General features: G+C 40.2%; 6 protein-coding genes across 12 annotated transcripts; 2 read left to right on the forward strand and 4 right to left on the reverse strand.

The window, feature by feature from the left end:
• Positions 1-10,737: 10,737 nt before the first annotated feature.
• Positions 10,738-40,396, reverse strand: pi4kab (phosphatidylinositol 4-kinase, catalytic, alpha b). 2 transcript variants are annotated; one of them, XM_026186214.1, is made up of 55 exons: positions 40,190-40,396; positions 38,507-38,623; positions 37,854-37,947; positions 37,457-37,545; positions 37,283-37,355; positions 36,936-37,198; positions 36,704-36,770; positions 35,836-35,984; positions 35,652-35,717; positions 35,440-35,536; positions 35,113-35,304; positions 34,907-35,007; positions 34,659-34,788; positions 33,860-33,989; positions 33,657-33,752; positions 33,349-33,532; positions 31,289-31,392; positions 30,905-31,073; positions 30,762-30,812; positions 27,061-27,169; positions 26,135-26,271; positions 25,910-26,043; positions 25,720-25,802; positions 25,562-25,632; positions 25,345-25,469; positions 25,175-25,256; positions 24,875-24,958; positions 24,109-24,198; positions 23,819-23,938; positions 22,934-22,948; positions 22,694-22,786; positions 22,445-22,601; positions 22,205-22,332; positions 21,959-22,117; positions 21,468-21,619; positions 20,941-21,048; positions 20,728-20,855; positions 20,386-20,544; positions 20,233-20,312; positions 19,432-19,631; positions 18,613-18,703; positions 17,802-17,969; positions 16,486-16,539; positions 16,273-16,393; positions 15,527-15,656; positions 14,580-14,723; positions 14,404-14,474; positions 13,501-13,607; positions 13,290-13,394; positions 13,071-13,196; positions 12,845-12,965; positions 12,272-12,431; positions 12,105-12,194; positions 11,919-12,002; positions 10,738-11,826 (listed from the first exon to the last, which is right to left on the reverse strand). In XM_026186214.1, exons 1-55 carry the CDS (start codon positions 40,385-40,387, stop codon positions 11,775-11,777), a joined length of 6,408 nt encoding a protein of 2,135 aa, XP_026041999.1. In that variant the 5' UTR covers positions 40,388-40,396; the 3' UTR covers positions 10,738-11,774. The 2 variants fall into 2 exon arrangements, with proteins under 2 accessions (XP_026041999.1, XP_026042000.1); XM_026186215.1 differs by lacking the exon at positions 22,934-22,948.
• Positions 27,524-30,202, forward strand: serpind1 (serpin peptidase inhibitor, clade D (heparin cofactor), member 1). The gene is made up of 7 exons (XM_026186216.1): positions 27,524-27,609; positions 27,775-28,042; positions 28,300-28,943; positions 29,029-29,177; positions 29,264-29,388; positions 29,533-29,677; positions 29,804-30,202. Exons 2-7 carry the CDS (start codon positions 27,783-27,785, stop codon positions 29,993-29,995), a joined length of 1,515 nt encoding a protein of 504 aa, XP_026042001.1. The 5' UTR covers positions 27,524-27,609; positions 27,775-27,782; the 3' UTR covers positions 29,996-30,202.
• A 209-nt stretch (positions 40,397-40,605) lies between the features above and the next one.
• Positions 40,606-44,482, forward strand: snap29 (synaptosome associated protein 29). Its single transcript, XM_026186217.1, has 6 exons — positions 40,606-40,663; positions 42,122-42,358; positions 42,498-42,691; positions 43,021-43,106; positions 43,191-43,295; positions 43,391-44,482. The coding sequence occupies exons 2-6, from the start codon at positions 42,122-42,124 to the stop codon at positions 43,546-43,548; spliced, it is 780 nt and encodes a 259-aa protein (XP_026042002.1). The 5' UTR covers positions 40,606-40,663; the 3' UTR covers positions 43,549-44,482.
• A 2,283-nt stretch (positions 44,483-46,765) lies between these two features.
• LOC113034273 (somatomedin-B and thrombospondin type-1 domain-containing protein) lies at positions 46,766-60,981 on the reverse strand. Of its 2 annotated transcripts, none has more exons than XM_026188695.1 (5): positions 60,495-60,981; positions 51,580-51,762; positions 51,046-51,136; positions 48,194-48,352; positions 46,766-48,080 (listed from the first exon to the last, which is right to left on the reverse strand). In XM_026188695.1, exons 1-5 carry the CDS (start codon positions 60,742-60,744, stop codon positions 47,975-47,977), a joined length of 789 nt encoding a protein of 262 aa, XP_026044480.1. In that variant the 5' UTR covers positions 60,745-60,981; the 3' UTR covers positions 46,766-47,974. The 2 variants fall into 2 exon arrangements, with proteins under 2 accessions (XP_026044480.1, XP_026044479.1); XM_026188694.1 differs by having other exon boundaries at positions 51,580-51,765.
• Positions 60,982-64,020: 3,039 nt separating this feature from the next.
• Positions 64,021-93,074, reverse strand: si:dkey-178e17.1 (tricarboxylate transport protein, mitochondrial). 2 transcript variants are annotated; one of them, XR_003274094.1, is made up of 10 exons: positions 92,286-93,074; positions 77,374-77,481; positions 75,546-75,645; positions 69,254-69,392; positions 68,281-68,365; positions 67,821-67,925; positions 67,391-67,506; positions 67,205-67,278; positions 66,529-66,854; positions 64,021-65,405 (listed from the first exon to the last, which is right to left on the reverse strand). XR_003274094.1 is itself a non-coding variant. In XM_026188079.1 (9 exons), the coding sequence occupies exons 1-9, from the start codon at positions 92,395-92,397 to the stop codon at positions 66,740-66,742; spliced, it is 954 nt and encodes a 317-aa protein (XP_026043864.1). In that variant the 5' UTR covers positions 92,398-93,074; the 3' UTR covers positions 65,848-66,739. The 2 variants fall into 2 exon arrangements, 1 of the variants encoding a protein (XP_026043864.1); XM_026188079.1 differs by lacking the exon at positions 64,021-65,405 and having other exon boundaries at positions 65,848-66,854.
• Positions 93,075-93,619: 545 nt separating this feature from the next.
• Positions 93,620-121,192, reverse strand: cltcl1 (clathrin, heavy chain-like 1). 4 transcript variants are annotated; one of them, XM_026186797.1, is made up of 33 exons: positions 120,741-121,192; positions 113,167-113,374; positions 112,598-112,600; positions 111,304-111,572; positions 109,728-109,889; positions 109,361-109,474; positions 109,098-109,271; positions 108,699-108,896; positions 108,171-108,371; positions 107,908-108,060; positions 107,659-107,781; positions 107,019-107,156; positions 106,762-106,926; positions 106,421-106,601; positions 106,160-106,323; positions 105,948-106,073; positions 105,696-105,838; positions 104,348-104,582; positions 104,142-104,264; positions 103,891-104,036; positions 103,624-103,807; positions 102,880-103,072; positions 102,635-102,792; positions 102,337-102,501; positions 101,360-101,635; positions 100,545-100,694; positions 100,321-100,452; positions 100,091-100,201; positions 99,407-99,577; positions 98,987-99,208; positions 98,299-98,325; positions 95,692-95,767; positions 93,620-95,291 (listed from the first exon to the last, which is right to left on the reverse strand). In XM_026186797.1, the coding sequence occupies exons 1-33, from the start codon at positions 120,780-120,782 to the stop codon at positions 95,164-95,166; spliced, it is 5,061 nt and encodes a 1,686-aa protein (XP_026042582.1). In that variant the 5' UTR covers positions 120,783-121,192; the 3' UTR covers positions 93,620-95,163. The 4 variants fall into 4 exon arrangements, with proteins under 4 accessions (XP_026042582.1, XP_026042583.1, XP_026042584.1 ...); XM_026186798.1 differs by lacking the exon at positions 112,598-112,600 and having other exon boundaries at positions 120,741-121,191; XM_026186799.1 differs by lacking the exon at positions 98,299-98,325 and having other exon boundaries at positions 120,741-121,191.
• Positions 121,193-123,897: the final 2,705 nt, after the last annotated feature.

A 123,897-nucleotide genomic window follows, 5' to 3' on the forward strand; every position in this document is an offset into this window, starting at 1 on the left:
GAGGAGCTGAGCATGACACACTTTAGAACTGAGATTTTTACAGACTATACAGGACAAACAAGAATAACTGAAGATCTTTGTCAGGATCACGTGTTGTTTGCCTGGTCATGCTTCGCCTTGTCCTTTGCCCGTCTGGTCTCTTATCAGAGAGCGGCTCAGCTTGTCAGCTGGCTACAGATGACCATGTGATGACCCCTAAAACCTCCAATCAAATCACGTATGGCTGCATTTGCCCCAGGACCACAGTCAGCGGCAAGCTCATCTTCCATTTATGAATCCCCTTAAAACAGCTGAGCTCAAGTGAATGAACGGCTATCACCAGGACACCTCAGGTTATGGTCTTACCAACAGATCATAGATAACTTTAAAAAAAAAAACAGAACAATATTGTCTTTTATAATTGGTTCTATCATTTTTCGGCCACTTCGAAGCATATAGCTGTAAAGGAAAACACTGAAGGTATGTCCCTCACTAAACAGCACGTTCACTCTGGAGTCGTCTTCTGTCAAGCTGATCTGAACATGACAGTTTTATTAATAGAAAAGATCCTTTTTAGTGAAAATGTAATGATAAGTTGTTGGAGCCGGAGTCCTTCCAAAGGGTTCAGTTAGAATATGTTCAGTAGGAGCAAAACATTAGCTCAGTTCATGCCAATTATATCCTCTAGACATGTTTATGTTTACCAATGTAGTGAATGTAGCCACCATGACATCAGGATTCCTTTCAAACAAAGTAATCATACCCGTAACTATAATCCTTATTAAACCCAAACGGACGATTTACACAGGTTTCTTGCACAATATCATGCACACATTGTTTGAGAGTTGTCTGCCATAGTGGTTGTGATGCAACCACTAATTGTAAGAGAAAAATATGTATTCCTCAGCTCCTGGGTGAGTGGTTCTTGGGGGTTGCTTAGGAAATGCTGGGTGACATCAATCACAAAGGAGATGAAAAAGCTACTTTCAGCATCATTTTCGACCTCATTCAATAGGTTTTCAATAGAGTTTTACACCTGATTCCTGATACTGTAATCTGATTACTTTTTTCGAGTAACGAGTAAAGTAAGGGATTACTATTGCAAAATGGGTAATTAGATTACCGTTACTTTCCCGTAGGAACGCTGCGTTACTGCGTTACTAAAACCGTAAGCGAGTGCGCCGTTAGTGACAACAGCTGTGTGCAGATCAACAATGGATCACATATCGATTGTGGGAGAGAGTATGAGCATGCAGCGTTTAAAGCGTGGAAGTACTGACCTTACTTTGAGTTTGATTCCATAAAAAGTGACAAAAACATTAGCGTCCATCGTGCGTGGGAAGAAAACTTATTTTTACAGCGAAAAAACCCCCTAAACTTCCAAGCAAGCACCGAGTGCACAACGACATAATGGGAAACTCACAGAGAAACTCGCGGATTCTTCAACTGACCGCAGCACACCTGCACCAGGGTAAACCTCCGCCTACCGCAGTCCTGCTTTACAGGTGAAAATAGAGCAACAGGACCGCTGAGTCTTTGACTTTATTTATTTTCTGCTGCGTTTTACTTGCATCTATTTGAAAGAGTGAGTGTAAACACAAAAAATATTTTATTTTATGTGCTGGAATGTGTAGAAAATAGCTTTAAATGTTAAACTAATTTATTCAAGTCAGAGAATGTTGCATATAATTAAATTTTTGCTTGATGCACAAAGTTAAAAGATTAAAACTGATAAAACAAGTTAAAAAAAGAGACTTTTCCATTTGATTACATTTTGTATGATAGATTATGCAGAAAAAGTAGAATTGGACTGAAAGATCTATCGCTTTATCACCTCTTCGGGTTGTAAATCGTGTTTTTAAAAGGTAACTAAGTAACTAAGTAACTAAGTAATTAATTACTTTTGAAAATAAGTAATCAGTAAAGTAACGGGATTACTTTTTTGGGGAAGTAATCAGTAATTAGTTACTGATTACTTTTTTCAAGTAACTTGACCAACACTGAAAGGGACACACACACACACACCTTGTGATTGCTTTAGTTGCTAGCAGATTTCTGCGGACACTTGTAGTTCCCATGAAAACACTGACTTGTCTGTGAATGCTCACTACAAGCTGTGCAGTAGTAAAATTTGTGCAACAGTTCCTGCAGACAAGTCAGTTTTTTCCATGCAAACTTCTGGCAATGAGCAATCAAAAGGAAATTCTCACCAACTAGCGACTAGTGGATATCATTGTCATTGGGACCCAGCCCATCTAGGCCTCTGTGACTGAGGTGTCATTGACATAACCTAAGTTAGCATCATGTGGTTAGTGGACATGCGATTGCAAAACCTCAATCAAGAAAACTTTTACTTTATTACAGCTGACACAAGGACTCTATGAGGACTGACTCCCTTGTAGCCATTAGAGGAACTGCAACTGTGGGACTTGATTTTCACAGGAAAAACACAGCTGACTATGAGAGTGGGGCTTTTTTCTATCATTGTTTTTGTTCTTTTTTACCCTTTAAAATAGTTCAGTGATTCGGTCATGGAGCAGGCACTGGTGCACAGAATTTTTATAGATTTACTTAATTAAAGCCTCAGTGTTGGGCAATTGTTTTGCAGAAACAATAATCTAGCTTGGGTAACAGTAATGTAATAAAATGAAATGTAATATCTAACTGTGTGTTTAAACCAATGACTGTAGAAAATGTTTTCTACAGTCATTGGTTTAAACAATTACAAGTAAACTGAAACTAGTACAGCAAACAGTCTGCAGGACAAGCAGATTCTGCAGGGGTAACAGAGGCTGAATAAATCAGACTAAATCACCCATCTAAAATCACAAGACCAATGAAGGAAACAGATAATAAGCTCAACTAACAATTACAAGACAGCACACAACAAATCACAGCTATGTCTGGATCCACAATCAAAATTTTCAAAGAAAAATGCCACATTTTAAATAAAGTTTAACCCTCTTAAGACCCGATGTGGAGGACACCGCCAGTTATTCCTCACGATGTCATAATCCATTGTTTACTGATGTCTATCAGAGTAGCTTCCTTTGAACGAGGACTGGAGCACAATAGCTTTATTGCAAGGTGTCCCATTCTGTTAAGTGAGAAAAGGATGACCAGATGCTCTTGGAAAAGCAGATGTCCGATAGGTATCTCCTAATTACCAGAATGAGTCCTTTCGTTTGACAGCTTGTGTATTTTGTTGGTTTTTTCCCCCACTTGACCGATGCCATAACCAGAGCCATCAGGGGTATTTGGGTGCCTCTCCTTGACTCACACAACAGGAAAATATTGCCCATCTTATAGGAAACAGCTCCCGAGGACATTGATCGATGTAAATGGTATAACTGGAAGAAGAATAAGGAAACGTTTGTTCTAGCTGTCACCCCAGATACACTATATGCTTATCACAGTGCTATGTAGAAAAATACAAGCTCTTTGGAGATGTTTAACCTGCACGCTGTTCTCTCACCATCCCTAGAAACCCGGGTGTCACTAAGCTTGCCTTGCAGGTTCCCAAGGGTATTTATATTTTTATCAGCCATTTAAGTATAATGTCTTAGTCATAAACTGTAACCTTGCTTTTATCAACTCCATACCTCATGGGATTTAGTTGCTGTTGACTATAAATAAAAATGAGGCTCACTCATTTCCCCACTTCTTTTAAAAAAGATTAAAAAAAAAAAAAAAGACAAACAGGACAATAAGTGTTTTCCTTTCATTGGTCCCCTGAACAGTACTCATGCAGTACAAGCCTTAACCACTCTTTCTCTGTGGTTGTGTTTGTATGTGAATGGATTTGAAGCTCAGGTTTATTTGATGCTGTTAATCTGCACTGACAGAGTGCAAAACAGAATTTGACCCATGTAATGTCCTTTTTAATCAGCGGTAATTGACATAGATAGCCCTTCATCACATCTGCATATGCCCTTGTCAACCAAACATGAAGCTTGTAGTTTGATTCCTGTGTGTCTCCATGTTTCCCTACAACTGCACCTTCATTGTGAAATAGTTATGAAGAAAGAAATGTTTCAATTGGGAACAACATGGGCAAAACGAACCCTCTAACTCTTATAGAAATCTCGCAGAACTGCTCTCTAAACATCTTCTGTTGCATATTAAGCTGTACTGCTCTCTTCAAGCTCCCTTTTTGGTTAGGCCTGCACAGTTATTTGAGAACTTTGTGCCACTGGATGGTTCAATTAATATACAGTAACCAGTTTCTCCTTTTACCCTCCAATCTCCTCCCTCCCCTGCTGAGGGGAAAAATGTGTCTCATTCCAATTTAATGCATGGCCAATTCCCACCTCGACAGAGGAGTAATTAAAATCTGAACGCAAAGCCCCATTCATCAGTGGAGATGACAGAGAGAAGAGAGGTGGGGGACCGAGGGCTCTGTGCTGTACCCTTGAATTTAGGAGTCCAAACTAGCTCGGGAAGAGTAGAGAAGTGAGCAGGAAGAAGCTGATGCTGATTTCTCCACACACGTGATTCATGTTGTTTTCAGTTCTGTACTCATTCCTGAAGCGACCACATGCCCAAAGCGTGCTTGTGCGTGAAAATGAATTTGTGCGCGCACATAAACATGTTATATTCCTCTGTGTAATTGGAGCTGTGCTTATGCTTCATCTTCCAGTACCTGCAGTGTTGTCGTCTCATTAGCGTAGCACCCAGGAGTTTAAAGCCCCGCCCATCATTTCAGTAATTTCTCCCCTTCCTTATTATGGATCCCCCACCTTTTTCACCCCATGGCAGATTTTCTGTTTTGACAGAAGCCCTGCTGGGCCTGCTTTACACACACACACACACAGACACATACAAACACTCAGAGCACAAGCACTGCATGACCGTGACCCTCAGGGAGACCTGTGCATATCCACAATGTCCTACATGGGTGTGGGGACACCAGTGTGTGTGTGTCATTGTTTGCTGTCTGTGATTGCGCGTGTCGCCACCCAGCAGCTGTTTGCATGTTTTATCCTGCTGTCTATCTGCTCAAGGTTGGGGCCAGCTCTGGCGCCTTGGTGACATCACAAATCTTAAAAAGAAACTGCACAACAAAAATCTCCGGTAGTAGATTTTTCCATCATTTTTAATAAGACATGAAAAATCAAAGAGGACTCTATTCAACAGGAATTAAATTATGGGGGGAAATGTGCACTGCAGCTTTTTGATCCGCACAAATGTTTCCAAAAGAAAGATTTTAGATGCAGCCATGCAGTGTCTTCAGTCCCAGTGGTGGTGGCATATGTCCAAGGCTTTTACGCCACCCTTTCTCCCCCCTTCTCTCTGTCTGCTCCTTTTCTCTCTATCCTGCAGTGGACTGCACTTGAGCTTGAATGGTCAGAGCAGGATAGGCAGCTGCCTGGTCCCTGTGCACCAGAGAGAGGACAGGAGGGGAGAAGGGGGTGCACAGATTTTAATGAGATGCACAGTGTCAATGGCCACTCTCTCTGAAGAGGGCAAGAAGAAAAGGGTGCTCTCTTTTTCTCTCCACTCCCCTCTCCTCTGTGCCCCTTCCTTCCCTCTCTCTGTATCTCCTGCCCTCCTCCCCAGCTGGCGAGGGGCTTTGTTAGGCGCCAGATGATACCCCAGATGCCCCAGCCCAGCCGCCCCTTTTTAGCTACATTCACCAGCCTCCCCTCAGGTCAGAGGTCACCACCGGGCATCTGAATGGGTCTCCGTGGCAACAGTGGCCATGGTGGTTGAGAGAGTGGCAGAGGCTTTTTGTTGTTGACTGGTTATGGACAGTGCTGAATTAATCTGATCCAGGCTCTATGGGGAAAACTGAAATATGATTTGGGGCACAAAAAACAAACAAACAAACAAACTAAAAGTCATTGTTTTGCTGCAAAGGCATCTTTATTCTTATTTAATGTGGAAATTTGTTTAGGTCGTAGCAGTTAAGTGGAAAAGGAGAGTAAGCTGAGTGTTTTGGAGAAGCCTTGCACATTTCATACCCAGCACCTAGCTGGTTGGGATGTACTAGAGTTTATATTCTGATGTTCCTATACACTGATCCTGTTCTAGCCCTCTGCTGGGTAAATATGCAACAGCATGATGCAGCTGCCCCAAGGCAACTAATAAAATGTAAAATGGGTCAATTAAAACCTAATTTTAATGACTGAAAAAATGCTGATTAATTCTGTTTTTACAGCCATGAAAGGTTTTTTTATTGCAGGGATCCCAGCTGACTGGAAATTCTTACAGATACTTGTGTGTGTGTGGTTTTGTTTTTGTTTTTGAACAAACCATACCATGACAGAAATTGCACAGAAATTTATTTTATGAGAAGAAAAGCTTCTGATAGGAGTTTTGCTTGTTTTGTGTTTTTTTGTTTTGTTTTAACAGTCAGAGGTAGGTTTACATCCTGAGTACAGTGAGTAGGTCGGTAGTATGTTTACGGCACAACTTATATGAAAGCACAAAGGCAAACTTTGATTTGCGAGTCATGGTTTGATATTTTGATATCAATACAGACCTCATAAAGAAGACAAACCTTTACATACCACAGATTTATTTATTTTTCTTTTTTATCTTCTTAAAGAAATGATTTAATCTGATTTTAAACTTTTACAGACAAAATGTGCCAGCTTCTCTCTGCTGTGACTCAAGTAGTTGTGCTGCAGTTCTTCTGTCGGTCACGCTGTCCAAACAGATCAAAGGTCACATGATAAGGAGTGGGTGAACACTGGTTTCCATTCAGCAGCCCAACAAATAGCGTTTAACACGTGGGCATCGAGAGAGAAAAAGAAGCTTTGGCTCCAGTGTGTGTCCTGACAGGCGTCTAGGTAGAGGAACTTTTTCAGCCACTGATTTGTTATGCAAATACGGTATTTTCTACTAAATACAGTGGAATATACCATTGTGATGGATTTAGTCTCACTGTGCGTGCTGGATGTGTGTGCATACACATGTATGTTTGTGTAAATGTTTGCTACCCACAGGGAAACAGTGACTCTGTGCTTTTCTTTAGTCATCACAACCTTAGATAACAAAACTGATCAGCGTCGGCAGCACAGACGAGAGGCTGCCCCTGCAAAATGCAGCCTCATAAAAAAAAAATGTGACCAATTACAAGGAGTTTTTTCCCCCTTCTGATAGTTTACTCAGCTGACAGTTTTAGTAGAAAGCTTAAGCACAAAAGTCTTTGCAATGAATGTTACCTTCAGGAAGGCTTTATAAATAAGTTCAGTTTTTTAAGAATGGCATTAAACAAACTGTAATTGTAGTTTGTTGTGTTTTTAGGAAGCTGTTCACTATTTTCCAAATATTCAGTTCTTGTATACTGCTGTACATGCAAGTGTAGGCGTGCAATCCAAAGATGGATTGGGAGGTTTGACATTAGCTTATTAATTGTAAACGGCAAAATTAGTGACTTAATATATATGCAAATTACAACATGTGCTATTAATAGACCAGCTGTCCATCATTGGGGAAACCTGCTTGCTGTCCTTTTAAACACCCATAATCTAAGCTAAGTCACGCAAACATCAGGGTGCAATGCATTTTGAAGTTGCACACAGAGATAATTATGAAAGCAGTTTTTCTCACCCCAGATAGATGGGAATAATATTGAAGTTTCTGACTAAACTCAATGGCTTTCATCTGTTTCTATTTCTTCTATTTCTTCAGTAATAATTTGGTCTCGAGGTCTGTGAAGTAGGTAATATGATCCAGTAATCCATTCGAAGCTACAACGAAGGGCAGATACTATAGTATTTATTGGAAATTTTAAGGATAAAAAAAAGTAATAATAAAAATTTAAAGAAATGTGACTTTAGTGTGGCACTGGTTTCACCCATGAAAAAAAAATGAATCAGCACTGCTATTCGCCACCCTGCAGCCACTATTCCTGATTAGCTCCAGCTTCTCATTAAAAGGCCTAACTGTCTGCTCTGGGCATTTGGACAAATAGCCCTTTCTACTCAACTCCACTCCTCACATCTGTGATGGCTGGAACAATTGAGAGAAGAGTTAAATATTGCAGAGCACATGGCAGGCATGCAGGGCTGCTGACATTCAGGAGGCACGAATGTGTCACAAGGAAGCCTTCAGAGCGATACAGAGCCACATCATCTGTCTGTTTAGAGACAGACAAAGGAAAACACATCACAGGGTTTTCACCAGTTAGAGGCTCATCCAGAAAACCACAATGTGTGGTCAATTTCTAACACGTGCTGACATTTTTATACCAATCACTCCATCACAAGTAGCAACCTAATGGCATTTAGCATCCACAGACTAAGACATTAACTCAACTGCACTTCATACTGTCAGCATCAAAATACATCCAGTGTGAAATCCGTATCTAATGCTCAAAGCATCGTTCTCTTTTTGTGATTTTCCCCATTTGCACACATAAAACAAACAAAACATTATTTGAATGAAAGACAGGTTGTGGGAAACAGATATGTGCCAGTCTGGTGTCATTTAGACACTTGCACTGAGTAATAGATGGACATTATGATGGCTCTTAGGTGCAAAATGCAACAATATAACACCAAATAAAACACAAAACAAAAAGCTAAAGACAACTTTTCACTAGCTTTTCTAAAGGGTCATTGAACATTTTGAAATCTTGTCTTTTCTGTTTTGCATTTGTTGTTTTTTCTGTCTTATTGTGTTTTCTATAATAATGTGTTAGGGCCACAATAAATGTGAAAAAAATAAATGAAAATAAACGAATGAATATAGATAGATAGATAGATAGATAGATAGATAGATAGATAGATAGATAGATAGATAGATAGATAGATAGATAGATAGATAGATAGATAGATAGATAGATAGATAGATAGATAGATAGATAGATACGTACAAAGATCCTAACTTTGAATCTCTTGTATGGTCAAGGTGTGTTGCAGTGATGCAGCAACATCAAAATTACATCAGTGTGTTCCTCTCCTGTGAATCAGTACACAATAAAATTTTAACCAAACAGAGTGTGACGAGTACACCAACATGTAACCATCAGCATCTTTTTTCCCACATTGAAATATGTAGACGTTTGATGAAAATCACTGCAAAAAAGTAGAAGAAAAAACTAAGCAAGTGTGTTGTCATGGGATCTTTGCCACAATCACTCACTGCATCTGACTGGTTGGCTCCAGCGTGTGCTGACCCTGAGCTGGTTCGGCTCGATCACTCCCATCTGGTAATGCAACCAGCAGCCCACTCCAAATGTACTCTAAGCTGCAGTCTATAAAGGCTGCCCGTTTAAAAGTTACATAAATAAGTCACATAAGCAGACTTGGCTGAAACTTCATTTCTAAACAGAAAATTTAGATTATTTTTCCAACTTCATCTTTTATTAGCTGTCGGACTATTGTTTTTGACGCATGTGTCCGATTATTCACCTAGAGCTGCTGTATGAATCTGAAGTAAAACCTTGGTGTATTAGAGTATTTCATACGCTCCATACAGCAGAAACAGGAGTGTACAAGTTCACCTCCATTTAAAGTCAAGCTGCTGTCAGAGGGCACCATGTTCTCCAAAAGCAGAATCTGTCAGTGCATCTCTAAATGCTTGAAGCACACTTGAGGTCACTTTTATTAGAGGGAAAAGGTTTGGTAGCATTCTTGTTAGTGTGTTATGACAGAAATCAGCAGTATCTTTTTGAGCAGCTCGAGAACCTGGACACAGATTAAATGATGCCAGTATGTGCTGCCCTCTGGTGGATATACAACCAACTGTTAAATCAGGGCTTTTTAACAGAAACGAATCACAGATCGTCCCGTGATCACAGTACTATTTGTTGGCCACAAAAGTGATGGTTTCATGATAAAGTGATTATCCAATACTGGGTATATAGCACGCCTGTCATCTATGATACATTCACTACATGGTGGTTAGTGTGTATCTGTGATCAGTAATACAAGGTCGTGGTCTGGACTTTGGACATTGCAAAACCTTGATTATTTTCTTTTTCAGCCGTTGTGTTGCTGGATATTTGATATGAGGTGTTTGTGCTGATATGCTGTTTGGCTTTCACCAGTTGATGTGCTGTGCAAATGGCCAAATGTCTTAACTTTGTTCTCATCTGTCCTACAAGAGGAGAATTTCTCAGATGTAACTTTGCAAATCTACGCTGTTTGTTTTTAGAGATACAGCTTATTTGGTTCCCAGGAGAAAATGTATTTGCTCGATCTTTTCGTAATTGTACTTTAATGAACAAATAACAGCTGCAGCTCTTGGGGTTTATGCAGTTTCTTTACTGGCCTTGGGACAAATCTGCTGGGACATCCACTCCTGGGAAGACTGTGGCATTGTGTAAGTACACCTCAATGTTCCAGACCAGCAAAATGCCAAAACATCTGGTTTAATAGAGGTGCTCACACTTACTTGTGATCAGTTAATTAAGTGCATTTTACCAGGAGCACCTAGCTGCTACTTACTCTCTTAATTCCCATGGAAGCAGTCAGTTTTTAACAGGACTGAATAGAGTTGTTTTCACACGACTGTATCACTCTGACTCACTTCCCCTGCTGTTGGCTTTGTCTGAATTATTTCTTCAGTGCAAGTTAATTAACTTCTGTTCACTTGATCCTCTCTTGCTTGATAAGTTCTACCTAAAGAAGTCATACTGTAGCAAATCTGAGCAGTCAAATTGCATGATAAATCAATTTAAATATAAATATTGGCATTTTGCACCAATATAATCATATACTGCTTAATATTTTGTTTCAACTTTACAGTACCACCAAGTGTAACGCCTTCTGTTCTGGTCAGTTTGTTTCACAAGGCATCAAGAAATACTGTGATAATTCTTTATTTGATTTCATATCTTATGCATTCTCATTCAAAAGGCATGAAGATAGAAAAGGAGACAGAAAATGGGTCATGGCTATAAATATATAAAGAGGCAAAATCTTTACAACCAGTAACAATACATGAAGGCTTACGCTGACCGTACAGAAATGGGGCACGGCACTGTGGATTGCTAAAATATCTTTGAACAAAAACAAAAATTGGACACAGGCTACATGGTAGTTAACATTTAACTTCATGCAACTGCCCAACAATGAAGCTGTGCCTTACCTTCACAGACAAACAATAGAAAAGACTGACTTATAACCATTTATTACCCCTCCCCATTTGGCAATGCTAAATATACAAATCTCAGCCCCAGTGTTTCCCAGAACATGTGAGCATCATTTCTTCTGTTGAAAGTGGAAATATGAAAAATACATACAGTGTAACTCACGTCTATACAGTCAAGTCTCACTGTAAATACAAGTACCATGCCACAGATCAAAGTACTCTGACTGGTCCATTAAAAAGAGAAGCACAGTAGTACAGTCAAGTACGAGATGACAGAATAGGCCACAATGGTCAGAACTGAAACTGGTCTACTTTAGCTACTTTAAGTATCCAATTACATTTCAAACCCCACCTTAAAATCAACAGAAAGCACATTCACGGACATTATAAATTATTTAAATTTGGCACAAATGCTAATAAAGTATTTTACTTAACGTGCAGATTAACAAGCATTTTTTTTTTCTAAGTACACAGAAGTCAAGATGCCAGTGCAATAGAATAATAATTAATAATATAATTGATTTTCACATGACATAATAAATAAGAGAAAATGCAATGTAAATGTAAAGCAAAGACATTTTTATAATTAAACAAGACGCTGAAACAAACACAAGGGACAGCAGCCAACAATCAGCAAAAACAGTGAGCCACAATCTTCATTGGTGAACATCATCAAAGGCACACACGCAAACTCACGCACGCACACACTATGTACCAGCCAATATATGCACATGCTTAGGCACAAATGTTTAATATGGGATCTGGTTTTGGTAATACTGGAGCATGTCGTAGGTCCTACTCCTGTTTAACACAAAGGGAAAAAAAAGAAGGATGCAATCAGAACTCTATATATACATATTTTTTTCTTAAACATAGAAATAAAATCTACCAACCTGTTGCTGAGGAAGCAATTCTGGATGACTTTGATGATGAAAGATGCTGCATCTTTTTCACTCAACCCTGGGTTGAATCGCTGCCTAGATGAGGAAACAAGATTTTTAACAACAACAGCAACTAGCATTGAAGGTTCTAATCAGCTTATTCATATCAGCACGAAATGCAAAAACATTCTCACTCACTTGAGCAATTTGATGGTCTGTCCTCTGAAGCAGGGAAGACCCGTGTCCAGCATGAGCGTGACCAAGGAGACGACTGCATCCATGTAGGGCCTGATTCACCACAGAAACTCGTCTTAATGTTACATGTTACTATTCAAAGATCAGTTATTATTTTCTACAGCACTCACCTGACCGCCAGGTATCCCCTAACGCACATCTCCATGAACCACTTGAAGGGTGTCGCCTCCATTTTTCCACCCATGATCATCACCATTTCATCAGTTATCTTGATATCTGGCTCCCAGCCGAGGTTTCCACCGGGAGAACTTTCAAACATGAACCCAAAGTCTGGAAACAAATAAGCACACAGATGTAATTTCAATAAATTAATAGTTTTTTTTTTAAAAATAGGAGTTTGGTTGGGAAAAGATAATTTTATGTAAAATTTATACAACTATGAATATTCAGAAGAGTTTTCACAAACTGCAGTCAGAACTTTGGATGAAAGCCATCTTTTACATTTTTCTAAAGCATTTTTCTCTATGCCACACAGTAATTGCTTTTTATTGATGTATAAATGTTTGTAGAGCCTTAAAATTCTTTTAAGAATGATAAACTACTAAACAGCTGGACTTTCATCATAGATTAGTGAGACACAGTTCATGGGAAAAAACTGGCAATTTTACTTGAAAATCAAAAAAAGCAACCGAAATGACAGTTTCAATAAGAGAACCACACAGAGAAACACACTGAATACACACCAATGTGAATGAGGTGGCCCTGGCTGTCCAGCATGATGTTGCCATTGTGTCTGTCTTTTATTTGCAGCAGGAAGAGCAGCAAGCTGTAAGCTGCCATACTGCGAATGAAGTTGTACCGTGCCTGAAAGGACAAGAGTTGGAGGGAACATGAAAAAAATCTGTCAATAGGAAAATGGTCTTTTAACTGACAGATTACTAGAAAAAAAGACTAAGATTCAGTATTTACCTTCTGGAAGGCTAGAGTGGATTCATCTCCGTACTGGTTCCTGAAATAGTCGTACATGCCAAAGTCTGTCTGTCGGCCCAGTTGGTCACGAGACTTGCAGTCAGGGATGCACTCAATCACTCCACACTGTGGCACAACATCGGAAAGAGGAGGAATAAGAGGAAGTATAGATTTGCACATTCAGTAGTTCATGTAAGGAAGGAGTTGGTGTGAACTTACTCCTGGAGCAGTGGCCACCACCCTGTACGGAAACACATAGAGGTCAAGGCCCACCATCTGGAAGATGTTCTTAAAGAGGCTGATGATCTGAAGGGCCAGCATGTCCTGTGAACACAAATCAGCAAATAGTAGAGAAAATTAAATCGGGCTAAAATAGAGATAGCAATGATAATTAGGGAGAGGTTAATTATCAGGAGTATGAAAGTGAGACCTGTCTGCAATCATCTCCAACTTTGAAGATGGCTGCCTGCCAACAGATCCTCTTTGCCTCCTCTTCACTCTTCCCCTCATCCACCGAATCGGAGCGACACAGTAGACCTGAGGGAGAAACGTTATGGCACACTTTTAATCTCAGCGCAACTTTAATAAATATTTGTACAGCAGTTTTAATGCACCTTAAAGATAAGCGTACATATCTAACAAACAAACACACAGTCAGACACATGATCGTACACTCATCCTTCAAACAGATTCACACACACACACAAGAGGCAAAAGAATAATGGGCGAAAGATTAAGGAAGAGCTAATTCTTAGAAATTAGTTTTCAGCAGTCATTTAAAACAAAGCACAAATGTATCTGAATCTATTAGATTTAACAAATATTACAATTATGTATAAAGAAAAGAGATATGAACCAAGGATTAAGCCCTGGGTGATTCCACATACGGGTGGTGCTGATGACGACATACAGTTGTTAATATGAATTCTGATGTGTCTGTCAGATAAGTGTGACGAGAACCACATGACCAGTTTCAGAAGCATTAAAACTACTCCCTATCCCCTGTTCACTCAGAAATTGTGTTTTGGTCCTTACTGCGCTCGAGCTTCATCATACAGAATAATGCCTGTTTAGAGTTTGAGTCTAAGATTTGCATCAATAACACAAATTATCTGAAAGCCAATCCCAGTCCAATAGATCTAACTAAAGGAAAATTAAAACCCTGCATTACACACTGAAGAGAGACTTTAAGTGATGCAGGACTAATCTTGTAACCAGTAAACACTTTATGATTGGAGGAACTTCAGTTAATTTGTAACAAGTTAACTGAAACACACATTGTTGTGCACAGCAGAGCAGCACGTTTGAAAGAGCCCTTTAACATAACCAGTACCTTCTTTTTCCAGCTCAATGACTCCACACCTCTTAACTTTGAATTTGGCCAGGTAGGGAGCCTTGGCAGCACTAAACAAAAACACAAAGAGTAGAAGAGCATATTTTTACACTTTAACATTTCACTGTTTTATTTTAATTCTAAAAAAAAATGTAAAAGTTGGTTAGTATGCCCACCTCTGCATAGGAGTACCAGATTTGTAATCTATATCCAAAACTATGGCCTCTGGGTTACTGGGCAGATAACAGCCAGGCTGGACTTTGATCTGTGACATGGCTTCCAGACAGGCCCTCTTCCTCTCCTCTCCTTTGGGAAAGGGTCTGACAAGGACAAACAAAACAACTTAAACTCACAGAGTTACAACACTTGTAGGTCTATTACCTCTGTTACTTAGAAAAGCATGCATGGGTATCTCCATGAATGACTCCAGATCATATGTGACAGCCAGGCTCTGCTGTTAACCACAGAGGGGAGCTGCCAGGATAGAGTTTTGAAGTCAGGGGACAGACCCTTCTCCCCTGGCTTGTTGCAATTAGTGCTGTAATAAGGGCAGAGGGGAATTTCCCAACCTCTAGTGGCCTGACAAAACACTCTCTGTATCAAGGTTGTCAGAAAACAGCTCATCAGCTGCAGAGTGTACACACTAGTGGACAGGTGGTCGGGGGCTGGGGAAACACAGCATAGCCTGTTTTCCAAAATTAAGTATGATGGGAGTGACAGCGAAGCAACAAACAGACAAATAAATGAACAACAAAGGGATTTAAAGAGCAGAACACTGGAGCCAGGGGAAGGAACAAAGCTTCTTGGCTCATGGGAATAAGTGTTATCACTTCATGAACACTTTGCAGATTACCAAGAGGGCTTGGATCTTTTTAAACAGAAAGGCTCAACTCCAGCAGTTACTTTGAAATCTCTGAAAAAAGTCAGAACATTAACTTGATATTTTTCATCTTTTGTCTCAGGTGTTCATGAGTTTTGAGATTGAGGAACATAGTTAAGGACAAAAGAAGAAAAAATAACTTAAGGAAGCAACACTGTAGCAAAAGTTCACTTTGGAAACTCCCTAAAACGTAAACAACTTAAAATTCATAAAAGCACAGTGAAATAAATAGTGTTTTCATACTTTATAATGGCTGACACATTGGTTATTTCATTGAAGAAGTCAAACTCCCTCTGGTAGAAGTCTTTGGCCGGGCCAGACAGTGAATTGATGATCTCCTCCACCATCTGTTCCAACAGTTCTCCTATGTCAGCTGCAGGACAGAAGATCTTGAGTTTTTGCAACTGTAACAACATATTGCAATATTTACACTGAACATTTCACATCTGGTAGTTGCAGCAACCAAATGGTCACCCAGAGGTTGAACATGCAATACTTTCAATGGCAGATTGCCTGGTGAAGGTTGCCCAACCTCCAGACAAACCGGTGAAGGTTTGCAAATAACTTCCATGCCAACTGGTTGTATTCTGGTTATAATCCTATATAAAAGAAAGGCTATGCATTTATGTCATTTTGCAGTTAAATCATAATCCTGCAGCAATCTGCGAGGTTCTGTAGTTAATACGATAGCAAAAGATTTGTGGTTTCTGAAGATGTAACATGGGTAACCACTGTATTCTCATAAAGAGATTGCATGTGATTTCCAAGTTGACCCAAACTGACAGAAGACCGTCTTTATTAATGTTTTATCGCCATCTTGAGGCACCAAGATGCTTTGGAGAAAACATCAGACTGTGAGTGGTCACAGATGTGGTCTGGTCCATTTCAAAAGGCAACAAGATTATTGGTCATTGCACATGTTCTAGACCCACTGCTTTTTTTAGTGTGAGTGTGGCATAGTGAAGAAATAATGAAGGTGAGCATCTCACGATCTTTTTGGTTTCCTTCCTCATCCAGGTATATGTTCGTCTTCATGTTCCAGATGAACTGGTGAGCCAGCAGCTGAGACTTCTGAGCAGCCCACAGGATGTACTCTCTCACATAACCCATCTGCACCAGGATGCAAACAGGGAAATTCGATCATTTATTCATGTTACGAGGGCTCTGAATGTATTTGCTGACTCAGAAAATATGATAATTACCTTGTCATAACGAAGAGCTTGTACAATTTGAGGAATGTAAAACAAAATGGCATCCTAAAAAGAGAATAAAAACAAAAAGTAATTAACACTACACCAACAATTTAGCTTATTACAGTAAACTTCACTCAAACGTCATTTCTAATCATGTTTAAAGGAAAGGAAATTTGTAAGGGGAAATGAAGGTACTTTCCCAACCCTTTTTCATCAGATAACCTAAAAACCGTCTATCATGCATATAAATCTTCTTTAATATCAACATTAGAAATAAAATAAAACTATAAATTTTCTGTAAACTGCATCTGGACAACCATTAGCCCACCACTACTCAATTGTAACTGTAGCTACTGTATTTAAACTGTTATTCTTGAGGTTTTTTCAAACTGATAACATCATTTGTCGATCTATAGCAGCCATTACCAAAGTCGAGCCGTGGCCCACTTAAATCCAGAAAACCCCATGGGGCCCACCCAATCTTAATCTTCACTCTAATCAAAATACAACAGAAAGTGATGTGTTTCCTTAAAAAGGAACACAGGCGGTTGGCTATAAATTGCTAATGCAACCGAGTTATCTGCAAAGTGTTATGGCTAATGTGTGACCCACCTGCCACAGGGAGGTGGGTCACACATTTCACGAACCTCAATGAAAGAGCAGTAAATTTAGGTGAGAGTAATATCACAAACTACCTCCTATTACCCAAAAAACAATTTTTATTCACTTTTTATATAAATAAATGAATAAATGTTTATAAATCTACATACTTGTAATTTCTTCCTGAATTTCTCTTATTAATTTGTCCCACCAGGAGACCTCACCCCACGGTTTGGGAATCATTGATCCATACAATTAACTTACATGATCAACTAGCTATACATTTGTTCATCCTCCATTTAAATGTACTGTTTTCCACTGGAAGTTCAACTTCTACCACCATGTTTGCAGATGTGGAATTGTTATTTGAAGGCCCTGTCTCTCTCCTATAATTTCTATGGTTAACCTACACTGTTATCCCACACTTTAATAACTTATTTTAACTGTTTATCCGACCATATTAACTGTTTTCAAGTTTAATTGTTTGCCGACAGTATCAGATGTTATTTTCAACTGTTAAACCAGTCCCATGAGATTTATGGCTAACTATCCACTCACTTTTTAACCATCTAGTTAACAGTTATGAATTTCCTGTCGCTGCTCATTTCAACACTTTATCCATTTCTGGTAGTCAAATCTTAACTTTTCTTGAATTAACTGTAACAGCTGGGTTCATCTTTACACCCATGTGAAAAAAATGAAAATAATTGTATATCTCTACACACGGGAGGAAAGGAGCGGAGCACTTTGACCCCATACTGGGCTGTGAGGGGATGAGGAGGGTACATGGACGAGAAGTAGGATAGTCCAGTTGGTGGATCTGCTGGAGCCCAGCACAGGATATGACTCAGCTCTGGAGAATCAGCATCAATTGTGTGCCATGTCACCAGAAACTGCAGAAAAACATCAAAAAGTATTAAAATTGAATCCACCCAAAGGTGGATTACTATGATAGGTCCCATATAATGTATCACAGAATCAGCCCTGATTGTGTGCTAACTAGCCACCAGAGGAAACTGTGTTTATTAGTTACTAAATTAACTGGAATAAACAAGTATGATCTGTCAAAGAGCATTATCTGCAAAATCACAGTGGTCATTGGGGAAAGCTGTGTTTTTCCTCCACTGCTCCTTCTTTAAACAGGTACAAGACTCATTAAGAGTTCAATCACGCAAAACTAAACACAAAGGACTGAAGAGGGCTGGAGGGAAAACGATTACTCAATAACACAATTTCTCATGTGACACTATAGCCACTTAAAAAAAAACACTAAGTGACAAACAAAAACTTTTTAGTTTGTTCATAAAATGTGTTAGTTTCATGATGACAGTTACTGTGTCAGTGGTACTTTGTTCTGGAGGTTTAAGCCTTTACTGAAAACCAGCTGAGTTACAGTACTTTAAACCATTCACTCTAAGTTTGTTCTTGCACACATGATGTTTGCTCGACACTAAAATAAAAGCATCATGAATTAAACCAAACAGACAATTGTCACAATCCACCTGGTGGTTTGTGAAGACAGGTGGTAGATCTCACCTTGACTGCCTCAGGAACGTCACACACAGCAGCTGGATCCATTCGCACTAAACGAGTCACCTCAGAGACAATAGCCTCTGTGTTTTTGAACCTGAAACAAAATAAATAAATAAAAATCAATAAATGGCTTATGTCTATCCATAAATGACACATGACACTTACCTTATTTCAACAACAAAATTATTTAAGTTGCTAAACAAGCCAAAGTCAGCCATCTGTTGCTGTCTCATGTTATTTTAAAGCAGTTTCATGGCCAATGAGTTTTTTTCCCTTGATGTTTTATTCATATTTTGATATTTAATTACCAATAACTAGATTTTTAATTTAGCAATGGTGAAGATGAGTGTCAGAGGTGACTTGCGACAGCAAGAAGTGCAAGAATGAAAGGGAAGAATTTACAAAAAAAAAAAAAAACTGTTAGTGAAAACTGCCATCATGTACGGTTTGGAAACGATGGCACTGACAAAAATACAGAAAGCCAAGGTGAACATGTGATGTTAACATTTTCAGTGGGAGACCAAGATGGACAAGACTAAAAATGAGTCTCTCAGAGGGACGGCTCAGTTTAAGCATTTTAGAGACAAGGTCAGAAAGGAGATGCTGAGATGGTTTGGACATGTGCAGAGGAAGGATGGTGGATACACCAGACATTATTTTATTATTTCAGAATTTAAAACAAGATTTTTTTTTTTAATTTATGCTTTTTACTTTAACTGTTTTCTGTTGAACACAAGCATTCAAGTTTTTCAAATTTTCAAATTAGACAGAATGTATTACATTTATGAAACAGGATGCAAAGCACTTTGATGTTCTGTGTACCTGGCAGGCAGCTGGAGGGCAAGGTAGGGTGCTATGCTCCACGCTAGATTGACGTTGTCCTTCCACTGTTTCTCCGTCAGACTGATGTATCTGGATCTCCAGTTAGCAATACTTGTCTCCACTGACTGTTCTGTAGTAATGGCAAGCTCTTGAGTGGATAAGGGATTGTACCATATTGTCAGCCGCTCAATCTCACTGGCCTGGAAAGAAACATACAAGTTTAGATCAGTTGGATTTCATGTAATTTGCATTATGAAGATTGTGAAACATAAAGTAGCTAAAGTAGAAGCCCAAATTAAAAAGATGACCTATTATGCTTATTTACATTTGTTATTATTGAACTCCACTTGAATGATTTCCAGTTCAATTTAACCCTTATTTATGTCATTCAAGTTTATTGTCTCCCTGAAACAAGTTCCTCAATGTTCAAGCCACTCTCCCTGCAAGTCAACTACTTCTTACTGGCTGCCCAGTCAGAGAGTTTGAAGAGCAGACAAGTGGAACTGCTGTGCCTGAACTGACCATATTAAGGCTACCCGCTGTCAGTGACAACCTGCAGAACCAAGAGTAGAAAAAAAAAAGTCTAAAACCTGAGCTTATGGCTCATAGAGAATACTTGTATATACTCTGACTTCAGGATTTTTACATTTTATTCATGTTTAATATAATCATGCAGCACTGTAACAGAAAAAGCATAATAGGTCAACTTGCAACTATCTATTCATAAAAAGAAAAATATACTAAAGCATGCGCTTCACTTTATTGCCACATATTTGTGAATAATAATACTTGTTGAAATACCAGTAAAGCCAGAAGAAGAGTCCTGCGTTTCATGTAATACTTGTGCAGCTGGGTGCCTCTATTGCTTTTTTTAGACAGTCCTGAAATGTATAAAGAAAGAGTGGTGAAAAAGAAGTCACTGCATATATAATTTTAACACACTGCGTGTTTTACCTGATTTCTTGGATATGGTGGACATCCCTGAGGACAGAGGGTATGTGTTGATCCATCCCTGAGCGACCTGCTGCCTCTGACCCACTGCTACGTCGAGACTGCTTCGGCTGTCTGTCACTGCCACTACAGACAGGCTGTTCACAGACATGTCTTGGGGATCTGTGTAACAATAAATACCATCAGGCCCAGATCTAAACATCAAAACATAAACTTTAAGAAAATAATACTGATGACTGAAATCCTGTGACTGTTTTTTTCTGTTCAAAGCATCAGTATAACATCACAGAGTGATGACAATGGCTGTACAAAATAGTTATTCATTAATAATTACTGAAGATATACCTGGAGGAACCAGCTGGTTGGCAGTCAGATATTTCTTGTCAGACTGCAGGCTGGCATAAAACTTGATCATTATACTGATGTCTTCTCTCAGCCTTTTATCTGTTTGAGTTGGAAATCTGGGAGCAACGCTACACAGAAACAAACATAAAAATAAGTCATTAAACAGCTTTAAAGACACTTTTTCTTTATCGCAAATAAAACTAGTTTAATTACCTGAAGTAATCAAAAGCTGTGGAATAGATTTTTTCTCGCAGTACGTTCCTGATGGTAGCATTTGTCACCACATCAGCATGCAGAAGATTAAGACCAAGAGTCAACAGTCTGAAATAAAGCAACAGTTTAGGATTATGCATTTGGCGATGCTGCTGATAGAATAGAATAGAATTCAACTTCATTGTTATTGCACATGTTACAAGTACAAGCCAACGAAATGCAGTTTGCATCCATCCAGAAAGTGCTTTAGCGATAATATAGATTTAATACAGAATATAGATCTATTATAGGTATGTTACAACGTACACGGTATGAAGGTGTGTTCTGAGTATACTATAACTATGTACAGGCTATAGCTGTAGTGAGTGTACAAGCTATGTACAGGCTATGAATAGGTTATACATGTGGTTAAAAATATGAAAACTATACAGATTGTAGATATACAATTGCGAGTATAAATAGACAATTGTAAACAGTTGTATTTGTAAACAAATACTATGATTGCCACAGTATTTCAAAGTAAACACCTGAATCTTGGTCCAATGGCAGCAATATGTTTGTTTATGCTGCTTTTGGATCCTCCTACATTCAAAGACAGAGATCGCTGTAAAATGGCGGTGAAAATCTCCACTTGGTCAGCACTGGAGTACTTGGCTATCTCGAACCTCTGCACCAGAAACTTGAAGAAAGAAAGAAAAAGAAAATGTTTATGTCTCCAACCTTTACCAGTTTGTAGAAACAAATAAGCTTTGTAGGTGATGAGATCCAAAATTCTTGGGCTGATCGACTCTTCCAGATGTAGCATATTAAAATAGATTTAAAAACTGATCAGTATTGACCTACAATATGCTGGACTCACTCAGCACCGTCTTTAATTAGATATCTATCCATTAAAAGTCAGGACAAGTGATGAAAAACATTCAGCAAAGAAACAGTTCAAAAGCAGCTAGATGGCCACATTACTTTTAAAAATGAACATTAAACAGCAAACAACACAATATTATTCTGTATAACTGACCTCTATCCAGAGGAAGTGAGGCACGACATCAGGAGCACAGGGTGTAGGTTGACTCTCCTCTGAGACAGCCAGAGGGCCAGCCTCGACCTTAGCCTCCAAGAATAAACCCATTTTCAGCTCTACTGTCATCTGCCAAGCTCCTGCCATTTCACGCATGAACTAAGAAGAAACATTAAAGATAATCAACTTAAACTAAACATGCATTCATGTAATTATTTAAACGATTTTAAGAGAAGTGACACATACTGGCACTTCCACCCCATTGTGCGCAGCCAGTAGCCATTCCCAGCAGGCAATGGCAGTTTCCATGCCATGTTCTGTAAACATCTTCAGAGGAGACCAACAAAGATGGTGCAAGAGCAGTGGATCGCAGTCTGAAAGCCAGACATAAAAACAAGAAAATTACTAATGAAAAGTGAACTTTATATAATAATTAAATGAATAAATAAATAACAGGCGTGATTTAAGAGAAGCAGAGCTGCTCACTTTTGGTAGTTATAAGGAGGGCAGCCATCTTGAACATGGCCTGGGTGAAGGCCTCGGGGTCTTTTTTATCTAGAGCACTGGTCATCTGATGGATCATCAACTTGTTGAGATCCGACTGGCTGTGAGTCGCCTCTGAGAACTGGATCATACCAGCCACCTAGACAGTACATAAAAAAGACAGGAGATAGCATCAGAGAGCAGAAGAGAATAGGAGTAGCTGTGCTTTTAAATATTCCCAGTATAGTTTACCTCTCCTGTGTACCGGTTTCGCAGATTGAGTGACGCCATGAAGTTGGAGTAGTCTTTTTTCACACATGCTGGTCTCTCTGTCAGCTGGGTGGTCTGAAGGGGGGAAAAAAACACAATGTAACTGCCAAATAACTGCATGGAAACTATGGAAGCATGAGCGACAGCTTTAATGTCACACTTGGATATACTGAGGGTGTCATGCCTGAGGCCTTTTTCTCTGTATTTAGTGATCAGACCAACCTGAGGGAAAGCAGCCTATGGTTGGGCACATGGTGGAGGACAGTACCGGCATAACCAGTAAGCCAAATGGGCAACCAGCCAGCCAGCCAACCAACCCACCAGTCCATTGCAGGTAAGTAACCAGGTAACCAGCAAATCCGTACACAGGCCAAGCAACCAGGTAGGTAGTTCGGTGCAGTTTAATAAAGACAAAATACAACAAATGAAGCAAATGAAAAGACAGATATAGCAGAATGCAGGCCCAAAGAAAATATAAGAAATGCCTAGCAAGCAAAATAATGTCACACAGACTAGTAAGCATGCACACATGAACATAGACATCTACAAATTGTTTAAAAAGCAACTAAATAAAACACACAAGCTATATGTGCACAACAAAAAAAATCAACAAGGACCTTTTTCTGAATACAAACAAAAAGCCGACGTCTTTGGCAAAGCTGCTAAATTGCACATGGCATGTTAAAAAGCACTTTATGTTGGACAGCTGTTAATGAGCATTCAATCAACAAACCTGGGAGGCCATTTAGAATTAAACATTCTTAGTTTGCAGTTTGCTCCAAGTACAGTGTGTTACTAAAATGCTCTTTCTCCTGTCATCTACTGTGCTCTAAGAATTCTGACTACACATATCTTTGCACTGTGTCTTTGCACTAATTTGCATCTAAACTATATATTAAAAAAAATACCGTATTGGTTTAGTGAATGTTATCTTTCTGCAGAATTGCTAAAATGCAGTAGATTCTATCTCACCATCAGTTTGGTTCATTTTGTCTACATTTATCTTGACATTTAGTTGGGGGTTAAATCCAATATTTACAGTATGATAACTGCGGTGATCAGAAGGATTTGTGTGAAGCCGTGGCTGTAAGTGTATCTGTGACTCACGCCTAGTGTAGTACTCTGTCTGTTGTAGCCTGCAAAGTGAAGTATGCTCTCTGTGGCCATTGCAAGGCCAGTGTGCTGTGACAGTCCTGACACCCAGATCTGATGCTTGTTCAGATACTCCTGCAAGAAAAATCGAAATAGCAGATATGACAAGAATCATTTACAGTCACTTATGCCTTGTTTACTCAAAGTAAACACTCCTTTTCAAAATGCAGAGGTAAAAGTTAATTGCTTGCTTAAAATAAATTAATAGTGGCCATCTATTAAATAAAAACTTAAAAGAAACTAACCTGTAGGTGGGACTTTGTGACCGAAGGAGCCCATTTCATTGCTTCTTTCAGGATCTCACCACAGCGAGCAGCAAAGTCTTTTACTATGCTCTAAAAGGAGTTGGGAAATAAAGGCATAGTGCTACTTTATTAAGAACAAGAGTGGCAATAATATTCAATATTTAGTATTTACTGTTATATTCACATAGATCATTGCAATGATGTTGTTTATTATATTGCTCTCTTTTTCTTTGCTTGTTTTCTCTTTTTTCTTTCTCAACAGGTGATCCAGGTGATTGATATGTGTATTTTTTGTCTGTTTGTTTTGTTGGTTTTTGTTTTTTTGCCCTTCATCACCGTTCCTCTTCCCCGCTGTTTTTCTTTCCCTACCTCTCTTTCTTTCTCCCTTTTCTTTCCCCCAGTCTGTCTGTCCCGTGTGTAGCAAGTGAAAATAAAATAAAATAAACAAAAATAAACAAAAGGTGAATCAAATAGACCGATACGGCAAGGCCGGGATGGTTCATTTGGTAAAGTAAATTCATTGGGCATCTTTCTTCTGATGGCAAAAAGAGTGGCGGACATTCACTGAGTAAAATTAATTCTAGCACAAACCAAATGCCACTTGTTTATTTAACTTCTACATTTTTTTAAGAGCCCAAACCTCAGTCCACCATTAAAATACAGTTTACACTTGATATGATAAAAAAGAACTCTCTCCCTACTATTGTTGAAGCCCATACTGTGCTGTCCTCTAGTGGTCAGAAGTGTAATAACAGCCCAAACTCACCTCTCTGGCTTCGTATGTGTCAGGAACAGTGATCCTGTATGGGGTGTCGGGAATGTCATAGTATGGCTGGTCCTTATGAATGTCCTAAAGTAAAGGAGAATACATTTTGTTCACATGAAGTCTATATTTGCATCTATTTAAACACTTCCATGAGATCTAACTTAAAACCTCTTTTATTCGACCACAGCACACCGACTTGCTGACTCTGCATTATGTTATCGGTACAGGGACCGAGAACCAGGCACTCAAACAGAGAACCTGGCACTCTGACTATCACATCAACCCTCTCCTCATACTCACAGCACTTAGTGACAGAGAGAGTGTCTGCAGAATGTCCAACATGGTCTTTAACACACGACCGCTCCAGAGTAGATGAGGGAATCTGGTTCAGAAAGAAGGATGTAAAAATACTTAGAAAAAATGATAAGCGAGAAAAAAGCAGACAAGGTAACTAAATGATTTCTACTCACGTCTCAGCCAAACCAGAGAGGTATTTGTCTGCTACTCTGCGGATCCTCTTGTGGGTATGATTAAAGTTCACCAACAAGAATTGGGCATGACGCTCTAATTCTTCTTCGTGTTCTTTGGTCTTTGCCTGAAAACATTAGAAACAAAATGATTTTTTAAAATCTGAACTTAATTAAATGTTGCAAGCTCCACATATTTTACTATTTAAATACCCCCTACCTTCTCAGCCATCATCTGAAGGAAAACATCAAATACCTTGTCGCCAACACAAATGATGCACTGCATCATGCCTGCAAAAAAGGAAAACTGAGAAAATGGGTTCCATATATTAAAAAGACAACAGGATGATTAAATTGATTCGGGCACAAAGCTCTCACCAGATTTGTCTTTCTGGATGGCTTTGTCTTCAAAGTATCGAAACATGACCTGGAACCTATCAGGATCATTGGATCGCAGCATCCTGAGAGAGATAACAGGAGGAAATTATATTTTTGCACATTTTGACCTCGCTTAAGCAATCAAAGTGAGAAAAGATAAGGAAATTAAGCTCATGCCAATAGAGCTGACCTCATGTATTCTAATCGGTAGACGGAGAGCAGGTATGTGGACATGGCAAAGTCTAGCTTGTTAATGAGGGCAGACCCTTCAGGAGGTGGGTCAAGGAGATTGCTGATGGTTGCCCGCAGTTCACTCAACTCCGCCTGGAGGAAAAAAAGATTTGAACACCTAAAGATTCATTCTGGTATTCCTTTAATTAAAAAAAAATAATCAAAACTATTTTGAACACTGTACCGGGGTGACTGTGTCGTTTTTCAGAGCCGAGTTGTACTGTAGCTCAGACCGCAGAGGTTCTCCACTGGGGAAGGTGAGAAGAGGAGACTTGGTAGCAATCTCACACACACCTTCATACCACTCCTCTGGCCAAAGCCCTAAAAAGACAAAATATATTTCAAGAAATACAGAAACATGTTGGTTTGCTGCTGTGAGCCTTTTTCATTCCACATATCAACACAGCTGTGGCAGATGTACCGGGACAAAAAAAAAAAAAAGCTGAATCCATTTTGAACAGAATTTGGAACGTTTCTTTTATTTTTAGAATTTTACTTAATTTAACATCTATTACTGATCAGTTTCACTGATTTATCCTCAAAGTTTGTGCAACAACTTTGTTTTCAGAATCAGAATACTTTATTAATCTCTAAGGAAATTATACACAATCATGTTTAATAATTTTACTGTAAGCCAGCAATTTCATTCTAATTTATAACTGTTAATGTATTTCTTTTAATAACTTCTGACTACAATGTACTACTGACTATGCATCTATTACCTTTCCCTTCTAGATCTTGTTAAATTCTACTCAGTTCTTCACTCCACATACCCCTGGCTACTGCAGAAGCACCTCCTAGTACTTCTGGTTAGACACTGACACAGACCTATGAATCTTATGTTTATGGTGAATCTTAAAATTAAATTAAGTTTGTGACAATTGATCTATCTTTATATTTTTGGTATAAAATCTTCATGATTATTATATTTCTTGTAATTGTGCTTGTTTAAGTCTAAACCAACAACTGCATGATCTATGTTTTATAAATGAAAGCTACAGATGCCTTGAGATTCCAAAACATCAGTGCTGAACAAGGCAAGGAGCCTCATCATGGGAGGAGCTTAACATATGAGCTTAGCATATGAAAATTACTTAATTCTTTGCTTACCTGATCCTTCCACAGCAAAACCCATGACCACTGAGTACAACCAGAAGTCCCTAAACAGCTTCTGGAGGCGGGGCTTGGCCTCTTTGATTGGTGGAAGCCTCCTGGTCAACTATGAGTCAAAAAAGCCAGACAAGACAGATAACAATGATTGATTTAGAGCAATTATCGCTTAAATCAATAATTTTATGCAAAAAGTGAATATAAAAAAAATCCCCCAAAATACTGGTACTTCCTTTGAGTACAAAAGGTTATTACACACTGGATATTATGCATACTAAAAAAGTGTAAGGCTTACAAATAAATTAACAGCTGCAAACAATGTGTTACTGAACTACAGGAGATTTAACTGTTAGTAAAATATATTCTTAACAAGTGAGCAGAATGGTGAAGAGTTAAAGGTTTGAGTCAGTCACAGGACGTTTTGGTCTGTTTGATCTGGTTTATTTGTTCAAGAGAAGCCCACATCAAAGTTCAGTGGTGTATTCAATTCTTTGCTCTTAGTCCTACAAACAGAAGCAACAGAAGACTTTACACCACGACTCGGTAAAGGTAAGACATTACCGTTATTATAGACAAACTGCTGTTATCATTAAAAAACTAGGTTAAATTTTTCAACAGCAAGCAAATTATTTCACATCTACAGATTTTTCAGCATCTAATTGAATCAAATCTATTTAAAGTGGTCGTGCTAAATATGCATTTCCTCTGCCTCAGCCATTAGGATGTGGGTCATCACTCTCATCTCAGCAGTCTGTCTGCTGGCTAGTCCATCTCGGGCTGGAATCAAAGATCTCAGCTCTCACTTCAGTGACCCCAAACCCGACCCCAGAGGCTTCGAAGCAGATGGCACAGTGGACATAGAGTCCCTACCCTTGGAGTACCACAAGGAAAACACTGTCACTAATGACCTATTTGATGGCTTTGAGGATGAAGATTATATTGATTTCGATAAGATCCTAGCAGCAGGCAGTGATGACTACATGTAAGTATTAGTGATTTTTTTTTTTTTACTAGGGTGGATTGTTTAAATATGTTTTTGTAAAAATACTTAAAGTGTATTTTAACTGAAGTTAGTTTACAACATAAACACTTGTACACTTGTGATATTTTTCTTGGTAGTGTTGATGATGTAACTGTGTATACACATCACCTATGGGACACATGAACAAACCACAATAAACAGTTACTTATTATTCTACTTTTAAATGTTTAGATGATGACTCTAAGCATGTCTTTCAGTGAAGGGGATGAGGTCGATGAGATCGCCACACCAGCCCCCGACATTGACATCTTTGCCGAACCCTCTGACCCAAAGATTCGGCGTGCCAGACTTCTGCGACTGTTCCACGGTCGTTCTCGCCTTCAGCGCCTCAACATGGTGAATGGCCGCTTTGGCTTTAACCTCTATCGAAGTCTTCGAAACAACGTCAACCAAACTGACAACATCCTGCTAGCACCCGCTGGGATCTCCATTGCCATGGGGATGATGTCTTTAGGAGCGAGATCTGAAACCCATGATCAGATCTACAAAGTTCTGGGATTCGCTGAGTTTGTCAACGCCAGTCATCACTATGACAACACAACGGTGCACAAGCTATTCAGGAAGCTGACACACAGGCTCTTCAGGAGGAACTTTGGCTACACATTGCGCTCTGTAAATGACGTCTACGTCAAGAACAGCATCTCTGTGAAAGATACTTTCCGTGCAGAGACAAAGAATTACTATTTTGCAGAGCCTCAGTCAGTGGACTTCAGAGACCCTGCATTTCTGGCTAAGGCAAACCAACGCATACAAAAGCTGACCAAAGGGCTGATTCGGGAACCACTGAAGAGTGTGGACCCAAATATGGTGCTGATGCTACTCAACTACCTGTACTTCAAAGGTGAGAAAAAAAAAATATGACATGCTTTCAAAAGACCCCTATGATTTCAACATGGCTATTTGACTTGATTTGTTTGACTAAACAGGAACTTGGGAGCAAAAATTCCCTAAAGAAATGACTCACTATCGCAACTTCAGAGTTAATGAAAAAACAAATGTACGTGTGCCAATGATGACAAACAAGGGGAACTATCTAGCTGCTGCCGATCACGATTTAGACTGTGATATCCTACAGGTGGGTGGCCAATCTTTAACAAAAATGTTCTCCCAAACAGGGACGCGTAAACAGCACCACAAAAAGATCAAATTTCCTTTTTTCAGCTCCCATACACAGGAAACATCAGCATGCTCATCGCCTTGCCAAGGAAGCTCACTGGCATGAGGTCTTTGGAGCAGGAAATCTCTCCCACGGTTGTCAATAAGTGGCTCAAAAACATGACAAACAGGTCAGCAGCTGAGACATTCAATAATGTTTTTCAGTAGAGGATCTTTTAAAGCTATTGGTTTATGTGGAAAAGTGGGAAAAAAAGTTCAGATATTGTTGCGATTTAAAACGATTCAACTATGACAAACTTCTATGTCCCCTTCAGGACACGTGAGATTGTGCTACCTCGGTTTAAACTGGAGCAAAACTATGACTTGATTGAAAACATGAAGAAGATGGGCCTCACTGGCATGTTTGAGGAGACTGCCGATTTCTCTGGCATGACCTCTGAAAGAGTTTCCATGAACTGGGTGAGCAACACTAAATCGCTGACAAATAACCTTGATCTGTGATCCATTCAGTCACTTGGACATCTTATTAACAGCACGCAATACTTCCTTTCAAAGTAATGTACAGATTCTGATTTCTCTCTGTAGCTGAAGCACCAAGGAATCATCACTGTGAACGAAGAGGGAACAGAAGCTGCTGCTCTGACTCAGGTGGGCTTCATGCCGCTCTCCTCTCAGATTCGCTTCGTCATCGATCACCCCTTCCTCTTCCTGATCTACGAGCACCGCACGAACTGCCTTGTGTTCATGGGCCGGGTGGCCAATCCCTCCCAGAGCTAAACAAAAAGTTGTGTTGCACAGCTAAACTATTCATGACAAGCCTGCTTAGAATGACCGACTAGATTTGGTTGATTCTAGAAGTTGACATCAAGTAAAGAATTTTTCATGCGAGTATAGCCTCTAGCTGAACATTTAAAGTTCTCCCTTATATAATTCAAAGCACAGAGTGTCTCTGAATAACTCAATAAATTCTTATCAGTCTGTTAACGTTTTATCTTCTGCAATGACACTAATGTAGAAGAGTGCTCAGAAAAAAGAATTATGAAAATGTTCTTACTCTAAGGCTGAAGTGAAACAGTCAATTCTGTGAATAAAGCTTAATCTTGTAAAATTACTTTTTTTTTAACAAAAGGGGGGGTGCTCTAAAAAAGAAAATTTCAACTTTACTATTTAAATATTTAATATGTTAAGACCTAAAACTATTACTATTAATGGAAAGTACTAACTAGCACACAAGTGGAGGTCTATATATACACACTAAAAAAATACAAACTGAATAGATTGTATTATAATATTACAGTAGGCGCATAATGTTTGGGGGGGCTTAAAGCAGTAGCATTCAGCATTGAACTATAACACCGATGTCCGTACTGCAACTGACTTGGTAAATATTTGTTCATACAGTTAAAACCTAACTGACTAACACTTTGTATTCCCTTGCAAGAACTCAAACATTGATGTAGCTACCTCAGCTAACCTACGTACGGGTATTTTAACACTTACAAAAAGAGCCGTTAAAGGGAAACCCCCTATAACGGCTACTCACCACAGCAATGACTGGAATGAGGACTCCAAGATTTCCAGCACTACTTGATGCCTAGGGTGATAGAGAGAGCTATTAGCATGCCATCAATGTGGCTGTTACCAATTTCCTGTGGTGTTTGGATGTTTATGTCAGGAACCACGTACCTTTAGTGCGGGGCCCTTGTCAGAGGCCCTCTCGCTGGCTCTCTTTCCTTCAAGGCCCAGTTGAACAAACAGTTCTAAAAGGTTCACCAACAGTTCGTCCACAAGCTGCTCCCCCTGCAGGTTGGCTGCAATGTTGGCAAGTGCATTTATCACTGCCAGAGAGCAGTGCCTTGATGGGGAAACAACAGCACAGATGGAGGAAAAAGTTAAACACAGCTGCAGTACATATAGCCATAAATGTAACCAAGATAAACAAGCCTGTAATAACTAATCAGGCAGAAGTATAACATAGAAGTCTAGAACTGTAAGAACAAAGAAGAAGAAATTTTAAACACTGTTGCAGCCGCTGGTCACTCGTTGAAAAATGTGAGAGCAGATGCTGACCTGTAGCCATGATCTCTGTAGTCTTTGGTGGCTGAGTAGACCACTGAACTTGCTTTCACACTGATCTGCTGGAACAGATTCCACACCTCCTGGTAGATGTATTGCTACAAACAAAGAGACAAATAAAGACATGGTTAAAAGCTGGAATGTAAGAACCAGTTTTTAATAGTGGGAGAATGACAAGATAACACGGTGCTGCTTACAAAAGTTACAATTTCCTCAACAATAAACATTAGTGGTAATAAAATGCAAAAGATCTATATCAGTTGGGCATTTTTGGTGAGATCTATTTTCAGTACTTTTTTTTTAAATGTTGTTTGTCAGAATGAGGGCGGGCTTTTTCCAGAGCACCTGGTTACACTCCAGTGGAGTGTCATTAGTAATCTTGGAATCCTTTCTTAAAGCTTAAGTGCACTGAAGAAATAAACACCAGCTGACAAGTTTACAATAATTACGATGTGTCAGCATCTTCAGCAAAAGGAGCTCGAATTAACGCCTCTGTATTCCTCTACCACCAAATCAAGCTGCAGTTTACATCAGGATAACCTCAATCGCCACTTCATTAGGTATACTTGTTCAACTTCCTGATAACATAAATATCTAGTCAGCCAATCACATGCCAGGAATTCAGTTAACTTAAGCATGTAGACACTGTCAAGATGGCCTGTTGACTGAGCATCAGAAAGGTGATTTAAGTGATTCGAACATGAAAAGGTTGTTAGCGCCAGACAGACTGATCTTGTTTCAGAAACTTCTGATCTACTGGGATTTTCCCCACACAGCCACCTCTAGGGTTTATCGAGAATGGTTGGGGGGGGGGAGAATATATCCAGTGAGCAGCATTGCTCTGGGTGAAAATGTTTTATTCATGCCTGTGGTCAAAGGGGAATGGCCGGACTATTTTGAGCTGACAGGAAGGCAACAGTAATTCAAATAACCACTCTTCACCAACCAACGTATGCTGGAGACATTAAACCAGCACATTAAACCTTGAAGTAGGTGAGCTAAAACAGTAGAAGACCGCACAAGGTGCCATTTCTGTCAGTCACAAAGAGGACACTGAGGCTATAATTGGCACAGGCTAACTAAAGTTGGATACCAGAAGACTAGAAAAATGTTTCCTGATCTAAGGAGTCTCAGTTTCTGTTGTGATATTTGGATGATGTGATCAGAATATGGCACAAACAAAATGAAAGCTTCAGATCCTTCAGTCAGACTGGTGGTGGTGATGGCTTGTATCATAGATGTGCAGCCAACTAATCTTTTAATGGGTCAAAATCTCTGAGTAATGTTTTAAGCACCTTCTTGTATCTTTGCCACAAATAATTAAAGGCAGTTTTGAAGGTAAAAGGGGGACTAACCTGGTACTAGCATGGTGAACCTAATGAACGGGCTAATGAGTTTATATGTACTACACATTTTGTAGGCATTTAAGAGCGTGGGACCAAATATTATGTAAACAGCTCAGTAGCCCATCAAATAATAAGTATGGTCACAATCTCCTTTTCTGTCTGTGGTGTTGAATAAAGCCAAGTAAAGTGTCAAAAGTTGAATATTATAAAGCTGCAAAACAATCTTTGATCTTTTATGTAGAAATATTTACAGCTTAATCATTTTATCCTGACAGACATTGATTTGATATTTTGTGATAATTAGTATATGAATTCCTGAGTTGTCAGTCTTATGTTTAGTCCAAGTGTAAGGTTTGTGTCAATCTTAAAGGAATTCCCTCAAAGCGTTCCTGAGGTATAAATATGAAGGACAGGATGACATCAGGATAGACATACCAACCAAAAACATGTCCAACACCACCGCTGTCGTGGGTTGGCGTAGCAGCACAAAAAGGGTTACTTTTGTTAGTATTTATACTTTTGGTATATTTAAGCAATAGCAATTACCAGAAGCTAGCAGTATTGTTAGGGAACATAGATTTTGTTAGGGCAAGCAGTTCACCTATGGTTTAATTTGTTAGATAATTATTTACTCCTTTCCCTATATGCCCTGTCCACCATGAAGACATCTAAAAATTGGGAGCAAGTTTCTCTGCAATGTCTACATACATTTCCTGTAATGACCATACAGCCAAGCTGGTCTATGATGAGCACATCCAGCTGTGAAGGAGGCTGGCAGAACTTTTGCTGAAGGATCTGAAGAATGTGCTCCATGACTTTCGGAGTGTCTCTCAGAGCTACTGCAATGTGGCCAAGTGCTCGAATGGTGTGATCTGGAATTAGATGGGCATCCCTGGAAGAAATTAGATTATTTATTTTTAAAGCAGTTCATCAGGGTATCTGTGTCAAGGACTTGGATATCACTTGGGTGATTCTAAAGCCTAAAGTATTTTGTTTTTACTAGAAATGTTGCTCACTTGTCATTCTCCTGTGAAATGTATAGACGGTTTGAAAGACTAGCCAAGAAAGCCTCGACTATGACATTGTCCATTGTCAAACCAGCTTTCAGACATCTGAGAGAGAAAAGGACAAAAATGTAAAAACAGAAAGTTAAAAAAAAAAACAGTTGAATTATTTTTTAAATCTCAGAGGAGCAGTGCTAGGTGTGTTTGTATCCAACCTGCAGATGTTGTCAATGGAAATATCTCTGAGCTGTTCGTACATGGAAGGCTGGTCTTTCCTGTTTGACAGTAAGTTGAAGGTGGACTGAGAGTGCTCATTGGTCACATTTATCCTAATTTCTCCTGTGCCTGAAAGAAGTGTATCAGCAGCACAAACACATAAATATTAGCGCAAACAGAATACAAGTTATAACACTATGTAAAACCAAGCCAAGTGTAAAATCTAAAGAGCGCATTTTGTAATTTATAAATTAAATGACTTGTCTATAAAAACACAGCACTCTGTGGTCAGGCAAAAATCTATACCCTGAATTACATTTACAACTGTTCTGAGTCTGTAGCCACTCATCAATGAACATGTCTAGGCACGACAGGCGCTGTTAACAATGACATTGTTATTGATGCATATTTGTCATTGTGCTCTTAGCAATATGACTCATTGATCTTTGCACCAACTGTGCTGTTCTTTGAATAAGATAGATGTGTGCTGGATGCTGTTTTCAAAGTGGCAATTGAAATATTAATTTCACTGTACTTTCACGCAGAAGTTGCAGGTTTACCGCAGCACAGTCATAGGAAACTTTGGTGCTATTAACCCGTGTTCAACTTAGAAAACGTCCTTTCTGTGTGAAGACTTGGAAGAGACTATGCTCTTTAAATTAAACTATATATATTTGCTGTGAAAAAAAATCCTAATTATGCTTCATGGTGTTTTTAGAGCAAAATTCTTATGAGGATAGGAGTTTTGAGTCTTAGCTCAGACGTGGATTTGAAGAAACCATTTTACACAGTAAGCACCTGTGTTGTACTGGCTGTGGTACTTGTAGAGTTTTATAAGAACAGGAGAAGGAACCACCAGGAAATCCTTGAGAGAGGTTGTGGCAGAGTGAGCAACTACTGGAAACCTTTCACACAGGCGACCCAGGCCCTGAAATGAAGTGGAAGACAGTCATAAAACCATTAAACCAATGCCCAGCACAGAAACAAAATGTCCAGAACCTTCTGTAACACTGTACTTTTCTACATTTGTATTAATATTATTATACCTGTAGGCAACAGATGAGCAGAGGCATATGAGCAATGATGACTTTACTGGAGGTTTTTGACTGCAGTTTCTCTGACAGTTTGGTACACAAATTCTCAGCTCCTGAAGAAAAAAAATATAACAGCATCAGCACCAGCAAACACATCCAGATCCCTCTGATTATGATGTCTGAATACACACTGTTCACTTTCTGCTGCAATCCATTACCTTGCTCATCTTTAACGGCCCACACCATAAGGTCCACGCATGCAGCGTTGGCTTGGCAACGAAGCTTGAGGGGGCTTTGTTCCCCTGGCAGCCCTCCAGTGTCATGAAGAACCCTCTGCAGCTCCGACTGACTGCTGCTAAACTGTTCCAGTACAAAATCGTGCACTTCCCGCACAAACGTTGGCTGCAGAGCTTTAAAAACATAAAGAGAGAATGAGTATTTGTAAAATAGTGTTCAGCACAAAATTGGCTGGCAAACAGAACAATAGCAACGGCAGGGCTGCCTGCTGTCAATGCATAATAAATACGCTCTCTTTGTTGTTTTACCTTTCATGTAATATAGTGTGTCCCGCAGCATTTTGAACACACACACATAGAGAGGGTCACTGAAGGTTTTGTAATAGAGGTTGATTCCAGGATTACACTTAACAACAAACAGAGGAGACATTGACAGAACAGATTACTTAACTGATAAGATCCTGTGTCTAACTTTGAATTTACCATTTACAATTCTGCACCGACAGCGGTCATATGCTTACCTCTATGACTTCTGTCATTGTGGCATCCAGAGTTTTCAAAAAGGACTCGGACACAAACTTCTTCACCTGCAAGCCAACATTGCACACAACTACTGTAAAGGCTCAAGATACATATACTGGATAAGAAGCAAAAGTAAAAGATTTAAAGGGTTGTAAGCGGTGTACGGGTAGTAGGCTACTGCACCATGGCAAGGAGCTGTCGGAGCAGATCCACAGGCACCTCCACCTCATTTTCTCCTTCCCCCAGGAAGAGTGGAGATACCGAGAAACTGGAGCTGACTGTAGAGAAATAGTAGTCAGGGTCGACTGTGTTGCTGTCTGGAAAATAGGCACCTGAAATCAGTGGGAGCAGAAGAATTATTAACAAAAACAAGTAGGATGAAATATGACTGTTTCCATTAGATCTCAGTGGGTACTATTTCAATAATATAGAATTAGTTCACTTTGGAAAATAAGGGTTTTTTTGTTACACATTATTCTACTGAATCTACATTCCATAGCAACAATTAAACCTTTCTGTGTAACAGATTATGGCTTGTAATACTGCAGATTATAAGTGTAGAATTACTGAAATAAAACACTTTTTGAGTCTGTCCCAGACAGTTTACAAAAAACACATTCCCTGAGTTTGGAATGCAACATAGTTAACAGGAAATCTGTGGAAATACAGCAAATGTTACAAAACTCTTAATCTGACCACAAACAACGAATGAATTGGCATTTCCAAAATTATAGAGTAATACAGGATTGGAAATACTACTTCAGGCATAAAGCAATTAAAGGCCAATCTGGCATAACGTAGCAGCTATAAAACTCGGCATGAACCCAAACAAAAAAAGGCTAACTACAGTTACAATGTTTTTATAGTCTGGCTTATTACAAAGTTACAATATGGGGGATATTGCAGTTCACCCTAACAAACCTAAAAAAAAAGTGCCCAGTTGTTACATAATGTTGACAGCTGATAATAATAAGCTGAGCTGAATTGCCAGACTAAACTAAAAACTAAGACACAAATATTTTTAAAGTAACTTCTGTTTCTTCAGTTTTACCTTCCAAGTAATGTGGACTAGGAGTTGTAGGAGAGCAGGGTGAGTGGCCTCCTGGATCTGTACTGATCTGTTTGAAAGCACATTACACAACTTTAATGGGTAACGAAACATACCACCATTATCACTGAATAATATGAATTAACAAAGCAAATAAAACTATGATTGCTCTGGATTGTCCCCTAATTATCCTGAACAAGCAAAACACGTCTGGAATCCGGCAACATGTACCGACCTGTGCAGATGAATCTAGGTTGGTCCCGGTGCGTCTGCGCAGAGTATCACTCTGGCACACTGTAAGAAGTGAGGACGGCAGAATAGAACGAAAGTCATTGAAGGATCTGCGCCGTACACCCTCTGTTTCCTCTGTAACGCATCGTGCCTGCGGAGAATCTTTGGGGAACAACTTGGATAACAGAGCTTCATCTGTGTGGCTGTAGCGGCCAAATGCCCGAGTCATGCCAAGCAGGCTGGGAACAATATACTTGCACAGGAAGACTGCAGACAAAAAAGAGCAGCGTTAAGGTTCTTTTTTTGTTTTAAAAGCTAAAGTCAGAATGTTTGTTGCATTTCTATCTATACCTTTGTCATGATTATCCGGTGTTTGGCACATATCCTGTAACGCCTGCATGACCTCCATTATAGTGTTCAAGATCTATAGTGAAAACAGTGCAAAAACAGTGAGCTAGCACTTAAATGCAATGCACCCCAACCCTGTGAATAATATAACGATTTATCACCACTTTTTAAACAGACCTCTTGTCTTGAGTCTGGATCCTTCTGAGCCACATCTGACAGAAGAGTCACTAGACAGAAGCTGAAGTTGTCTGCTACGGGGAGAAATTCTGAGGAGCAGAAAGTTACACAGACACAGTTGAATTGAATGCCTCATAAGGTTGAACAAAAGAAAAGAAATAATGATAAGCAGATTTGCCAAAAATGTAAACATCAAAATTAGAGCAACAGAGCGTTATGCTGAACAGAAACAGCAGTTCACAATATGCAATTCAAGTATAAATTAACCCATCTGTCTAGTGTAATATATCTCAACACAGTACAATTAATTAATAAGAATTGCTAGAAATTCTACTGCCACAAGTAAAAGGAGTCTATTGTAAAACTAAAAGCTTCACTATAAGAGGATTCTTCTTACCCTTTCCTTTCTTTCCTGAGCTTTCCTCGATCCATTGGACCCGTGGCAGCCCTCTCAGTAGGCTCAGCAAGTAAGAAACAAGTATGTCTTTGTGCTGCAGGAGTAAAACAAATCATTACACACCACAAACAAGTGCACTCTGCAGCATAAAATCAGCACTTTTGCATGCCTGACAAGCACTGACGGATCAAAACAACGAGGTTATCTCACACAAGAAAATCTGGGTCAAAGAAAGTGTATCACAGCTTTAAAAATAAAAGTAAGGCATCCAGCACTATGCTGTCAAACAGAAGGGAAGCTTTCCCAACTGTGTCTAAGTGTGATGAGGTTAGAGGCTTACACGGCTAACTGCATGTCTAATCGCCAGATTAATCAGATTATGAGAATAAGCTTATCACAGGGATACATGTAGTCAGAGGAGAGCACAGGAGCAAACGTGGACTAATAGTTCTAATACAATATTACCATTGCTATACCTGTGAAACAGAGTTTGATAAGCAGTTAGGAAAATAGAAAATTAGTATTGTGTCAATATGCAATGCCAATACTTCACTATCTAATGAACTAAACTATGAAATCTTAAATCCACTGTATTACCAGAACAGCTTGAAGCGAAATGAAAACTGCTCAGCTTTTTACTGACATCCACCCACCTGTAAGCCAGATTCCACCAAAAACACAGCCAATGCAATAACAGCATCTCTGCGACGCACATCCAGAGTGAACACACCACGGACTTCCACTGGACACATACATTGCAGCTTCTGAACCTAAAAGGCCAAAAATAAATATTAAAGTAACAGTCCAGGCTGCTAATATTCACACATCAAGCTGATTTATCTCACTTGACAGCCCAGTGTGTTTGTGTCACACAGCATATGAAAACATAACACTACAGGATTAGACAATATGTCAAGTGTTAAAACCTGTTTGTATACTGAAAAACAAGCATGTGTTACCATCCATAAGTCAAAATTTTGGGGTTATTTTCTCAAGTATTAGCCTTAATGACTTGAAATTTCAAGTTATTTTCTAATACGTATAACTTACTAAGGAAAAGTTTTGAGATACCAAAAATTTAAAATTTTAGATAATTACCAAAGATTTGGACTTACAGATGGCAAAATACTTTTTTTCAGTGGCGGAAGCAAACTTCCAGATGTTTCAGAGTGAGTGTGTGGTTCAATGAGAGTAATATTTGTTAGTCTTACACTGTTCAATTAAGTTCTACTACACTAATAGAGAGAAATCCCCAACAATCAGACAACCCTCCTATGAGCAAGCAAAAGTAGCAAGGAAAAACTCCCTTTCAACAAAAATAAACCTCAAGAAGAACCAGACTCTGGGAAGGGCAGCCATCTGCCAAGACAGCTTGGGGTGGGGAGTGGGAAACAGGACAAAAGACACTGTGAAGGAGAGCCAGATATTAATAATAACTAAGGGTTAAAAGTAAAGGGAGATATAAACACAGGGAAAGTGAAAAGAAGAAGAAGAAGAAGAAGAAGAAACAGTGCATCACGAGAAGCCTCCATCACCTTACCCTATTGCAACTAAGGGATGGCTCAGGGTCACCTGATCATCTACCGGAAGACATCTGGAATCTGTACACTTCTATGCACACTGTATAACCCAGCAAGCAAGCAAGATACAAGCATTTATGATATCTGATAAAGTGCCAGGCAGTTTCCTCCCTACAGCTCAAACACACAGTGGAACTGGGCATTACATAACATAACCCATGATAAAGTTACAACTCTTGGTGACAGCTTTTTGATAATGGCTTCATTTGTTCCCTTCTAACCCTTTACTTTCATTTACAAAATTTACCCATTGTTTTTTTGTTTTTCAAAATTAAAAACCTTTCCTATATTGGTAAGACCCAACTATCAATCTGCAACAGGTTTCCAACTATATAACACATGTAGGCGGATTTTGGTAGCAGTAAAGACAAACAGAGCAGCCTGTGAATGAACTCCTGTCTCAAAGATTTCTCTGTAAACCTGTTTGACTGCAGTGCCGATCAAGCTTGACCGCTCTGTCCGTCCGATGCAGTAACAGGCACCACACAGCGACGCCACTTTCCTCTGCACTGCCCACTTTTCTGATTCAGTGTTTTGGAGACCACTGCTCGCGTTTTAGAGATTTCTAACCACGGAGACTCGCACACAAGCATACGAGCATAACTGTTAAATGTTAGCTTGGTTGTCATGTCGTTGATCAAAATAAGCCACCGCCTGTGCGGAAGCGCAGCTACACCCTGAACAACCCTGCCACTGCTTCTAATTACTAACATGGTTAATTATTGCGTGTTTTGGAGCTCACGCTTGTTTTCTCACCTTTTCGACCGGTGCGGGGCGGTGAGCGGCTAAAGAGCGGGCCAGCGACAGGACTGTGTTAAAATAAAAACCCCTCGTACCACCTCCCATTACGGACATGTTTACCCCTACATTAAACCAGCGCAATTCATCGCTGAGAGGAAACAAGCGAGCGGGGCTGCCTGGGAGAGCCGCAGTACGGCAACTCAGCAGGGACATTTCTAACAGGGGCTCTTCGTTACCGCAGCAACTCACTCACAAAGGGCTTGAAATAGATCAAATTAAGCAAATGTATGGATTGTAGTTTTATTATTTACATTACAACCTGCGTGGGTTTTTATCAGTGAGTAACCCCAATATCGCCCTGGTGTGCGTTTCCTTTACGCAAGATCAGCTGTCGCGAAAGTGTGTGTGCAACGTCATCAAACGTGATAGGAAGAGTTCAGTCAGCTGATAGAGCAACAACATCGTCTGCCGCGGCTCCTGTGGTCAAAGGTTTGTCTGTTAAGTTAATCGTTACTGTGTCTTTTTTTATTATTTTACACTTTTAGACAGCATTTGTTCAATAAGAGAAAGCTGCCTGTGGTGACTCTTGCGGATGTGGTCGTTTAGTTGACTGGCAGTTAAGCTAACGGTTGACTAGCAGACCAACACCCCGGCGATACATCAAACATTTCTTGACTTGCAATACTGTTTTATTTTTCTCCTCTTAATATAACACAGCAGGTATTGTTGCAGATGATTAATGTGAAATACGTTGACAAACCTAACTCTTGCTCGAATTACTTGTTGGACAACGTTGAAGTTAGCCGAAGCTAACACGCTGGAGCTTTCGTAATCGCACGAGTTCAGACAAGTTTCGAAATGAACAATTAACCTTCTTTTATCAACAAAAACGTACTGTTTTAATAAAACTAATTATTATCTAAATAGCAGATGTATTATGTTACGCATCGTTTAATTATTCAGCTATCCGATCCCAAAATATAATAAATAACGTTTCTTCCCGACGAGGTGCGATCTATCTATCTATCGATCTATCCATTTTCCTCCGCCTATTCAGTTCATGGAATTCAACATGTTGTGCCAAAGAGTCTCCTATGTGTTAGCTCTGCATTTCTCCCTATGACTCCTGAGATGGGTTCCAGTCCACCGTATGACCCTGAATTGGATAACCAGAAGAAAATAGATGGAATGGCTAGATGTGTGTGCAGCTGATCTGCAGATGCCTGTCCTTAACTGAGCCTGGTTCTGCCGGAGGTCTCTTCCAGTAAAAATTGAGGGCAGGGGAGGGGAGGGGATCTCCTTTGGGTTATCTCTCTACTATTATAGGCTTTACCTTGCAATCCAAAGCACCTTGAGACAACTGTTGCTTTTGCGAATTTAGTTGAAGTCAAGATAAATAACACTCAGACTGTTTGAAGGATTTAATCAGTGAATAAGTGAACTTAAAAGATTATCAAGTTTTGGGAGACAATGTTTAAGAGGTGTAGTTGAGATGGTTTTGATATATGTGCAGAGGAGGGATATTAGATTCATTGGACAAAGCATGTTAAAGATGAAGCTGCCAGGCAAGAGGAAAAACAAGAAGACCATAGAGAAGATTCATAGATACAGCGAAGGAGGACATGCAGAGGGTTGGTGTGGCAGAAGAGGATGCCAGGGAGAGGGTCAGATTGTGGCAGATAATCTGTTTAGGGAACCCCTAAAGGGAGCAGCTGAAAAAAGCCAAAGATCATCAAGACTGGAACCAAATATATTATCTTTTATTAACCTGTTTATAGTTTGATTGTGTTCCAAGAAGTTGTTCCAGTTTTAAGCAATGTAAAATCCATTATTTACAGGTAACAAAAACTCCTTGTTGTGAAGAAAAGCTCATTCTTAAACTGCATGTAACTTGATGCTTATAGTCCTTTAGCTAAAATTACCAAAACATTTGTTTCTGCTCCACAGATGGCCTACCCTAAATCCCACAACCCGTTTGCAGATGATGATGATGAGGAGGATTTCAAGCCTAAAAGTAGGGGGTTTGATGACGAGCCAAGTGACAGTGGGTTGAGTGAAGCAGAGAGGAGGCAGAGATGCCTCCAGCAGGAAGTGATGCGTACAGCGCAGTCTGCTGTGGATAGCAGTTACCGCTCACTTGGCCTCATCTATGAATCGGAGAAGATGGGTGTGGAAACTGCAGAGGTATCTTAAATGAATAAGGTTCACACTACTATACAAAGAATTGACACTGTCTGTGAAAAGGTCATAGTCAACAAAGAGTTATTTTTAAAGGCCCCGTCTTCCCATACCTCATCCTGAATTAGTCTCTTCTTGTCTGCAGGAGCTGATGCGACAGGGTGAGGCTATAAAGAGGGCAGACAAGATGCTGGATAACATGGATCAAGACCTGAAGACCAGTCAAAGGCACATTAACAGTATTAAGAGTGTGTGGGGCGGCCTTGTCAATTATTTTAAGGGAACGCCAGAGACAAAGCCACCACCTGAGCAGCCAAAGGCCTACAAGGCCAGTGAAGGGTAAGTTTGTTTTTATTCTCTGTGTCAGTGAGGTGTGGTAGCATCATCCAGTTTCATTTCTCTATGTTTGAACTCCTAAACAAATCAAGGAGTTCTGTGATTTAGAGGACTTTCAATATATTAAAGATTGATATGCTGTTATGTGTAGGGACAAGTTATCATATTTTACAACAAAGCATGAAAACAGTTACTCTGAATTTGTGTTAAAGTAATGTTCACTTCTTTTAGAAGTTCAGGTAATTCATTTTTATTTTTTACTTTCATGCGTACAACTTGTTATTGACCGTCTCTCCCAAAATGTTTGAACAATTCTTATCTGACTTTCTCAGATTACAGACTGCCTTGTCCAGCAGCAGAGAAAATGAAGATAAGTACCAAGCTAGCCACCCCAACCTAAGAAAACTGGATACAGGAGGTAAGTGCTGGAACAAGAACCTCAGCATTACGGTATCTTCCCACCACTTACTGGCTCTCACTATTTCTTACTTCATTGTTTTAGGATTTGGAGCTACTGCATCAATAGATGATGGCTCATCTCAACAGAATGGATACCCTAAGAACAGATACCTGAAGGAGGCTCACCACACTCTTGACAAAAATTTGGGTAGGGAAATTCTGCACTTATTTAGTTACATACCACGTTTTTTATATAAAGTTTGTCTGCTGTAATTGAACTGATGTCTTTTGTGAATGTCTTAGATGAGATGTGTGTAGGCTTGGGTAGACTGAAGAATCTTGGGCTTGGTCTGCAGTCTGAAATTGATGCTCAGGACGACTCCATTGATGCTCTGCTAAATAAAGTGGACAAAATGGATACAAAGATCCACAACACAAACCAACAGATGAAAAAACTGTAATAAACACTTGGATTCAACTCAAGGAAACCAAAACTGACCGCAGATCATCCTCTCACCTGGGCCTTCATTTTTTTTCTCCACCTCCTTCTTTTAAAGGAAAGACTATTCACTGCTTGTTTTGGATGTCACTGTCTGTCTCTTTCTGCACTGGAGTTGTTTATTTTCTCTGTTAAGTTTCTCTCAAACTCTATCTGAATGTATGTAGTTGAACTTTCATTGATTCCATTCTGTTTTTATTGATCACCTTAGGTGTTTAATTGGCTGTTGGTTTGCTCATCATTCGTGCTGAACAAACAAATTCTGTTACAAATGAGGAAATTAATTTTAATGATTAAATATTCACTTAAAGGAGAGTAACTGGATCATTTTTTTGTGTGACATTCATATGTCAGTGTAACTGTGATTCCTAGGCCTGCCACGCCACAATTATATAAAAAAAATAAAAAAAAATACAAGCAAGCAGCTAGCCTAGCTCAAGTCACATTTGCCTTATGTGTAATTTGTATGTACAGTAGACTAGCTTTTGAAGCTGTGCCAAGTCCATGTCACCACTGGCACCGCTCACCATGTGAAGCTTCCCTCTGACATTTCTGAAATTTGTTTTTGAAGTTTATTCTTGTTTTTGAAGGATTTGATTAGCCTTATATAAATCCTGTGTATTTATGGTTATTCATTGAATGCTGCATTATTGGACAAATAATGTGAACAAGCTCATGTTAATATAAAAACTGTCACAGAAGGAATATAGCCCTTATACTACTTATTGTTGTATCTTCCATTTCTGACTAAAAGAACCACTTTTTTAAAGTAAAACACAACGCTATTCTACTAAGATGATTAAAAATATGGTTTTATGGTTATAATGTCTTATTTTTGCCATGTTTATCATTTGTTGTAATCAAGTCTGCATAGCCAATAAAGCGTATAGAACAAGTCTGAGATGTCCTGTACATTGTTTGTTACAAGTGAAGCAGGAAGCCCAAAGCACCACAAAGGGGCGCCACATTCCCAGGAATTAATTTCTCTAGATTTTTGGGTAGTATGTGTCTTACTTTTGCATGGGCTGATAGCAAGAGAGAGATTTGGTTTGTTTTTTTTGTTTTTCAGATCAAAGAAAGGATTTTGTTAGGAATTTACATACAATTCACAAATATAATTATTTGTTTCCGTTTTCCTAATTTTGTCATTTGAGGATGTGTGAGAGTTTGTTGTATGGCTGTGTACCACTTGTGTCGTGCTCAGCCGTCTATTCATTATCATTCCTCTGTGTTAGACCAGCTGCTCCTACAGAGGCACCAAGCATTTATTAGGATAACTACTAATTACAGTACATGCATCCTGAAACCACATGCAGGCTATATACAAAGAAACAGAGGTACCAGCTACCCAAGGGCCCCAAGCTGACACTCTGCGCACATGTAGTGCACACATACAAACCAGTAAACAAAGCAAATGGAAGTGCTGGGTAAATGTGGCATCATTAGCACAAGACATGGGGAAGAAATCAAGAAACAAGGCAAGGAAAACACTATGAAACTTTGCAATTAAATGGAATAAATATTTTTGCATGTGCAGGATGAAATGTTGAAACAAAGTTTTATTATCATCAGGGCAATGTCAAATGTGAAGTTAAGATGGTCGTGCAGTAGCAGAAGAAGGGGCCTCAGGCCAAGTCCAGCGATGCCACCAGTAAACGGAAGTCACCTTTGGGTTCTTTCCCTTTACGCCCTACGCTGGGGCCAGGAGGGCTTTGAACAGCTGTCTTGTCAAAAGTAAACAGTGGCCATGCTGTGACAAAAGCCACCAGTGCTGGAATGCCCCCCTTTTCAGTGGCTGTAATCCCAGAACACACTGCTGTCGGAGCCCATCAGGCACCGGGCCAGAGATGGGCCTTCCTGCCCTTTGCAAAGCAGGTTAGCAGCAGTGGCAGAGCAGCACAGGGGATGCACTGGTCAGGCAGACAGCACTGCCGCTGTTGTAGTACGAGAAAATAAAGAGTTGTGCTGACGAAGGGGAGTTTAGTAGTGAGCTAGGATGAGGAATCAGGGAGGAGAGCAGAGAAAGGGGGCGGAAGGCTGGAGAGATTGATGGAGGAGGTGAAGTTCAAGTACTTCTGACATGAAGTAGCCATGCACTAGTTTTTTTAAGGAATCGATGTGTTGGAGTCTGGTTGTTTCACATCATTGAGAGCCAAACCAGCCTGAGCTTTTGTACATAAAGATTTACCTGTACATATGATGGCACTCATAATATTGGTCATGTTATGAGCATTCACCCTTGTAACAGTGCTAATTCATGCTTAGGTGGAGGCTGGAGCCTATCTGAGCTTCTACAGCATAACAGGTCTATCACAGGACCTAACATGCATGTCTGGGGACTAGGAGGAAGTCAGAGTAACTGGACAAAATCCATGCAAGCAAAGGGAGACCAAGCAAACTCCACACAGAGGAAATGGTTACAAATAAAGTTTGAATTATGGGGAACAAAGAAGCCTCTGATAATGTGGTTTAATTGGTATTATTTATGTGACATATGGTTGGAAAAAAATTAAAAACTGCCAAGAGTGACAAAAAGCACAAGCTTTGTAAACATGAAGAGTTGCAGCCTTTCAGAGTGAATCTCAAGGTTCATCCATCCCAGCTGTCATAGGGCGAGTCTCAAGGTTCAAACATCCCTTTCTCCATATACACTTAACTAGTCTATATATCACCTAAATGAGGAGGCAAACTGGCTATCAGAATATGCAATCCGCAAAACCAAACCAAATACCAGTATGAAGATACTTTTACATATGACGTAAGCTGCCACATCTGTCATGTTTCGTCTACACATAATTACACATAGTATATATACATATACACAAAATTCCCAGAATTTACATGACAAGAACATACCCCAAATTTCAGTAGAGTGTAACAACAAGACATGATTATACACATTAGTTGTCATTTTGTTTGTCGTCATCCCGTTTACAGCCCACGCAAAAATGCCAAGAATGCCAGAAAATATGTTAATGGACATGTTTGCGTTGAAATGGTGTGAAATGCTGCTTGTAAACTCAGGAATATACTTATCAGTGTCATGCTGATGCTAGTAGTTACTGCACAGGGGAGAAGTCAGATAGGTGTGTAAAGGAAAACAGTGGCAAGGATTTGCAAACTGAATGCAATGATGCAGTGAAATCCACACATCAATAGAAATACAATAGAGGGAGATATGGCGGTATAGTTTTCTTTATTTCACTAATGGACAGTGTACAGAAAATGCTGTGCTGCACTTATAAAATTACCACATGGTTTATAATAAATAAACACACAAACACAGACATGGGGGATGTAAAGAGAAAGTAACAGGTTTCCATAACATGACTGCACCTGCCTTCTTCTTAACCCAACAGCAAAAGAGATGCAGGAATTTATGCTGTGTCGTTTAACTCAAGAAGGTAAAGCTGTAGTTAGTCTGTATTTTATTTGAGGGAAAACACAGAGTCAACAGAGACAACAAAAACAGAACTGAAAAAAGTAAAGGAACTGTAGGGAGCGCTGGGAGGAGATTCGGTTAATTAAAAATATAGGAGTTGGCTGTTCACGATATTTATCTTGGATCATACTCTTCTGATAAAACTCCCCCGTGAGCAGGGCGAGTAATCATGAAGCATTTTTTAAGTCTTGGACACAAGACAGACAGAACCACAGTGAATTCGCTTATATGGCTCTTTTTCCTCTCCAGCAATATTAAGTCTAAACAGATGTGATTGATCTCCGCTATGAGTCATGTTACTGAAAACATCTGTGACTGACCACCAGAAGAGGCAGACATGAATGAGACTTGAAATCTAAGCACCTGAGAATCAGTACCTGATATTCAACTTTGCCCTTTGGGATAAAAAAGATACAACATCAAAATACTGAGCGAAGGATCCTAGTTTGGATATGACTTTGATGATCAGTTTTAGTATCTCCAAAACCACTGATGACTTAGGACTGTTTGGGGATAAATGACAGATGTCTGATGTTTACACTGTTGGATACAAATTATTGAAGCTATATAGACACATATACATTACATAAACCAATCATAAGTAGAAAATGTATAAAGCAAAATAATATATTTCTATATTTATACATTATGCATTAGAAAATGCACTTGTATTGATGGAGGTAGATAGCAAAGACTCAGAGGTAAAAAGGCAAATAGATGCTGTGCTTTAGAGGAGAATTACGTGGCTGTAAAATCAGACGTTAAATGCAAGAATTTATGTGTGCTTTAAGAGTTTATACAGTACAGAATATGAGGTGAAAGAAAAAAAGTGGCAGGATGCTGCTAATATCCTTGAGTTACCCATCCAGTAATCTGGATTGGAGGGTCTGGCTTGGCTGGCAGGGCTGTCCTGCACTTGGCAGGATGCTGAGAGTAGCGTGCCGCCTCAAACAAAGAGGAAAGAGTTGTCAGAACACTGGCAGCGCTCAGAAGAAAACTGTCGAATCCAGGAACCGTGACAGCCCGCGACTGAAGCTGCTGACCAGAAGGTCCTAAAGAACAGAGGAGCCAATCAGGCATGTAACAAATTCCTTTTAACTTAAGCTTGAGTTAGGAATGTAATGGATGAACATATCTTCAGTTATCTTTCAGTTAGCTTGTTTACCTGGTGCCCCTTACACCATCGCCTCCACAGCGATCTGACTTTGCCATGGCATCACTTTGACACTCCACACAGACAGCAGTCTCTCTCATCAGTCGAACGGTCCACAGTTTGAGTCTACATGCCGCGCTAGCCTGTTTCACTTGCAGATGCACACAGTAACTGCAAGCAAGGGTAAAGAAAGGGAAAGAAGGTGTCAAAGTAGAAGACTCTGTTTACCTGCATTCATTATCAAGTCAAAAATATAATGCTCAAAGGCAAATAATATATTTGAGACTCAGAAACACATCAATGATCCAGTCAATCACATCATTCATGCTCACATATGAAACCAGAGCATTTCAAACAGAAAACACAGATGGAAAATGTTCAGATGAAGAAACAGGGGCATGTGCCAGTTTTAAGCTTTCCAGTTTCTGAAAAATATCCTGCTTTGTTTAAAGTTACACTAATGGTACAAACAAAGTATCTCTTCTTTGAATTAAGAGGTTTTACATATCAAGGCATAATAATCATCTGGTCCTTAGCTGGTCTTAAAATTAATTAAATACAACCTCAGGTGAATAAAATGTGACATATTACACTCTGTCTTTGTTTATTTAACAAAAATAAAAGCCAACATGCAGACGCACTGTGTGATAAACTTATAGCTTAACCCTTCACCCCAAGATCAGACTGTGCAATGCTCAGAGAAACTGCATCTCAGACTTTAAAGTTCTCAGTTAGAATGCTAAATGTTAAAACTCGTGACAATACAATCAGAAAAAGTCTGAAGAAATATGGATGGTTTGTAATGATTGACAGGGAAAAGCCTCTTCTCTCTAAAAGGAACGTGGCAGCATGGCTTAGTTTTGCAGAGTTGAGATGTTTTGCACATCTAAATGCAGCACATCAGCACAAACGCCTCATACCAACTCTCAAGATATTGCTGCTAAATATGCTTTCACAAGCTATAAAATCGTTGGGTGTGCTTATTTTTCACATTTTGCTTCTTCTTCTTTGTCTTTTCACTTGGTGCTTTTTAAATAAATAATGACATGGAGTAATATCTCATGCATTGCTGTTTATCTGACACTGTTTTATTCCCTGATACTTAAAAAATTAAAATTCAAAAAGGTGTACTTTACTTTTATTGTGACTGTATCTGGTGACCCAAGTTTAATACTTTAATTACTTAACAAAGTAAAAATTTGCTGATAAGTAACACAAGTGATTCACTTGTGTCTTGATCGCCTGGATTATCCCATCGTAATCACAGCTCAGTCTGCACGGTAAAAGGGACAAATAAAGCCTTGTTTTTCTGATAAATGGGTTAATTCCGCTATTTATTTTGCAGCTGATTCAGACAGGTGTGACAAAATATTACCCAAATTTGGGTGACTTGTCAAAGAAAACATGAAGTTTCCCTTTATTTCTTCCTCAGATTATTTCAGAAATATTTCAGAAAGTTGTAAATATGTATGAAATCCTTACTCTGTTTGCCTGTAAGACATAAAGTATATGTCTGCATGTCTGTAGTGGGATGTCTCTGCTTTGTTTCCTTAACTTTTCCACAGTGAAACCTTCTGTTAAATACTTGTTTTTTTTTGACTAAAATTTCTGTCTTAAAAATTGCAGACAGATATTATTTTCTTTTGCTGAGCTTTTACAAGCTAAATCTGCATAACAGCCTTGTGTTATGGTCCATCCTCCCTTATTTTATAATGACCTTGTCTTAATGTCCAGTCTCTAATATCCACTAATATCCAGATTTAAATATACATCCAAAGACAACTGATCATCATTTCACTGTTATCGCTGTTAACCCTCACTTCTTCAATTAATTTCAAAGACACCACTATTAATATACCAGATGTCTGTGTGAAATTGCTCTTACTCTGTAAAATTCATGCTGAATCAATGCCATTTATGAGTAATGCACTCCCAGTCCCCTGATGTTTTGTTTCAGTCAAAACAAAAGTATCCAATGTCCATTTTAATTACTGAGAAAAGCTGTAAGCTGTCAGGAAGCCAGCTCAGATTTTTTCCCAGAGAACATAATGAGAAGATTTGTAATCAGCTTAGATCAAAGATCAAATTTATACAGCGAAGGCTTTTCTTTTTAAATTGATTACGTCTGACTTATCAGGAAAGGTCAGCTCCTGATGCAAATATTCAATGACAGAGTTCATGTTACACACCCAAAGTAATTTTGAGGACGTGCTTGCTATAGCAACCTCAGTCTTTGCCAGTATTCCCTAATCTTTTGGTGCTCAGAGTTGACCTTTAAATAAAGGAAAAACTGGGGGAAAATATGGTATGAACCTGTTGTGAAATCCACCAGCCTTGGAGTTAGCGGAAGCAAGGAAAATGTTGAATAAGTGCCTTTATTCTTGAGTGAGATGCATCTGAAAGTTTGCTGGCAAGAAAAGAAAGGCTACTGTTTGTATAATTACGGTGATGGTATGAACTCAAATATGCATATTAAATATTTAATCAAAGGTTCTACAGCAGTGCTGACTGACCTGCCAACTATTTTGCAATTCACAAAAAAAAACTGTTTAAAGAAGTTCCAGCTATAATCAATGCTGAAAAAATATTTCAGACACAACCAAAGCACTTGCAACTAAAATGTAGTTCAAGCTACTGAAAGTACATAAAAGATTTTATATTTTAATAAAATCTTTTATGTTATTTCTATGTAATAATTTCGCCAGACAAAGCCGTTAACCATGACTCACAGGCTAAAATAACTCAAGTAAATTACCAAACATTTAAAAAAGGACATCTGTAATCACCTGCCACTGCCCCGACAAATCCCACACTAGAGACATGAAACAAAGCTGGTATCTTGCGGTTTGATATTAAGGACTTACCTGGCCTTCTCCTCCTTCATCAGCATGTGTGGTCTCCTCCAAGGGTCCTTGAAGTTCCTCTTGAAAGAATTAGGCAAGATTTTTGCGACTTCTGGAAGTCAGGTATAAGCACGGGCAGATGAGAATTAAAAAGAGGGCAAATAGGTCTAATAAGCTGTTGCATCCAGTAAAGATCATACTTATAAAGGCATCTACTGTTTAATCTGAGCAACTCAGCTCTAAGGTAAAGTGAGTTCAGCTTTCCTTGTAAGTTTTCAAAATGTTTTCCTGTCTTAAGGTTTTTTAATTACATGGAAAAGTGCACAGCTGAAGACAGAATAGAAATATCCTTTATTATTCCTCAGTGGGGAAATTCAGTTGTTCCATCAGCAAAGTGACAGGCAGATGGAGCATGCAGACTCAAGATTTGTTTCTTACAGCAAAAGAAAGTTAACAGTTGTCCCAGATAATACCAAAGCGCTTGTTTAATTTGTAACAGTGCTAGTGAACTGAACTCTGTAACATACATAAATGCAGAAAAAGTCAGGCTGTCACCTTTCGCGGTGCTGCATATGGCGTTGTTTCCGAAGCATCCTCGACGTTGTTTGAGATCAGGACAGGGTGTACCTCCATTTCTAGGGGGAACAGATACTTGGCGACTCCTTTCCGTGCTACCAATTCCACATGAAGATGTGCATGATGACCAGGGACCCCATGATCCCACCACACAGTCAATGGCTGCTAGGGAATCAGAAAGCCATAGATTAGCTTAAGATTGCAGGAGTTAAATGGATTATAAAGTAATATTTCTTCATAGATTCTTCAGTGTTACTGGTTGTTTAATAAAGTTAGGGGATTCAAGGTGAGATTTACATTTATTTAAAAAGACTGAGGTGTTTAAGAAGAAAGATACCCTTCTTTCTGATATAGTAAAACAAGAGGTCTAATTATGAAAAAGAAATTATCTGTAGTCCAGAGGGAGCTGCAAACTTTCCCCTAATCTTTGCTGTCATGTACCATACAGCTTAAAGTGTAGCTGCAACAGATGCCCTGATATAGACTTTGATGCCAGTCCACTGAACATTTACTTGGGTAGGTAGGTGGCGAGTGACTGGGTCACTACCATGTACTTATTTCAGATCAGCCTAACCCCAGACTCAGGAAGTCTGCAACTGAGGTCAAATGTGGGGGGACCATTTAAATAAGAGGCTAATTTTGCATCCTGTTCTCTCTGGTTTCCCTCTACCCCACACTTACACGCAAACACACACACGGACGCCCGTGAACTCAGCACGCCACATAAACACAGCAGTTTTAGTAATCATACTTCCTGTTCAGTAGGCTGATTTAGTTAATTACATCAAGCAAAGAGGAAGCTGTATCACTTAGATGACTGCCTTGATCAAAGCCCCAAAACTCCAGCAGTAATCAAGAGCTTTTCAGCACAGAGATTAAATAGGAGCAGACATTTTAATAGTCTTGTTTTTACAAGGAAGGGCATACTTCACAAACACATAAACAAATCAGGTAAGTTCAACACAACAGTGAACAGCTGTAAGCATGTATACACCATAATATTTTTAGAAAGCCTGACATTTGTGGTTTAGAGCTTTTTCTGTTTTCATCCTTTAAAATAAAAGTTTGCGACAATAAGAGCAGGTGCACCCAGCTTGAAGCTTGTAGACGTTGGTGGTGAAATTACAGGGAATGGGCGGATAAATATACCATAACTGAATCTAATCCTCCCTCTTCATTTAATCTCCCTTACACTGTCTTTATAGTAGACACTCACCCCACTATACAATGTCGTGAGTGAATAATTATGTGTGTGAACATGAGACAGAGAGAGAGAGAGAGGGAGAGAGTGCTTTCAAGATGCCGCCTGTTTGGTTCATTCCCATGGTCCTGTTGGGGGTTCGGAGAGGGGGGGGGGGGGGGGGCAGCTGCCTCAGTGACACAGCCGATCCACAAAGCCACAGTGGAATCTCTGCATTCCTGCACATTAGTGCTGCCCACCTGACACTCGCCTTTCCCAGATCACCACACACAGCAAACAATTTCTGTCTGATAAATCATCCCACTTAAACCTCTTCTATCCTTTCCCTAAAATACACAGGCATGCTCATTTGCCTCTGTAAACGTGATGAGATACATGCACTTTCTTGAAAGATTACTCAGGGTGGGATGGCATTAGACACTACAACCCTATCAGCTTCCTACCCTTGCCTCCTCCACCTCTTCTTATCCTTGCTCCTGTCTTCTTGCCTTTCCTTCCCGCTGCTACATCCTCTGACGTTCACGGGCAGCTTTCATGCCGCTGTTTTCCTTTCTCATGGTGGGAAAAACACAAGCAAGGAGTCCAGTTGAGGTATTTGCTTCATAGCAGAGCGTGCAGTGAAATCAATAGGGTTGGCTAGTTCCCACACCCGGAGGAGAAACAGCTATTATCCCTGTGATCGACACCGACATACACATAAGCAGGACTAAGGCCCTGTCTGGGAGTCTCAGCCATTTGGGCTGATTTGCCAGAGGTCAGAAGGCAATTACCAAGCTGTGGTGGTCCCTCAGTCTGCTTCTGGCACAACCAGTGCAACAATTCCACCACCCACATGTCAACCCTGCTGACAGTCTGACAGCCTAACCCACATAGTCACTCTTGTCCCCTGTTTGCATTGTTAATGAGAAAGTCTTCAGTTCGAAAGCTTGCCACCACCTCTGACCTCTGACCCCAATACAGGAAACAAATGGCACTTGTTCCCAGCATGTTCAGCTTTTGTCTTTTGGAAAAGCTGATATTTTTAACAGAGTTTCTGAGATAGATTTTAGATGTGCGTTTTCTTATTTTTGGAGAGCAATTTAACTGCATTATTCTGTCCAGGTTAAATCTATTTTTGTAATTTAACTAATGATATTTCTCTATTTTCTGTTTTCATCAAGATTATTTTCACCAGTTTACCGTAAGTGTCATTAATATGGAAAACAGGGAAGTCGTCCGTTTCAGTGAACCAGCAGCACCACAGTACAAATCTGGTTGCTGTCAAAGTTTAAAGTGAAAGGACTTTGCTTGTCTATGACTAATTTTTCAGGCAGCAGGCAAAGCCTCAGACAGCATTAAACTAAACAGAACCAATGACCAATGATCCAACATAAGCACTTTTATCTCTCAACTTCTGCCAAACTCCAGTCACTCTTGTTTCAGTGGGATAATAGCCTTTTGGGATGGCATTCCTTTGCCTTTCCTTTTATTCTCCTTGAATTCTACCTCCATTTTAGGGTCTCAGACCTGCCTGCCCAATTTGCTTTATCTTCCACTCCTTTGATTATGTTGTCCCCCACTCTCCCTTGTTCTTCCCCCCCATCTGTCTCCTTTTTTTGGTTCTGAGCTTCACTCACTCACCCACCCCCTCCCTTTCCTTCCAGCCCCATCTCTTCTCTGATGAGACCCAGATGTCCAGCTGCTCTGGAGGACCACTGCACCTCAAAGCCTCCACGGTCACCCTCCCTTCCCTGTCTGGGCCTTGGTCCCATCAGACAAGCCTTATAATCTTCACCAAAACAGGAACCTCAAGCCTGTTAATAGGAGTTGAGAAGACTGGACTGAGCCCTAATAGCAGGTGAATGTTTCCTATATACAAGCAGGAAGGGCGGCCATCTGCTGCAAATGGCTGGGGTTGAGGGGAGAAAGACAGGACAAAGACATGCTGTGGAAAAGAGCCAGAGATTAATAATATCTAATGCTTAAATGCAGGAACTTGTATAAACACATAGTGTGTGAAAAAAAAGGTAAGTGAAGAAGAAAAACTATAACAAGAAAGAAAAAGAAGAATTACAGTTAGAGGCTTCACAGATAAGGCGATCTTTGTCTGTCTGTGAAACACGATTAAATTTTTCCTTTCAGGAATGGAAGCATTAACAAAGTTGAGTAGATTACTCGTGTAGTTGCTTCAACTGAGCTTCGGATTTGACATACACTAAAAAAAAATGGAAGTGCTGACAAAAAATAAAGATTATCTTTGTATTTTTCGTCAAACAAAAAGGTTCTCTGTGTGAAAATGCTCACTATTTGCTCACCAACACCATTAGTCTGACAAAAACCTTGAAGCTGCAGAGGAAAGAAGTCTAGAAAAAGGGAATAATGTACTGAAATTACCTTGACCTTTACCTGATGATAGGTGGACAGAGTCAAACACAGCAATCAAACACTACAGACAGCCAAGGCAGGAGTTTCCCTTTGCAAGCCCCCTTCGATTTAGTGATATGCATATGCACCTTCATTTGTGCGTACAGTAAGTGAGTGAAAACTGTTAATGCCCTTCAAGCTCAGCAGTGTTTTCCTGTCAAGAAGAAACCAGATGCTGCACATCAGATTTGCAAAATGTAGCATGTGAGTGCCAAGAGGTGTTTAACATATTTGTCCCCAAAAAAAAAAAATCCAACAGCTGGCCTGTTTAGTCTTCATTATGTAAAGACATTCCCTACTAGCAGAACAGAGAACATGTGGGATGCAAGGAAGAAAAAGAGGGAGTGAACTTAGGTGGAAAGAGGGAAACATTGTGGCATGACAACATACTGCACAGTGCCCTAGAGAAAATAAAGAGAAACCTTAGAACACATATGCATCAACACTACAATGAGCGGGTGGAGGGAGGTTTGGAGTCTTCTCCCACCCCCATTCTCTGCGGCCTGCTGGAGCGGGAGGGCTAGTAGGAGGAGTTGGCCGTCCGACTGCGGTCTGGGGTGTGGGGCCTCCCTGCTGCTGCGGAGTCGGGGTGGTCTGCCTCTCCCCACCGCAGGGAAAAGGGTAACACCACCTGGGTCTGGGTGCAATTCCCCCCTCCAGGGGCAAGGGTACCTAGACCCGGTTTGTAGAGTACGCTTGGGGAGTGTGATTGTGTGTACAGCGTCTCTTTATGTCTGTCTCCACGTTGGTTGAGTGTGGAGTGAGTGCATATGAGAGCATGAGGGGGGGAATGGATGTTTGTGTCTGTGTGTGCCTGTATGTCTGTGTCTATATGTCAGGTTGGGTATCAGACGCCACCTCTCTGGGGACACCTCAGGCCCTCCAAGGTTTGGAGGCCTATCTCCACCCACCACCACTTCCCCTGCCGGTGGCGGACTCCCTCAGGTGTCGGTGTGTTGGTGGTTCTTTGTGTCTGGGGGTGGGCGTCCGGGTACACACCGGCTCACTCCTTGGCGGCCGCTTGTCGGGGCCTGGGGCCTGGGGCTCGCTCGGGCCCCTTTGGAGGTGGGGTGCCCCCGGCCTCTCGGCCTGGGGCTCGGTCACTCAGGCACAGCTGGGGGCCGGCGGAGCTCACGGGCGCGTCACTGCAACTCCCCCTGACTTCTGCTCCGCGGCTGCTGGGCGAGCCCTCATCTGGGACTCTCCTCAGCTCCTACTGGAACAGTGGCGCGGCTGCCCCTCTGTTGGTCTTCCATGGTCTCTTGTGTTCTGGGGCCCTCTGGATGTCTGGAGTTTTGATCTCCTCCATACCCGCTTCACACCCTGGAGGACGGGGCTGTGGCCCCCCCACACTCCCTAGCAGATCATTACATGGAGAAACCTTTGGAATGCAAGCATGCTGATCCACACAGGTATGCACACATGGGTATTCACAGACGCGGACTAAAGCTTTCTTGGCTGCTGCCTCAAAGCACACTGTGCGCTGTCTATCTTGCGTGCTGCACAATATCGTTTATTATTTAGTAAATATTGATATCTATGACTAGCTAGTTTATTGTGATGGTGCTTTGTTTTCTCTATTATGTTGCTCTTTGTTGTTTGCTGTCTCCTCTGTTTGTTTTTTTTGTTTGTTTGTTTGTTTTTCTCCATACAGGTGACCCAGGAGTTCTTTTTTTTTTTTCTCTCTCTTCCCCCCCCTTCTCACCGTCTCTTCTCCCCTTTGGTTTTCTTTCTTTCTCTCCCCCTCTTTCTCTCATTCATTCCCCCTGTCCTATTTATTAAAAAAAAAAAAAAAAAAAAAAAAAAAAAAAAAAGACAAAGGATGAACTGAAGCTCTGCCATCACGTAATGTCGCATACTGCTGTTTCTGATGTCATTTAGAAAAAAAATAAAAATAAAGAGAAACAGAGAGGAGAGAGAGAGATGAATGATGAGCAAAAGTCTCATGTACCAAATGCAGAGGCTTTAATGTATTTTCCTGTTAGGGTGAGAACCACCAGAGGCTGCAGTAGAAGAGAGAAGCTGCCCCTTCTTGCTTCATACTGCCCCAAATGATCTCTAGAGTCAATGAAGAGGAATGGGAGCTTATCGTAATGGGAACCATAGAGTTAAGATTGAAACTGGTGTATGAAAATCACTTCTATAACAGGAGACAACATCAAAGTCCTTCTGGAAGCAAGTGTTACCACGCTTCAACCATCCTTTAATGCCTCTGAGACCTTATTTGGCAGTTGTTTGGGGGCATTATCCAGTTTAATTTCATACATGAATGGAATAAACAGAGAAATCTGACAAAACCAACTTAAAAGGTGTGCTGATTTTGACCAATACAAAGTATGTCTTTAAAAACTCATTTCCTCCTGGTAGTTAAATATCTATCACAATCTTTGCCAATGCAAAAACCTTTCAAAGATTTCAAATAAAGATTTGGCACGTCTCTATAAAATATAAGCAAATTTTCTGAGGTGCTGATGCCAGAAGCAAAAGCTCATTGTTCCTTGGTTCTTAATCTTACTGTGAGATGTTTTCCTTTCAGATAAACATTAATTAGTGAGAGGTTTAAACTTTTACTTTTGTTTGTGGCTAGAATAATAAAAAAAATGGTGGCCAACAGCTCGACCTGCTAAACCAGCCAAAAGATGCCTACAAGTAGTTTTTGCTGTGAGGTGTACATTTGGAAATTAATAGCCTGCAACTACTGAAGTTATATAAGCCAGACTGATGACCAAAACATGAAGTTCATAAAATAGAAAAATCATGTCAGCTTGCTATATGTTATAACAAGTTGATTTTGCTCAATCATTACTTTAACTTGTACAGTGTCCTTCTGTGTTTACACACAGTTCACACTCCTGTCAAATCCTTCATTTTAACAACATCTCTGAGTGTTTATATCCATGTTTTTTTCTGTGTCTGCTCTGATGTCACCCACTCAAAGCACTGTGTTGAGCTCCAGCAAACAGGAGGTAATTACAGCCTCCAATAGTGTCACACACAAACTGCTTGATGTGTTGCAGAGCTTCAGGATCAACTCTGAGTGTTAAGTGGGTGAGGACATATCAGGGGGCTAGGATGGAGCAGAGCCAAGCCTGACGATAAATGCTGTGTTTTTACTGTAAAGATTTTCAGATTGCATACAAAATGTTTATTGATCCATGTGGGTTCGTTCTTATGTTCAGACTGTGAAATAAAAATTAAAAAAAACTGCACAGGGCAGCTGTGAGCTGTGATAAGAGCTGAGATAAGAGGCTGTTACAATGATGGCTCCACACTAACCTGAGCTCATTTCCTGTTAACATTCAGCTTGTCAGACACATGGATCTGGTTTGTGAATGGCAAAATGATGTTTCTGAATGGCAATCTAGCTGATTGTTAAATTAAAAAGAAATCTGGGTCTGTTCACAAAGTGTTGCTTCCTCCCTTGCTTTCAAAAAGTCACATCTCTGGTTTTACAAACACTGTAGAGTTTATTTATTTAGTTAAAAAAAATCCACTTTCTAATGTTTCCATAACAATAAAAACAGCTTGGCATTGAGAGCAAAGCCAAAAGAAAAACTCATGTGTATGTTAATCTTAACTCTTTCATGTGCAATTTAAAGTAATATACTGATGTTTATGAATACTTTAGCTTATCTATCCCCATTTCAATTTCAGTCCAACATTTCCACCACACTGCAGTAAAGGACCACATCACTACAACAGTACTGTAAACAAAATAAAAGCAGACATGGCACTTACTGAGATGAATTGCTTCACTTGAGCATATTTAAAGACAAACAAACTCAAGTCTAATTCAGCCTAAATTTACAGAAACTCAATTGTTTAATTTAAAGTAAAGAATCCTGAAAATGCAAAAATGGCTTAAACCTAATGATGCAAAAGGACTAAAGATGCAATAGGGTAAATCAAAAAAGGAGAATTTTTTTTAAAGTAGAAGAAAAAAACCTCCCAATGTTTGGAAATAAGCAGTCCTCTCTTTTCTAAGCCCCTCCCACGTAACTAGAACCAGCATACGCAGGTGGCTGAAAAGGGGAGTTAATACTGACCTTTGGTTTCGCAATGCATTCAAAATTCTTCTCTCTACTTGTTTACTAATATGTCTTCATTCCTGAATAATCCTCTTCATCCTTCATGCTACTTTATGCCACCAGCCTGATCTGTTTTAAAGACATTGAGTGAAGTCTCCTGTCATGGCCTAGCTTTTCTAAAGCCTGACAATACAGCAAAGATGAAATGCTGGATCCTTATTCCATTTTAGATCCCTTGTATTACCATATGCTCCTTAGCTGAGCTTTAACCTGTACAAAAACTAGTGTAGCTCTGATAACGGCAGTATTACAGCTAAAATTGATTAGCAGGTGTTTATGGGCTCTTTATAGTAAACAGTGAGGTCTAATGAAGTGTATTACAACTGTCCTTGTGTTAGTTGTGTACACAGTTTTAAGTTAGTGATTGAAGTCTGGATGGGGCAGCCTATTCACATCACAGAACAGATAAAATACTCAAACCAGCTTGTATATAATAGTGGGATTGCTCCACAGTTTAAAAGCTCTTTTCCCTTTAGGACTGACCCCTCAAGTGTGCTTAAGAGGGTCACATTCTCAGGGTATTTATGCCAGAGAAATCTCTTTGTGAACTTGAGTAGTGCCAAATACTTCACTATAAGAGTTGCTTTTGTTACAGGTCAGAGTGTTTCCTGTCTGTCACATCTAAGACATAGCTCCACTGTAATTCTGACCATCTTTGGCAGTCTGTTTCCATGGTGTCTGTTCCCTCATTTGTCCATATATAGCAAAAGCCTGGTTGATGATGGGGGGTTGCCCACAAATACGTTTTAAGGAATAAGCAAATGAGTGTTTCTAATTTAAGGTCATTTTTCTGGCTTTAAGACGAAACTAATGTTGTTATGGTCTCTCAGACCACTTAATGTCCAGGCTGTGCAATGTGAAGCTGTGATGTGAAGGTCATGAGTCGAAGCTACAAATGTAAAACCACACAAGGCAGACAGTAGTCACCTCTCGCTGGTCACTTAAAACAAAGAGCCATATTGGGCATATTAAAAACAGCTACGTGTAGTATGTCTCACTCCCTACGTGTCACCTCAGTGGCAGCCATCCCTCCCCAAAACTAAACAACAATGAACAGCAGCAGTCATTGGATAGGATTCAAAACATATATACACTACATACCTTATTTCTTCCTCGCTCTTTGAGCTTTCAAACTTCAAATAGACAAAACTGCTGTTATCTGATATCAAATGTCAGCGAGCTCAACAGAGCAAACAACTCACCAGATATTTGGCAAACGCTCTGATAGTCCTCGCAACAGTCTCTTGTTTTCTGACAGTAGGTATCGCAGTAACACACTGTTTTCCTCCTGGAGTACTCAAAACATTCGTTGTTCCGGCCGGTGCAGCAGTTTGGGCTCTCTCGCTCCCTGCAGCCTGCTTCAGCCTGTGGAACAAATTCTCCGCAGAAAAATGCCAAAAATCCCCAAACGACAAAGCCAAGACGCGCTGAGCTCCATCCATACGCTCCCATGACGGAAATCTTTCTGGGACCACTTGCTCCACACACGCTGTTGCTGCTCTGTGCTGTTGTTGCCTTTTTTTAAAAATAATAATAATAATCAAATAATGTTATTAAGGTGAAATTTGTATTTTCTATATAAAATCCAAGTGCAGCATGGTCCTGCTTGTGCAGAAAACGAGGTATCTTCTGTGTAAACGCCTGGACGAACAAGTGACGCGTAAAATTTAAGTGGAGTCGTGCGCGCTCACTAACTCCTCTTTTAGTGAGCAGGACACCGCCCCCAAGCTACTGTTCGGTACTTACAGACTTACAGCACCAACCTTGCGCTCTCTCTCTAGCTTGTGTGTGAGGTTTCAGATACATAAATAAATATATGAGTTTCAAAATATTTTGGCCCTCTGCTGCTGCCAAGATTACAGTGGAAAAGTAAAATAAGCCTCAACGAGGGCCTGTATAAGGTCTGGAATCAGACACATTTCAATAAAACAGCTGCATACACCTGAAATGAAAAATGCATGCTACGCGATTTCTGTTGCAGTGAGTGTAAATATTGTGTAACAGGTTTTTGTCCATATCAGCTCTTCCGATCACAAAATCGAATTCAGCACCACGGACAGCGGCCTGGTCATTTTAATGTTACGTTAAAACTAAACGAAAGAGAAATCAACATTCAGACTGCAGCCACCGTGCAATTTGACGAGGTCCTTTTGAGCCGCAGCAACAAAATAATGTCCACTCATGCCGAAGAACTAAGTGCATCCATCCCGCTGAGAGAAAGACTGGAGAACAATGAAATTACTTTCTCTTCACTGGCTCTGGCTGGAGAAAAACAGCCATGGCGGATACTGTAAAAGCACAAATGCAAAGACAATAGCTTTCCTCCACTTTAGTTACGGTCACAAACGTATAGAAAATGCTGGATCTGCAACTCTTTGTCCTGCTTTTGAATCCAGCGGTATCTGATGTACAAATCTGTATGAAGTATTCTAAGGAGTTGCGAGTCCTTTTTGGAGCTTTGTTAATTATTCAAGCTCCATGTTCTAAAATTGCTTGTTTTAATGCATTGCTTTATAACCATGAAAAGATTCAAACATGTTTGCCCTCGAGAAATATTTAAGTAAAAAGTTGTGTGGGGGGCTGGGGTTAGGGGGGCAGTAGAGTGAGACATAAACTTGCGCTAATTCTTTGGAAATGTTTTTCATTAAACATACTCAGTTCGTTTAACCGCCTACAAGCTGCAAGTTGGCAACACAATCAAGCTACTCTCAACAAACAATTTTTTTATTGTTTATTGCTCGTTGCCGAGCAGCAGAAAGGGAGAAGAAGAGGAAGACAGCGTTATGATGCCGCTCCTCATAAAGCCCTATTGTGCGCACTCGAAGGGGCTGGGAGGGGGGGAGGAGGGGGCGTTCTCGTCGGTGAAGTGTGTACGCGTGTTTGATAAACAGCGCCCCCTAGTGCTTAAAGCAGATGAAATGTGTAGTATACAGTACTTCAGTTCATTTCCTTTGAACTATATTCATGTATAATCACCAACTTGAATAATCTGTTTTTGTGATAAAGGTGCAAAGTTTAGTTTCTGTCAGGAAAAACAGCATTTGGCTGTCAATGTTTGTTTTAGGTTTGTTTTTGTTTTTTGTTTGTTTCTTTGTTGCCCTGAGAAAGAAATCAAATATCCACTGTGATTGAAAATGAGTGTGAATCTGTGTGGAGGCCATAAATGCAGGATGTGTAAGATAAACGTATACAATGATGAGAATGAATTACAGTAGAAACAGGAGAAAAAGAATTAATAAAATCAGAGAAAAATGTTTTTAGATCCTGAAATTAGGATAGCATTTAAAAGAAAAAAGGAAAAGGAAAAAGAAGGGAAAAACCAAAAAAAACATGAGACAGAAAATATCACAAGACTGCACAAATGACACAGGCTGTGTGTGAGAGAGAGACACATGAAACAAAACTAATCTTCAAAGTAACACAGGGAATAAACCAAAGACAAATACTAAACAGGGAGATCAGAAGGATCACAGTAGACATGAAAGAAACAGAGGAACAGTCATTAACAAGACATGAGAGAGAGAAAACTATCAGTAGACTAGTCATAAGGTAAAAACAGGAATCACAGACTCAAAAGCACATAAACTAACACTCACTCACAAAATACTGGAATAATAAAATAATAGTAGGTTTAACCTTGTTTTCTCAAGGTTAAAGAAACAAACAACTTAAAATTCTAACATAATAACAGAACTGAAACAAAAACCTAAAGTGAAGTTATTCACAAAATTTTCAAGTCCCAGAAACACAAAACCCCAGGACCATGACAACGAGCCCAGAATTGGATTGTACATCACATTTGTTTAAAGTCAGCATTTCACACGTGCTCCTCTATTACCGTAAAATTGTGAGTGTAAAGGAATATCCTCAAGATGTTTGCACACAGCATGCATTCCTTCCACCTACTGATACTGAACATCATCTCTGGAGACGCTGTTATCACACTCCAAGGAGACCTTCGGTGTTTGCGCACACCAGTTCCTAGGCCTTTCTAATGTCACCCACTAAAAGCTCTTTGTTGAGTTTCAGCTAAGATGAGTTAATTACAGAGTGAGACAGAACATTTACAAACACCTTGATGTGCTGAAGGACTGCAGGATCTGGATCAAGTGATGTCCGGGAGTAAAGCGTGTGAGAAAATGTCAGGGTGCTTCGATGGAACTGAGCCAAGCCACAAGAATCTTTATACTGTAAAGATGTTGAGGTTGCACAAGGGGGAAGTCAAGGAATTATATCACAAACATCACAAACGCAACATTATGACCCAATTAATGGATTTATTACAGTACTGCATTAGATAGCTTCAAGTTTAGCTGGACTCTCCCAAAGAAGAAGAATTCCCCACAGTGAGTACTTTTTTTTTTTACTTTGTTGCTTGAGTTTTACTTATGAGTCCTTCTACTTCCTCATTCAAACTAAAAATTTCAAGTCATCTTCTGCAGAGAGCTGTGCATTCCTGAACCAGTGTTTTGAATAATGCGTGAGAGAGAGAGTAACGAAATGAGTAAGAAAGAGAGAGAGAGAAAGCATGGATAGTTACAGTTCACTGTACAGGCACAAGAGCCAAAACTAGAAGAACGAGTTCCTTGTTCGATTCCTCCCCTACCTGCCTGCCCCCCCCCCCCTTTGTCCTGATGTTATCTGCAGTGAGGAAAAGGGCAGAATAACAGTTAACGAGTGAGGAGGGCAACAAAAACAACCAGACTGCATGCTTCAATGTTTCAGATGTTTATTTTGATTTGTTTTCAAATCCCCCTACAACAAACAACTTTACATTAAAGCACAGACATTAAGTAAGGGACATTTATTGCACAAGCTTCATCAACATGACCCACACACACACGCACACAAACACACAATTCCATATACACAGCATTGGAATACACTGATTTATTATCACAGTATAATGTTCTCTTGGTTGTCTGGCAGTGGTGAACATGAGTACTTTGTCTGGCTGCGCAGAAAATACAGAATAATAATAATAATATTTTCATGAATATTAAATAAAAGACAATTTTGAGAATTACAATACTCGAACAGTGGTAACAACTAGAACAAGCAGACCCCTTGTTGTTATTATAAAAACATGTCCGGACCACACAGTTTTCTTGTATGATGATTAAAGAGCAGGTTAATTAAACATGAAATAAGCTATTGTCACACCTAAAAGGACAGAACAGGGTGAATGCCAGTCAAAAAACAACATTCATGAGTGTTTACAGAAACGTTAAAAATTAGGGTTTCTGGATTTGATGGCATGATGTTGGTTATGTAAACGTTAACCGTTTTAACCACCACAGAAATTACTGTCACCCTGGTGAAGCTGGATAATGCATGAGGATACTGGTCAAGATGTTTTCGCCAACAAACACACCCGCAAAAGGCACATGGAGTTCAACTTTGAATGAAACATGGCACTGAAACAGAATGACGCTGGAAACTGAACAAACTGATTTCCAACAATCATCCAAAAATTTGTATAAGAAACAATTACTGCCCAGAAAAAAAAAGTCACCACCTGGAATGAAGCAAATAGTTAGCATCCTTCCATTGGACAGATAGTGAAGTTTCAGATGGCAATAGATTGAACCCTAATTGATGCAGTGAGTAATTTCTCTTTCTTAAAGAATCGTGTGATATCCTGTGGTCGTGAACTTGATTTAATGCCACTTCAGGAGGATAACAATTTAACTCTGGAGCATTGTAAAAAATAAATAAATAAAAGGCATGTCGTCTGATGAGGTCCCTGTTCCAGAGTCATTGGTGCACTGGGGTAAGAAAAGAGGCGGATGAAGTGATGCATACATCATGGCGAATGCCTCGCACGGGGGCAGTGTTATGATCTGAGCAGTTTGAGTTTCAGCAGCATTACTTGCCCAAATAATGACGTCAGCACATGACCTGAACATCCTCCAGGTTTTTTCAGTAATGTTTGTTTCTTTCCTGATAGCACGGTCAGATTCCAAGATGACAATGCCAGGATTTGTCAGGCTCATATTGTGAAAGAGCAGGTCAGGGAACACAAATCATTGTTTTCACACATGACTTGGCCGCAGACTCATTGAGAATCTTTGTGATGTTCACAGTGGCCTGACACTGCTATCATCAAGATCCTGGCAAAAAAAAAATTAAAAATTAAACCAACCCTGGATAGAAATAAATGCTGTGATATTCCATAAGCTTATCAAAACCATGCCCTGATGATTGCATGCTGTTATCAAAGCTAAAGCCGGTCCAATAAAATATTAGAATTTGTAATTTTTTTTATTTATTTATTTTTTTTAATTTGGCCGAGCAGTGTATTTAGCAGGAAAAAATAAATAAATAAAATAAAAAGTAAAACTGTATCTAATGTAAACAGAACAAAAATCCACACTGGGTGGAGTCAGGTTGGTAAAATATGACCCAGTTAGAAGTGTTGTTTCCACTAAAAGCAAAATAGAAGCCCGATGTTACTTTGTCTAAACAACTCATTGTGTCTTGTAGACTCACAGTGATCTTAAAAAAAAAAAAAAAAAAAAAAAAAAACCCAAACATTTATACACCCGATAAAGAAAAAAAAAAAAAAACAACAACAGTGTGGCACAGATTAACAGCAAATATTCTCTTAATTCTCTATTTAATAATTCACTTCCAAAAATTATGTATCTCACAGTACATAGTCATAATATTTACTATTCTCTTAAGATAATTAGGTTACTTTTGCTTTCTTCTGAACAGACTTTCATAACACAATAGGTTTGACATTTGGCACAGGATTTAAAATATATAATATTCTGTAAGTTATCAATAAATTAAATTGAATCTACACTGTATAAAAATACATGGCAGGTTATAAACCAATTTTATTTAAGGCCCAACTATGGAAGTTGCTGCAGCTTGTGTGACTGCAAACTGCAACCAGTTGCACTCTGGCTCCTCTGGAGTTTTAGAAGAGACAGAAAGCAACGCAAACTCAAGAAAATCCAGCCGGATATCTGCATATTTGCAGTAAAACAGCTGTGAATGACTACATATAATGCTCTTCCCTGACAGAGGCTTACAGAGAAAGTAAACCAGATAACTTAAAATAAAGGTGCTGCTGCTGGCGATGCTATTGGCCAGTATTTTATCTATATATTTATAAACTGGTGATGCATCTTTAGAATAAAGGTTCTTTTTATTATTATTTAATTATCATTTATCTTTCTTTTTCTTCAATCTTGTCAGGGAATGTTGATGCTGAGCATCACTTACACCAGGTGTAGGTGACGCCAGGCCCCCTTTTCTTCTTTTGTCTCCGAGTATATTGACTTCCTGCTCTGCATACAACACTAATCTAAGTTCAGCTCTCTTTTTCACCCCTTCTGCTGTTGGTTTCATGACACAAAAGAGGCCTGCTGAAGTCAGATCTATGTCTGATGCTTGTGAAGGAGGAAGTTGCCACCTTCGTCGTATGTCCAACCACCTATTCTGTTTTCCAGACCATATTCAGAACCTTTACGACCTCCTCATAGATGATGAAAACTATGGCCACATCAAGACATACACGGCCAAGCCGGGGAACTGTTCCTTTATAGAACCTGTAGAGGGATAAAGAAAGAGGGAGGAGTATGTAAGACATTAATTGTTTAGGGTGGAGCCATATTTATCTGCGGTTAGGGTTATATTTTCCAGTATTTTGATTAGTTTTTGTTTTTTTTAATCATTTGGCACATTCTTATTCTTAAAGTGTTTAAGTTTAGATTTTTTCATTCAAGTTCTTTAGAGTAATAAACTAAAGCCAAAAAGCATTTCTTATACAGTGTTGACAGTAGAATCTGTGAAATAAAGAAAGACACATTGTTTTTTTAAAGCTGTGTTGTTTTAAATCAGCTGTGAAACCAACACTACAAGCCAAACCAAACGAAATAAAACATGGAGGTGTACTTACGCTGCCAACCCTTCATATCTCAAGATCTTCATGGCACAGTCCAGCGTGCTTTTATATTTATGTGCTTCTAGACCCTTTAGAAAAAGCAGAAGAGCATTAGTACATCTGTCCACGGGTTGCAAGTTCGTATTTAAAAACACAAGTAAGAAAAAGCGTGTGATTTGTAGCATCTGTTGCATTATGTACCTGCATCCTTGTCTTGATGACATCTAGTGGAGTGTTTCCAAATACACTGGCTGCTCCTGCTGTGGCTCCAAAGAGTCCAGTCACCAGTGGATTTATTGCTTTGTTGGGGTTATCACCTTATGAATGTGACAGAGCAGTATGAAGGGTGGGGTTAGCTCTAAATCAGAGTTAGTTCTAAACTCATTAACATGAAGGATACTAATGTGCTAATTAATTTCACATCATAAATATTAAAAGAAATACTCTATATATATATCAATCTCCACACACTGTATTATTACTATGCAAAACAGCCTTTGGAAACCCAACTGGGGTTCAAAGAACTGCACAATGACCTACAATAACCCTTCAGACCATTTGCAGAGTTGGTCTCTTTTTATTAAATATTGTTTATAGTAATAACAAACCAGCTGTACTCGTGTACACGCACCTTTGTACCAGTTCTTGAGAGAAGTCATCACGAAAAATCGAATAGCCTGGTTGGAGCCTTGCTTCAAGACTGTTGCAGTTAGACCCTGATATGTCCCTCTTAATCCTGTTCAACCCGGAAGCCAGAGGATAAGTTAATAAATCCTTCTTCAATTAAATTAGACAGCACATTGAATAGAAAAGAACCTGAATACCACAGTCCAATCCCAATTTCCAACTTAAGGGCTAAGAACTAAAAGCCTCACAATCTTAACTGACATCACATCTCAGGTGTTTCAGTATGAGAGGCTGTAAATGTTGTTGGAGGGGGAGGGCAGGGGGGCAGTCTGTCTGATGATTTACACAATGATATGAGAGTGAATATTGTTGTTGATGCTTGACCAGGGTCAGTGTTTCCCAGTGCATTACCCTAACCAACCAGCAGATGTCAGGTGAATGTCATGCATGAAGCCCACGTTTACCTTGAGCCCTGATCATCTCTCTGACTCCGTGGAAGAATCCCTTGTATTTGGGGTTGGCTGATGTCTGGTCATGAATGAATTTAACCTTGGGAGATTAAAGACACAAAAATACAGACGATACATTTTACAGATGTGGGAGTGAAAACTGAAGAGGTTTAGTGTAGTTCTCTTACAAAGAATATTTCTCTAAAAAGGTTGGTAACTTTAACCTTCAGTCAGTGGTTTTCAACTAGTTTTACTTCATAAGCCGAAGACACAATATGACAAAAATCATGATGAGAATAATTTATAAGTCATTCTTAACAATTCTTCATAGACTCTGATAAAATTGTTGCTATATCAAACTGTATACAAGCCACAGCCTGCACAGAATGTGGCACACATTATTTTATCTCAGTAATCTTTTAATAATCGCTGGAATCCAAAATTGCAGCCGAAATAGCCGCAGTCTCTCACAGGGCTAAAACAGTGAAGCAGAACACCGCACCCTCTCACATCCACACAACCAAACCTGTCTTTGAGCTGTGGGAGGAAATCCTCACAGACACAGCGACACACATGCACACTCCCCACAGAAAGGCCCCAGCAGACAAAAATTACAACCAGAAACCTTATTGAGGTTTTTCAGGTGATGTGAGCTCTAACTGCTGCACCATCATGCTGCCCACTTTCTGAAAACGGTCACATTTAACAAACGGTCCATTTAGACAACAGATTATGAACACCCCAAGATGTCCATCTTTGCACTGAAGTCCCTCTAACATGAAGTGATTTTAAAATGCACAAATATCTCTTATCCCATTTAGTAAAATTTCATTATTTGCAGTTCATAATTTATAGATTATAATTCACAGTGGACCTACAAAGGCACCAAACTATTGCACTTTATCTAAGTTTTTATACATTTTCATACATTGACACTGTTGCTCTCTCTATATTTGAGGGTCAGCTCAGATGAGCTTCAGTAACACACCTTGACTGTTTCCATTGGGCAGACCACCAGAACAGCCTCCATGACCCCGGCTCCAAGCCCACACAGCAGGCCTTTGGTGCTGTCCAGTCGACCGGACTCATCCTTGGCGTGGTTACTGAGGAACTCAAACACCCCAAACCTAACAAGTAGGAAAAAAGCCAGCAAAGAATTATGGGAAATGTAGACATAGGAGTGTCTGAGAAAAACAGACTGAATAACAAAGTTAATCTCATTTAATAATTACATGTGGGCAATCTTTGTGATTACACTGTGAACTGTGAAATAATTTCTTCTACAAATACTCAGATTATTTCAGTCTTTCACATGGCAACACTGCAAGTTCAAAGTTGATTTAAGAAATTAAACTACCCACTGTAGTCACGTTTGTTTTTACTAAAATTGAGTAAACTAAATAAATTCAAATAGATAGTAATACTGCAGGCAAAGGTAAGGGTTTTCATGTCTCAGTGAGCACAGATGAAATTAGAAAGCTTCTTCCAACTCAGATTTTTGGAGAAAGCAAACTGCTGTAACAGCCTAATGTGTTCAGGCGTTTTAATTTTATCGTCCTGCATCCTCATTAAAGATGAACCAATAAACTGCAGAGTCTCAGTAACCAATGTGTGACCAGCAACAGCTGCCATGGAAGCCAGCCCAGCTACAGAGAGGTGTGGTTTGTGTTTCTCTGCAAATGGTGTGCCAGCAAGTCCTTTGCAAGAAAGGTTATTTATAGATGGAATTGAATTGTGGCGGCGGGAGGACACTGCCTGGTACATTTAGCAAAGAGGAGGGGGAGCACAGACATTAGGTCTTGATGAATGCTTTGTTTTCCTCTCTTTTCTCAGTCTGCTTGAACCATTTACCTGCTGTTGTAACAGGTCTAAAAAAATAAAAAAAACTAGACTCGCTTCATCGGATTTTAGTTTTCTTCTCCATCTGCCGTTCTAACCAAGACTTACTTCTGCTCATTAACTCTCCACATCTGTTCCTGTCTCACTACTCGCACTGATTCAGATTGTTTTGAAAGACAGGCTCCCCACAATAAACTGAATCCTTAGCAGCACCTAACAGTACATAAACATAAATTCCTGTCTTTTCTCACACCATTTGCTGACTACAAACACTGTTTTACCTTAGGGCAAATTAAAAAATAAAGCTCTTCCGCACAGCATGCTAGAATGATGGCAGAGCACTTAATGACTAACCTTGTGAAACAAATGCTATTCATTAAAGTCTGCCGAGGAGAAATATGCTACTGTCAGGCTCTCTCCTTTGCCAATTTACTCTATAGCCTCTCCCCGACTCATTTAACAAGTGGACTAAACTTTACAGTCAGAATGTGACACATCGTTTGGCTGACATCCACAGTCACAGATGAGTCATCCTAGATAGTGGACTGCTGCCCAGTCTTCGTTAGGGGGTCGTTTTTATAGGGTCACTTTTTTCTGTCGAGAAGACGAAGGAAAGGAAAGGAAAGGGAGAAGAAAGAATGCTGATGCTGATATGGATGAAGAGCTAAGGAGAGACAAAGGTCAAAAGCTCTCTTGCATGTCCCTCTCTTACCTCCCTGACAACCTTCCAGCATACTCCATGGCACATGAGGGTGCACAGGCAATCAGTTAATGGAATGAGCGGGCTGGAAGAAAAGGAGTGATGGAAAAGACGAAGGGGAAAGAAGATGGAGGAAGTAAGGAAAAAAAAAGGCAGGGGTAGAAAAACTAAGCAGACCAAGCAGTGCTTAATAGAAAAGTGTCAAGGTATTCTCCATTAATCAAAACTAACTTTCCAAATCTCAGCAGTTTTTAATTTCTCATATTCATTTTTATTTTTATTTTTTTAAACTCAAGTATTTATTTTCTGCAGTATTTTGAAGTCACTGGTTTTCCCTCTGATCCTTTTAAATATACAGCTTTTGCAGATTTAATTATAACTATAATAATCATTATTATTAGACATTTAAAGGGGTAAGAATCTTAAATGAAAAAGACCAAAAGACATGTAGACAATGGAGACAAAGGCATTTCATACACATTTCTGTATAAAATGTGACCACTTGTATGCAGTTTTAATTTTCAAAGTAGGCTGATCTCAAGAGCAGAAATAGAAGATGACCTTACCCATCACAAAAAGTCAAAATATCCTTATCAGTTTGTTAGTCTTTCTATCAGTAGCAAGTAGAAAAAGCATTTTTGAAGGACCATTTATATGTTTCAAATCTGCTTTTAATTTTGTCCTTTTTGTGATTTTATTAAGAATTTTTAATATTTTTTCTTTAGGGCTGACAAAGTATAAAAAAAAGTTAAACAGCTGATTATAGTCAACAGCTAAATGGGTCACAAGCTTAAAAGATTCCTGGCCTAAATGTGTATACACCACAGAGAGCATGTTATACGAATGCTAATATGCAATGTGGCCATTTATAAAGATTTTTAAACTTCACTGCACAGTAGAAAGTGTCCAAAATCCATATATAAATGACATCATATTCCCTTATAACATTTCTATGGCAATAAACGGCTTTTCGCCACCCTGCCATATTCCCTCACAGAAAATTCTCCTTTGAGCTGAAACAAAACCATTCAGACTCACTCTTAAAATGATGCTAAAGGCTGATTGACACACACACAAACATATACACTGTGCATCAGCATAAACACACCCAAGTCTCCCTGTTTGTAACCCTATTGAGACCCTGTCGGAGTTTGAGTGGCATCTTTGCTCCGCCTGGCTGGGCCTGTCTCTCTATTGTACAGACACACGTTACCCTCCAGCATAACACACACACACACACACACACACACACACACACACACACACACACACACACACACACACACACACACACACACACACACACACACACACACTTAGTTTTTTGTTCTTCATTTTAATCGTTTTGCCTCCTATCCCCTCTCTCTTTTCTTTATTTTGTGTGTGTATACGTATGTATGTAGAACCATCTTTATGAGGATCAGTTTGAGTTTTAGAACAATGGAGTGAGGACACAGTGAGGAAGTGAAGATTTTTCATTTTCCCACACCCCTTCAAAGGGCTGTTTGAGGGTTAATACTTTCACTTTCAATCTCTGTCAGTCTGCCCCAGGGCAGCTGTGGCTACAACTGTAGCTTGCTTTCACCAGTGTGTGAATGTGAGAATGAATGAATAGTGGTATTGTAAAGCGCTTTGAGGGGTCCCGAAAAGCACTATGTAAAATGCAATCCATTATTATTATTATTATTATGATAAAAGGTAAGAGTTAGGTTTCTATTGGGTAAGGCACTAGGGAGTGTAATACAGTGGGGCAAAAAAGTATTTAGTCAGCCACCGATTGTGCAAGTTCCCCCACCTAAAATGATGACAGAGGTCAGTAATTTGCACCAGAGGTACACTTCAACTGTGAGAGACAGAATGTGAAAAAAAAAATCCATGAATCCACATGGTAGGATGTGTAAAGAATTTATTCGTAAATTAGGGTGGAAAATAAGTATTTGGTCACCTCAAACAAGGAAAATCTCTGGCTCTCACAGACCTGTAACGTCTTCTGTAAGAAGCTTTTCTGTCCCCCACTCGTTACCTGTATGAATGGCACCTATTTGAACTCATCATCTGTATAAAAGACACCTATCCACAGCCTCAAACAGTCAGACTCCAAACTCCGCCATAGCCAAGACCAAAGAGCTTTCGAAGGACACCAGGAAAAGTATTGTAGACCTGCACCAGACTGGGAAGAGTGAATCTACAATAGGCAAGCAGCTTGGTGTGAAAAAATCAACTGTGGGAGCAATCATCAGAAAATGGAAGACATACAAGACCACTGATAATCTCCCTCGATCTGGGGCTCCACGCAAGATCTCATCCCGTGGGGTCAAAATGATCATGAGAACGGTGAGCAAAGATCCCAGAACCACACGGGGGGACCTGGTGAATGACCTGCAGAGAGCTGGGACCAAAGTAACAAAGGTCACCATCAGTAACACACTACAACGGCAGGGAATCAAATCCCGCAGTGCCAGACGTGTTCCGCTGCTGAAGCCAGTGCATGTCCAGGCCCGTCTGAAGTTTGCCAGAGAGCACATGGATGATACAGCAGAGGATTGGGAGAATGTCATGTGGTCAGATGAAACCAAAGTAGAACTTTTTGGTATAAACTCAACTCGTCGTGTTTGGAGGAAGAAGAATACTGAGTTGAATCCCAAGAACACCATACCTACTGTGAAGCATGGGGGTGGAAACATCATGCTATGGGGCTGTTTTTCTGCCAAGGGGACAGGACGACTGATCCGTGTTAAGGACAGAATGAATGGGGCCATGTATCGTGAGATTTTGAGCCAAAACCTCCTTCCATCAGTGAGAACTTTGAAGATGAAACGAGGCTGGGTCTTCCAACATGACAATGATCCAAAACACACCGCCCGGGCAACAAAGGAGTGGCTCCGTAAGAAGCATTTGAAAGTCCTGGAGTGGCCTAGCCAGTCTCCAGACCTCAACCCCATAGAAAATCTGTGGCGGGAGTTGAAAGTCCGTGTTGCTCGGCGACAGCCCCAAAACATCACTGCTCTCGAGAAGATCTGCATGGAGGAATGGGCCAAAATACCAGCTACTGTGTGTGCAAACCTGGTAAAGACCTATAGTAAACGTTTGACCTCTGTTATTGCCAACAAAGGTTATGTTACAAAGTATTGAGTTGTATTTTTGTTATTGACCAAATACTTATTTTCCACCCTGATTTACGAATAAATTCTTTACAAATCCTACCATGTGGATTCATGGATTTTTTTTCACATTCTGTCTCTCACAGTTGAAGTGTACCTCTGGTGCAAATTACTGACCTCTGTCATCATTTTAGGTGGGGGAACTTGCACAATCGGTGGCTGACTAAATACTTTTTTGCCCCACTGTATGTCCATAAATGTTCTCACAAAAATAGCTACACAAATATGTGTGTGTGTGTGTGTGTGTGTGTGTGTGTGTGTGTGTGTGTGTGTGTGTGTGTGTGTTCACACTTGTCTGAAGATAAATGTCACTGCTACAAAAGAATAACATAATTATACTGAATGCTAGTGTGGCATTTATGCCTTGCCTTGTGGGTAATGGACTAGAATAATTGGAGAGTGTGAGTTAATGGTTTCAGGTAGAAGATCACAGCGGCTTTAGCTAAAAGGGTTCCTTTCATTCCACGTTCCTTCAGTGCATTTATATTTGTACATATGTACTCTCTACCAGTTTGTGATTATTAGAATATAAGCATGCGATCTAAGATTTTAATCAACAAAGTTAAAAGCAAAAACTTTTTTAGAAAGCTTTGAGTTCAAGTGTCATTTCTGTCTGATATCAAGAAAAATGTCAATGAGAAGAAAGACGGGAAAAAGCTTTAAAAAAATGACACATGGGTTAAATTAAAATGATTCTTATTTTATGTTCTTATTATTATTTATAGAATGATGCAAGCAATCTGAGGAAAGGGTGTATCCCATACATAGCATAAAAGCTGGGTGTAGCTTCTAGGTCTAAAAAAATGAAGCCACTGAGCAAGTAACTTAAACCTCCATTCTATCTAATAGACAGCAGGGGTGATTCCTCACGTTGCAGGTTACTGTTGTATAGAAGTCTATGGGAAAACAGCCCTCAGCTCAGTTGCTCTGTAACCTCAGTAAACACTTTCCTGATGAATTTATGAGCTCAGTCTTTTGTTTCAGAAATGAAGATAGTCTCACTATGCTGTCAATCCACCCTTTGCTCGTCAGGTACTTTCAAAACACCATGACGAAAATGCTCTACCCTAGACCTCAAAACAGGACTTTCATAACAAATGGTCACCATGGCTACCTCTGCCTTTAATGCTGTGTACATGCTCAGTTAATTAACAAAGTGAAGGTACCTAAAATGTGTCCTCTAAAACAATTCCTTCACACTAACTGCTGTGTCATGTGAAAATAGATCTGCTGACCACACATCCTCCTAAAGACAATCAAAAAAGTTTTTTTTAAAACAAACAAACAAAAAAACTGATTTTATACAATGATGATGAGGAAGAAAGGAGAACTAAGAGGGGCAGAAGGAGGAGGAGTATATACAGCATCACTGCGATTCCATTTTTGATTCCATTTTCTTACACCGTAACAAAGTAGAAGTGCAGTAAATCTGCAAGCAGCATTTACTGTGTTGTGACTGTGGACATTGCTCTTTACGTCAGCCATATTTTAACTTAATAAACTGAGAATATTACATCACAAATTATGCTCAAGCAAATGTATTTACCTTGCACATGACAGACCTCTGCTTTATAACATACCTGACAGCAGATTTGGGTATGGATCCATACAGCAGAGAGCTGAGACCTCTGTACAGCCCTTTGATACCGTGACTCTGTACTGTCTGTTTCACACAGTCACCTAAAGCAGGTACACAAGCAGCAAATATTATAGAATGAACATGATATGCATATTTGCATACAACACAGTTTGCTTTCTAATTTTCAAATATAAAAATTCTACAATTTGTCTGTTTTTCAGGCTGAGTGCATTAACCCTTTAGAGAATACACCAATACACTTGTCATTTACACCTCAATCATCAACATCACAAAAGAGCATGTAGCAACAGTAATTAAATATAACATATATATGCCACAGATAGGCTGAACCTCAGCTGATATTTTCACAAAATCTGGTGTTTTACTTTAAGCTTTTTCCTGGCTCTTGGCTGCATCAGTCCAGCAATCAAAGTTCTCCAATGAAGCCAACTGAACAAGAAAAGCAGCAGCTGTCTTGAGTGCTCATTAGCACGGTCTCCAATCCTCAAATCCTCAAATGATATCCACAGATCCTGGGTGTGTTTGTGTACACTCGTATGCATGGATGGCGAGTGTGCATTGGTCTGATCTAAGTCATATAAACAAGCACAGTGACAGCCTGCCAGAATCACTAATGTACCTGGGGATGATGGGTAATTAGATAATGAGCTCCCGAGAGTGTTGCTTTTATTGGATTATTGTATGTTTTTTTTATCATTGTTTATGCTCTCTTGCTGCAGAAATACTGTTTATTTTATTAGGTTTTGCTGAAAATTTGAATAAAAGTAATAAAGAATACTGTTTTTGAGCCTGTAGTAGATGTCTGCCACCAGATTAAATCCTGCACTCCCTGGTCACTTCATTAGGTACACCATGCTAGTGTTTTGACTTGCTCAAATGCCACGAATAGAGTTATGCTTCCAATTTTATAAATATTAACAAAAGCTTAACAGATTCAATAATAAACATAATGTCTGTAAGTACATATCATTGGTGTAAAGCAGTCCATTGATGGGTTGATGAAATGTGTTGCATGTAAAAAAAACAAAAATTAAAATGATAACGCAACCAAAAAGAACCAGACAGGATGACATGGGCCGTGCATGCACTGTGGTCATAAAAGGACAGACATGGCCAGGCTGTTTTATGTAAAGCGTTCCATCATCTTTTGTCAACTACCCTAGATTAATCCCAGAAAGTTGATTTTGTGCATCTGGATGTTGAAACTGAAGAAGCCACTTGGATGACTGACGAAGAGTAACAGAATCAACTTTCTGGGATTTCCTTGCCTGGATGATTGAGCATGCATCGAGACATTTTTATCCCATATTAAATTCACATTGTAATTCGTGAGTCTGTTTTCCCCCAATTGAGTTATTGCTATCACTTCCTGTTTTATTCTGATCGTTACTCTTTTTCAGTGTGTAGTGTTTAGTTGTCTTTCTCCTCCTTATTTTCACCTATCTCTCAATACCCTGCTGTGTCCACATATGCTAATTACCCTCATATTTCTGTTACTGCCCCTGTGTGTCTAACAGTTTTTGAAGTGCTATGAGTTTTGAGTTCCTCTAATCAGCCTAAATAAACGTTTGCCTTCTGTTTACATCTGCCTGCTGATGAGTCTGTCCTCTTCTCTCATAATTCATGTGACTCTTGGTTTGAACTTCAGGAGGTTGGCCATATTTACATGCTCAAATGCACTGAGCTGCTGCTATGTGATTAGCTAATTAGATGTTCACATTAATGTGTGACTGAACAAGCATATCCAATGAAGTGGCTGGTGAATGAATTCCACTCATTTTACACTATTCCACTCACTGCATACAAACCTATTCCTCTATATTTTGGTGGATTGGCCTTCTCATCCAGCTGTAACTGGGTCTTGACATACTCTGTGGGAAAGGTGATGCAGATCTCTATGCCACCTGCGATTCCACCTGGAAACACAAAAGAAATCAGACCCAATCATCATTCATTCAGAGAACATACAAGAACTGCCACAGACAAAAGTGGCACCAATTTAAAAGTGAACACTGAAGAAAGAAAACCAGCTGCTGTGTCTGTTTGGGTGCAGCCTTACTTAGACTGCTGCTCCCCTTAAGAATTACAAGGTACGCCATTACATCATGGATCATTATAGTGACTCCACAAATGGCTCTCCCTCCATAAACATTAAAAGCGCTGCTGTAGAGGGAGGAAGAGTAACGAGCTGGGCAAAAATGAATCAACTGTTCCTGTCTCAATGAAGAATGAATAAACTAGAAGGAGGTTGTGCAAGAAAATTCAGCTGCCACTTACACGTTTGACTATTTTCTTTACCTAAAGCATTAAATGAGTGTTTGGAGAAAGAAAAATAGGCAGAAAGAAAGCAAGAAAAGGGTGATTCTTAAGTGATTCTTGCAGGGTTTGGCCTGAAACCAGCCAAAGACAGTGAGTTACTGCAAGTAGATGAGGACAAGTGTTCAAAGCCAAAGAATAACACAGATGAGTCACAAGGAAAGGAGGAGGGATGGAGAGACGGTTGACATTAATTAAATTATCCACGGCCTACAGGGAGGGGTTCCATTACCGAGGCCAAGACCCTCCATTAACTCAATGACACAGATGAACACACATGAACAGCGTGCACGAGAGGCACAAGCAAGTCACGGGTTTACACAGACACTTACAGAAATTAGTGCTTGAAAAAAAAATCTAATCAGAAATGAGAAACCTCTTACAGTAACACATCTAAATTTGAGCAAAGACCAAAACAATTTCCCCAAAGACCACAGGAATCCAACACAGTGAAAATCAAATCATCTCACTCAAAGTGAAGTACTGACGTCATACAAAGTGCAGGAAATGGACATTTTAAAATCAATATTGGGTGTGACGACCATTTGCCTTTAAAACAGCATCAACTTTTAGCATTAGTTGACTCACTCGTGCTGGGACACCAGGAAAATGTGAACAAAAGAAAGCATGTATTTTCACCACTATTTTTGACAACAAAATACATTTTAAGAATGCAAAATCATGACGTTTTCACGTTGATATGTTGACCATAACAATGAGTAACATGAGGGTCCCCGTAATCAGATTCTGTAAATATGGGAGAAATATTTAGTGGGGAAACCTTCCTGGTTTCCAGTCTAGTTTCTAGCCTTTAGTTCAAGTACTATTCACCATTTATGTGCATGCTGTTGACCTTTGAGCTTCAAGTAGGTGCCTCTTAAAGAAAAACTTAGCAGCACATGTACTTTTTTCACAAACTTTGTGGTGTTTATGTTTCATTGAATCTACTCTTACATCCACATTTGCCTGGTACATGTCACTGAACCTTAAAAAAAATAAAAGTAGACTGCAAGGTATCATCAACGTGTGCAGCAACATTGCACATGAGCCTAGGACTTCCAAGAAGCCCAGTCAGTCGTGGCTGATCTTGGCCCTTTTTCTGAGGAGCTCACGTTGCTTCTGTTTGACTTCAGACACAGTATACCAACACAAATGGCAAAGACTAAACCTTATCTGCCTCGGCTGCCACTGGCCTTTTAAATGACACACTAACTTTATAATAATCCTACTTTATTCTGGACTTCTACATTTTTAGTAAGTTTTCATGTTTCACTTGTTGTTTATTTAAGACTGCGTACTTGAAACCCTCTGTGCGACTTCTTCTGACTGTACAACAAATTGCCCATTAAGGTAGATAAAGGCACGTTTGGTCCTTGAATGTTTAATCCACCAACTATGAGTTAAACTTTTTATTAGCTTTAATATTTTATGTGCTTTTATAAACAATGACCCGGAAACAGGTGATTGTTAATTAACTTTTCAGCAACATATTTCATTATTAGCAATTTTCCATTTAGCTGCCCTTGATTCTCAGGAGTCTGCTAAGCCGAATGCCAATGTAGCTGCCCATGCTAAACCAAATTCTAACCTCATCTCTAAAATCAAGCATGACAAACTGTCCTCAGATCTGAAAGCCAAACACAAGATCACCACACACAGACAGACATACATTTTAATCAGGAGGCTCGTGAGCTGTAATGCTGCTAATCCTGCTGGAGTAGTAAGTAATCGTACGCCAGCTGAGGTGTAACAGAAATCACATGAGCTTTACAATACTCCATTCAGCGACATCCATCCTGATCCAGGATCAGTGGCCCAGTGTGTCTTGGATAGAAGACTAAACAATCAACATTATTCTTCTGCTTTGTGCCAAGACGTCTCTGCATGTAAAACCAACCAGCACTCACTCAGAACACAGCGACTCAGCAGCAGAGACAAACACAAGATCAATCCTCATCAGACACAGCGCCTGCGGAGGAGAAGCTGCCCGTTTGTCTCCTAGTCCATTTTGCAGCATATACCCAGTACTGAGGCACACACGTGCCTCTACACACATTTACAGATGACACCCTAAATGACTCCTGTGAGCTGCCAAAACTGGGTTACATGAGAAAAATGGCCATTAATCTTTATCTTCCCGGGCTCGCTCTCCCTCTCCTGCTCTTAATTTTTCTCTCGGCAGCACCTTCCTTCCTCTCTCCTCATCCCCCCACTACTCTTCTTCACTCTGTGTCATAAAATCGATGCATCGATATGGATTTCTGACACTTAATATTACAAGAAAGAAAATTGAAAAGAGTAAGCTGAACCCAGAAGAGGTTAAAAAAAAAAAAAAAAAAAAAAAAAGGAGTCCCTGATACAAATATGCTTCTACAGACTGTTAAAAACTTAGACTAAACAGCAGTTTATTAAATCAGACACAGATGTGCCATTTCAAGGTAACACTGTCACTCTCTGGGCAGAGAAGATAAATTTATAACTTAATCAACACCTCTCCGATTTCACAGATGGGCCCTGCACAGTTGAATGCCTGCATAGCCAAAAATGTGTGAGACATAAATCTCAGAATTATATGCATATGAGGCAAGAATACACTTTTGTAACACTTTCAGGATTTCCCTGAAACTTTGGATCCTGGTTGCAGGAATCTCCTTCCATTCAGCTACACCGCTGCTGTGACTAGGCTCAATCAGCCATCTGGTTTCAAATTCATTCCAAATTAATTAATTCACACCAAATTAGAACTAGACCACAAACCAGACCAGACAGCCACCTGGTGCTGAAACATTTGCACATTTATAATTATTACAGCAATCCGCCCAGACACTGTTAGCTATACAGTTACCTTTTGCTTTCTTGCATTTTAGTTTTCCTGGTGTTGAAAAAAATAAGGATACAGTGTGTTATGTTGTGTGTTTTGCTCATCCGAGGTTGCATTTAAATGAATTTAAAACCTGAGATGTACCAATTTTTTTTTTTTTATTTCCTGATATTTACAATCTTAGAATTGAAAGGCAGTTTTCTTTTTTCACATGACTATGTATAAAAATCCTTACCAAAACACAGTCTGTTCACAATTATAGACGATAAAGAAAAGGGTTGCATCCATAGAAATGAAAAGATGGAATAGTTAAGGAAGGTTTCTTTTATATAAGAAATGTTGGCACACCCAAAGAGGTTTTGTGCTTTTTCCCCCCAGAGGGAAATCACCAAGATTGTAGTACAAATTTTTTCAGACATTTTGACAAGCGAACATCATTTCACTTGCAGAAATAATAAGATTTCTGTTAATTAATGTAGCACAGGCCTGCTATCTTTATTATATGTGGTACAATAGTGCTCAGTCACCTCCAAAGGTCCATTTAAGCCAGGAGAAACCCTTTAGGTGCTTATTGACTTATCGCTTAAATGACCCACCATTTCAACTCCACCTACTTTTGAACTCATTCTTTATGTACACATTGACCAACTGAGATTAACGAATGAAAAATCCACACATACACAAATTGACGTCCATTGTTTGTAGTACAGAGAGACACAGAGGAAGCCAGGTGAGAAGACAGCCAGGCAGCCAGCTGACAGGGAAGAGCAGCTTCTGAAATCCTGTCCTGTCTGCTATGGTGACTAATGAGCACCCAGCACATCTGGTGCACTAAAAAAAAAAAAAAAAAAGAAGAAGGAAAAAAAAACACAAACAACTTCCTTTTTAGTTAGGAAGACCTGGCAATGTGGCATGTTTTACATATATGGGAAGTACCGTTTCTATCGGTATTTATATTTTTTTCACTAGCAGTATAGGGTTAGCTCTTCAGCCTGCTGCACTAAATCACTGATGCAGTAAAAGTTAAAGACAATAGAACACACCCAAAATAATCTGTGTCGGTCTGTGTGTTTTGCATCAAAATGTATTATTAATTCGGATGTTCTTCATCAGGATGGTTATCGGTTACTTCCAATTCTCTGGTGGGGAGAAAACACGGGAAAGAGTCTGAGGGAAAGATGTTCTTACGGTCAAATCTCCAGTCAACATGAAGAACGTAGCCAGAGGACTGATGCACTTCAAACAGGAGGTGTCATATTAGTAGTGCTGCGATATTTCTGTTTGACTTGCGCAAAAGATGAAAAGAATAATTCATCTGACGTCTGGCCTTTTAGGCTTCCTCTGTCCTGGATAACACTCTGTAATTCTCCACTGATGCTTAATTATATGAGGGGGATGTTGATTAATTTTACATAGGAGTCGATTCAACTGCCTAGAACCCTGCAGCATGAAGGCTGTACTCTTCTTTACATGAGCAGAGCAACTACGCACAGGTTGTTGTGACAAGCTGTACATCTGGAGACAAGGCTGAATTTGTATTAGTTATGTATTTATGTTGAATGACAACCAACTTTCAGCATCGGTTAAAGTAACGTTTGCAACAGTGTCAAAAAGGCATTAGGTTGTCTACGATGAAACAACTTCTCAACCAATCTTTGACCTCAGGAAACAGCTTCCTGATGAGTTTATGCTCTCACTTGTTTGATACAACACAATGCATGGCCCCAAATGGAGACAGAAAGGGGGATTGAAGGGGACGATCTTGGCTGTCTTTACATAGACTGCTAATTTCCTGCTGTATAAATGTTCTGTACTCTCTGATTTCTCAGTGATTCCCAGCCTTCATCTGTGATCCCTGGCCCCAATGTGGCTTTGATACTGAACTAATGGCTTTAAAATGGAAAGCAGTGTCAGAACAGCTTTGTCACTCTTTCATACAGAGTCTATACACTCTCCACTCAGTGGTCAGCAGACTGCAAACACAATCTCCGAGAGCCCTTCTCATAATATCAGGGGATTTCAATCATGCCTCTTTGGACTCCACACTGCCCACCTTCACCCAGTATGTGACCTGCTCAACCAGAGACAATAAAACACTGGACTTACTGTATGCCAATGCTGAAGAGGCATACAGTTCATCACCTCTCCCTCCACTGGGCAAATCTGACCACAACCTGGTGCACCTTGTCCCTGTGTATGAGCCCTTAGTGCGCAGGGTGCCACCAGCCACCCGCACAGTGCAGAGATGGTCAGAGGAGAGCGAGGAGGCTCTTAAGGACTGTTTTGAGTCGACTGTGTGGGAGGTGATCTGTGACGACCATGGAGAGGACATCGACAGCCTTACTACATGCATTACTGACTATATTAATTTCTGTGTGGATAACACCGTACCTACCAGGACTGTACGGTGTTTCTCCAACAACAAACCTTGGATTACCCCAGAAATTAAAGCTGTCCTCAAGCAGAAGAGGAGGGCCTTCAAATCCAAAGACAAAGAGGAGTTGAAAAGGGTGCAGAGAGAGTTGAGGGGACTGATAAGGAATGGGAAGGACAGCTACAGGCAGAAGATGGAGAACCAGCTTCAGCAAAACAACGTTGGTGAAGTCTGGAGAGGCCTCAGAACCATCTCAGGCCACAAACAGCAGAACTCTCTGCCTGGGAGGGATGTGAGATGGGCAAATGAACTGAATCATTTCTTCAACAGATTTGATTCAACCATGAGACAATGAGACAGTCTACAACATCGGCTGCAGACTCACCCACCCCCACTGCTGCTGTTCCACCTCTGACACCTCAGACACTTCACACCTCCTCTATTCACCCTGCTCACTCCTCCCCACCCCCAACAACAGCATCCAATACACACTCAACACAAGGCTCCGGCCTGTCTCTCTCAACCACCCAGGTTAGGAGGGAACTGAGGAGGATTAATGGCAAGAAGGCAGCGGGTCCAGATGGCATCAGCTCGAGGGTCGTCAGGTCCTGCGCGGACCAACTGTGTGGGGTGATGGAGCACCTCTTCAACCTGAGCCTGAGGTTGGGAAGAGTCCCACAGCTCTGGAAAACCTCCTGTGTTGTACCAGTGCCAAAGACTTCACGCCCCAAGGACCTCAACGGCTACAGGCCGGTGGCTCTGACATCCCACCTGATGAAGACCCTGGAGCGGTTGGTCCTGGCTCAGCTTCGGCGCCTAACAAGCTCATCACTGGACCCACTTCAGTTTGCCTACCAGCCTGGCATTGGAGCGGATGATGCCGTCATTCACCTCCTACATCGTTCCCTCGCTCACCTGGAGACCGCTGGAAGCACTGTGAGAATCATGTTCTTTGATTTCTCCAGTGCCTTCAACACCATTCTTCCCTCGGTTCTGAAGGACAAGCTGGAGAACTCTGGAGTGGACCATCACCTCACTACCTGGATTTTGGACTACCTCACCGACCGACCACAGTATGTGAGGACTCAGGGCTGTGTGTCGGACAGGGTCGTCTGCAGTACGGGGGCCCCACAGGGAACGGTTCTGGCTCCGTTCCTCTTCACCATCTACACTGCAGACTTCTCCCACAATTCCACCCAGTGCTTCCTGCAGAAGTTCTCTGATGACTCTGCAATAGTCGGCCTCATCACTGATGGGGACGACAAGGAGTACAGAGGACTGACTCAAGACTTTGTGGACTGGTGCCAGCTGAACTACCTCCAGATCAATGCCAGTAAAACCAAGGAGCTGGTGGTAGACTTCCGCAGGCACAAGCATTCTCCACTGCAACCACTGAACATCCAGGGTATGGACATTGAGGCTGTGGACAGCTACAGGTACCTTGGTGTTCATCTGAACAACAGACTGGACTGGACTCATAACTCAGACGCCCTCTACAGGAAAGGGCAGAGCAGGTTGTACCTGCTGCGGAGACTCAGGTCGTTTGGGGTGGAGGGCCCACTCCTGAAGACCTTCTATGACTCTGTGGTGGCTTCTGCTATCTTTTATGGTGTGGTCTGCTGGGGCGGCAGCATCTCTGCTGGGGACAGGAAGAGACTGAACAGGGTGATCCGAAGGGCCAGCTCTGTTCTAGGATGCCCTCTGGACCCAGTGGAGGTGGTGAGTGACAGGAGAATGGCGGCTAAGCTGTCATCCCTGTTGGACAACGTCTTCCACCCCATGCAGCAGACTGTGACAGCACTGAGCAGCTCCTTCAGTGGGAGACTGCGGCACCCACGGTGTGGGACGGAGAGATTTCGCAGGTCTTTCCTCCCCACTGCTGTCAGACTCCACAACAAAGACTTTAACTGAACAAACACACACATCCACACATGTGCAATAACACTAAGTGCAATAATCTTTTCTGGCATCGTTGTATTTTTACTCAGTTGTATATAGCATTCGTATTCTATTTTTATCTTATTGTATATTTTTATTCTATTTTATTCTACTGTATATAGTATATTATTTTATTCTATTCTGTACAGCTGTGTACTGTATTTATTCTTATTGTATTCTAATTTTTGCATCATAACTTTTGCACTGTCCACTTCCTGCTGTGACAAAACAAATTTCCCACGTGTGGGACTAATAAAGGTTATCTTATCTTATCTTATCTTATGTTTACAACACATTTAGATCGTGTGTGTTCTGGCATCTTTACGCTCATTGTTTTATTTTATTGCTCTCTTTAGTGTCCCTTCCAGATGCAGGCAGCTATTTTTAAAAGCCCTGTACACAGCAAAGGACCAAGAGCAGACAAAAGTTATAGGTATCTCCACATACTGGAAAATTTTGCCACTAAGAGCCGGATATTTCCCTCAGGACCTGTCTGAGGAAATAGGATATGAAGGCCTTTAAATTATTGTTTTGAGCTAGCCATTTTTCATCAGGGTATTTTTGAACCCAACACATTAGTTGTAAATTAATTACCCTGCTATAATTAATATATCATATTTAACTTTGACACAAATTTATAGCAGCTTCATGTTGATGCTGAGTGATCTCTTTTTTTTTTTTTTTTTTTTTTAAACAATGTGGTACTAAATCAGATCTGCAAAAAAAATCAGAAACACAATGGCAAAAACAAAACGTGTAATATTAAGCTGACATTAAACTGGCGCTCTGTATTTTAAATTATTGCAATCTTTTTTCTGTGATGTTTATTCGCGTGAGCGGGAGTGCAAGCTGTTACAGTGGGGTGGCTGGGGGCTGAACAGACGAGTGCACTGTGAATTATTGTCTCGCCTCCTGGTACTCAGGGTCTGCAAGCAGCAACCACAATGGATGGGAGGGGACACTGTGTGTCGCCTGTGACGCGAGGAAACGGGGAGTAAGCCACAGTTTGATGAGCCCTCTGAGCCTGAGAGCAGACAGCCACTCAGAAACCTTAACTGGCTGCCCCGAGGCTGGAGCGAGAGTGATGGAGGAGAGGAGAAGAAAGGGGGAAAGGAGGAAATGTGATATTAAAACTATCAGAGAAATACCCAATCTATCTAGGAAAGCAAGAAAAAAAAAAACTTCCTCATTCTTACTGCGGCTCTGAGTCCGCTTCGCCAGTACAAAAAGGTTATTAATAAAAGCTACAACAGCACATGAAATCACAACAGCCTGTAAACCAGGACCAGAGAGGCATTTAGATCGCGCTCTCCCTGAGGCTTCACACAGATAAAATCCTCCCTCCTGTCGTGTCTCAACTTCAGTCATCACCAGTGGCTGTGGAGAGAGGAGCTGAACAAACCAATGGGAGCAGAAAAGAGCTCAAAGAAAAGAAAAGAAAAAAAATAAATAAATACCCCGCTTCTCTCAACCAGACTATGCGGGCTCGCTAAGCCATTAAGCTTTGACCTTCTGCTTCTTGCTTTGTCTTCTTTTGAGCCTTTGGCCATTTATGTGAGTGACTTTCTCTGTGTACACAGACATACTGTTAACCAAGAAGGATACAAAGTAGCATTAGCATGGCAGAAAACCAAAAAGAAAACCTAGTTAGGACTGTTTAAACTATTATCTTTCCTTTTGGTATCTCACGTCAGAATCACACATTTTATATCTACTGCTGAGTCATCCTGTGACGCTCTGATGCACCTTCATTTCTAAACTGTAGACAGAGAATGATAAGTCGCTGGTTTCTACACAGGATGCACAAAGTTGAGACAGAATGCAACTGTGCGGCTGTTGCAAAACTAGACAGACAGGCCTGACTTGAGCTAAACAGCTAAGGGAGCAGGGTACAACACTGGGCCATATCCAGTCAATCAGGCTGCACAGGAGTGATGGGGGAAGGCAAAGATCTCACCACGACCTCTTTTCCATTTCTATGCAGCTGACAGGACATGAGATTTTTTTCCTCCTCCTCTTACTCCACCTCCCACCCTAACACAAAATCTTACACTATTTGGCTGTTTTTGAATTGACAGCTTCATTAGTCAGACTAGTGACACGATTCAAACTGATATAAATTAGCTTTAATGTGCACAGGAAAAAAATACCTAAATAGCCTTAAATGTGAATCAGAGGTTCCCAGTTCCCAGTTCCAAAATAGTTGGGAAGCTGTGTAATATCTATTTATTTATTTATAAGTGACTTATGTATGTATGTATGTATATATATGTATATATTGTACTATTCTTAGTTAGCGTATTGTCTGTCTTGTCTTAATGATGGTTTAAAATGGAGCACTGTAACAAAAAATAATTTCCCCCAGGGATCAATAAAGTATTCTGATTCTGATTCTGATTCTGATATACAAAAAATACACAAAATGCAATGGTTTGCAAATCTCATTACCATATTAAACCCATAGTTTATTCACGGTAGAACATGAAAAAAGGTTTAAACTTACCATTTTAAGAAGAAACTAAGGTCATTTTGAATTTGATGGCAGCAACACATCCCCAAAAAAGTTGAGACAGTGCCAAATGCTCCAAAAGTTCTAAACTGATAAAAGGTCTGGACTGCAGGACTGCCCGCAGTTCAGCACCCAGGCTCTTCTAATATGAAGCCATGCTACTGTAATAGATCCAGTACAAGATTTAGCATCGTCTTGATGAAATTTGTATGTATGACCCCACGAAAGGGTATGTGGATGTGTCAATACCATTGCTAATACCTCTCAATGGTATTGATTCCTCTAATCAGAGAACAGTTTTCCACTTGTCCCCAGAGAAGACATAGCGTTTGTGGACCATGATCACATATAGCTTCTTCTTCTGCACGAAAGACCTTTAGGCGCCATTTGTGTTCACAGATAATGATTTCTGGAAGTGTTCCTGAGCTCATGAAGATCACAGGCACCCTCAGATTTTCGGCCTCGTCCCTTTCACACAGATTTCCCCAGATTCCCAGGATCTTCTAAAAAGCACTGTAGATGACGAGATAATCAAATTCTTCACAGTTTTATATTACTCTGAAATTGTTACACAATTTCTAAGATACTCTTTTTTTTAATCCAGTCTTTTACTGGCCTGTTGTTAATTACTGCAAAATGTTTCTCCAGCTATTTCTTTGTATTGTCACTTAATTTACCAGCCTTTTGTGTAGCCAGTCACAACTTTTTGGAGGTGTGTTGCTTACATAAAGTTCAAAACGAGCTAATATTTTTCACAACATTCTAAGATATCTCATATTAAAGCTTTAACGTGTTTTCTATGTTCTACATTAACATTGCATTCTGTTCTTATTTACAATTTACACAATATCCCAACATTTTTGGAACTGAGGTTGTAACTTATCACATTTATATTTATTTAAAGTATTTAAAAAAAAAAAAAACAGAAGGTTTTGGCGCGTAGGCTGGAAAATATCTTGCCCTCAGTTATATCCGAAGCTCAAACATGCTTCATTAAGAATCGTTACTCTTATTCCAATATCCGCCGACTATTGGATGTATTATACACCCCTTCCAATCAGGGTCCTGAGTGCATTCTCTCCCTAGATGCGGAGAAGGCATTTGATCGGGTAGAGTGGAAATATTTATTCACGATCCTAGATAAATTCAATTTTGGATCGAAATTTATTTCATGGATAAGGTTATTATATATGTGCCCTAACGCTTCAGTTTTTACTAATTCCATACAGTCGCGGCCTTTCAACCTCCAACGAGGAACCCGTCAGGGATGCCCCTTAAGTCCTCTTCTTTTCAATCTGGCTATAGAACCACTCGCCATTGCACTCCGCAGCTGTGGGGAGATCAATGGGATCCGGAGGAAAGGTGCTGAACATAAAGTATTCTTGTATGCCGATGATCTTTTAATTTTTATTTCAAACCCCAAAATATCTGTACCTGCAATGTTATCCATACTTCGCCAATTTGGCCAGTTTTCAGGATACAAGCTCAACCTATGTAAAAGTGAGTTGTTTCCTGTGGATGGAGGGGCACCAGTGTTTGACTATACTACCCTCCCCTTTAGAATAGCAGGGAATCAATTTACATATCTAGGTGTAATTATTACAAGGACACATAAATGTCTCTTCAAAGCGAACTTCCTTCCTCTGTTAAATAATGCAAAAAAACATCTGGCACAGTGGTCCCCTCTCTCCACCTCTTTGGTGGGAAGAATCAACTCAATCAAAATGAATATACTTCCTAAATTTTTGTATCTCTTCCAATTGTTACCAGTATTTATCCCCAAATCCTTCTTTGATTCCTTGGACTCAATTATCTCATCTTATATATGGAGGGGTAAACGCCCTCGATTGAACAAGGCTCAACTCCAAAAACCCAAGAGTCGTGGAGGCCTGGCACTGCCTAACCTTCGATATTACTATTGGTCAGCAAACATGCGCTACATTATATCTTGGCTTTACTTCCACAACAAGGGTAATTGCCCATCCTGGGTGCTCATGGAGTTGAACTCGCCCACAGGCTCTTCTGTCCTGGCCCTGATTGGATCTTCACTCCCCCTTCCCCCAAACAAGACAATCGATAACCCAGTTGTCTGGCACACGGTGAGGGTGTGGGCTCAGATGAGGAAGCATTTTGGATTAACAGGTTTCTCCCTTCTAAGTCCAATTCTTTCTAACCCCCTTTTTCAGCCATCACTATCTGATCCTATATTTCGAGATTGGCATGATAAGGGCATTACATGTTTCAATGATCTATTTTTTGACAATACTTTTGCATCTTTTGCCCAGCTTTCTGAAAAATTTAATCTCCCACGTACACATTTTTTCAGATATTTGCAGACCAGACATTTCCTCCAATCTCAGATTCCAAACTTTCCGGTAGCACCAGCTGCAAGCCCAGGGGATATGCTCCTCACCCTAATCCCAACACGTAAAGGGTTTATCTCTCTTATTTATGACAGGCTGGTGAGCATGAACGGTTCTTCGATAGATCGGATTAAAACGGCCTGGGAACAAGATTTAAATCAGTCCCTGTCTATGGATACATGGGACTTAATACTCAAATTAGTTAATTCCACGTCCCTATGTGCCCGCCACTGTCTTTTACAATTTAAGGTTGTGCATAGGTTCCATCTCTCCAAAGTCAAACTATCCCGTATGTATCCGAACGTTGACCCTACCTGTGATAAGTGTGGGAGTGCGGAGGCTTCCCTTATTCATATGTTCTGGAAGTGCCCTAGCCTCGAAGGATTCTGGAGAGATATATTTCAGACCTTATCCCTACTTGTTGGACACCATATGGATCCTGACCCTTTAGTTGCGCTTTTTGGCACCACTGGAGAGGCTGATGCACGGTTGACCTCGTCACAGCGTTGCATGCTCTCCTTCGCCTCCCTTGTAGCTAGACGCACAATCCTCCTAAGATGGAGGGGTGCCCCTTTGCCCACCCAGGCTCAGTGGCTGAGGGACCTTATGTACTATCTGAGCCTTGAAAAGATCCGGTATGCGATTAGCAACAACAGCGGTAAGTTTTACAAGGTGTGGGGGCAATTCCTGAAATACTTTTCCAGCCTCCAGGCTACAAACCCGACTTCCAGCATTGCTCAGTAAATCCTCCCCCCTTCTTCTTCTTTTTATTTATTTACTTATTTATTTATTTATTTATTTATTGTTAGTCGTTTGTGTGTTTTTCTTATTTTGTTTTTGATTTATCTGTGATGTTGTTTTTATTTGTTTGCTTCTTTTTTCTTGCTTTGTTTGTTTGGTTTTTTCCTTCCTGGTCTGAGGGATAGGGGTTCTAAGTGTTGTGGGTAGGGGATAAACTGCTGGAAGCAATTATAAGACATGTGAGTGTGTCATTAATCTGTATTCTGATATTTCAGTTTTAACAGTCGCTGTGAAACTTGCTTGTTTGGTGTTTGTCAATTCTGCGTGTATTTGCTTTTCTTTGTTGCTTCAACTCAATAAAAATATCTTTGAGAAGAAAAAAAAAACAGCAGCTGGTGTTTTTAAATCTACAATCAAAAAGAATTCCTTCAGAACTATAAAACATTCAGTATGCGACAACTGCAGCAGCTCAGGGTTGAAAAATCAGTGTGAGTGCTGCCAAATATCAGCATGTAGCCTTAATACAGGAGCACCTCAGAGAGGCTTTTCATCAGCCGGAGCTGCTGCAGCCTGATCATCATCACACAGGGAGGTCGAGGGGTTTTGGAGGGGAGGGGGCAAAAGGAGACAACTCGGTACAACTCAAGTCTTGTTGAATAGTAAGTTCACCAGTTGATCTAGATATCAGTTGTTTGGAGATAATCAACCATTAATGGCCTTTTTTAAATTAGATGTTAAACCATAACTCCCAAAAAAACTCAACATTGATTGATAAACCATTCAAATAATTGTCAGTTGCAAGTATTGAGTTAAAAAAAAAAATGACAGAATACATACAAAAGTAAAAAATATGTGTAAATTTCTGAGTGCAAAACCTCAGGTGATGAGATCTGCTTAAAACGCCCCCCAAAAAGAGCAAAATGTAAATATGTACAGTTTCAAGAAGACTAGTGGTGTACTTTAATGAAGAACATACAGCCTGAAGCCATCTCTTGTGCTCTGATGGCCCACTGCACAAACCCGAGACTCTAAATGGCTCAAGTGTGCGTGGACGACTGCCCACTGCGCATTATGTTAAGTGCAGTGAAGGTGATCTTTAGATAAATAGGATAAAAATCAAGTCAGTGCAGTGGGTCAAACTGACCTAACCATGACAGCACAGATGGATTTGATAGCACAGAAACACCGAAGAATAAAATCCTCCTTTTGTAGAAGATTCAAGCAGCACCAGATTAGAGTGGCTTAAGACATACAGGCTATAACTTTGTTTAAAGATCGTTTCCTTCAATCTTACGCTCTACTGCCTAAACTGAAGCTGGGACACATTAGTGCAACTCCACTTACTCACGTCCATGCAAGAAAACGTGTGACGTGTCATTTAAAAGGAAAGCTTTTATCGGAAATACAAACCAGTGTGGTACTCCTTTGGCTCATAATAACTTCTTCTAATCCCAACATAGTGACATTTCTGCAAACTGTAGCGCGTCTTTGCTCGCTGACTTTTTTAAACCTCCCTGGCTTCTGACTCGACAAAGTTTTGCTTCATAGCACAGCCAAGTAGAAAGAAAGAGGCGTGGATGCTTTCTTGAACTGTGACTAACACTAGAGTGGCATTGTGTCCATGTGAGACTTTTCCGTGTGGATTGTGATGCGCTTACCTGCCAGAATCGCTTTTCCCGGATGAGTTAATTTCGCTTTCCCAGCCGGTGCCGCTGCCGCCAGACACCGCGGTCTGTGAAAGGGGCTGATAAAAGTGCCTTTACCCTGCATAGTTACCGGATTAAACGCAGTAAAATTCTAAAAACAAAGCTTCCAGTCTAGTGTGGCTCGCAGTTTTTTCTTTTAGTTTTTTTTTTTTTCTCTTTTCCAAATAGAGTATAGTAGCGCAACACCTGGTCGCCTTCAGTCTGAAGAGCTTTCCTGGATTCAGGTGGAGACTCCGGCGGATCTCTGTGTTGACAGTGGGCGGATACTGGAACTGTCAAGGAAGTTGGGATCTTCTATATCCAATAAATGTTATCTGTAACCATGGAAACCCCGTGTCACGACGATAGTACGTAAGAGAGCAAAGCAAGCCGGAAGCACAGAAAGGGGCGGATAAAGACTTGTGTCCGTGTATCCTGCTGAACTTTATAATGTCCAATTAAAGCGAATGAACTTCAACATCCGCCGAGCGGTCAGTGAACGTTACACCGGGTGTGTAGCTGTAGCTGTAAGAGCGCAAAGTGAGAGACCGGCCACTTTTCCCCCACACACAACAGCGAAAAAGGGCGGGGCACAGCCTCGCCTCACTGTTTTCCTCCAAACAGATGATTACAGCTGAGCGAGGAAAACAGAAATAGGCTAAATGAGTCCTTTGTTATTGTCTGCTGTGAAAATGGTGAGCATTTTTGACTTCGCCGGCTAGTTACAGGTCCAGATAGTCCAACCACACCCTCTCCAAACAAAGAGGCTCGGAGGCACAGACAGAAACCATCAGTCAGACAAATGACAGCTCGGTTACCAAAATGTCAGAGTCCAGCGGAGGATGGAAATTACAGTGTAGCAAAAAATGGATGTAAACCATGTTTAAAGGTGAAACTCCATACCCTCTTTTGCAAAACAACAAAACAGGGAGGGGAAGAGCCCTCCAGAGCAGTTAGGTTTTCCTGTTTTCCTCCATTTTTAAATCGGTTTAGTGTAAGTTACCTTTCAGAGTAGGTTCGTCCATTTTTGTATTTTTTAAAGCTTATGTTTTGTGTTAGTTTCTCCTTTTTGGATGTGACTTAAGCAGTTCAGAATAAACACTTTGAAGGTATTTACAGTGAACAAGCACGCGCACCAGTGCCTCTGCGAGCGTGCTGTGTTGATGAGAAGTAAACACATTTCCACTCATGCATTTTAATTCTATCCGTCCACTTTTTTCGTAGTCTAACTCTTAATTTTTGTTTGATTCAACTGAAATGTTTCACACCCAGTGTCTCCTGATGTAAAATAACAATGCACGAACACACACAGTGTGTAAACTTTATTCCTCTTTCTGTATGCAAGAATTGTGCAGATAAAATAAGCAACTGGTGTGCAGCTCAGATTATTTGCATTTTATCTTTGACAAATCCAGTGCCGGGACCACGACGGGCCAGAGCTCTGCTTATCACATGGGGACGTTGACATGAAATAAAGTCAATAACTCATCTTTTGTTACCTTGAGCAGCCTTACCTCAAGATTTTGGCATTTATTCATCTGCTGTTTTTGCATTTTGTCATTTTCTTACAAAAATCATTATGCTTTTTAAGACTACAACAACACACTATAGACAATACATATTCCATAATACTTTGATTAGTTAGGTATTTCAATATATTTAAATTATACACTGTTTTCAGTACAATAATGACACTTGAACCAGCCGGCACCAGGACGTGAGCTAACATTCCCCTGTTTTCATCTCGAGTGTGTTGGAGCTTCGCCACACTTTTGTTTGTTTTTTTTCATTAGTTGGATCAGAAAGTTTCATCATACATAACTGGTTTTTTTTACTCAACATTAGTAATACTTCATATACTTGAGTGTAACATGAAAATTGTGCTCCTGGTTGCAGCATTATAGTTTGGCAGCACATGCACAGTCTACAATTCGCCTTTCCGTTTTCACCTGCTTTCTTTCAGCCTTTTTGCCACAACCGTTACCGAAACTCCAAAAAGTCGACTGATGAGATCAACCGCTCTGACCCAGCAAAAGGTTTGCAGCTGCAAAGGAGTGGAGATATCATTGAGTGTGTCTTGATTTTGGTGACGAAACCCCCAAAGGCTTTAGAGGCTACACGCATACTCCCACACACACATACGCACACAGAGACTGTAACCTCATAAAACAAGTGTTCTTAGTCCATAATACAGCAAACAATTTGTACCTGTTGTGAAAGGACAAATAAAACTATTGCACAGTAACTGTCTTTCTAATCAGAACATGAGACAGTTGCAAAATTAAACATGAACAAATGAGCCCGTTTTGCCGCCTCATCAGAATGTGTAAGGCTGTGACAGTGCTTTAGGAGTAAGGTACCCCTGAACTCTGCAGTAAAGTCTCTTCTTCAGTGCTAAAATTAAAAAGAAAGAAAAAAAAAAAAAAAACAGAAAAAAAAAGCTGCTCTATGGTTAATAAAGTCTACATGGAACAGCAACATGACAGAGTGGTTTGGCGCAACTAATGTTATCTTCAGTATGCTAATACCTCTAAGGAGCTGAGAGGTGACTTCATGCCGTGTAGATCAGTGATGCAGTTATAATGTCTGAGTGGAAAATACAACAGGGGGGGGGGGGTCCGACAGACTTGATGCCACCCTTCTAAAGTGGGTGTGGAAAAACTAGAGACAAAGTTTCTATTGCAGTTTCTGTGAATTCACGTGGAGCCTCACTGGGAAATGAAGGCCCAGCGAAATTTCAGGAGGCTGTACGCCACCAGTCAGCCAGTTGAAACCCAGAGCAGCAGTGTGGTTCAGGGTGGGTGGATGTGTGTAGGGAAGAGGGGTGGAGGAGAAGGACGAGTTGGCGGATCTACATGCTGAAGCCGTAAGCGGGCTGAGCGGGGTAGCCTGCGGCAGCAGCGGGAGGGTAACCGTAGCCAGGATACGCTGGCTGGGTAGCCACTGGAGAAGGAGAGGCAGTCAACATCAGCTGCTGACCTGATCACATAAACAAAAACAAACACAGACAAAATAAAATTTTCCCCCGTCTTTATAAGAAAGTACACATGACTGGACTGTTTTGTTGAACTGCTAAATTTGTTTGTTCTATATCAAACAAAATTATGGGGCTTTTTTTTTTTCCACTTAGGTTTTCTTTATGTGCTGCTCAATGAGCCTGTAATTCTTTTGGCGGTGTAAAGCTAATTACACAGCAACAGCTGCTGCTGGTTTCAGATAATAACAGAAAATGCAAGCGTGTCCACTTATTATGGGTAAACTAATCAGCTAGATTATATCATTGTAAAGTATAGCCCAAGCTTCATTTGGGGAAATCATTTACTTTATCCAGGAACAACAATGTTCATCCTTCAGTGAGCTGTTCTGCCTGTAAACCTACCGAACACCATCGGCTGAGGTTCTGTCACTTCCTCTTCAGTTTTTCTTTGGCTTTCGGCCTCCTCCAGTTTGTCCACCTGAGGGCAACAAAGAAGAGAGGACGGATTAGACATCACTCACACGCTTACTGTTGAAAGAAAGTCTGAGTTTATGGATTCTAGGTATCGTGCAGAAAGTATATAAGCTCAAGTTGGCTCAATCTGTTTTTCATATTTCATAGATTTTTGGCAAAAACTTTGCAAATTACAACATACACTCTAATACCTGAGCTTTAAAAATACACTAAGGCTTATCCCACATCAAATTAATAAACACTGACAAACACAAGCAGTTACAGAAGATATATGATCTTCATCTGTGAAAGACAAAACTACAATCACCACTCCACAGTGCAGCTACAGGTGAGAAGATGCCATGCAGGTTTGGTGAGAATTTCTAATAAAGCTTGCAGTAAAAATGTTAAATGAAAATTTAAGGGTCAGTTTACCCAAATCACATTAAATAAAACCATTTAACCTTTTATCACATCTAGTAGCATCAAATGACTTGTGACACTCCTGCTATCACCCCAATCCAACAGGTTCTGCTCTGAGCTTTAATATACCATCTTTCATTCAAATACCATCTGTGACTCAAAGCTGTTGTTTATTTTTTATATTCACCAGTAAATAATTTGCCTTTAAAAAAAAAAAAAAAAAAAAAAAGTCTTTACATGGTCTGCATCTTATGAATTCCAGATAACAATGAACAATGACAAATTTGGAAAGGTGCTAATTTTCTAAAAGCTAAGTGCTTTATGCACCAGGAAGAAAAGCAGATTAACATCAATCCAACAGAGCAGCAACAAATCCAAAATTGTATCACAACTCTACACCAGCAGGTTGATTTTATTTAATTTTGATATTTTATTTTAGTGATTTGTGTAAACTTGACCCTTTAAAAAGAAGAATTAAGGTAAGGTTTAAGGTTAAAGAAATATTTGAATACAAGGAGAGCAAAAGCTAAACAGTACGTTTCTAAATTCCAATTTTGTGCCATTAAAAAAGTGCTACAAGATTAAGTGGCAGTCACAACTTCAACGTGCACCTGATCACAGCTGCAAGCAGACCCTCCTGACTGAGTGTTTATCACTGCTGGCCTAAAAATCAAGCTAAGGGCTCGCAGGTCAAGCTCATCCTTGCCAGGCGTACAGTAATTGTGAATTGTTTGTAGCACTAATCCTAATCCCTAAGTGCAAAGGAGTAATCAGGCACTGTGCTTTAACTGTGGAGAAGGCTGAATACTGAAGGTTTATAATTGAAGCTCGGTCAGCGCAGAGTCATGTTGAGTCAGAATTAAAGAAATAAACATTTCTTAAAAAGTTGGGACAAAGGTGTAGAGAAAAGAACATGATATTTGCATATACAATGGTATCACTGGGGTAAGCTGCCTGTTTAACATGTATGTACTGAACTACTTCATGTGAGGCGGGGTTGGGATTTCTCTACCTGATTAGCTGCTCAAACTGGCTGTTAGATTCCACCCCAACCTGTTTGACCAGTACCAAAGGTTTACCTACAACAAACCTAAACTGAAAAATTAAAACTAACTGAAAAGACTTCCACAAACTGAGGAAAGGGCACTACATAACCTTTGAGGTTATTGTTTGCAGCCCTGCACTAATTTCAACAATAAAAACTAAAACAAAGTGACCTTTAGTTAGAAACATGGGGGTGCATCGAGCAAGTCTAAAGCCAAAGCAGCTTTTTCTCTGTGATTGTCTTCTTTTCTGGGCTTTCAAAAAGCCTCTGTCAGATGGAAAGATCACAGCGTTTCAAGGCTTTAAAAATGCCACTTGACACAAGATGCAGCCCCAAGAGAGAGAAAAGTTAGAGGTATCCGTTAGGCCAGGACAGGCTAATCCTGGTGCTGAAGAAGAAAAAAAAAAAAATAGTGTACAGGCCTTGGCTCCAGAGTTTTTGTTTTAGACTACATTTACCTTCTTGCACTTGACAGCTAGAAAACACTTTATAATCTACCAAACGTCCCTTTACTGCTGCATATTTACCCAAAATTAAGATGCAGACTATATACTCAATTATAATAGTCACTCTTAACTTTAACCAGTAAACATTATCCATTAAAAATTGTTATGTTTCATCTCTGTTGCATCAGATTTGCATCAATGTCACTAAGTCATTATTATTTAGGCTCTAAAATACAATTTGGAATAAGAGGAGGTTAAAAATGTTCATTTCACCTGGTCTAACTCATATACTACTGCCACATTTAGCCAGATGTTTTATTAATGTTTTCACTGAAAAGTAGTTATGTGTCTATTTATTTTTATTTCTCATGAACTTGTGTCAAATGGCTAAAAACCAAGAGAAATAAATAACTAAGATTAGGGCTCACTGGAGGGAAACCTGCTTAATCTGAACATGTACTGGCACAAGTGGAACAAAAGCCTGCACACTACTACAGTTCTCCAGGACCAGACCTAGTTAGGCCAAATTCAATCTACAGTCCATGCTAGGTTCCTACATCAGAAACCTAAGAGATAAGTTACAGGAAAAACAGACAGACAGAACACAGAAGAGAATTTTTTTAAATAAAAAGGGCCAGAGACCGTCACCTTCGCTGCAAACTCATCAACCTGGAAAAGAACCCAAAGACATGACCTCACATATCTGCAGGTAGCACTGGCAAATATACTTAAAGGTCATTATGAAGATTTACATGTTTCACTCTGGCTTGTAGTGATTTTTTTTTTTTTTTTTAAATCCATCTAGATCGTTTTGATGGTATTTGCATGGTTTTGGAAATACAAGCTGTGGTGACATCGTCGCTTGAAGGCTTGAATGTAACAGAACTAAATGACACTTTTAGTGTCTTGTGGTTCTTAAAGTGCCAAAAAAAATTTCATACGACAAACTCGACATTAACGCCTTTTCCCAGAAGTATTGACCTAGTTGCACAAAATAATTGCACAAATCTTGTTGTGAGCACTTTCATATAGGAAATTACCTTCTGCTGAGCAAACTACACCGGCTAATATAGATGGACAAACAGCACTGCAGGCCAGAGGGAAAAAAAAAAAAAATGGGCTGAACTGTCCCTTTAAATATTATTACTTAAGAAGGCCTTAGTCTCTGCCTTCTAATCTCACCATATATGTTTGACCTGTTTCTCAGAAATCACAGACATATTACATCACCAACACCACATATTCTTCTTAAAATTACACAATAGTGAAATCTATTTTAGTGGTAAAGCTGACATCAAATAAACTCCTGGTGTTGATTGTCAGCACCAACCTTCGTGAGGTACTCTCTCATGACCTGGATAAAGTACGGCATGGCAAAGTCCATTATGTTGTGCCTCCAGGCCAGCTCCAGCACCACGTCAGGGTGCAGGAGATCATAGGAGGCAAACAGGCAGGCAGCAAAGCACTCCTTCCTGCCCTCCTCTAGGAACCACTGGAGTAAAGTCTCTGCCAGCTCAGCATCCTTAGACTCCGCTGCATACAGCATGGCATCCTAGAAGAGACAAAAATGTATCTCATTCACATGGCTGAGTGAAAGATAAAATCCTTTATCTTCAAGTGTGAGAAATTAGCCAAAAGAATCATTCCTGTGAAGTAAACAAACACTGCCATCTATAGGTACATTGAGGAAATGGAACCTTTTAAAAGTCGTCTGTATTTTTAAGAGCTTTTCTATTATTTTTTTCATTACCTTGTATAGCTTGTCCTTCTTGCAAAGCTCCACGCTCTGTCTCCAGCGGTTGTTGCCCTTATACAAATAAGCAGCAATACGCCTGAACTCAATCAGTTCATGCTTTTCTAACCTCTGAGCCAACCCGATGGTGTCAAAGTTGTCATAAGCATCAATGGAGGCTCTCAATCCCTGTGGATGATACACGGATAGAAATGCATTGCATTTGAGATCCAGAGGTAACAGCGTCCTGGGCACTGCTTCCTGTACCCATTTACACCAGTATGATGTCTATCCTCAATCCATAACTGGCTCTGTGGATTTCAACATAAAGAGACTGGTGCTGGTGTGAAAAAGCAGGCGTCATCACAGCAAAACAAAATTGCTACGTCTAAAATTGGAACCGCTGCTATCAGTGGCTACGAGAGGGGCTAGAAAATCACCTGCGATTTACAGCCAGGCCATAGGTTATATCCTTATGACTTTCTTTACACAGATATTACTCTTTTTTTTTTTTTAGCTTTGTAGCATTTGATTGCCATACTTGTTTGAATGTCTAAAAAAAAAATTTGTAAATAATGCTTACAACACAGTAAATAATACAAAAGCGACAAAAAATGGCAACAAATAGGTCACATATTTGAGCTCTTTGTGTTTTACATCACGTGTTGTGATCAATATAAGTCACAGAGCAGGCTGGCAAACCTGGTAGTCTTCCTCCTCTGTAAGCAGGTTGTTAAGAGCTTCATTGACAGACTTGTTATTGTGATTCTGCACAGACCTCAAGTAAGGCTTGACCAACTTCAGCTGGTTCATCTAAGAGAGAAAAAGCAACCCATGTCACACCATATCAGCAATGGGTCTAGTTTATTTAGAAAAACACATTTTATTTAATATATGTTTTAAAAAGTGAAGCTGGCCATGCTGGTTGTTACCTTGCTAAAAAAGATGACAGCCCGGCTGTGGTCCAACCGAGGAGACAAAATGGTCAGCAGATCATTCAGTAGGAGGGGTTTGTAATCCAGATAGAAGGATAGAGACTTATAGTAGAGCTCCACGTTGGCAACCTAAAGGATAAAAGAAAAAACACAAGAAGTGATCAATTGATCATGTAAGCAGTTTGTGAAAATAATAAACATTTGAAAATAGCCGTGTTTACCTTTGCAATAATATCTTTAAAAAGCCCTTCTTTCCATGCGTCAGTCGGATGAGTCATCATAGTGATGACAGCGTTGTCATACTCCTCGTATTTATCGTAAAGGAAAACCAACTCTGCCCATAAATGAGACTGCTCTGCAGCACGAAGAACCTGGTAGACAGAAAACATTCATTACTGTCAGAGATTTGTTTGGCTGGTCTAATAGATTTGATATATTTGAAGTAAAATGTCTTGAAGCTTTGAAAGGCTGACGTCAAATAGATGATTTATTTTTTATGTAACCTACTCTTTTTGAGAGGGAGGGGGGAAACACACACACACACACACACACACACACACACACACACACACACACACACAGAGCCAAAAAAAAATAAAAATTCATATCAAAGCATAATTATTTTTTAACCATTTACCGGTATATAGATGTATTAATACACATCTTTTGAAATTAGCAAAATATTAAAATAAAATAGTATTTCATGCTTTTAACCATTTTTAAAAAAAGATATTTAAAGTTTTTAAAAGGTTATTTGAGTGCAAGATGACAAACAGTTGCATAAAGCTGGTAAATGAAAGTTTAATTGCTGCAAGTCACCAGAAATGTGTCAGTAAAGAACTAGCTGTAAAAGACAGAAAAACAAGTCAATTAATTTTCTGTCTGCCTCCTTTTTCATGGCGCTGATGAGAAGCAGAATGTTCACAGAGTAATGAATCAAAAGATTTCATGGCACACAAGCAACCTCTTTGATCCGACAAAAGAAAGAACAGTTTTGAAACGGGCAAACGCGCACACATAGTAACAGAAACACTACCTTTGGGATGTTGACTCTGGACCAGAAGAGCTCCAGGTGCTCCCTCATCTTCTGAGGTTTGAACTTTGAGTACAGGATGGCGAGCTCGGTGAACATACCCATATGGGCCCGCTCCAGACCCAAAGCAGCCTCGAGCAGAGCAATGAGTTCCTCAAAGTACCCGCGGTCCTGGTAGTAGCTGATAAGGTCCTCCAGCTCGTCAGCATGGATCACAATGTGAAGGCCGCAGATTTGTGCCAGACGAAACTCCTCGCCGTCCACGCATGCAAAACATACCTGAAAAGAAATTAATGCATGAAACTGGAGATAGCCAACGATAAACAGAGGACCACTTCTATCATTCATATCATCATATCCTGTGTTTTGCTACCTTTTCGTGTAATCCTGTAATCATCAAGAATCTGTCATTTTTTACATGAAGTGACTACATTAGAAACACTGAGGTGACCTGAATTAAAAGCTGTAACAATAACATAAAAACTGCAGCAAGAAAATCACTCAATTTCAATCTTATATCCACAGAAATAAAACAAAACTAATAATAAAATAAAAATTAAAAAAAGCTGTTAAATCAGCCCCTTAAGTAGTTTTATAAATCTTGTTTATGACAGGCTCAGACTGCTGGGTAGCCATAGTGCGTTTCTCTCCCTCACTTTCCTTTCTGTTTTTTTCCCCATGCATTTATAAGCACTATTTATATTTATATCCACTATTGCATGTCACTGACATTTTGTTTTGTCCTGTTTTTGTTTACCATCCATCTCTTTTGCTTGTAAGGAACCGTGTGATCATTGGGGCTTCTGTCTGTAATGTCACAAAAATAAAGCGCCTTGAAATGACTACTCTTGTAATTCGCCACTATATTGATTCAGTTATGCTCAATATAGAATTAAGGCATTGTTTCCCCATGTCTTTTAAATTAATCAGACAAAGCGGAGACCTGTAATTATACTAGAAAATGTTTTTGTGCCTGTTACCTCCTTCCATGTCCGTGTGCTGTTGGCTTTCCTGGCGCTGTCCACAGCTGCCTGGTACTCTCCCAGGTGGACTAATGTGGATGCAAGTCGAGCAAAGTTGGACACATTGTTATACAAAAGTTTGGCTGCTTCGTACATACCCTCCTCATAACATCTATCGCCCACCTGGAGAGGTAGAGATCAGATGATGAATATATAGATAGCAATCATTTTCTGGCAAAGAGCAAAAAGCACATTCTGCAACAGCTACACATCTCTTTAACACTACAGCTGGAACTTTTGTTGTTGTTTTTTTTACCTGCTGTATGTGAGCATTGTTGGGCCCGCTGACAAATTCTTCCAGCTCAGCCAGACGGTTAGTTTTAGCTAAAGCAAAGATCAGCTCCGTTTCCACGTAAGACTCTCTGGCTTTCTTCCGAGCCATCTGTAGAAACTTCACCAAATCCTCCCAGTTATCTAGAAACAGCAACACACTACAGATCAGCTCAGACCCAAGATTGATAAACACCATTAGCATGTTTTACCTGTAAATCAAAAACGTACTGTTCTTGCTGGCTGCGTTGACCACCTCCATGTACGCTGACGGGTCAACGGCTTTTATGTATGAATCAATGGCTTCCTTGACCAGGTCTCTGTGCAGCTGGGCTCTTGCTAACTGACTCCACACTGCAGGCTCATTACAGCGCTCCGCAAACTCATAGGCACGGTCTAAGTTCCCTATGTGCTCTATCAGTACCTAGAGGGATACAAAATAAAAAAATAAATAAACAAGAGATGGCTATATTCTATGAGCCAACATGAGATAAAACAATAGGACTAGCATTTTTAAGGCTCGTTCGTTTTCACTATTGTGCTAAATTCACAGTGATTAAGAGAAACTGATGAAACCTGCTATCATTGGCAAATGACTTTGTTAGTTTAGTTAAAGGGCTTACCCACAAGTACTTTTAATGGCCCGGATTTAGGAAAGGTAAATATCAATTCATTCATTAATCCATTGATTTTCTTAAATGTTTTTCTAACTTTGGTAGGAGGGCCCGGGAGATTATGCCAGTTCTTACAGGTCGAGAGATGAGGTATACCCTGACACATGAAATATAAACATCAAATGTCGCAACAAATTCTTTTACAAAAAGAAATGGAAATTTGTACTTAATTGAGTAAAATAAATGCACATATTAATGTACATTTTTACAGAGAAAAGGTTCTGTGATTAGTAACTTTAGCTTACTGTAACTTCGACCTCCAGCATCAGTGCAGTTTTAGCAGGATTAGGTTTGTTTTTACCTGTATGGCTGAGGTGTTCACATCAAACTTCTTGAAAATAGCAAACGCCTCTTCAAAGAGCTCGTTGCTGATAGCGATGTTTGCAATATCCGGAGCATCGTAGTTGTCTAGCCTGTTAATGTACTCCATCACACGAGTGCGATCTGCCTTGATGGCCGTCAAAATAAGCAAGTTCTGTAGGTTTCTGCAAAAAAAAAAAAAAAAAAAATGTTAGAAAAATGGTTGCACGTAAATGATCACCATGAATAAGCTGTGAGCCTGAAGTACCTGTGTTCACTGAAGACTGAATTATCAAGTACGATTTTCTCCAGAAGTTCAATCAGCTCATTGGGCAGGTCTGCAGTCATGAAGGCTTTCACTGTGACCGACACCTCCTCTGGGTCTTGGGTTTCTGACAGAGCTGTCTGCACCACCTGAGAGGAGGAAAATCGAAAATAAATGTTGAAAGAAAAAATATATATATACACAATTCATGTTTGCGTGCTTTACTTTAAAAGAAGAGGTGGAGGATCCCATACCTGGTCGATGAGCTGTCTTCTAAAAGGATTGTTTTCTTCTAACACAGTCGCCCAAAGCTCTGGATCTTTCCGCCGTACCAGATATCGAGCCTCACTCTTAAATAATGAATTCTCATTGCACACCTGACATGAACAAATAGTTTAAAATGCATTCATCATAATTATTTAAACTATGACACTAAAGCCATACAATGTGATCTACATACTTTGATGAGGTCTAGATCACACTGCCCTCTCTCATAAGCCACACAGGCCAGGTGGGGGTCTCTCTTCTCACAGTAGCGTCCAACCACGGCGCTGTCATAGAACGGGTTCTCCTTCAGGAAGCGCTCGGGTGTGTTGTTGCTGTCAATGTAGATCTTGGCCAGGGCGTTATGGGTAGCTGGCTCTTCACATCCTTCATGGATACGAGACTCCAGCCATGGCAACAGAAGTTTCAACCTGATAGCAGAAACTGTACGTTAATATAAAGCTTCATTACATAATACCTAGGAGAAGCTTTTAAAATTCATTTCATGGCAAGGACTGGTAAAAGCACACATTACATTTCTAAGATGATGCTACAATGTAGCTTTTTCCTGTGATGTAATGCACAGCCAGAAGACTAGATGGCAGCATTGTCCACTCAGCAGGCCGATTGAGTCATGTTTTAGGGTTTCTCACTTCCACCTTTGTTGATACAGACTAAATAGCTTCATTATATGAGACAAAGTTATTCTGCTGGTTGATGCTGAGGTATCGATGAAACACAATGACAACCTCAGAGAATCCACTCTAGAAATCACCTTTGGTGTTAAAATTAAAACATTAATTTCAACTTCATGTATGCATTAAACTAACAAGAATGCACTGAGCAAACACAAAGATAAATGTCTGTATATTTACATTCATGTATTCCACTCCTGTTTGTGAATGCTTAAGGATTTATAGGCATCAGCTAAGGAGATCATGATTCTTTACTATTGATCGCCTCAAGGTTTATTGGAAAAGAAACAATTTTCAAGTTAGTATTTGTTCTTTTCCTTCAATGACTTGAGGGGAAAACACACATAACTAAGTGGTTCAGCAGAACCGCAAACATGGCTTGCACTCTGATCTATCATTTAAACTCATTCCTACAGAAGTTAGATTTAACAGCTTTTATGTACCAGCATGATAGAATAGAATAGAATAGAATAGAATAGAATTCAACTTTATTGTCATTGCACATGCACAGGTACAGGGCAACGAAATGCAGTTTGCATCCATCCAGAAGTGCTTTAGTGATATAGATATATTACAATATATATTAGCAATAATATAGATATGTGAGTATATTACATAAATGGGTCTATTATGGTATGTTATAATGTACACGGTATGAAGTATGTTGTGAATATTCTATAACTATAAGTATGTACAGGCTGTAGTGAGTACAAGCTATGTAAAGGATATGAACAGGATATAAATATGAAAAACTATACAGAATATGAAGATACCTGCGCATTAAAGGCCAGGTCATTTCAGAAGCTGCTATAAGAGATGACAGGAAATCGTTTTACCCTTTAGTCTTACCTGTTCCTTTTCTCTACCTCGTCCACCAGCTCATCAGTGGAAAACTGCCCTCTGACCACCATGATCAGGTTCTTAATAACATCCTCAGAACAATCCACATCCAATAAACCTCCAATCACCACTGGTAAACGACTGGGGTTGACCTGAAAGTAAGTGGGTAGGATTCAAAATAGAGAAGCATCATGCAGCTCGATAACGATAACTAGATAATAATCAGATTATGTATAAAGTCACCCAAACTGTAGATCTTACCTTCTGTACATAGATTTCAATGTATTTCTGCAGACTGTTGCGGTAAAGGTAGAGAACTAGGTCGTGGACAAAGTCAAAGCGATCACAAACAATGATAAGAGGAAGCTGGTCCGTTAGCTTTGCTTCCTAGAAGCAGAAGAAACATGAGGTTTATTATGAATTAACTCTGGAAGATGCTAATATCAGAAAAATATGCTAGGGGATCTTTATACCTTGAGAAAGTTTTTAACCCTGTCTGGGTCGTAACAGTTGCTTTCTCTACAGATTCTCTCCACTTCTTTGATCTGGCCGGTCTTACAGGCAGCCTGGATGTATTTAAAGTGAACATCGGGCTCTTGGCTGAAATTCACAATCGACCCAAGGAAGTAAAACAAGCCTTGTAGAGATATGAGAGGGGAGAAACAACACGGTGGTTAAGTTAATCTAGTGTGAATTCAAACCTGCAGAAAATGAGGAAAAACCACTCCACCTACCTTCATAGCTCTTGAAGGATTCAAAAAGCTCCACTAACGCTTGAGTTCCCAGTTGTTCGTGATATTTAGATGCTACCTGGACACACAGCTGCAGGTTCTGCCTGATATTAGCCGACAGCATGGCCCTTAAACACTCTAAAGAGTCTTCAACTGACAAGGAGCCAAAAAAGTTCACCAGCCACTAAAAAGAAAAAAGAAAAAACGGGGAGAAAGTAAAGCAACATGTTGAGCACGGAGGAAAAAGGAGTCATTTCAGGAAGCATTTTCACACATTAAAGAGTAAAATGAAGCCGCTCCCAAGAGAGCAGTATACAGGCATCATTGCCCTTCTACAGGCATACCTCAGGGTTGAGCAGATGTGTGTGAACCACGGCTCGTTTGATATCGTACAGGTCAGTGTAGTGTTCAAGAGCTCTCTGTAGTAGTCCTGCCTTCTCACACAGCTGAGCAACATGGGCACGGTCATAGTGCGTGAACATCTGGTTCCCAAGGATTGCATCTGCTACCTAAAACAGCGCATACGCACACATGAGCAAACACATTGTATTTAACATTAGTAAAGAAAAGGTTGCAGGAGAGTCTGAACATTAACATTCACCTGGGGGGCGTGTATTAGGTTCATCTCAAGCAGACGTGTCTGCAAGTGACCTTCTGCTGGGCGGTTGTTCTTTAAAGCATCCAATAGGAAAGAGGTGCACTGCTGGATCAGACTACCCTCCATAAACACATCAACAATCTACCAAAGAGCATGAGAGAAAAGAGCAGTCAAAACACAAATAGCTAGACAAAGTTCTCTTTTTTTTTAAAATTTTATTTCAGACCATCTGTGAACAATGATTTGAGTTAGCATGCAAAGGCTTGAGTTGCACACTATTAAACACCACAGGCCCGGCAGCCAGATGTTTCTGTTTTGCAGATGTCCTTAAACATGAAACGCTCACATCCGAAAAGCAAAGGTCGCCTTAACACCATCACTTTTCATAAAGTCATCATCTTCCCTGTTTGAGATTAGGACAGAGCGGAGTGATGATGTGGCTTTAAAGGGAGGAGAGGGTGACTGACTCAGTGAATTCCTGGCATTGCTGCCACATCTGGAATAACACATATGTAGGCTCCCACACTGGGCACTTTGTGCGTTAGCGTGCATGTATAAGGCTAAACAGGCACATGCATTTTAAAGGGAGCACACGAGCAGGATGTCTCCAGTGAGAGAGGCGTTCACGTTTGTGCGGGTTTACCTGGTTGATGTTGGCCAGCGGTTCCTCATCCTGGACCAGCATCTGAGCAAACTGCAGACCCTGGTCTGGATTCACACGCATCACATTCCGCAGCAGAAACACCCAGTCTGGGGTATATCCCACCTACGCGAACGCAGAAGGATAAAAATGCACTTTCAAGCATCAATGCAATACTATAAACATACTGCATGCCTGCCATTTGTGCAATGCTCAAAATTTAAATGGAAACACAATAAGCCTTCCGATTACCTTTTTAGCATACAACACTATCTTCTGGAATTGGCCAGTCTCTGCAAAGCACTGAATGACCTTGTTGGGGACATTTGCTCTGAGGTACACACTAAGAGCGAGAGTGGGGTCAGAGGCCTTCACCAGGTCTCCCAGCTCCTCTGAGCACTCCAGCTACAACACAAGAGGAGGAAAGCTACTTCACTTACACTGGTCACTGTAAAATAAATAAAATAAATGTATATCTACAAATCTGCCTCATTTCTTTAATCCTCCAGTTATACCTTGTCCTCTTTCAGCCATTTCTCCAGTAGTTGCTTGCGGCCCTGTTGCAAGACAGGCCTGCACAGCTCCAGAGACTCAAACTTGTTGAGCTGGCCCTGGTCCAGAAGAATACCAAAGTACTGCAGCAGTGGAGAGGCTTGACCCGGCTGGGCCGGGACGCTCTGAAACTTGCGGATGGTTTCTGCTGTTCGCAGGATACCCTGAGGCAAGGAAAGACATCAAAGAATGAAGGAATTATTAGTCGTAGAGTAAAAAACAAAACAAAAGCAGATTCCATGAAATGTTTTGAAGGAGAACTTCATGTTTATTGCAGTGTTTTCACATTAACATACACGGGATTCTTTTTGGGTTTCGTTTTTCAGTGCTGAATCACAGTGTGTGTAACTGTCATAGTTTTAAGCACCAACAGAAAAATATTTGACAATTTGATTCTGTGCAAATGCAAGACTCCTTGTGCAGTTCTCACCCACACCTGGTTCATATTAGCATAGGCAAGAATGACAAAATGGCAGCAGAGACAGGCGTACCTTGGGTGCTGATGCAGCAACCTTCGCAGCCTCTGAGTAACTTCCCTGGGCAAACAGAGTGTTGAACTTCCTAGCAAAAAGCTCCTCTGCCCCAGCAAGGTTTGACCTGACAGCTATCCTCAGGGCGAGATCAGGGTTCTGCAGCACGTTGGTGGCATAGTTTACAATATTCTCCTCTTCCACACATACTGACAAAACCTATAATAAAAAAGGAACAGATAATAATTAAGAACTGCACAGTAAAAATAACTAAACTTAAGAAATGTGTCCAGTTAACAGTCCAGTTTCTTAAGAATGTCTGCCAGGCATAGCTTGCCAAAACATTACAGTCATTACAGTCAATAAACATTTCACTTGGGAATTTGTTCTGCACACACTCACTGCCCGTTTGCTTCTCACCTGTCCCTTCTTATTGACACCAATGATTCCCGAAGTGGCTTCGTGAGGAGCGGTTACAAAGATGGTCTCAGCACTGATTCGGTTCATGTAAATACACACTCCAGACTCCAGGTCGTACAGGTGAATGTAACCATACTTTGTGATCAAGTATATTACGCCATGCTTACTACCAATCTGAGGAGAATAATTAGAAAGAGAAACATTCAGGAGTGACCCATAATGTGGTGAGCAGAGTACAGTAGAAGCAGCCTCATTTTCTTTACCTGCATAGCAACAGGAAAGTCTGTCTGGGCCTCTGGTGGGAAAAACACATCCACAGCTTTCTTAGCAAATGGCTGGTTTCCTGCAGCTGGCTGACCAACTTCGATGATGTGTAACTGGTAGAAGTAAACCAAGACAACAGTACAGCAAATGAGACCAAAAAGAACATCACAGTTGAGGATTTGTACATTAAATAAACTTTCCTGATGCTACCATATAGGAACTTCAATTTTAACCAAAAGGCATGACGCATAAAAGTTATTTCATAGGATTCTAACATAAACATTACTCTTTCAAGGCACTTCAAAGCAGTTTGCTCAGCAGCTAAAAACACAGATAGCATCATGGGTACATTCGAATGGCCTTCACCTTTCCCCCAGCCTGTGAGCGCACAGCAAAACAGAAGAGAGTGGAAGGTTTGGCATTTCCCTCCACTTTGAACTCCCCGAAGGCAGCAGCGTGGCCCTCGATGGGCTGGGACACTTTCCTGTCAACGGAGTACAGCTGCATTGCTCCGACCACACGGTTTTGCTGGAGGACAAGGAAAAAGGAAAAAAAAGGGTGGGGGAAAAAAATTGATATGTTCAAGTCATTAAGGATCAAAGATACAGGTTTAAAATTCAGGCAGTGTGTTTGTATGTGTATGAACAAATGGTAGGTATTATCTGTGCATTTGGTTAGATGTGGGAAAACAAACTGTTTGCTTATTTGATTTACATATACATATAAAACAAGTTCACTTTGAAATATGTATGCATGTTGTCATACTTTGACATAGTCCTCTAGATCCAGACTCCTTTAGAAAAACAGAAAAAGAGTGGTGTATTGATTTTCTTATTGAGATTCAGCAAGTCAGCAAAAAAAGACATCTGTCCATCCATTTTTCTTTCACCTATTGAGGGGCAGGTCACAGGGTGCAGCAACCTAAGCAGAGAAGCCCAGACCTCCCTCTCCCCAACCGCCTCCTCCATCTCATTGAGGCGAGCAAAGAGATGTCATCTTTGCAGCGTGTCCTACTCTTTGATCTCCTCCCACTATGACATGTCCAGAACACCTTGCCCAACAGAGGACAGAAAATATCCTAGTCTGATACCAGAACCACCTCAGCTTGATCCTTCAGACAAAACGTATTTCTTGTATTCTTCAGTTATTACCAAAAGCTTGTGACCATAGCTGAGGGTAGGGATGATCAACTGGTAAATGCTTCACTTTTACATTCAGCTCTGTTTACCACAACAGACCGGAATAGCATCCTCATCACCAATCCATCTGTCAGTCTCCTGCTCCCCTCACTTGTGAATAAGACTCAGAGATACATAGACTCCTTCACTTGGGACAGCAACTCTGACCTGGAATAGGCACTCTACCCTTTTCCAGCTGCAAACCATGACCGACTCTTTGTGTAAGAGAAGGATAAAATGCTGCGAGGCTGGTTACAGCAGAAATTTCTGGGAAGCTTAATTGTTAGAATTTCATGCCACTGTTCTCAGAATCTGTCTTTTATGTGTTCCTGGACTAAATTGTTTTTTCTTTTTAATGACATTATACACCCTTATTGGCATAATACAATGGCATAACCGCTTGATCTCTTTATCCTCCCCTTCAGTGAGCAAACAAATATGGGAAGTGATGAAGTTCCAAGTTTATTGGTTCCTGTAGAAAGTAGATGATCCAGTCATTGGTTAGGAATGCAGATTTTTTTTTTTTTAAAGCTAATTCACTGTCGCACAATAGCTAAAGGTTTCAAAATTTAGTGTGGTAAAAACAATTCTTTTGCTTTCCAGTGTGTACCTGCTCACAGCCAAAACCTTCCAGCCCAGTGAAAAAGTTGACCTCAGATAAAGTGTTCTTTGTGTGATCTTTTGTCCAATAAGGCTATAAACAGGGATCGGAGAGATAAATATTCCTTTCACAGAAAATGTTTATATCATCTGTGCTTTCATACCTGTGCAGAAATCCCTATCAGCAGTAACCACTTCTGTTGTTCGTCAGTTCTGTAGTTAATGATCTGACATCCGGCCAGACTGGCGTGCCGATCGAATACTTTAGTCGGTTGGGAATCCCCCTCCATGCTCCAGTGATAGACGGCAGTATCTGTCACCAAAGCCACGGTGTTTACAGAGATCCACTTCCAGAACATGACCTCCTCTGACATGGTGTGAGCCTTCATCTTACTCTTCATCTCAATGTTGAAGATCTGCAGCGTCTTGGCAGCTGAGGGTCGGTAAAGAAACAGAGACGTGAGACGAAACAGGCAAGAAAGAAGTCGTCAAATAACTCCAAACAACAAATTAAATAGCTGTTCTGAGTAACACACAGACCGGCAGATGAACATGTCTGCCTCGAAATAGTTAGAAAATAAATAGAGCTACTTTTAATTGGAACTATTTATTCATTGAGGAAACGTTTTAATAGCTTGTTCTTTTGATTATTTCGAGTGGCGAAGACCTAGTTTCAGCCAAGACTTGATGATTTTCTTTAATGTAACTACTGTTCCGTGCTGTGAGCACCAGTGTAATGGGGAACCGAGGGAGATTTCTGACACGAGTGTTCAAAACTCGTGTCAGAAATAAAGAGCAAATAAAAATTATATCTGAACTGCTCGATATTGTTCGGAAGCCAGGGAAGCACCACTCTTTACTGAGTGACCTGACCCGCAGCTACAGAAAGCAGACGGCAGCTTTTGAAAATGTCACAATTGACTAAACACAGATACAACCTCCATTTACCCAAAATACTTAATGAAAAACAAACAGGTGATGTAATGCATGACTCATGTAAATACTAGAGCTGCTGTACAAACTTGCAAACACAGAGCCTTTACGATACATAAATGGCATCCCTTATGTGCAGGAAGGAAAGATCTGAACATTGATTACGGCTGCTGGCACACGCTCACAGAGGCGAGCAAAGGTGCACAAAGAGTGCCCCGACTCCTCTCACTGTATAACATCTGATGATGCATACCACACATACACATCTACCAGCATACAAGTCATGCTAACACATGTGCAATTCTCATAAAAGTAGGGCATTTGCCAGAAGATTAGGCTGGAGTGTGGGTGTGCGTGTGATATTGAGGTGCCTTTCTTGTAGCCATCTGTGTTTTGATTGATCAGTGGTCGAAATAGATGTGCATAGTTAAAAGGGATACAGGGGATAGCTTTTATGAGAGAGACATGGCCAGTGTATCATCACAACAGCGTGCCAGACGGGTAGACAGACAGAAAGCAACTCACCGTCTGAGAAATGACAGAAAGCAAAGGAGAAAAAGCAAAGTGTCAATCAGGTAAGAATGAGAAGACAAAGATAGACCATAAGGAAAGGGGCAAACAGGGAATACTGTGCTTAGAAGGAGGAGGGAGGGAGGAAGGGGGAGGAGGGAGAGAGAGAAGCATTATAAGCAAATCATCCTGATCAGCGCTTGTGTTTGTGCTCTAAGGGTTAGTTTCAGTGACAGGCGATCAATTTTCACAACCAATTTACTACACTGGGTAATAGATGTGAGTGCACTCGGCATATTTACAACATTGACAGGCATTAATCTTTGCTGCGACTTTCCCACAGCATTTCTAGTAAACGGCTAAATCTGTTAAAACTAGAAGCAAATAAACAGTGCAGAGGCCATGCAGACTTCATTCTGGGACTTTAAACAATAATAAAATACTTTGCGCTTAATATAGGGCCACCAGTAATAAAAGCCAACAGACTTTTTCTTTTGCCTCAGAACAATACAGTATTTCTCATCTATTGGCCACTGCTGCCTAAATGTGTTGTGTCATTTCTATATGCGTCGTCATCATCATACCTTTGAGGGCGATGACTTTGCTGGCGGGGTTCATGATGGCACTGTCGGCAGAAATCGGTCTCCTGATTGGGTTGGTGGGATCCGACATGTCCACAATCACCACCTGGTTCTGCTCGCCCACCTTCTCACGAATGCAGATGAACTTGTCCGACTCCATCGTCAGATAGCTGAACCCAATGTTGGCTGGGTTTACGCCCAGGTTCTGCAGCTAAAAAACAGTTTTGAGGAAATAAAAGTGAGAACCTTTAGCTTAATTATGTTACCCCATTTTACAGTGGTGGAGTATCATATAACGGTCAGTAAGCTAGTCAGTAGCTGGAAACAGATACAAGTACATTTCCAAGAAATGGCTAAACAGTTTATAAAAATGACAACACAGATGCAATCACATTTAAAGAAAGAGTATGACCACAGACATGTCTTCACATATACACAAAAACAAAAAGGGTAGGAGCTAATGATATATCAGAAGTATACCAGATGACAGAGCTGTAGCTAGTAGTATATATGTGTTTGTTTGCTACCCATTTCATCTAGATGAGCAGGAACCTGTACCCTGAAAACCCCCCAACACTTTTTAGTAAGCACTGTTAGTTAACTGGAAATTGTAGTTTAAAGTACTTTGAGTGGTCAGTACGACTAGAAAAGGCCTACATAAATGCAAATACACTGTAGTACATTAATTATTATAGACTGTATCATAGATAAGAGAAAATTGCATTCAGCTGGCAGACACATTTTGTATGTATATTTAGTATACATAGTATACACAGTATAGTACATTTTGTAATAAAAGTACTTAAAAATTAATTATTGGTCAGTGAGCCCATCCTCATTCACAGGCGAACAGCTGCAGCCAGTTTGTGAGAGATATGCATAAGGTGACACATAAAGCTATAAAACAGAACTGCATTTCATTCTCTTTATTTTAATTTTTACACAGCATCCCGACTTTTACAGAATTGGGGCTGTGAAAGCAAAACTCAGCCACAAGCACAATATTCCTGCTTTAATACTATGCTTTTGTTGCAACAACTTCAAATGTGGTGAGAAAATATATGTGGGAGCAGCTGCCATTTGCTTTTTAGGGGAAGAGAAAGTAGTGAGCGATGGATCATAACATGGACTTGATTAAAATAGCAGCAGGTCTGCTCAAGTTTTCCAGGGATACTCTTAAAGGTCGTTTTCCCATACAGGAGGTCTGGTCGGTGGTACATGGAGCCAGGGGACAAGCGTGGGCACGCAGCTGGATGTTAACTAAACAGAGCTTTATTTTACACAAGCTGACAATAATTTCCAGAATTTCCTATGATATAAATAGTAATGCTGTCATTGTACTTATCATTACATCTCTAATACTTAATTTTATTAAAGCTCGACTGGACCTTGACAGTGTATTTAATCATCATTTTAAGCAGCTAGCTGTAAATAAAGTTTAATTACCACTAAAAAAAAAAAAAAAAAAACTAAAAAAAATAACAACAACAAGAGATTCACTAAAACCAAGAACACATTAGAAAATTTTAATAAAGCAAACCTAATGAGAACAAGTCAACACAACATCACACATTTGCCTCAAAACTAACAAACATGAAAAAGTCCAGTTTGGTTGAATAGAGGAATTACTGCACACATTGTCAAACTAACTGAACTGAGAGGACAGACAGAAACATGCACTCTCCCTCTGATGACTGAACTGACTGCATTATGCAGTCTGAGGCAAGCGGAAAGGAATCCTTCTGCTCATCACAAGGACTGTACTATCTCGCAGTTGGCTGATAGAGCAGGAAAACAAATCATGACCGCTGAGCCATTTAAATCATGTCATCTCCAAAACAGGAAGGATGCAGCAGTGTTCAGCCTGGGGTGATCAGAGGGGCTGCTTCCAAAGAAAAATTGAATTATCCTTAATTAATTATATCCAAAATATTTTTAGATTTTCACTTATACCAGGTGCTAGCTTTAGCATAGGCTACGCTTATCAGTATTTTCATGTGTACAGTGGTTAGTCACTTTTTTTGGGGGGGGGGGGACATGTAGTTATTACCAAACACAGTTGTTAGTTTTTTGCAGTTTTTTGGCTTCTTTTTAGATTTTGTTGTTGTTTTCGAGACCTACAGTCCTGTGACCAATCAAAAGACAGAACTGATGCAGACCACGAAATTCAGTTTCTTCCCTTAAAATGCTCTGCCAGGCCTTTACAGCAGCCACCTTCAGTTGCTTCTTCTTTGAGGATCTTTCTACCTTCAGTTTTGTATTTAACAACTGAAAATCTGCTCTGCTGGGTTGAGATCGAGTGACTCACTTGGTCACTGAAGAAGAATTTCATATTTCTTTGCCTTGAGGAACTCTTGGGTTGCTTTTGCAATATGCTTCAGGTCATTATCCATCTGCACCATGAAGTATCATCCAATCTGTTTTGCTGCATTTGAATGAATGTGAGCAGAGAGTATATCCCTATACAATTCACAATTCCTCCTGCTGTTTCTATCAGCAGTCACATCATCTAGTAACCCAGTTCCACTGCTAACCATACATGCCCATGCCATAACAATGCCTCCATCCTCGTGTTTGATAGAAACTGAGGTATGACTCCTCATTCTCCACACTTTTCTCTTCCCACTATTCTGGTACAAGTTCATCTTGGTTTCATTTTCATGTTCACAAGCGTAACCAGTGTTTTGCACCTTTTTGTAAACCCTGTATTTCCATTCATGAAGACATGTTTTGATTGTAAATCTTAACAATGGTACCTCCATCAGCTTGAGAGTGCTCATGACTTGGTTAGATGCTGTGAAATTCTTGAGCTGGTCAGTGCGTTCATTCTTTTTAAGAATGTACCAGATTGTAAAACTTCAGGACAAATCAACAATGTCCAATCGTAAAATTTTGTGCAGCAAATCGTGTTGCCACACTCGAATTTGCATAAAGCAGGCAGCCTCACTTCATCCAAGGCCAGGGGCCGTAACAGTTTCTGATAGGCTTATTTTGGTTTTAGCAACATCTCTTTGGACTTCATATTAAGAGTTCCAGTGAAAAGCAACTACATGAAAGTTCAACATTTGTCTGCCTAATTTGTCATCTAATAATGAGGAAACTGACCTCACTTAATCAGGCACAAATTGAGCCTCTGAAAACTGGGCACCATGTATGAAAATGGCTGTAATTCTTAAACAGTTAATGCAACGCAAACCACAGCCAGATACATTCTGTTTGGGACAGCCAATCATAAGAAAGCTGCTTTAAAAGTAGAGAAACAGAGTTAAAGCAGCTTGTTTCATGCAAAGGATCACCTTTGGGGTTGTGCCAATGTCCAAGGAAAGTCCAAGAATAAAAATATGGAGCTGCAAATTAACATAATTCCCCTTTCACAACATTACAGAATCAACTTTAACTGAAGCATGTTTGCAGTTTATAATAAAGAGACAAATATTTCATTAAAGATCAATATTCAAGTGCTGCTTAACCGTGGAACAAGTTCTTTAAGCCAGAGAATTAATTAATTAATTATGCAGTTGGCATTTTTTAATGTTTATTGTCCCAATGATTAAATAATAAAGGATGAGAATAATAATATTTTCATTGTTTAAGGCATCTTGTAAAGGCCACAGAAAAGCCCTGGGGGAGGAATGGAGCCATATGCTGCATCTCTTCAAGACTGCCAAAACTATCTCTGGAAGCAGAGGGAAGGGAAGTTACAATAAAGATAATGGAGGAAAAGATAAGGTTGGGAGTGAAAGGAGGAGCTCAAGACACTGACCAATATCCTGTTGGCAACGAAGAGAGGGAGCAAACCATTGTAAATAAGAGAAGTCAGAGTGATGTATGTGCCTCCTGCGAGAAATGAAGAACAATGGCCAAGAGGTAGCAAGGTATGTTGATTCTAGTTCCAGTAACACAGGCCTCTGGCATTTTACAGTACGATTCAGGGTGGAGAGACCGGCTCGCTGTAAGAACACTCCCCCCCAGCTGATTCTTAGTCGAATATGCCAGACTAAAAACCCACTTCAGCTTCATCTTACTGTCTCCAGTGATCCATTTAAATACTAACCAGTGATACACTGCAGACTCCTCTAAGCAATCTTCGCTGCACACATGAGACAATAAAAACAACGTATTAATACGTTAATACCGCAGTAACAAAAGGCAGGAGATCTTAACTGATGAAGCAGCATTGACGGTATTTGGTGAGTCATAGGATGGGTGGACATCTTGCTGAGGCACTGACACGTTGAATCAGCAGCTGATGGTTTTGGGCTCATGACGAGATTACACAAGCACTTTTTTTTTAATAAATCGAAGAATGTGGGGGGGGGGGGGGGGGGGAGTGGAACTTGCTCGCAAAGCGCGTAGCCTTTATTTTAGGAAATCAGAGTTTGTTTTTTGTCTTGGTCTCTCCATCTTTCTCTCCTCTTGTCCCCTCCCCCAAAACCAGTCGCACCCTTCTTAACCCATGGTCTACCAGAGGGTTTCTTCCTGTTATCAGGGAGGTCTTCCTTCCTGCAGTCGCAAAGTGCTTGCTCATGTGGGATCATCAGATTGTTGGGATTTTCTCTCAATTTAGTTGGATCTTTACCTTGAAGTATAAAGTGCCTTGAGTAAAGTGTTAGTGTGAATAGTGCCTATATAAATAAACCTAAAGTATATAGCTATGGCGATCATGAACACCTTAAAGTAGCAATGGATTCTATTAATATTCGAACTTCCAAGTCAGAATAAACACACAGATATTTATCTCTGATTCTAGTGTGGATTGTAGAACAATCCGCACTTGTAGTTAATCCAAATTTCAAAGTTCATGACCCATTTGAAATTACAGAAAGACACAATGTGAGTGTTGTATGTGTTGGATGACTGCTCTTTCAATGCATTCATGATCGAATTCCGGTGACTGAACACAGGCGCTCAGCCTTGTCCCTGCCAGCCACTGCTGCGGTCACAGATGTGTCCTGTTAGACTCGCTTAGACTGTTCTGTCATCCTGCTTCCTATCCTGATGCAATTTGCCAGGCTTAAACGGGGGCCTGCTTACCTCAGTTATCTATCAAACACATCCAGTGGTTTGACGTGGTGGCGTCATTTCATTAGTACAAATACAGCAGGTTCACTTCTCCCGACTCAGCTAGACAGGACAATTTTCAGGCACTTCAGAGCTGCGGGAAATCTTTGCACTTACACAAGCTGCTACAGTACGTAGGCTGCTGCACCGACAGCCAGCACAAAAGCTGTAAATGACTCTCGCCTTCATAATTCACCAGACCATTCTCAGTCCCTCATCTTTGTCTCCATCATAATCCACAGAACCCAACTCTGATCCACCAATTACTGCATTGATTTAAGGACAGATTCTGCCATGCTCATGCACAGTATGGTTCTAGAATCATAAAGCAAAGTAAAGAGAATTTACCCCACAGCTTAGTGACAGTGTGAGGTTAGGCAGGTAATCCATAGCTGGCTTTAACACTACAGAAACCCCAGTCCTTCATCTTATATGTCTGCACTAAACAGAGGAACATTAAAGCGATTTTTTTAATGCTCATTTATCTCAACATTAATCTGGTTGAAGGTTTGAACAGTAGGTGGGTGGAGCTGCACATTCACAGACCTCTTCTGAAACTTGTGCCATGTTATCAGCATTTAAATAGTATATGCATGACAGAAGATGAGAAAAAGCATAATCAGGCCCATTTAAACAACAGTTTTAATAGTCAGGATATTATGGCATTTGCTGTACTCTGTATATTATGCAAGTGCTAGCTCAACAAGCTGGTACCTCATCACAAATCTAAATCCATGTTACACTTGTGAACCTCGGCCCAGACTGCAGACACTGAGCTGTAAATACCAGGCCAAGGAAAGGAAAAAAAAAAAAAAAAAAAAAAGCTAAACAACTTGAGGCCCAAAGTCCTGGGTTTGCAAATTCCAAGCATTTTTCACTCTGCTGGAGCCACCTAGACTCACAGGAAGATACGACTGTAGCAGAGCTGGGATTTCACGGTAGAGGTGAAACATAAAGCTGCGGGCTGCTTATTGCCGTCTCAAGGCCTGATTTTCTTAAGACATGTATAAAGGGAAAGGTCTGTGCTGTTGTGAGCAATCTGGACTAATAACCAGACATTGCCAGGTACTGCACTGTGCTCCATCAGTGAGCAGCAGTGTACCGCTCCTGTCAGTGAGGAGAGGAGCCTGCTAGGCTGCAGGCTCTTTTGGCTGGCAGTTTTTTAGTGGATAAAGGATCTTTGGCTGAGAAAGTGGGGCTACTGGCCAGAGGAAGGGAGCAGAGGGAGAGAGAAGGGGGGTTGGGACTCTGAGCTTTTATTTTTTTCTAGTGAAAGGCCATTTCACTGCCTGCTGTTACCATAACAACAGACTACAGACCAGGGGAGGTGGAGGGGTGCATCACAAAGTTTCTCTTCTGTCTGCAAGACACCAAGCACTGGGGCTGCTACGGGACAGCGATTAAAAATCCATAGCAGTGGAAAAAAAGGGGGCCATAGTGCAAATTGTTCCCCCACAGACGACTAAATCACTGGCTGCTTGTTTTCTTTTCTTGTCACAGATTGTAAAAGGGCATTTGTGTTGTGTGTGTGCACCCGCGTGCGTTTTCTCCACCAGGAGTCTGAGGGGCTTGAGTTCCTCTGATATATTGATGCAAATTGCTTTGAAGCTGTGCAGATGCTCCCTAAGACAAAACCAATACAATAAAATAAATAATCACCATGAGTTTGGAGACACATTAAATCAATATGATATTGACGCTGCATTATGGAACTAGATGTCATATTGCGTTTTGGTCATGGCAAGATATCAATCGAATGATGCGTTTCTGGTCTTACGGGCTTCATTACAACTGATTGAGCAGCCAGTTTCCAGAACTTATTCAACTGCCGAGTGAATCCAAACATAACCGCTTTTTACATCCCCCTGTACACCTACATCCAACGATCAAGATCTAAATAAAGCGCACAGTTTCATGTTGTTACTTGAAACACATTACGGTGATTTTTATCAGTTACGCCCAGCTGTGTGCAAAAGCTGGGCATTTTGAGAGACGCTGGTTGGGATTTTTGCTCCTGAAACTGGGAGTATTTGGCTGCAGGACATGACAACAGCGTGGCAGCAACAAAGATTGAGAACAAGTGCCATTCATTTCTCAGATACAACGTAGCGCGAACAGCTGAGCTCAGTTGTCACAAAGTGTCAAAACACCGCAGTGAAAATGACAGCGTCGTTTATAACTTAAACGGGAAAAACTGCGGCGTATCCCCCAATACACATACACACACACACACACACACACACACACACACACACACACACACACACACACACACACACACGTACCGGTCCGCATTGGGGCTGTGTACGATCTGACTGTTCAATTTTTACAAGTCATCATCTGCCCGGCAGGAGAGAACTAGGCCTGTAGCTATATTGAGCACCACCCCGCAGCCCTTTTTCAGATTCCATTTAAATGCGACATGTGCTGTGTGCGTGCGGACCCACAAGGGCGAGGAGTGGCGCAAAAAGAAAGGAGCTGGGATTAAATTTAGGGCTTTCTGTATGTCTGCTTACCTGCAGATGCTCCTGAAATCGTATCGGCAGTATCTGAGCCATTTCTGGAGGGTTTCTCTGCCTGAAGAGTCCGCGAGGAAGGAAAGGGGAAGGGGACAACAAGAGGATAAAGGTGGTGTTCTTCTTTGTGTGCCCTAAATGCCCAAAAAGTCAAACTGATGGGCAGTAGTAGGTAGTCTGGGTGGCTTGCGTTGGTATCACACGAATCCACTGACTGCTCCCATTCAGTAGCCTCCCTTACACCAGTCCTGAATCAAAAACTCCGCACCTCCGCTAAGAAAACTAGTCCACTTCAACTACTACTGAGCCAAACCATCTCCTCCCTGAGCCTTGTAAGGATATGGGCAGTCTTAAAAGCCCGTGCTTACTTATTGAAACGGATAACTTCACATGTGACGCCCTACCCTTGGATTTTTTTTATTATTATTATTGTTTTCTCTGAGCTGTCAATGAATTCAGTTGAACGCGCATTTTGTACCCCTCCGCCGCAGCCCCTTCCCCCTTCCTTTCCACCAACTTCGAAATCAGGGCTCGTGACATGCGCCCCACTTTTGCATAATTACCACACAATCACACATATGCAGTCATCTTTCTATAAAGTGTGCTTCTGAATGGGTGATTAGAGGACTTCAAATCCTGCTTTTTTCCAAGCAGCTTTTTACGTCAGTGACCCTCTCCCATCATCACCGTGGTGCATGGAGTGCAGCAAGACATGCACAACTAAAAAGTACATTTCAGTATTATGTCAACATCAACAACCTTTCTGGCGTGTCATCAATGAGAATGAGTCTATGAGGGTGAGGAATAGAAAATGTGGTTTCTGCTTTATTTAAAAGTCAAACCATTTACACCATAATTTCTGGGTTTGTGGTTTCTTTGAAACATAGTTCCTTTGAAAAACAGCAAAGCCTCATTTACATTTCAGACCAGACATGAATCAGTATAATGTGCAGTAATATGAACATCATTTAAAATGCCTGTTCCAGAAGGGTAGTCTTGCTCCATGTAGTATTTACTAGTGACATATTAAAACTTAAAATGAGTAGCTTTGAAAAATATGAAAATAGTAATAGTAATAATAATAATAATAATAATAATAATAATAATAATAATACATCTTTTAAATGCAGATACCACATGTAAAAATTATGTGATTTTAGTCCAGTCCATGTATCAAAGTCTATGACATCCTAAAACTAAATGCAAAAATGACTGGGGGAAATTTTAATAGAAGTTATTGTTAGCTACTTTTCATTGACTGAAATGAATATTAGACCATGAACACAAGTTTGTCATACCAGCAGTCACCCTGTAGCAGAGCTTAAAGATTCAAATTACACTCACTGGGTCCAGGAAGTTATTTAGCAGACTTTACTTATTTATGCAAATATTTCTATTTGCAGTCCCACAAACATCTGTGTTTTTAGCCACTGCTGCAAGCTTTTGTGTGACATTACTAGACAACAAAGCATTTTAATTCCCTTAAAAACATTAGTCAGTCGGTCAAAATTAAAGAGCGCAGAAACATGATGATGCCTTGACTGATAAGCAAGGATATGAGTGTCATATGTAACTGCACCACGTATAGGTGAATTACATACATAGGCTAAAACATTGCATTGCATCTAATCCATGCAATGCAGGTAACTTCAGTGATTCATCTACAGGGAGTGCAGAATTATTAGGCAAATGAGTATTTTGTCCACATCATCCTCTTCATGCATGTTGTCTTACTTCAAGCTGTATAGGCTCGAAAGCCTACTACCAATTAAGCATATTAGGTGATGTGCATCTCTGTAATGAGAAGGGGTGTGGTCTAATGACATCAACACCCTATATCAGGTGTGCATAATTATTAGGCAACTTCCTTTCCTTTGGCAAAATGGGTCAAAAGAAGGACTTGACAGGCTCAGAAAAGTCAAAAATAGTGAGATATCTTGCAGAGGGATGCAGCAGTCTCAAAACTGCAAAGCTTCTGAAGCGTGATCATCAAACAATCAAGCGTTTCATTCAAAATAGTCAACAGCATCGCAAGAAGCGTGTGGAAAAACCAAGGCACAAAATAACTGCCCATGAACTGAGAAAAGTCAAGCGTGCAGCTGCCAAGATGCCACTTGCCACCAGTTTGGCCATATTTCAGAGCTGCAACATCACTGGAGTGCCCAAAAGCACAAGGTGTGCAATACTCAGAGACATGGCCAAGGTAAGAAAGGCTGAAAGACGACCACCACTGAACAAGACACACAAGCTGAAACGTCAAGACTGGGCCAAGAAATATCTCAAGACTGATTTTTCTAAGGTTTTATGGACTGATGAAATGAGAGTGAGTCTTGATGGGCCAGATGGATGGGCCCGTGGCTGGATTGGTAAAGGGCAGAGAGCTCCAGTCCGACTCAGACGCCAGCAAGGTGGAGGTGGAATACTGGTTTGGGCTGGTATCATCAAAGATGAGCTTGTGGGGCCTTTTCGGGTTGAGGATGGAGTCAAGCTCAACTCCCAGTCCTACTGCCAGTTTCTGGAAGACACCTTCTTCAAGCAGTGGTACAGGAAGAAGTCTGCATCCTTCAAGAAAAACATGATTTTCATGCAGGACAATGCTCCATCACACGCGTCCAAGTACTCCACAGCGTGGCTGGCAAGAAAGGGTATAAAAGAAGAAAAACTAATGACATGGCCTCCTTGTTCACATGATATGAACCCCATTGAGAAACTGTGGTCCATCATCAAATGTGAGATTTACAAGGAGGGAAAACAGTACACCTCTCTGAACAGTGTCTGGGAGGCTGTGGTTGCTGCTGCACGCAATGTTGATGGTGAACAGATCAAAACACTGACAGAATCCATGGATGGCAGGCTTTTGAGTGTCCTTGCAAAGAAAGGTGGCTATATTGGTCACTGATTTGTTTTTGTTTTGATTTTGAATGTCAGAAATGTATATTTGTGAATGTGGCGATGTTATATTGGTTTCACTGGTAAAAATAAATTGAAATGGGTATATATTTGTTTTTTGTTAAGTTGCCTAATAATTATGCACAGTAATAGTCACCTGCACACACAGATATCCCCCTAAAATAGCTAAAACTAAAAACAAACTAAAAACTACTTCCAAAAACATTCAGCTTTGATATTAATGAGTTTTTTGGGTTCATTGAGAACA

The sequence above is a fragment of the Astatotilapia calliptera genome, chromosome 12 (genome assembly GCF_900246225.1).
Source record: "Astatotilapia calliptera chromosome 12, fAstCal1.2, whole genome shotgun sequence".
NCBI classification, from domain to species: domain Eukaryota; kingdom Metazoa; phylum Chordata; class Actinopteri; order Cichliformes; family Cichlidae; genus Astatotilapia; species Astatotilapia calliptera.

Coding starts and splice junctions, on each gene's coding strand:
- serpind1 (XM_026186216.1), top strand. CDS start 27,783: ATGTGGGTCATCACTCTCATCTCAGCAGTCTGTCTGCTGGCTAGTCCA. Junction 28,043..28,299: donor GCAGGCAGTGATGACTACAT/GTAAGTATTAGT, acceptor CATGTCTTTCAG/TGAAGGGGATGAGGTCGATG. Junction 29,678..29,803: donor AAAGAGTTTCCATGAACTGG/GTGAGCAACACT, acceptor TTCTCTCTGTAG/CTGAAGCACCAAGGAATCAT.
- pi4kab (XM_026186214.1), bottom strand. CDS start 40,387: ATGTCCCTGCTGAGTTGCCGTACTGCGGCTCTCCCAGGCAGCCCCGCT. Junction 17,970..18,612: donor ACGTTCCTGAGGCAGTCAAG/GTGAGATCTACC, acceptor GTTTTTCTGCAG/TTTCTGGTGACATGGCACAC. Junction 16,394..16,485: donor AAGCTCTTCGTTATGACAAG/GTAATTATCATA, acceptor ATCCTGGTGCAG/ATGGGTTATGTGAGAGAGTA.
- snap29 (XM_026186217.1), top strand. CDS start 42,122: ATGGCCTACCCTAAATCCCACAACCCGTTTGCAGATGATGATGATGAG. Junction 42,359..42,497: donor TGGGTGTGGAAACTGCAGAG/GTATCTTAAATG, acceptor TCTTGTCTGCAG/GAGCTGATGCGACAGGGTGA. Junction 43,296..43,390: donor CACTCTTGACAAAAATTTGG/GTAGGGAAATTC, acceptor TGAATGTCTTAG/ATGAGATGTGTGTAGGCTTG.
- LOC113034273 (XM_026188694.1), bottom strand. CDS start 60,744: ATGGGAGCGTATGGATGGAGCTCAGCGCGTCTTGGCTTTGTCGTTTGG. Junction 51,137..51,579: donor CATATGCAGCACCGCGAAAG/GTGACAGCCTGA, acceptor CCTGACTTCCAG/AAGTCGCAAAAATCTTGCCT. Junction 48,081..48,193: donor GATGGTGTAAGGGGCACCAG/GTAAACAAGCTA, acceptor TCTGTTCTTTAG/GACCTTCTGGTCAGCAGCTT.
- si:dkey-178e17.1 (XM_026188079.1), bottom strand. CDS start 92,397: ATGCAGGGTAAAGGCACTTTTATCAGCCCCTTTCACAGACCGCGGTGT. Junction 69,393..75,545: donor ATACCCAAATCTGCTGTCAG/GTATGTTATAAA, acceptor CCTACTTGTTAG/GTTTGGGGTGTTTGAGTTCC. Junction 67,507..67,820: donor TCTCAAGAACTGGTACAAAG/GTGCGTGTACAC, acceptor CACATTCATAAG/GTGATAACCCCAACAAAGCA.
- cltcl1 (XM_026186797.1), bottom strand. CDS start 120,782: ATGGCTCAGATACTGCCGATACGATTTCAGGAGCATCTGCAG. Junction 103,808..103,890: donor TCAGTCTTCAGTGAACACAG/GTACTTCAGGCT, acceptor TTTTTTTTGCAG/AAACCTACAGAACTTGCTTA. Junction 98,326..98,986: donor TGAGAGAGTACCTCACGAAG/GTTGGTGCTGAC, acceptor GTTCTTTTCCAG/GTTGATGAGTTTGCAGCGAA.